This window comes from Centroberyx gerrardi, chromosome 20 (genome assembly GCF_048128805.1).
Source record: "Centroberyx gerrardi isolate f3 chromosome 20, fCenGer3.hap1.cur.20231027, whole genome shotgun sequence".
NCBI classification, from domain to species: Eukaryota; Metazoa; Chordata; class Actinopteri; order Beryciformes; family Berycidae; genus Centroberyx; species Centroberyx gerrardi.
This window is the reverse complement of record NC_136016.1, coordinates 14,010,809-14,130,812: the sequence shown is the minus strand read 5'-3', so window position 1 is coordinate 14,130,812 and position 120,004 is coordinate 14,010,809. Positions and strand designations below refer to the sequence as shown.

Here is a 120,004-nt window from a genome sequence, read left to right as displayed (position 1 = left end):
GTTGTCCAGAACGCTGGAGTGCGTTTACTGAAATTTTCTTTTCCTTCTTGTCACTGAACAGTTGGTCTTCTGCCATCTCGACTGTTATTGTGCTTTACCCCTTTAAACGATTGTTTGGACTGACAGGTTGTATCCTACTGCTAGTCTGGACTTGATTTTTAGAAAGTTCTTAAAGCAATATTCCACTTATTTAACATGGGGGGGTTATTTGGCACTTGACAGATCCTGCTACTGTGATTTTCAATTGAATGTGGGTCCAACGTTTTAGAACAAAATTTCGCCAAATAGCATTTTTATTGATAGAAGAGAACATAGCGGAGGGATACCAGTTAGGAGAGATAGTTCCAGTTTGGGAGACCGGATCTAGTTTTATTTTTGAATACAAATTTTAGTGTAAACCAAGAATAGAAATGCAAAATGATTAAGGACCCAGGAAAAGCGGGATCTGTTGTTGAATCTGTTCACAAACGTGTTTAATGTCAGTTTTCAGGCTATTTTGGGAGTGGAATATTGCTTTAAAGAAGCCTTCCCTTAATACGCAGTTAACATATTTGACCTCATGGAGCGTACAACCAATTTGTGTGTATAGATACAGTACACCAACACCTTTCTCTGTTCAGTATAGTGCTAATTAAACTGCAATAGACATAATTGTGACAAATAGTGAATGTTGACATTTTATCTGTCGAGAGGATTATTTTGTGCTCTGAGCGTAGGCCTTTACATTCCATAGTAATAGCCATAATTTGTACTCTTCTCTTATGCTGCTTTTTATTATTCAACAGTAGTCCATCCTTAATCAGTGCTCCTACATAATATGCATTAATATGAATGTATAGCTCAAGCTTGTGAGGAAGCAATCGCTTGTTGTGTCTGTGCTGATGTTAATGTACTTTTGTACAGAGATTGCGGCTGAGCTAGATAGACAATTGCACATGCACACACAGAATGTTTTATCCCACTGTATCATATGTAATCCATATACAAACAATATGCATACAAGTATGCTGAACATGGGTGCTGTTGTACATAGTGTATCATAGAAAAGGTTGACTCGTTTAGACAGCAGTGACTCACTGCCGCTCTGAATGGAAGCACAAGTCTGGAAGAGCAGACTCACCAGCCTCTTCCTGCATCTCATCCTGCAGGCCCAAGGCGGCTTGTTTCGGACGATTTTGCATTAGCAAGAGGGAATTCAGATGTTTAAAGATGTAGTTTTTAGGCAAGTTAAAGCTCCAGTGGATGTTTGTTTCCAGCATTGTTGTTGGTTACTTGCCTGATTGTCTTTGGGCTTAACATCCTATAGCGAAAGACAAAATGTGTGACTGTGACATGATTCATACGTCTGGAAGAGATTTCCAAGCTTCAAGCTGCACTGTTTTAGACCTAGATACCAGGTTTTGGAGGAGCTGTGGCTGGGAAACAGTTAAACAGTTTAATACATTTTAAACTTGGTTTGTATTTACTCAGTTTAGTTGAGGTTATGAATATATAGAAAATTCTAATTAAGCGCATTTCAAATGTACTTGATCTTAAAGGGGAATCATGATGCCCCTTGGAAGATTTAACTCTATTTGAACTGATCGATTTTAACACGTAATCTGCACTAAATATGTAAATAATTAAAAAATGTCTTTCAGGATGAGGAAGCAAAGACAAAATTTCACTCCCATATAAAAAAAGTCATGTAGCCTGTGTGTGCACCGCTTTCTCCGCCTCTCTGAACTGTTGAGCGCCTCATGCAGGTTCAGAAGATATACTTTGTGCTTGATTGCGTAGAGTAGCTTCATTTCACGGATGAGAATAATGTTACTGCACATTAGCACAGGTGTCAGAAGAGATGGGCCAAGTTACACTGCCAGTCAACCTACAGTAGCATTAAAGGAACCTGTTGACATTTTGAGTTGTAGTCTGTCACTTTCAGACACAGAAACTCGTCTGATAAAGGTCTCTGCCTCGGTGCTTCAGTTAATCAAACATTTCTTGGTAACATTCCTCAGTAAAAAATGGTTACCACACCTACAAGTTAGCTCATTTGATGGCAGTTAAAACAAGTCATTTTGCAGCAGGTCAAGTGCAAATGCATTTCTCATAATGTGGCAAGTACCTGGTGGAAAATATGGACTAGAATTTAAAATGTCACAGTATCCCTTTAATTATACTTGAACTCTTTACTCTGTATCTAATTATATATAAACTAATGCTCAAGGATAGACTCAGCCAAATGCTCAGGTCACACTGTGTTTACGCCACTGTTTGTGATCATACATTGTAGCTGGACACATTAAAGGATTTTGCCACCATTTACATATGGAGGTTGAGCCTTTAGGGAGATGGCAAACCAGTATTAGCTTTCAATGTAAATACTTAAACTGTATCAAAACGCATATTAAAATGCCTGAATACCAATGCCTGTCTGTGTTCCATTGGATGTGTCTGTTGTGGCTGTCAGATACCACAGACAGGTGCTGGGGAGTTTTAAACATTACTGTAAACCAACCTATGAAAAAGACACAAGTTCTCAAGAACATTTTCTCTCGTCTTTCTGCTATTTGTTCAGTGTGCGCCGTGTTGTAGACCCTGGTTCTGTCTTGCTCTCTGAATAGCAGTCTGGCATTTGTCTAAATCCTCTGCAGTACATTCCAAAAGAACAAGAGCCATTGGATTTTCTTTCAAGTACAAGTGACCCAGTGCCTCCTTGGTTTTGTTGTCTTTTTTTTTTTAATGGTAGAAGCTGGAATTAGTTGCCATGTGACACTGCCCTAGATCAGGATTTCGCAGCTTACAACAGGAATTTGGCTGCAGTTTTTTTCAGTAATTTTGAGCCAGCACTACACTACTCTTCAGTATTGCTTTTGGCAATATTGTATAAAAACTGTTCTTACAATTGCTTACATAATAACTTCCCATCAATGTAATAAACCATTAATGCAATAACAACTTGCAGCTAATGATCCTGAGTATAATAATCCTGTTGGCGTAATACATTTCCTATTAATGTAAATTTCCTACCATTCATGTAATAACTTTTTTCCTGTTAATATAATAATGACATTATTGGGTTTTATTACAATAATGCGAATGCTAAAATTTTCAGATTTCAAAAATGAAATGACTGATCTGAAAACGTAACAATAGTCCAAATTCATCCTTTAACAAATTTGGACATTAAGTATGGTCTATCTGAAAAATGGATGAATATGTATGGAGCAGGTCTTTGGTAAATGGATTACATTTCAAATATTTCAACCCTCTTTATTACATAATTTATTACATTAATGGGAAACATTTATTACATTAATGGGAAAGTTGTTATGTTGACAAGATTATGACACTATTAACTGCAAATTGTTAATGGTTTATTATTAATGGGAAGTTATTGCGTGTACAGTTGTAAGGACTGTCCTTTATAAGCCATTTATAAATATTACTTAATATATTAAGTAATATATTAAGTAATATTACATAATTAATACTTTTAAGTGGTTTATACAGTATATTTAGTAATGAAAACAGATATTGAAATTCTTAAGCATGCTAAACATGTGGCAGCAATGGGCCAAGCACTTTGGAACTGGATTTATCAGTACTCACTAGCCACTAAGTAATTATTTGTAAATATTTTAAAGTATTTGCTGATAGTCACTGATATTTATAAATGGCTTCTTAAAGAAAGGTTTTCTGATCTCACTGTATTGTTCTGCTGAGAAACCTGGGAACTCTGTCTGTGCCTCTCAGATTCAGCCTCCACACAGATCTAAATACTGAAGCCATTTCTGTCAAACAGCATTTGTTGCACTTAAAAGGCTGTAGGCAGGCAAGTTTATAGGTTCTGTTTTTTGTAATTTGTAATTTTTGCTGGTATTTATGGCACCAATCCAGCAGTAAAACATGCCTTTACAGTATATGAAAAAACTTGAATTAGCTTGTCAATACTGTACTGAACAAATGGGACAAATATGTTCGGCCCTGTTATTGATCAAAAGCCTCGTTCACTCTTGAATTCTTGAACAGTCTGACATCACCAAAAGCATGAAGCACAATGAGGATATGATGACTGCAAAGCTGAGTTCATGTGCATCTTTTTTTTTTTTTTTTTGCAGTTTCAGTATGTCTTATGTAGCTTCTATTCTTGATTATTGCTACTGTGTATCTAACATGATGTTAATATTGTGTCTTCAGACAAATTTGAATTAAATAATTTTCAGCTTTTGGAGATGTTGGAGTTCAGCAGAAATTAATGAAAAAGCTGGATGGGACTGTTGAATATCAGGAAGACCAATGTATAGTCCAGGCAAACACAGATCCATACTGTATAGCATTTAACCAATAGCTTTATGTGTCCAGCTATCCATCCTGAATGATTATCCTCTTAGTGAGTGTCTTTATTTTTAATTTAACCCAACACTGTATTAGCAGGCTTATCAACACAGCATAAAGGAGCACTTGAACAGGCTTTGTATTATAACTGTATGGCATCCACTGTAAAACCTACTCATACTCATGTGTATCTGTACATACTGTAGACATGCAGGCTTTAAAAAGATAATACATGGAAACTCATCAAATGTTACTGTACTTTGATCACATGTTGCACCAATCTTCACCTTATTGATGTTCAAGTGTGCACATCTGTGTATAACCATCTTAACTGCGCATATCTTCCTGGACTAGCGTTTCCAGGTTCTGCAGCATATTCTACAGATAATTAAATAAGTTTGCTTATGACAAAAGAAAAATGCTATTGAGGAATTTATACATTTTCATTTCAGAGCTTATAGTAGCTTAAAGATTATGAACAATAACAAGTTATGTGACATAACAAGACGTGAAAACAGCAGTCCAAACAGCAGTGTGAAGTGAGTTTCCCTTCTCATTCATATTTTTTCTGACATTTAACAATGGGTTAGTGCTGCTGCATCATTGTGCATTAAGGGTCAATAAGCTCTGAGCAAGCTATGCCTACTTTTATTTATCAGAATGTATTTTCAATTTGTACGCTAACTAAAAGTAAATTAATTGTTTTCACTCATAGCTCCAGTTACATGCAGGTGATGGTTGTCTGTTAGGGACTAAATCTTAATGAAAAATGCTGTTTTAGTGTGAGAGCTTGCAAATTCTGGAGCTTATTATTTTTTAAAGCCTTATGCACCTGTATATTTGGATAAAGCCCTGGAACAAGCCGAATATAATGATTACCAACTTCCTTTTATTTCTTAAGACCACGAAATAAATGGGCAGAAATGACTAAGTAATTCAATCAAACTGTAAGAACAATGAGGAAATAAAACTGAAATGTGAAAGACTTGCTTTCATTGTTTCATTCAAGAAGTCACCAGTGCATGTAATTATAGTAACACAGAAAGCCTTTAATTCTCTTGTGTAAAATGCTGATTACAAATTTTCTTTATGTTCATTTTGAAGTGAAGTTGCACAGCTCAGCCTGGTCCTTCAGTTGGTTCATGACAGCCTGTGATAGATTTGAAAACCCTCACTCTCGGCATCGTTCATATATCTGACTCCCCAGCGTCTCCTTTGCCCTTAGGCTGCTGCCACTTGGCGTAGATGGATTCCTCGTAGTCTCCCATTCCTTCAAACTCGATATCAGGAGAGTCCGAGGCCCCCAGCGCAGCTTCCTCTGGACCCAAAAACTCCTGCAAAATATGATCCAAACTATTTGGTCTTTGGAAATGTGTATTAGAGGCATTTTTGGAAATGTTTTGGCCATAAATGCTTCACACTGACTTCACGCAAAAAGTAATGTGGGCTACTACTGATAAGATGATTGGCATGGTTCAAGGTTTTGGCAGCGCAAGGAAATAAAAATCAGTATTTAAAAGTATATTTTGATTCATTATTTCTCTTCTCAAGGCACTCTTTGTTTCTGTATTGATACTTCAATTAAACAACAAATAAGACTGCTTTCTTCATTCAAATCACTGGTCACTGATAGCTGTAAGCTAACTTGTTAGTGGTACTGTTGGTATCAATGAGGCATGACAAAGTAGGAACTTTTTCGCAATATGTGACAAGTCACAAGTGCCTTGTGAAGAAAAATGATTTCAATTTAAAATGTCATAGTGTCTCTTTACTCTCACCTCATCATCCAATTTTAAGAGGTTTTCTGCAAACGTCAGCATCTGCTTTTGTGTGGCGATCTGCTGGTGGTGTTTCACAGCCTCCTGTTCAAACAGAGACAGATATCAATATATGACAACAGCTCATATTCAGAATAACAAACCGTTGATCTTTGCCTGTCACATTTTCGCCATAGTTGACAACAAATAGCTGGATATTAGCTACAGTATATTATATGGTTGCAACTTTCTGCAGTGGCACACAAACAATTAGGATGAATTGCATATTGCCTTTAGCTATATAGACAGCATTCACAAGCTTGTGCCGATGCGGTAAGGAAGCACAGCAGAAAAATGCAGTCTCATTTGGCCATTATTTTGCTTAGAACAATGTGATGATTGTGCAACTGGCAGATGAGGTTATGCTAAAAAAAATGCCAAACTGTTTGGGGTTCCTCCGGTATATATTTGGGGGTCCTTAGCATGAAACATTTTAAGAGCCCCCATTGCAAAAAGTCATTTTGTTCACATTCAACTGATTCTCTTGGCAGAATCCATACACAAATGGTTCTCAGTGGCAAAGTAAGAAATGAATGTATCCATATCAGACTGACTACAGTAGGGGATTTAAACTTGAGGAATAAAGAACTGTTTATATTTTGATGATGTAAAACTTTCGCTATAAGATAAAACCTAAAACACAGGTATGTAATTTATCACCAAGATGGGCATTGTATGGGATTGTACAACATAAACTTGAGAACTGCTTGGCCCCTACTCTCTGTGCAATAATTGAAATCTAAAATTGAATGCAAAAGAAAAAGGTCTTTCTACTACCTGCAGTATATTTTCAGATCTATTCAAGTGCATGATACCAAGGGTTTGGCATCAGAGTGGATAGTGACATTTGGACAGAGCCTTCCTCTCACCATCCTAGGTGTGAAGTGGTCTGGCTGAAGGCCCCACTGCTGATCGTAGGCTTGGTAATACAGCAGGTTCTGTTTCATGACCTGGTCCTCGGGTTCATACAGGTAGTAGCTGGATGCACAGGGAACAGCACTGCAGCCGTCGTTCACTGATCACACACAAAACAGCAGGCATCATCATTGTGACTGCTAGTCTTAGACTGTCACACTGTATGGGATGTACGGTTAAGTGTTGATAAGGAATATGTAACAATGAATAGGTCAGTTGTGCATTGCTCACTAGCTGACAGTGTACTTACACTTGTAATAAGCATATTGCAGGTAATGGTAAATGGTGGCCATGAATTTCTCCACAAAATAGCCACCAACGTTAGGCATCAGGCTGTCCTCACACTTCAATTTGCACCTTAATACTTCAACATAGGCATCTGAGGAAAAGCAGAGCATGGATACAGTTACTAGTGAGAAATTTACATAATTAAACTGGGGATGTATACAGCACAAATTGGATCACAAAAACCCAACAGCATCGTCCAAAATGTTGGCACCAGGGCCAACCAGATAAACACCATTTCTGAAAATAAAGTAACTGTTGGTACATAATTATTAGATCAAGAGACATTGACTGTTGGAAAACGATGCAAACTAAGTATTCTGGAGTACTTTTATAGCCTTTATGTTCGCTGATGGTTTAAACATGTGTGTGTATCAAGTGGGACAGGGATTGAGCATTGATCGTGAGCCAGTGAGGCACACCCACATCCAGTTGACCCCTGTTTATATGTGGTATCTTTTAGTAGGGGACAAGCTGAGCTACTGGACTGGACTGTCCAGCTGAAGTCACTGTGACCATGGCGGTGGCCTGAAAAGGCTTTTCATATATAGACTGTTGGACTGTGTCCCTAAAGGAAGGGAAATGAATTGTGCCTGGGACCGGTGGTGCAGAATTTCTGTTGTTATGTTTGGCTGCTGAATAAAAGGGACTGAAGCTCAAGCTCCTCTCCGGTGTCATTCCTACCGTTGAGGGACTGAACAGTGTCATTTGATTTGATTAAACCATGTGTTTGCAGTGGTTCAAATGAGAAATCAAAATATTTTCTTCTCAAATCCAGAGTGCTCTTCTTTCACTCTGGGACTCTAAGAAGAGCCAAGCACATTTTTTTGGAGTTCATTGTGTCATTTGGGATGCTCAATAGTTTTCTGTATGCATTGGATACTCCAGCCATTTCAAACAACCTGTATACTAACCTGCCAAGTCTGGGTAGAGGTCGGTGAGTGAGGACAGTTGACTGGTCCCTTCACACTCTGCTTGGCACAGCTCATGCTCATGGAGGTAGAGTCTCACAGCTTTCTCCATGTGGTCAATACTGCTGCTGTAGTCGCCTGAACCGATGAGTTTCACTCCTTTCAGGAAGGAAACCTACAAAGAGAATTGTTGATATTGTCAGAGGAACTTGGATAAGCACCAACAACTTCTAAGAGAAGTTTGGTGGTAATTGTTGTAGTTCTGATGTTGAAACTACAGTCACAGTCTTCCATACGTCACTCTAACTAGAATATTACACTTGCATACAGTTTGCAACATAGACAACAGTGCAACATGGACAAACTTGAACAGGTAGGAGGCAGTCCACTAAGCATTATGGCAATGACAGATAAGTTGCAACATTTGAGCTTTATTTGAAGGATGGGCTGTTAACAGTGTTTGTGGTCTTGTGTCAAAATTGCAATGAAGTAGAATACATTTCAGAGATATTTCACACGGGAATCTTATGACCATACAGCCGATGCTCATGTATATTCTGTGTTGGGTAATCTTTTTTCTAAACTTTGTCATCGTGCCTATTTGCTGCCTTGACTGGTGAAAAGCCCTGGCAAGGTTATTATTGTAGCCTAAAACTAAGACGAAAAGTAGGTGTTGGAAAAAACTATGATCATTACCTTTTACTTTGTGTGAACTCTGTAAGTTGTCAAAATGTCATCAGCATCAGCAAGTCAAATTCCTGTACAGTCAAACTTTTATGTTATGGATCCCCAAATAGTCAAACATTAGGCCACAGAATCCCATTTGATACGATTTTCTCCTTATGGGAAGATTTCTGTTGCTGTTGAGATTTAGTATTAAGCTGTGTAACTGTACATGAGGAGATGCTAGTGGTGAGTGAAACCTATTGTATGATCTAGTCTAGTCATTCTTATACATTCTCTAACTGGGATAATTTCTAGTAAATTATAGTGAAATTTAACTACTAGAGAGGAGGAACTTATCGGTATCTGTCCAGTGTGACAGTACTTGTAGCACTAAGCTACACGCTGTCACAGTATCAGTACAGTGTTACAGTCTCACCTCATAGGGTCGTTCCTCGAGGTCGGTGAGGTAGCCGCTCAGGTCGTATTGCCTCTTGTATTGATCCATGAGTTGGTTCATCTCCTGATCGTCGGGGTTCCTCTGGAGGTAGGTGTAGGCACATGGCACGGCCCTCTGGAGGTCATTCAGCTGGCAGAAACACAAACGACACCCTGAGACCGAATTACCTCAGCTGTATGGATAGTAATATGGGCCAAGAGCCGTCCTCTCCTTTTTCTCCTTGTCTACTTTCATACACTAAACTAGGGAGCGAAGAGGGAGGATTTTACTGTAATATCAGAAACACTTGAGTTAATAAGGGATTAAAATATGTTGAAAGCATGTGCTTCCACTCATGTGTGGTAACTCAGATAATTAAGCAATTAACATCCCATCATGCTTAGGGTCAAGTATAAAGATGCTGGGCAGACCTGATTTGATGAGGTTTTCTCCCCAGGACGCCCATATGGGAAGATTTCTGTTTCTGTTGATTTACTATTGAACTGTATAACATGGGGCGACAATAACGGTGAGTGGAACCTATGCTGTATATTAAGAATAGTCGCTCTTACACCTTCTCTAATTGGGATAATTTCTGGTAGATTCAATTACAGTGAAATTGAACCATTCATCATTTTGCTGGTGATTTCTGTGAATCCCCTCAAGGACCCCTGGGTGTCCCCGAACCCCATTTTGAGACCCACTGCACTGATGGCCTAAGGAGCGCTGAGGTCCCAAGGAAGACACTTTATGTTGGTATTTCCTTTATTTTGTCAGTTGCTTCATGCTATGAAGGTCTAGCTAATTCCAACAAGACGTGTAATTATTATTGGATTATTATATCTTGTTGCCATCATTAAAATATCTTTCAGGGTCGAACGGTTCTAATCTAATTATTTGAAGGATATGAGCCTAAACATTGCCTGACTCACCTTAGAATGAGCAAAGTGCAGGTATCGGTAGGGAGACCTCCTGCTGAAATCCTCCATGATCTCTCTCCTGGGATACGGGAGGTGAAGCGCAGGGAAATGATCTCTGCACTTCTTCAGACAAGCCGCTCTCATCATAACGTGCCAGTAGACACGGAGGTCCCAGTTTCCATTAAAAGAGGGCTCTTCTTCATGTGTGGTTTTATTACAGTGTTGTATGCAGTATCTCACGCTGTCTCTCAGAAGCCGGTGCAAACGCAAGCTCAGCTCCAAATAATCGATAGACTCCGTCCAGTTTTCTGCTGCGTAGTGGTCCAAAGCCAGTCCATAGGCAGTGGCAAGGGGCATGAGCTCTTCTTTTGGGAAGTTTCTAAACTTGTAGTTCTCATACTGCGCGGCCGCCACAAAAACAAGAGTAAAACGAAGCAAGGTTAAAAACAGGTCTCCTTTTGCGCAAAAGGTAACCATGATAAAATATTATCCCACATGTTATTCAGGCAAAGCTGTGTGTCTTCTCTCGCAGATATCTAAACCTTTTCCGGTTCTGTGTGGTGGTCTGCTGAAGCGCTCAGGGGTCTCTGGGAATTCGGGGATTGGGCCCTTCAGAGGTTACTGTCTCGGATTTCTCAGTGCGCTGAGGCGCACAGCTGTCACGAGCCAGTGTTTCTTTATTTGGCACATGGGAGAATAGGCGTGCGTAAAAGCAAGCGCTTGTGCGTATTATCATGTTTACTCTCTGCATTAGTTGTTATTGGGCCGCACTGATTGTTGATCGATATTTGTGACATTCCTGGGGCAAATTGGGCCACAGTATGAGCAGAGCGCACACAGGCAGCATCGATCCACTACGTGCATTACTTCTTTTTAGTCATGTTTGAAATAAGGTGCTTTTATGTTTTTTTCGTTGGCCTACTGTCGTTACACTGATTGCAGTCACGTGTGTGCCTCTCACAATGGAGACCTCCAGCGGGTCCCCAGAAAAATGTGGAATGGTTAAATTTCACTATTATTTCACTCGCTGGAAGTTGGCGCAAGGAGAGAATGTATAAGGATGACTTTGATTGGGTTATAGGGTACACTCTCCCACTGTTGATATCACCGCACGTGGGCCTTCAATAGGCTACAGACAATTACGCAATTCATATTAGCCTAAATCATAAATAACTAAGCAAGGCTTTTCAGGTAGGGATCTTATCAGGTGGGGTTCAATAGTTTATTTGTGGGATCTTGACATGACAAAGTTTGGAAACCCTTTTTCTGGTTCCTTTATTTTCTGTTCAGGAGTTGTCATGGTGATGTTTGTGGGCCTTGGTATAGTAGCCTAGTTCTGCTCAAAGTAGCCTATATTGGGATTAGGCCTATAACCTGTTTTATCTCCCCTAGTCAGAATCCAGTCTGTGAAATCTGCAAGCAAAATCTTGATTAAAAGAGCTAGTGTTGATCATGTGACCAAATTGTTGGAAATTTGTGACTAAGTTAGCTCAAGTATATGATCGGGCTTTAACGAAAGGTCACAATATTGTACAAATATTCCTATTAGGACGTATAGTGTGGCTGTGGCGTATTGTGTGGCAGTTTATAGTGTCTTCGTCATACTAGGTATTATTATTTTTATATATTTCTATGGTATTAGCCCACAAAAACACTTTCTGTAGTTCTTTCTGTAGACATTGCATCTAATTTGATATTTGAAAGTTTTGTTGTGATATTTGTATAGTAGATAGTTCTAAACTGTAGGCTATCATAGGAATATAAAGACTACTACAGTTCTATAATAAGGGATAAACGCCCCATCCTTAGTTCCCTCCCATGTAATTTGAGATTTCTTGAGGAGGATTTCTTGTGCTGGAGGGGAAGCGAGCGCCAGTCAGAATAGGCTACTTGTGTTCTGGATGCTTTTGTCGCTGCGCGAGAGTTAAACAGCCATAATTAAAGAAAACTTGAAATTGGTGAAACATTTGTCTTGACGGCTGTGGGAAGCGGATCCAGACAGGCGGATCCCTGCGGTCTCTGGACGGCCGGCCCGCAGCTGCAGCCCGGTTCTCATCAGATGCGTCAAGCCGCACTGATAGGCAGAAAAACACCCATTTTGGGGGCGATTGTGCTTTCAAAATAAAAGCTTAATAGCCATTTTTTGGGGGAAAAAAGAAAAGAAAGAATAATCGAGTATTAGGGTGTTCAGAACAACAAAATGTGTATAAAAATGCATTGGAATCATAACTTCAAATATGGAGTGAAACCGTAGCTGCAAAATAAAAAAGATTAGGGTTTACAAAGGCTTAAAAAAATAACAATTGATGACTTAAACGTAAAAACATACCAGATTGTTTACAACAGCGGTCTGCAACCATGTGCCATGGTGAGCCATGTGTTTACCACTCAGCTAGAGGAGGAACTAACGAAATCAGCTGTAGTAGTGTGGTTGACATAAAGCTCTTGAATGCACATGGTTGCAAACCACTGTTTAAACCCATAGCAGAGGAAAAATGCTCATAAAGGCTGTGAAATAGGAGCTACAGCATCATTATGAGTATAGAAATAAAGAAAAATCTATTTTCAATGTATTACCTTGTCATACACCCCTCCCGACCCCCTAAAAAACTGCAACAGATGTTCATCAAGTGCTACTTTTATTGTGATTTTTTTTTTTTTTTTTTTTTTTACCGGAAAAACTATTTTGTGATTGCGGCTGGCTTGACACTGGCACTTCCCAGTCCCAGTCCTTTTTAAGCCGCTTGCAGCAGCCTGGAGACTGTCCACGTTTACAACATTCACCGACACCGCTGCTCCGCTCAGAGACGTGCAGCCTTGGCCTTCTGCAGCAGTAAGTGCGCATACGGGTGTAGGCCTCAAACTTATTTAATTATTCTGCGTTTTGGGTTCCTTTTAGCCGAGTTTCGTAATTCTGTCAAAATGTTTGCGTGCTGTACTATTTTCATTTCCCTGCTCACTACGTGGTCTTCCGTGGAGTGCAATCCAAGTCCTGTAGGAGATGTAGTCGTGGACAGATATTTCATTCCCAAGGACTGTGCCAGAGAAGTGAAAAACGGAGATTATGTCCGCTATCACTATAATGTCACGTTTCTCGACGGAAAAACATTCGACTCCAGGTGGGTTCATGTGCAGTATTTGTTGATTTGCATTGATTTTAATGTATTTTTAGTTTTGTCTTCTTACACTCAAAGAAGAAAATGATGCATAGGCCACTATTAGACCTGTTACTATAAAGCTGGATGCAAAGCACACTTGTGGCAACAATATATTTTACTTATATGATAAAGCTTAGATATATGATTTGGGTTCTGCATGTCAAATTCCTTATGCCATCGGCTATTAAGAATACACGTAGGCATGCCTTGCAGATGTGGAGTAGTCCTATAGTAGCTACTCATCCAGGAGCCTACATCCCCTCTCGATGCCGACACCAGTTACCCAGCTCCATAACTCATGGCATTTCCTCTGCCTTTGTGAATCTTTTGGTTCCCATGTTCCCAGCCATCAGAAAGGAATCCCCAAGGTCGGCCTGATAGGCGAGGGCCGGATCATCGCTGGCGTGGACAAAGGTCTGCAGGGCATGTGTGTCAATGAGCGCAGGACCGTCACCGTCCCCCCACATCTGGCCTATGGAAGCGCCGGTGCAGGTAATTTAACCCCACCAGTCCAAATTCTCCACTGGACCCACCTTGTTATGTCATCTGTCCAGGTGCAGTTTCACTAGTTTCACTGATTTCAAAGACCCATGCATTGCCTGTCTTCAGTCAGTGCAATTGTAGGCTACTACAGGAATTTTCCAGTGTGAGCAGGAGTTGATTTTTCAGTGCCTGTCATTTGGAGTTGACGCTGGGCGATATATCGTATAATATCGGTATTGTGAAATGGGCCTAGATGTCGTCTGGGATTTTGGTTATGGTAATATTGTGAAATAACTTAAATGTTATGTCTTCCTGGTCTTAAAGGCTGTGTTACAGTAAAGTGATACATTTTCTGAACTTATTAGCCTATTCTGGCTGAGTAAAATGAACAATGATTGGCTTTACCTGCTCATCATATCCACATCACTTATTAGTGATTACACATTACTGATTACTAATGATCATTACTAATTTTCAAAATTTTCTTGTGTGTAAACATCTTATGAAAGCATGAATACTCATCCACAAAATATCGTCACATTATCGATATCGAGGTATTCGGTCTAAAATATTGTGATATTTGATTTTGTCAATATCACCCAGCCCTAGTTGACCAGTGTTGATTGTAGTTGTTTGTTCAGTCATAGGACCAGCTGTGTTGTTGTTTTCACCTCTTTTCTAAAGCTTGTTGCCACATTCGGCCGAGTTGTAGCTTTTCCTTTTTTTTTAGTTTTTTTTATTTTATTATTTTATTTTAGCCATTAGCCTTCATGCACGGTTTGTCCTAAGGGGCTTCTGTAGCCCAGCAGGTTTGTTGTGTGTGTTTACAAATGTGTTGCCGTTTCTGTCGCCCTCTAGTGGTCAGAAAAAATCGCTTAGTGTAGCTTTAAATTAAACAGAGTATTTTGCTGTGAGTCCAGCTAACCCCCTCTGTCTCCTGCCAGGTGACATCGTCCCTCCAGACACCACCCTGGTGTTTGACCTCCATCTGCTGGACCTGTGGAACAAGGCCGACCTGGTCGTCACCAAAACCGTCACCACTCCCAAAGACTGCAGACGCTCTGTGATGCGCACCGACTTTGTGCGCTACCATTACAATGGCACCCTCCTGGACGGCAGCACCTTCGACTCCAGGTGAACTCGGAAACCCAGAACTCGGAAAATGGTTGGAGTTTGAAAGAGATTATGCTTTCAAAATGTTTAGACAAAATGATTGCTGGCATTGAATAAAACATTATCATTATGAAAACTACTAAAGTAGCTATAATAAGACATTTGCTTGAGGATGGTATGATATATACTTTTGAAATATTCAACCTCAGGGAATGCATTTTTCTCACAATATACATACAGTATATAACATTTTGGAATGGGTACCAATTTCAGAAGCTTAGAACTACAATTATTAATCAAATTCTAAAATGACTGAAGTCAAAATTAATCATTTTAGTCATGAACCAACCAAGTATTCTATAGCTATTTGAAGTAGATGTTGAGTATTTATTGAGCATATGGTTGGAATAAGTTATCATGCATGTTGTTGCCTTTCTGCCATTTCATATAACCGTAAATGTACTGATAACAAATATGACCATTAGTTGCACATTGAGCTCATCAGAACTAGAACTGTTTGAAGCAGAATAGTTTTGACAATCAGTGAACTGTAGTGCTTGTTTAAAATCTGATTCTTTATTCTTCACCAGTGAAACGACCCCCATCCGAATGACAGCTCTTCTGTCTGTGTGTCTGTCTGTCTGTAGTCTCATCCAGGTTTGTTGTGTGTTTGACTTTGCGCTTATATGAGCCCTACGCAGCTACGTCAGGGAGCAGACCCACGACACTTTAGTGGGTGAGGGCTGGCTGATCAAGGGCATGGATGAGGGCCTGCTGGGCATGTGTGTGGGAGAGATCAGAAATATTGTCGTCCCACCCTTCAAAGGCTATGGAGAAAAAGGACTGGGTAAGTTGAAATGACGGAAGAAGAAAAGGGAAATGGCCGGTTTTAACCAAAAGGAAGTAGAGGTTTTGTGGATTTGGCATTATTGCTTTACAGGAGAACTCTGTTTCTTCAAACTCTGGAAAACAGAGGTCATTGAACAGAATAAAATATCTGGTACAATGACAACATTATCAACAGGGAAATCCTGAATCACACCTAATCAATAAAATGCACTTACACATCACATAACATATTTTTTTTCATTATGTTTGAGGCTCAAATAAACCAGGGATGCCCAGCTGTTTTTGGATGGCAGGCCAAGGCTGAAAAATTAACATAAGAAAAGCAGAAAATAATCCCATTAGACACTTAGAAATGTAGCTAGCAAAAATATAATTGAGATGCCGATGCTTTGAAATGACTCATTTTACTCAAAGTAACATCTGAGATGCTATATAATAAATGCATCAGATACAGAATATTTTGCACTCTTACACCTTGGGTAGCCTTTAAATAATCCAAGTTCTATTGTATTAGCTTGATTACACTGCTATGGTATTACCAGAAATGGCAACCAGAAGTCATTTAAACTATTTTTCACTAACAGAACAATCAAATGAACAAGTAATTGATAGTGTAACATAAATTCGGTCAATTATCACCCTGTCATATGGGTAGATGTGAGGTTTAACAGTCCCCACCTTCCTCCCACCAGGCACAGAGATTCCCTCCCAGGCGACGCTGGTGTTTGACGTCCTGATGGTGGACATTCATAACTCGAAGGACAACATCACGGTTGAGGACCAGGTGGTGCCCGAGTCCTGCACGCGCAAGTCTGTGGTTGGGGACTATATCCGCTACCACTACAACGGCACCTTCCTGAACGGAGTCACCTTTGACACCAGGTCAGCTCTGCTCGCACGTTGACAGCTGAGGTTGACTGTAACCGGGATGTGAAGCCATTATGTTGCTCATATTTGGGTGTTTTGAATAAACAAATCCCTGAATAACTACAAACCAAACATCCTAATTTTAAACCATTCTTTAAGCGCCAGTCCATCACTGCAGTGTGGCGCTCTCTGTTAAAATACTGCCGCCCCACTACCGACTTTATGCTTTGATTTGTTTTCAGTTCATTGAAGACATTTTGTCACTCTGAATTTGACTTAGCTTTTGATACAAAAAATGACAGTATGTGACAGCTAAACATGAGTATTATGTGTATTTTGTGGCTGCAAATTGGTTTGTTTATTTTGGTAATATATGTAAACACTGAATTAACATAGATCTGTATTTTGAGTTACAATAGGTTATGAGCTTATTTCTCACAGTAAAATCACTCTCTTCTATGTGAATATATTTAAAAATTCACTGTCTATGGCCAATAAATTCTTGGTAGCTTTAAAGTCACACATTTTAATGGTACAACTTAAATCCGACAGCGTCTTCCTTTAAGTGTGCTTCTAATGAAACCTCTAAATTCTGACATTAAAGCCTTCCTCGTCTTTTACTGCCACCAGCTACCAGAGGAACAGCACATACAACACCTACATCGGGATGGGTTATGTGATAGCTGGCATGGACCAGGCTCTGCTGGGGGTCTGTGTCGGGGAGAGGAGGAGGGTCATCATCCCTCCACACCTGGCCTATGGAGAGCAAGGAGCAGGCAAGTTTACTCGCACAGTAAAGCCTTTTCCTCTGGGTGGCAGGAGGTAAAAGGTCTAAGGTTTACTGGATTTCATTTGATGTAAACAGACTTCAGTTGATTCAGGCGCCAAATCTGCATTGACTGCCACCCATAGCTAGGTTTCAGTAATATATAAAAACACGAAACAAAAAGGTCATTTTTCAATTCATTGTGACTTTAAATACACACAAATTCTCAAATAATTTCTCATAATGGAGTTTGTGTAACAAGATACACAAACACTGTAGTGCCTGAAGATAAATTAAGTTAAGAGTAGATGGCACTTGGAGCAAATGGAGCTGAATATTAATTGATGTGAATGTCCCAACACTATGAATTACCATAAAGATTCCCCATCGATCTTGAATTGTTCCCTAATCTTGTTCCCTGGCTTTTACAGGTAAAGTTATCCCCGGTTCAGCCGTTCTGGTCTTTGACATCCACGTCATCGACTTCCACAACCCCAACGACGTGGTGGAGATCAAGGTCACCTACAGACCCGAGGTGTGTAATGAAACCACCGCAGTCAACGACCTGATCCACTACCACTACAACTGCTCCCTGCTGGACGGCACCTTGCTCTTCTCCTCGTGAGTCCCCGCCCAGCGCTACACTAACATACATGAACATTATATTACATATAGGGATGGGACGATATGCTTATGTCAAGATACGCTTCGATACATGATATTGGGGTTCACGATTCAATAAAACCACGATACGATGTAATAAATAAAAGTTCAGTGACAACAAAGTATGACTGCAGAATAATGTTTATTTCTGAGCTACAAATCTTTCTAGCAATGGCATTGGCTTGCTAGAATGTAAACAATTTTAAAATGTCATTACAAAGTGAAAATAATGTAATTTGGATGGAGAACTTGAGAAATTGTGAAGGGCAAGCCGTGTCATTTGTGATTACTACAGCAGAATAAAACAGAGCTAATATCGCGATTCATTTTTTTGCCCCACGATACGTATTGTCACACTTTTGTATTGCGATATACTGAATTTCGATATATCGTCCCATCCCTAATTACATTGTCCTTGTCCTCAGAGGCGACTATGAGAACCTTCAGGATGCAGTGCTGGGGGCGGACAAAGTGATCGACGGGCTGGACGAGGGCCTGAGGGGCATGTGTGTGGGAGAGAGGAGGGTGGTCACCGTGCCTCCTCACCTGGGCCACGGAGAGAAAGGAGGTGAGAGACTCCTGCTGAGCCTCATGACACACAAGAACACTGTAGTCCATTATCAGGAGTACGATGGTCTAGCTTCACCTCAAAGATATAGCTCATGTTTTCTCTTTCGGTACATCCGAAACACCAAAGCACCAGGACTTGAATTTTTGATTTAATGCACACAGAAATTAAGAAAAAAAATCAACTGCCAATTCCGGCCGAAAACCTATTCTCTGAGTAATCATATTTCGGTCCCTTTATACAGTAACCTGAGTTATGAAACCAAAAATGGTTTACATTACACTGTATGTGATTTTTTTTTTTTTTCTTTTCTAGCATCTAAATAACCCCCACATTTTTGAGGCTAGTGTTTTTTGTATGGACTAAAACGGCTCAGTTCATGATGAGCCCTGATAGCTTCTTAAAATCCTGAACTACACAGATACTGATAGTAAAACTAAAGGTTTTCTTGCTTAAAGTCTTAAGTGTCTCTCTCTCTTTCTGTCTGTCAGCCACCGGCGTGCCAGGCAGTGCTGTGTTGGTGTTTGAGCTTGAGCTGGTGAGCCATGAGAGGGGAGTGCCGCCTGGCTACCTGTTTGTGTGGCTGGAGGAAAGCCCTGCTGACCTGTTTGAAGCCCTGGACATGAACAAGAACCAAGAGGTGCCCCAGGAGGAGGTAAGTTACTGCTGGCAGTATTACGACTTTCATGATCACTTCAGACGGTAGATGACGGACCCTCGAAGTAATTCTTTTGCAGTAAGTGACAAGCAGACAGGAGTGGGGACTGACTCCTCTGACAGTCGGCTGAGTCTCGTGAAACCTCGACACACACGGTCATTTCATGTCTCTGTGCCCTCCTGCCCACTCAAACAGAATTGCTTCACTTTTGTGTTCTTGCTGGCACAGAGTTGACTAGTTATTAAATATTTTATGGTGCTGCTGCCACTGCCACAATTGTGCCAATTACCTGTTGAGCTTTGCCAAGTCATTTTATTGTCTGTCTGGAAACTGTATATCCATTCCCATGGATGGTTGGGTTACTCAGGGGGGCTTTATTTTAAAATGATAATAAAAGTACAACTTAAATTGGTGAATAAATGTCAGTTGGCCTATGTATTAGATTCAGACTTTCAATAAAGTGCCAGAAACCCCAAATGGAAGATCTGAAGTCAGACTGCTGGCATTGGGAGTGGTGCAGTCTGTCAGTTAATCATGAATTATTAACTTACTTCATACATCTGGGCCTATGGGTCAACCATGAGGGAAAATTAATGAATTTATAAATAAGTAATATTTTTCTGAAGACATATCTTGAGAGTGTGTGCCAGACGTTGACACCTGAAGTTCTATTGTTACTTTTTACAGCAGACAAATGTTGGAACTTGTCCTTCATGGCCACACATGGGAAACATGTGGTTGGGTAGTGCTCAAACCCATCTGATAATGGAATGTACTGGATTTGAATGTTTTCATTTCATTTGTATGGCCTTCCTTTGTTTCTTGACCCTTTTTAGTTTGGCGACTTCATCAAGCTGCAGGTGTCAGAGGGCAAAGGTCGCATGAAGCCTGGGATGGCACCCGAGGACGTTATTTCCGACATGTTCAGGAACCAGGACCGAAATAAAGACGGACTCATCACAGCCGACGAACTCAAACTGAAGGTAGATGAGGACAAGGAAAGGGAAGCGGCAAAGCACGAGGAGTTGTGATCAGAAGAACAAACAAACATCCACATTCTCTCTCAGGGAAAAACCCAAACGCCTTAAAATATTTAGAGAGACTTTTCCCACACAGTATCATGTTTTAATATTTTCCATATTACATTTGATAGGCTTTTCAAATGACAAGAAAATAGTGCAAATGATCTTTTTATATACCGTAGTTGTGTGTTGTGTGACTGGTTGTGTTTGATATAGTGGTGTTTCAATGTGAATGCATTTGCTAAAATTGACCTACCAAACGAGCACCTTCATGTGTCCCTGATGTTCACACTGATTAAAATGTTTTTAAGAAAAACTTTTATTGTTTCAGTTTTTCTAGTATTTGTGATCTCAAGTCAAGGTATTTTGTGACAACTGGAAAAAAACTCTTTAACTGTAGTAGCTTATGTGAACTGGGATTCCCTCACTGTCCATCCAAAAAGCACCGCTGTTATTGTTTTTCAGATATTGGAGTAGAAGTTTTCAAAATCATATTTAACTCCTATTTAACTATGTTATGAAACAGAGATGTTATTTTTTTTTTTTCAGTCATGGTGATTTTTGGATGGACCGGAAAAGGAGTATAGGAGTTTTAAAAATGTGAACTATACCTTTGACTTAAGAGAGAACATATACAAATTAGTTTAATATTTGTCTTAAGTAAACTGATGAGCCAAGTATATTCATTCTCAATATAAAGCAGAAGACATGGCAGATGTAAAGAGACATTAAAAATGTGTTTTATGCCTTATAATATCATATATATAAACTGTATATATAATATATTTTATATCTTTCTTACAACCAGCCCATCCTTATCTTGTACAACAACTGAACAGATTAAAAACAAGAAAGGTCTCTGTGCATAATAATGAAATGTTTAAAAATTGGAAGTAGACTACATAACTGTACTTAGTGAGCACTTCATGTACTTCACGCCCTGCAGTGCAGGGCAGCACCATAGGGAGGAAAACAGAAAGAGACAGAGAATATAAATGCTTCCTTGACTCAATAAAGTTAAAATGGAACCCTAATGTTTTGGGTGCCATTTTCTATCCAGCTGTTTTGGGGATTCCCTCAAACAAAAGGGAACATAAGGAAGAAAGTGTTCATATTAGAACCCAGCCCTCTTCCATTTGTGAGGTTGTAAAGGTATAAAATAGACTTCAGAGTTTTGAGTGAGTGTGATTTGCACCAATAGCCACTCCTGTGAAGAGAGTGGTGTAAAAATCCAGTCCCTTGGTCTGGTTTGAGGTAAGATGGTTGCCATGGTGATTGTGCTCCAGCATGCAACACGGTGAATGGAGTGAAAAAAGTCAGTCTGTGTGTGACATCAAATTGGCAAGCGTTTCCTTATACTATGCGGCTTCGTACCAGTGCCCCGTCCCGTCCCGTCCTGTGCGTCTTACTTGGCGTGTCTTGATGAGGTAATGTAGCTGAGGACGCCGTTGGGAACGTCCATTGTCTCGTCCTTCACCAGCACGATGTCAAAGGAGTTGACGTACGACTCTTTCCTCTCCTCCACCTGAGAAACACAGTCAATGCGCATCATCTGAGTGTGCTAGTTGAACACTTGTTATATGTGAGTGAGTATGACAGACAGAGCACTATATAAAAGGGGAATATTTTGACAAATGTAATATTATTCATAAGGATGTACGACATGCAGCCTGCTCATGCTTGCGTATACATAGAGAACTCGCAACAAAACCACTAGAGGGCCACGTCATCACGGTATAAAGCAATCTCCTTCCAATGGGAGAATGAACTGAGTATAGAATTGCAACAAAATCTGCAATGTAAATAAACGTGTCACAATCTGAATCTCTTATGTGAAAAACACCAAAAATCAATGCCTTAGTTTGGAGTTACTTAGTTTTCCAGTATTCAGCGCAAGCATGAGCAGGCTGCAGTGTCTCATCAGTCATGTACTGAATAATGTTAGGTTTGTTAAAATAGCAGGTGTTCCCCTTTAAGGCCAGTAAAGCCATTGTTTCCCCTATTTTCAGTCAACAAGAGTGCCCCCCTAATGCTGGAAATAAGCCCCTCTACTGGAAAAAATGATAATAACAAAAAGGATTCATCTTGTCTTATTCATTCCCAATAAACAAATCATTTTAGGGCCATGGAATTAACATTAGATATCATAATAAGCATTTAAATAAGAGTCATGGTGGAGTTTCGACTGGCTTTGGAAAGGGAACTGAGCCCAAACCTGAGACCGGACCACCAACCAAATTTCTGACACAAGAAATCCTCAGGGAAACACTACACATCTATCCCATTCCCTGTGGTCTGACCTGGTCGTTGAGAAAGCCGATGGTCAGGACGTTCTGGGGCTGGGACACCCCATCAGCCATGGTCAGGTCTCCCAGAGAGTCCCCCAGCAGCAGCACGTTGGGCCGGTCCTGCAGCTCCCTGAGGTGGGCTGCGTGCTGCAGAGCACCCTCCCGCTTGTTGAAGGTGTGGATCAGCTGGCCTTTGAAGGCTCGCAGTATCCCCTTAACAACAAGACAACTTTCAGTTAGGGTTGGTGTATTCTCTCGTACAGAGACTGGGGTTGGTGGATTAAGATCAGGTCGATACTTCTCATAACATTTATAAAAATCTACAGCAATATTATATTAAAGGTGTATTAAGTAGTTTATAACCTTTATTGATCTCTATTGGTGACCACTAGGAATTACAACAAGATCAGGAGAACAATATGTTCTCCTATACAAGTCTATGGTACAGACAAAATACTGCAAAATACTACAATAATAATACTGGTTATACTGGTTAAACACAAAGTACGGCCTGGAAAGTGAGTTTTGAAAGCCTCAGATATTGATCAACAATCCGATTAACCCCCGCAGATATATTATGGTCATTTTGCGGGCTCAGGCTCAGTCACTGGTCTATGTTTATTTATAAGGGCATACCGGAAGACCTTCTCTAGTATTTATGTATTTATATTACACAAAACATTTCATATCATGAAGTGCACAAACACTCACGCTGTGGTCAAAGTCCATGTAGTTGGAGATGATGCGGACGTTGGGGTGGAAGACGTGGTTCTGGCGGATCACCTCCTCCAGGATGTCGCCTACGCCGGCCGAGAAGATCAGCAGAGGAACCTGGTGCTCGGCCAGACAGTCAAAGAACACCTTGTGGCCTTCCCTGAAGACACACACACACACACCACTCATTAGACACCTGAACCAATGACTGAATTTTGAAATTTGCAGGTATAAAAACAACATTCTTTTCAACTAGTTCACACTTTCAAATATATTTGATATGTTTTTTTTAAGTAAAGGGCAGTGAAAGAACCATCTGATACATGAGACCAAATCTCCACAAAACCATTGGTTAAAATACCTGCAGATCTTTGCCAGGAATTTAGAGCAGTTAGATTCTTCCTAAGATGTGTTGTCAAATAGTTAAAAATTTGTTAGGTTTGTGTAATCTGAATTCAACATTAGATATCATATCCGAAGCAACAACATTTTTCTGTAGTCTGAAAATATGCCGTCTGTTTTACTGAAGTGCAGCTCTAACTTTATCCACCGCAGGTGATTAGAAAGTGTCTTGCAACCAGTCACAGCCCTGACAAAGGCTCCATTGAGCTGTGTTTTAATATCTTGCCAATAAAGGTATTTTAATGTTTTCATCACAGCCTCAGATTTTCTGGAGTTTGCTTTGTGCAGAGTACTACAGCATTGGCAACAATGGGCAAACAAACGTCCTATTGTTTTAATGTAGCTTTTGTGTCTGGAGACAATCACGTGGCTTGAGGAAAATGTCAAATGACCAAAACTCTACTCTGGACTATTACATTTGTAGGCCTTTTTGCCAAGCTCATATTTCTCTCTGGGACGAGGGTCTTTGTTAATGTGGCACATGAGCTGTGTGGACCTGAGCATAGCGCTGGACTCCTTGACGGCCTGGGCTAGCATGTCCTTCCTGATCTTCTGCTGGATCAACAGCTCATGCACTTTAGTCCACCTGTAGAGAGCAGTACAAGACCAGGCTTGGCTTTAATTCCCTTTCAGTTCAGTCCCCTCAGGAAGTGGGAGTTTCTCCAAAATTCAAATACTGAAAAAAGACTTTTGGCATGAGAATGTTATCACATCTGACTAATTACAGCAATTGAGAATGCATGCTCTATCATTAGCAAATTAATTACAGTTTCTATTAATGTTTCTAATTATGTTTTTCATGGGTTAAATTGAAAGTGAATGGGCCCCAACCCTGAAATCAACTAATTTCCTGAGACAGACAACCTAAAAAGAGAGAGGGGATTATTATTTCTATTGGTCTGTCTCTTCCTTACCATTCCACCATGAGTGGCAGCTTCTCCTCGGCAGTCCGGCTAGCATCAATCTCTATAGGATAGTAGGTGTTCAGCAGCTGCCTCATCTACAACCCAGAAGGAGCAGCACAAATACTAAACAGCCATGCATGTTATTAAATAGCCTGCTCCTATTATAGGTGTTGGACCAATAGCTACAGAAAGAACTAACACATGTTTAAGATCAGTGCTAACTCCTTTTACAGAGTAGCTGCAAGTGATGCATCAGTGTATACTTGTTGGTATAGTACAGAAAAGTACACAAAAACACATATTAGAAATAATGAGGTGTAGGATGAGAGTCAAACACAGGGCATCTAGCACAATGACCAATCAAACAACCAGAGGTACTACAGAGGGAACAACTCAACAAGTGTAAGATAGACCCATTATTGTACTAACTGTATACTAATTAATGCTTCCTTACCTTTCTAGTGCAGTCTTCATTAATCAACAACCGGTTATCCAGGATGTCTGGAGAAATACAAGGAAACAGGTTTGGAGCAGTTTGGCCAAGATGCTCCTGATGACAATCAGCAATCTGCGGCCTGTGTGCTTACTGTGGGTGGTGGGCACTCTCTTCCCATTGTGGGCAAATCTGGTGAGGGTCATGTCGAAGTCAGAGATTACCTGAGGAAACAGGACTATTTACAACAGAATAGTCCTACTGTACTCCACCACTCAGCACACACACACCATAGTGGAAAAGTTAACTTTTTGCATTTTTGTATTGGTTTGTTTAGGTTCACACCGCCCAATTACAAGCAAACCAGGGCTTGTAAACAAAAGTCATATGGAGTCACAAGTAGCTTGTTTATTAAACAGAGTTTTGGTAACCTGTCATCCTGCAGGTTAGAGATTTTGGCGGCAGGGAGAGACAAAACAAATCCGATTCCAGTCCCTGTAACTTTAGCTAAGCATGATGGACTTGTCTGCACTTGTCTGCTTTGCTGTAATTGGCCTTCTCTGGTGTTCATATCAGTTCCGAATACATGAACAAAAAGCTGAATATGAGTGTCAGTCCAGACTATGGATGGCCCTCAGTTCACTTTGTTATACTAGGCTTTCCAGGCATGAGTAACTGTTAGCCATCAGCTGTCAACGCCTAACGAACCACACGGCAGATCAGTTCAGGTCAGGAGTTTGATGGCATCTTCTCACCTGCCCAAACAAACTGACACTGAGTAAACAAACTGAGTAAACTCTCCAGAGTAGGAACAGACAGCTCTGCCCTGAGGACAGTTTCTTTCCTCTCAGCACACACAGTCCACTCAGTCACCTGCAGGCTCCCTGCACCGGCTCGCTGCATGGCCTGGATCGTCTCCTCCACTCTGCTGCGCTCCCTCATCAGCACTGAGCACTTGGCCAACTCTGGGACCTGCAGAGGGAAGAGTTCAGTCTTACAACACTAGGCATCCTGCACTGCCAGACACAGCCCCGTAGTGAGGAAGAGAGCACAGGCTAGTAGTAGAGGATGAGGGAAGAGGAAGAGAGGGATAGTGGGCAAAAGGAGGCTCCAAGGAGGCTAGGTTATGTGCATATCACATATTACTTCTATTCTATTACTATTACAGTCTGTGAAGTAGACCAAAATAATGTGTGTTTCAGACATGTGGACAACACATTATAGGCTCTGTTCAGACATCATCTTTCTTTCACCACCACACTTACACCTCTGTTTACAGTAGGCAAAGAAAACATTGTAGGTTTACTTATTGAAATGACTTACTGAACATGCTTAATGACATGAACTGTTTCCCCCAGAACATTGATACACACAAAATAAACAAAACATTACTGGATGATTCATTTTCCAAAATGAGGCCACTGGATGAAAACCTGGCCTATGGCTTATTAACAGATTAAATAAGACTAGTAGCCTATGTGTTTCTACTGTATAAATCACCATCCACCAATCACCACCTCCCTCAGGAGGCCCACTTGTTTTAATACTAAGTGCATTTACAATCAACACCAATATTCAATAAACTCAAGTATTCCATTTTTGAATAGTTCTGTGCAAATGCCATATTCTGTTTAAAATAACCCTGATAAATTCTCCTAATTAAGAGAGACCAGGTTAAGATACATCATGGGATGCAACAACGTAGACTGGGATACTGAGGCAACATCTGTAATGATGTTTTTGTTATGTGTGATATTTTTTATGTAGAGAGACACTGGTGTTAAAAACAGGAGGAGAGCAGGAGTGGAGACAGCAGAGAAAACTTTCTGACCTCAGTCTTGGTCAGCTGGTGCCAGACTGCCAGGACAGTCCGCACCGGTATATAGATCCAGGGAATATGGTATATCTGGGTATAAAACCGAGGAGACAAATACATTTGTAAGCACAATGCATTTAAAATGCTTCCCCATATTTCCCATACTGTAGACCTGCGAGGCGTATTTAGCTGAAAACAAAATAGTGGTTATTATTACTAACTATTAACTAGTTAGCTAACATTACAGCCAATGATCCAACAGCACAGTAGTGTGGGTTCAGTGAGACTTGACAACACCTTTGATTCCTTATTCAAACGTACATGTGATATGAAAACACATTATACCTAGGGTTAGTTAATATTACGGCAGAAAACAAATGAGTGCTGGCTAACGTTAAATAACGTTACATCCAGACAAACAAACCTAACGGTCTAATTCGTTAATGCCTTAACTCTAGTCCGCTAATATAGGCGTTAATAGAAAAATGTCCTACTGTTTAAAGTAACGCAACTATTTGAACTACAAACAAAATAATTCACGCGACAGGGATTTTCGTAGACAAAATTTGAGTGTCACTGCAATGATTAGCGTTATACAAACTTACCATTTTCAAACGGAGAAAATGTACTTGCCAGCGAGGAATACGGCTATTTGGTAAAGTAACGTTAAACGAAAGTTACATTCAATGATAAGCTGCAGAGGTATATTTATTTGAAGAGGTATAATTGTGAAATGAATAGTTTAAAACCAATGAGCAGCAGATTTGAATGATTGTGTGATGGTACAATGATGATTTGTTTACATCCTCTGTTGTTACACCTGCAGCATTCCCCCACTTAGATGAACCAAACAGAATTGGTTCCGGGGTGTTTTTGTTCCCACTTCATTTAGGGCATTTTTTTGCAGCCTTCTAAAGTAAAAATATTTATGTAAATGAGACTCACAACATCTGAGAAGACCACAAAATGTGTAGTCACAGAAAAGATCTGCAAATATGCGTTTTAAATTTCAGAATGCACTAGGAGGGTGGGTGGGTGGGTGGGTGGAGGGACTTGCTATTAGTTTTCTTTACACAATAGAACAGATCGACAGATAGATAGATAGATAGATAGATAGATAGATAGATAGATAGATAGAGTAGAAGAATGCTTGATAATGTCATGGAAATCAGTGTTGATTTGGTGCATGAGACTGCTGTGAAAACATGAAAGCTGATGTGTTACCATGGCAACGGCTTCAATTGGATGAACATTCCAGTGGCAGTTGTGATGAACATTTCTCATGTCTCATTCATTCAGTCTTCACAGATGACAATAAACTGATTCCAATGAAATATTTGTTTTAATGCAAATGATTGTATACTTACTTACAGCTATTGCACATATAAGTGCAACCACACCATGTTCTTTACAAGTACACATAGCTGCATGAAATCAGAATATGGAGCTGGGAAATAATACCATATCAGACAGCAACTCCCCACTGATATCAAACTGGGCTTGTTTCAGTTCTAAAACAAATAATAAAATCAGTCAATTTGAAACCCAACCTAAAAGGCTTCTGAGTAGACTGTGCCTGTGTCTGTTCTCTTACATTATAACCCTCCTATTGTGTGCACACTTCACTTTCCAGTAGGGAATTTGCTTAGAATTAATGAAATCAAAACCTCCACTGAGAACTGATCAAATTATTTTCACTCATCCATTGATATTGTTCACATTGAGTGTGCTGATGGAGAAAAGTTAAGCTCACAACACCAGAAGCCTAACACAACAATATTTATACAGAGTTTGGCTGGAGATATCACAGGCACTGGCAATTTCAACAAGAAACCCTATAACCGTACAGAGAAATACACTGAACTTAGCAACTGGTCCCAATAGAACAACACTGTATTGTGAGTAGGAAGATAAAAGTCAAAGAGCAAACAGTGCACAACATCAAAGTTAACATATATATATATTTCAGGTCCTTCTGTGTGGGAAATCCAATCAAATCAATTGTGTGGAGTGGGTATGTTCACTGAACTATGTGCATAAACATGTCTGCTTCCTGGTTTAATATGTTTTACACATTTCAGAGCCTTTCATACGTCCATAAGTCAACATATGCTCTTGCTAGTTCAGACATATAAACTGTGGGGAAAACCATATAAAATGTCAGTCCGGGACGCCACCATCTTTATGCACTTGATCCATCAGTCAAAATATTCTAGCAGCATGAAATAGGATAATAACAGAGATTGTGGTGGAGCTTCTTTTACCAAGACAATAGAAAACATGTCTTTGTTCACTACTCACCATTCTGAAAAATAAAATCCTAATTTTAGCAATGTTTCAAATATCTGTCAAAGAAAACAACAAGGGCTGCTTGGTCTATCTTACTTTGCTTCCACCTTTCAAGTTATTCATCATACTACAGATGAAAAATAGCCTCTTGGCTAACTCTGGCGCATTTACAGCAATGTTTATTAATGTGCACTGTCCAAAATTCAGCAGCCTAGGAAATTAAAGAATGCAATTCAGCTGAAGTATTTAAAAGAAATAAAATCATGCATATTTACAACATAGATTTGAATGGAAAAAAATAGTACTGTACAAACTGTAAAAAATGTCAAAACAGCTGCATGTATTTTAGTGCAACAATGTATTAAGCAGGTTTATGTCATAAGGAAGGAAAAAAATGATTGTCTGGTCCCCAAAATAAGTGCTTTCCTCTTCACTTCTCTACAGTGCAGATTTAGACAACAACAACAAATTAGGATTGATGGTTGTCCCTTTCAGCATACGCATGCTACATAAGATCAACATTAAGAGATTTAAATCCCTTGTGCAAAAAGGAAAACCCAGATAGGAAAATGGAGGTAGAAGAGAAATGTGTTGAGAATAGGGAGAGCAGTAAAAAAATTAAAGCTTAAAGTTTTTCTTATCTCTGTTTGGTTGTGTTTCATTAATACCCCGACAGGGATTATTAAAGTTTCATTTTATCCTAACCTGCCCCACAATAAATGTAGACATACATCATTTACCCTGCTAAGTTTTTATCACAGAAGTCAAATGGAAAGCTAAGCCGCTCAGTGATGAAATCAAACAGAACCGATCTTTCCAGATAATATAACAAGAGGTAATTATAGCATTTACTGACAGAGAATAAAGGTAAGGCATGAGCTAATTATGTAAGGCAAAGATGATTAAGGTAAGACTGAATATAATCTAGCCCACTGTCTTGCCAATCCTTAATCTGTTCTATAGAAACTTTTCAAACGTTGTAATCTTTGCCAACTCTCTTTCTGCAAACCTGTTCCAGTTCAACCCACAAACACATTTCATTCAAAAAAATAAGACAAAGTGTTGGAATAGCAGCAAGCCGCCCATCAGTGGATGAAGTGCTAACTGGACAGAGGAGAGAAACTGAGCGATGTGCAAGCTGCTTTTCCCCCCCAAGAAGTGGAAAAGACCTCAGCATTCAATCTGAGACTGCAGCTGTCTGCGCAGAGTGAGGGTGCGCCGGTGGAGCTGCTGCATCTGCTGCATGCGGTCCCGCTGGCGGGCCAGGTTCTGGGGCATGGGGTAGCGCTGGCAGCCGTAAAGAAAGTGGTACGGGATGCGGACGTGGCAGGCGGTGGCTCGGCAGCGCGGCTGGGGCATGGGCGGCAGCAGCATCCAGCGCTTCCTTTCGGCGCAGTAGCGGTAGGCCTCCTTGCGGTACTGCTTGTCCACGTCGTCGCTGTTCTTCCACCCGCCGATGATGAAGACGTCTTCGCCCAGGTAGCAAATGGCAGCGCCTTCGATGCTGGTGACCTCCGGGGGCAGGCTCTCGAGGATGTCGTCGGAGATGCGGCTGCTTATTTTCTGCTGAGCCGTCTCGTCTGTTACCTTGTAGCTCTTGGGGCAGCAGGAAGCCGTGTGGTAGAAGTTGGTGGACGCCACAGCCATCTGAAAGATACAGTAGTTATCGATCAGCGGTAAGGAGTCCACCTCCTGCCACTGGCGGCTCTCTGTGTCATAGCGCGTGGTCACGGTCTTCAGCCCGTCCTCGTTGTCCGTGTCCACCGGTGTCCGGGCCATCACGTACACGTAGCGGTCATCCACGCTCACCGTTTTCACATCTCGTAAGATCTTCGGCGCCGACTCCAGGTTGTGCCATTTGTCCTGCTCAGGCTCGTAGACGCTGACGTCCTTGAAGCCTGGACTGAAGTTGCCGTGGCCGCCGATGCTGTAGAGAATGTTCTTCACGCAAGTGAGGCCGAAGGAGTGCTTGCGGGTGGTCAGGTTGCTGACCTGCTCCCAGGTGTTGTGGTTGGGGTTGTAGCGCTCCACAGTCTTAGCAAAGCCCGGTTCCATGGACCCCGCCACATACGCATGGGTGTCGGTGACCGCGATGGCATGTCCGTCTAAGTGGTTGTGAATGTGCGGCAGGTTGACCCAGCGGTCCTCGTAAACAAAGTAGCCCACGCACTCACTCAAATAGTCGCCACCTTCTGACACACCGCCCACCACCATGATAACGTCCATGTTCTGGCCAAAGCGCGGCTGGAACGTCGCCATGTAGGAGGCGCAGAGCTCTACGTCGGCTGACTTGAGGCTCTCACAGCGAATAGCGTGGCCCTCGAGGGCATCGCACACCAGCTGCCGGCAAGCTGCGCTGTCGGCCACCAAGGGCTCCTTTTTCACCACCCGCGTCAGGTAGGTAGGCCTGATCTGGGGCAGCCGTAAAAGCCGGAACAGCTCCTCAAAGTGCTTCTCTCGCTCCTCTGCGCTTCGCTGCACCCACTTCACGATGGTATCGAACAGCACCTCCTCGGAGTCCACAGTGATCTCGGTGTCAGACAGCCAGTCCCGCACCAGGTGGAAGGGCAGCGTGAAGAATTCGTCGTCCTGGATGACTTTGTGGAAGTTGCGTCGAATCATCTCGGCGGCTCGCAGGGCCAGCTGGTCCAGGGTGTACATGTGGGCCAGGCTGTGCACCGCCACACAGTTGGTCAGGCTCAGCTTCTTCTTCAGGAACTCTCCGCAGAAGTTCTTCAGCTGCACCAACAGGAACCTGACAGTGTGCACATGAATTATCAGACCACTTCAATGTTAAGGGCTGAGCATATAGGACTAGCATCTAGTGGCTCTGTTTCATAGGCTAAATACTATTGTGTGTATGAGCAAATGACAGGGAAATCTATTTTTCTTATTCTGATTCACATTAAATACATGGTAATACATTACCTGTCAGCAAGTTCCAACACTAAGTGCACATTGGCAGTGGTTACCCTCATTTCCCCTGTGTACATGAACTGTATGACGCTTTCCACCGTTTCTGGGTCGGGTCCCGTTTCTGAGCTCCATTCTCTGATCTCCACTCGCCCCGACAGTGATTCGGAAAACTGCCCGCCAAACAGCGGGGTGAAGTAGTCCGTGGCCGCGGATAAAACTGACCGGTGGGCGGATAACTCAAAGGTTTGGGCCCTTTCACTGGACGGCCCGCCTGTGATGAAGGCCAGCGTCACGTCGCAAAACAGCCCATTCTTCCTCTGCTCGTTCTGCCGACGAGACAGCTCCGAGCAGTGGGTCGAGCAGGAATACTCCTCGGCCTCCTCCGGTTCTCCGTCACCTGTTAGCGCCCCGGACCGGCTGGAGTCCTCCGGGGTGGGTGCTGCGGCTGCCGCTGCCATGTCGACAGGTACCGGTCTCAACTGCAAAGGGAGGCTTTGCGCTATCTTCGGGAACAAGTCATAGGTACATACAACGCAAGTAAATAAACATTCAAATACTGACATGCGTAACGCTCAATTGACAGAATACGGAAGCAGCTACAGGTCGTGACGTCGCACTGAGCCTGCGCAGATGGCTATGGTGTCACTATACTTATCTAATAGTTATATAGTGATTTATAGTGCGTCTGTGGTATTTAAGAGTCTATTGATCTTAGCATACTTTATAGTGGGTTTTTTTTATATATCCTATGACATCACGATAATATTCTAATAATATAAGACTTATTTGGACTAGTTTTGCTGTGTGCTGAAATATCATACTAATGTATAATTCCATTGAGAATGAATTTGAAATGACAGGAAAGATACTTGATATTTAATTAATTTCATGAGCCCAAAATGGGATGACTCTTTTTGAAGCAGCCATACTGTTTTAAATTAAAAAATGTACATCTGCTGTACAAGAGGAGCAACTGTTACTATTACTATAAAATAAAAGTGGGGGAAAATTTGATATGGGTGAAAAACTTCAAACATGCAGTAAGCCTGCTTCATTGTCACTGAGGAGCAGCTCGGGACACATTGTGAATGATTTCTATCCATGGAGAGGCTGGTCATATTTCCTCACTCAGATATTCCTGGGTAACAGAAGTAACATCAATGTTTATTTTGAGCATTATTCATTTAAACTCAATTCCAAAGCAGTTTTCCCCTGCATACAACCAGTTTCAGAGGCTGGATTAACCCTTAACCTAGACCAGGAAGATCGTCCCAATGAAGTTCTTGATTTAAGGCAATGTTTTTGTCAAATTTGAACTGACCCTTCATCACCATTGTAAAAAGGGTGGCAGGTTTGAGATGCTGCAAGCTCTGTAGAAACTCAGCTTTGATGTTAGCTGAAAGGGGATGACTGCTGGTAACTCACTGGAGCATCAAGCCAGCACCTCCTATCACAGATATTTCACTGAATTAAGTCAGATCACACTTAACCCACAATAGAGATTTACACAAAATACTACTACAGCCAAAATGAAAAGTAAAACAAGAAGATCTTTATTATACTACTATATAACAGCATATATTAAAAAACGAAAACAAAGCATTTATTTCACAGTTAAATAAAACAGCAAAACAAAGATAGCAGGCCGTACAGTGGGCAGTTACAAAGCATCTTGAGGTGATATCAAGTCTTAACAGAAAAACAATTCTTTTACAGGGCCAGACGTCCATAGTACCTGCAATACCTTATTCCCCAAATAAAGCAAACTGCCTTCATGGTCCCTCGCCAAAAGATGCCTCACTGGACCATCTGTGACTCTGTTTAACAAGGACAATAACTAATTCCTAAAAATTACTTTGGTTTATCTTGTGCTGATCACAGATCAGAGATCTCTTTCTCAGTGGGAGTGTAATTTATTTGGAGAAGGAAGCTTACAGACTAAAATTAGCTCTAGTGTTTATACTAAGGTGCAATAGACAGTCACCCAGAAAGCATACCCAAGCACACTTCCTAAGGCCTAAAACAGGGCAAATGCTGATAAAATACTAAACCACTGGTTAATTTGCAAGTATAGTAATAATAAAAATAAGACAAGTTACAGTATTGCGGAGCTTGAACGAGCTAAAATCACTGCCATCAGCAACTATTAGCGTACTGCAGGTCAACTAATCAGCCTCCATAATGCAGGGGTCATGATAAAAATGTGCTGTGAATTCTGCCCTCGTACCAACTGCGTGAAACAGGTTTGTGTGCATTTTCCCAAGTACCAATCAACTTTGTGCTGCTGCAGTAGCTGCAGTTTGCATTGGTTTGGCTCTTCAAAACTGAATAAGTTACATCTCAACCCATTTAAATAGTTTGTCAAAAATCTAAATCTAAAAACATGGTTCCCCTTTTTTCCATAAAAACTAGTGCTCCCCTTCTACCCAGATACCTCGGTCAAACAATATTTCCACTTTCCAGTATCCTGCCCAGTTTTCTCAAGGCAGCAGTTGTCATGAGTAGGGATTAAGTGAGTCGATGAAATGCTGCCTGCCTGATTTGGGCAATCACATCCGGAGGTGCGTCCCACTGCGTGATGTCATGATTACATGGACATATGTTCAGGAAGCACATAGGAGATGTCATCCCAGGGGTGGCGGTACAAACCCTGCTTCAGCCTCTTCTGGTCCAGGTAGTGGCCTGAAACAGGACAGACACAAGTTAGATGTCTTGCTCTATTACTCCTCCAGATATGACTCATTGATGCTCCATCTTCCCTAGTACTGTGTCCTCTTTTAAATCACTCTTAAAAACTCACTTTTTTAAGATTGCTTTTAATGAATTTGATTGTTTTTAATTACTTATGATGACTGTCTTATGCTTCTGTTGTGTTAAAATTTTTATTATTACTATTTTTTTTTCTCTCTAGCTGTACAGATTTTATATATATTTTGAAAAGTGCTCTATAAATAAAGTTATCATCATCATCATCATCATCATCATCATCATCATCATCATGGGACTCACCAATAAAGCCCATACTCCGGCCAAGGACAAAGATCCCATTCAGCGCACCGATCTCCACAAACTCATCTGCTTCATCTCTGGAACATCAACAACAACAACAACAACAATCAGCATTCAGCCAAACACATGTGAGAAACAATACTAGATAGCAAACTATCAACTCAGGATGCACCGATACAGATATCAAAGTCAGTGAACATTAACTTTGCAAATTCTTAATGAAGAACACAGAAGAAGCTCTTGTAATTAATGTCCTCAGATAAACTAGCAATACACTGACATATATTGTGCTAATCCAAAGTCAGTTCTCTAGCAATGTGTAGTATAGACAGTTGTCTGGTTTACTGCCATAAAAACCTAAACAAATAAAACAATAAAAACAAATTGAAAATGTAAAGCTATTAAAACATTCTAAACTAATGGTCCCAGCCATATTCACTAAAAGTAATGGATCAGATTAGTGCTCGGTATTGGCCAATACTTTGTAAGCACTCTAAATTTGTATTGGTGAAAAAGTGGCATCGGTGCATCCCACTAACAGCAGTTGCCGGTACAAAATCCTCTATTACTTAACATGGTCCCTTGCGCCTCACCAGTCTCTCCCAGGCTGAGTTTAATGTTCTTACCGTGTGAAGCCACCACACGTTCTGAGCAGGTCCACAAAGGCAACTCCAATAAAGCCGTCTACGTTCAGGATCAGATTGGGTTTCTGAAAATAACGAAGAGGAAACATTTTGTCTGCATTCCAGAGAAAGATCATTAAGCCTCCCAACCTTCCTTAATGTTTTGCACTGGCATTGTTTGAGTTCAAATATATGTGGTCATGCTTCACCGTTTTTTGTTGTTGTTGTTTTTGCATGGGCAGCCTCAGGGCCAAAGTCTTCATTTCATATGCTTCGCTCCACTCTTACCAGTCATGTTTGGCCACATGATGGGCCATCGCTGAGTTGGATAATAGAACGGACCAATTGTGAAAAAGGGTTGAAGTGGGAGTTGACAAAGCAAGTACCTTGGAGGTGGTGATCTTCTCTACGTCCAAGGCATAGTCCAGCAGCTGCGTGGCTGGGAAATGCTGCTTAACAAAGTCCTTCAGAATCTGCACCCGCATGTCTGGGTTGTTGATCTGAAAAAAGACACAGCATATAAACCCATACTATATAGCTGAGGAACAAAACCGCATTTTTGTGTCTTGTTTTGATCAACTAATTTAAGTAATAAGCTCTTCAGTTAGGTGGTGTGAAAGGCTAAGTACTGCTCACCGATTTGACCCTGTGCCCAATGCCCATGATCAGCTTGCCATCCTTCTTCATCTTGTTGACAAACTCCATGGGCAGCATACCGCTGTCAAATGCCTTGCTGAACTGCTTGGCTGCTGCATCCAAAGCTCCTCCAAAACGGTCTCCCTGGAGTACAAGAAAGAGATTCATCATGTTACAGAACAGAAACCATTTGGGGGGTCCCGTTAACAAACATGTGTGGCCTCAGTGGGAATTTAAATAGAGGAGAGCAGGGGGGTTGACATGCAACAGGCCAGATTTGAACCCAGGACGTTGTGGGTACATGGTATGCACCATAGCCAACTGAGCCACCAGGATGCCCTGAAGTTTCGTTAATACTCTTATCTTTGCTGTTGAATGATTGGAGATGATGACAAAATGATACTGTGTGTGTGTGTGTGTGTGTGTGTGTGTGTGTGAGCGTATGTGTCTGAGAGCAGTACTGACGATGGTGAGCAGGCCAGAGGTGAGGCTGGAGATGAGGTCCTTGCCGGCGCGGGCGCAGACGATGGTGTTGTGGGCACCAGAGACGGCCGGCCCGTGGTCAGCGGTCACCATGAGGCACATCTCAATGAACTGGCAGGCATAACGTGGCAACCTGGACAGGAGCACAGCAAAGCTTAAGCACTATCTCTTGGTTGTGGCTAGTCACTCTGCCGCACCTTTCTCAACTGACAAATTTAGTTACAAAATACACACGTTATCAAATAGGCTGGGGGGGGGGGAAGAGCCAACAAGGTGTCCATCTAAATGTGGACACAGCAATAGGGGCTTAGTTCACTCATTTGGTCTTCAGACTTCATTACCATCTTACAAAAAGATGACGAGCCAGACTTCCTTCTCCCAATCATCAATATGTCTCTAGTCCCCACACCAACCTGCTCCATATTACAGATATCTCTAGTCCTCATCCCTACCTGCGTTGGAACCACAGCAGGCCCAGCACCCCTCCTAGACCCATCTCCTCCTTAAAGACCTCAGTGATGGGCATGCCGGCGTAGATGAGCTCCTGGCCTCGCTCGTCACAGATGCTCGTCATGAAGGAGGCCGGCTTACGGATCAGGCCCAACTCCTGGGGAACACAGGAAGAGTAAAGCAAATATTAGCAGGAAAGAACAGCAAAATGTACATCCCACCTGTTTGTACAGTGTGATGAACATTCAGCTAAATCTGGGAAAAACAATGTAGGATTTCAGGAACTGTTACTATAGACTAAATAACTGATTCCTTCTGCTCTGCTCTGACTAAGATAGACACTGTTAAAAAAAAATACAAAAACTATTTCTAGATAACTCAAGGTGTCTTACCCTGGCCCAAGAGTAATCCATAGGCACTGTTGGGGGAGGCACCTCCTGAGCAGGAACGATGGTACCACTGGCCACCAGCTCATCATAAACGGTCCTGTTTCACCACAGATGCACAATGTCAGTACAAAACGCTCCAAATTATTCACCAACCATCCCTGTGGTACGACCGTATGTCGACCTTCTCACCTGATGACATCCCCCAGCTCATCGAAGCTCTTGGGCACATAGGCTCCGGCGTCCCTCAGGGCCTGGTTCTTGGCCACCGCTGTCTCTGAAGCCTGGTTGGCGCAGGCACCAGCATGGCCAAACTGAACCTAAAGATAGCAGCATCACATATGTTAAACTCAAAAAGTAAGAATTCTAAGATTATTACAACTTAAAATTCAAAGCCAGCTCCTTCAGCCAACAGACCTCTGAAGAGAACATGGTGGCGCAGGTTCCTATACACCAGCACACTACAGGTTTGGTAATCCTGCCCTCTCTGATGCCCTGGCAGATCTTGTACTCCTCTGTGCCGCCAATCTGGGGAGTCAGAGGGAAAGAAATAGTCAAAATAGGAAACGTTTATTGCCCACAAGAGTACAGTTTCCCCCTCATAGGATTAAATTCACTAAATACATATGGCACAAGTAATCTGTTCCACGAAATAAAACCTGTTCCACTCTGAAAATGTAAATAATCAAGGAGCTGCTCCCACCTCTCCCAGCATGACGATCATCTTCACCCCTGGAGTGTCCTGGTAACGGAGGACGTGGTCCATAAAGGTGGAGCCTGGATACCTGGGCAGAGAGGACCGCAACAGAAAGGCTTAGAAAGGAATCACATTAGACAGCATGCCTGGTAATACTTTCTTCTGATGAACAAGCTCAGCTCAGACAGCAATACATTTCTGTGTGACAGGGAAAAATAATCAAATCCTACATCCAACAGCTTTACTACAGGCTTCAACAGATCAACAAATACAACAGATTCAACAGATACAACAAATCATTTTCAGAATCTTAACGGCCAAATTGTCTAAGGATATGCTCAAACTAAGATGCATGTTGCAGCATCAATTCAGAGAAAAGCAAAGCTAGAGTGAAATGGTGCCCTATAAAATAGTTACAATGCCTAAATATTTAAGTGCCATTTATGATTGTGGATCAGTTTGGAGAGTTTCTTTGTTTTTTCCTCTTTCATAACTGGAAAAGCATATTTCCATATTTTCCAGAACACTTGGGGACTCTAGTCTTTACGCCATTGTTTCCCTGTGAGCTCATTCTACACATAAACTCTCCTGTGTGATGCAGCCTGTTGAGCCCGCCTACAGCCATTACCTGTCTCCTCCGATGGCCACGCCCTCATAGACGCCGTCAGTGGTGCGGGAGATGATGTTGTTCAGCTCGTTGGACATGCCCCCGGAGCGCGACACGTACGCCACGCTGCCGGGCCGGTACAGCTTGGAGGCCAGGATGTTGTCCAGCATGCCGCCGGTGTTGCCGATCTTAAAACAGCCCGGCTTGATGCCACCAACCTGGGTCCCAGAATTTAACAAACGTCAACTTAACTTCTGTGCTTGGCATCTCCATTGACAAGTACATTCACAGCCTAGTATCGACTCATTTTCCAATAGACATGTCTGGCCTGTGTGTAAGGCTGCGTACCGTGGCGGGACCAATGATAGTGACGCCTTTCTCATCAGCCATCTTAATCATCTTCCTGGTCTGGGCTTCAGGGATTCCTTCAGCGATGATGGCAATGGTGTGGATCTGGAGACACAATTAGATGAGTCAGGACCAATCAGAATTCATTCTCTAACTGAATCTCAGATGTTTATGCAATAAATAAATATTTTATGTGTCGTCTACCTGTGGGTACTGCATGGTCTCCATGGTGCTGTCGAAGGCGGAGCGCAGCGAGGCAAAGCTGATCAGCACGTCCACCTCGGGGTGCTTCTTCATGGCGTCGGCCATGTTCTTGTAGACTGGCAGCAGGATCTCCTTGTGGCCCCAGTAGAACTTCTGCTTGTGATCCCCACTAGGCAACACAGACACACAGTGATTTCTTGGACACTAAAGTAACTAGTTTCAACAGCAGAATAGGGCACTGGTGTTTTGCATTAAGCAATATTTTACTTTAGTAGCAAATTGCTCCTGAAAGTCTATGGAGGTTTGACTGTTGCAGTGACAGTCAACCTCAAATTTGCAGATCTGGAGATCCGTGACCACTATTCAGTATTCAGTTTTCCGCCCTCCAGTGTTCAATACCAGCAATTGCAACAAAGTAAAATTATAACGTGAAAGGTTTGAGTTGGATAAAAGAAACAATATTACCACAATTAACTTTTTCTCTTCAGATATGTTGAGACTTGGTTTTCATACTATAAAGTAACAAAGTGGGACTGACTACGGGTCCCCAGAGCAGCCAAATTTGGTGGTTGAACATTCAAGAACTCCTATATAAGTGAACTCAAAGATGATGTTGTTCTACCAAAGTGAAACATGACTAATTGAAATGTTGTAGCAGAAACCAACAGTGTAGTGATGTAGTTTTGTAATCAGTGTAGTATTATATTTTATTTAGACCCAGTTCTGGCAAACTTGCTGAGATCTTGGGGAACCTACGTGAAGGGGTAGACCATGGCTGCCACCGAAGGCTCGTCCCGTGAGCACACGTAGTCGAAGTCCAGCATGCCTTGCACGGCGCGCGTCTGCATGCCCCAGACGATGGTCTTGGTGTGTCTGCTGAACAGCGTGGTGGCTTTGGCTGTGGGACAGAGGAGACAGAGAGAGAGAGAGAGGAGAGGAAGAGAGGGAAGGAGAAGGAGAAAACACAGATAAGAGAGGGCGTCTTGCTCAGCAACACAGCAGGAACAAGGGCGGTAACAAGCAGAGTGCACACACAGCTCTCAGGGCGGATATAGGGCACACTGTTAATTCAGTAGGATCACAAAGGGGTCTCACAATGTTAGAATTAGAAATTGCACCAGTGGTGGTGGTGGTGGTAGGGTGATGGGAGAACTGGGATGGGGGGCACATTTTGGCATGCTACCTACAACTGCACTTCATTCTGCACAAGTCCTGTGCTACTGACCAATTGGATTACCTCTGTTTAATAGACAACTTCCAGCAACCACTTATGTCTACAAGACTGACGTGTAGTTCCAATTTGGAGGAGCAAGCAATCTATACAGTCTGTTATCATTCACTATGAAATAAGTTAGGTTTGCAGCTGCATCAAAGGATCCTTTTGTTTCCTATGCCGAAACTGTCATCCAATTTGACTTACAACATGACATCAGTGTTGTGAAGCTATAAGCTAGTAGAATTACTGTAAGCAAAAAATCATTCCCCTGGAGGAAAGAAGCTAGCTTGAACCACAAAGGCATGTGGCTGAATTTCAATAATGCCTTTACTTGCACAGGGTTTCAAATCGGAACCCATTTAGCAAAAAGCCTTCTGTGTGTAGTTGCTGTGTGCTCTTACTCTTCAGCCCTCCCATCTCCAAGCAACACCCCCATCACACTGTGGCAACAATACCACCTAAGCTTGTCTAAAAAAAAAAAAGACAGAAAACCCTGAGAAGCTTTCATCGCCCAGCTAATCACCCCTGAAAATGTCATTGTTTAATGAATACATTTCAAAGCAACAAGTTCCAGATACCACAGCGACCCACAACACAGAGCAGAACTGCTCAAGCCTCAAACATTGTAATATGTAAGTGCAACAACACACACCAGCAGAAATTAGCAGTTTTCAAGACAAAAGCTTGCGTCAGTTGATTTGTGCTATTGACCTACTGCTTGTGTGTGCACCTTGTACATACATTCTTTAACTAAAACTTAGCAGAACACTTAAAATGTAGGAGTGTAAAGAGTGACACGAGTTCTGTTTGAATGCAGAATGTCAAGTTAATGTATAATGTGGTTTGAAGTATTTGCTGTATGGTTAACCAGCGTCTAACCACGCATTTGTTCCATTCCTCCAAGTCTCTCCTCCCCTCTTTTCCTGGCACACTCACTGCCTTCTTGTTGTATTTGATCCACAGAAGTTGTGGACTGAGACAGAAACAGTCCAGAACCATTACTCCCTCTACAACAGTTCAGTCAGTTGCTCAGGGGCAAGGCTGAGGGCTGTAGAGTGAGGAGGAGTGTTCTGGTATAAAACTGATCTTTAAGGGAAACCACAGAAACTGAACTGGTAGAAAGGTTCCTTCCAGCTGTGGCGGGTCATGGTCATCTCTTTAGGTAAAACTCTGTTGTCAAAGAAATGAATGCCAAGGCTCATTTTCATGACAACACTATTAAACCTCATGGCATCCATCTTAAGATGTACCAGACAAATGACCATTCAACAGATGTCAATTTGAATGGGAATGCTTGTTCTATCAATTCAAATTCAGTGATGGAAACAAAGCCCTATAAGGTGAGCCAGTCACCATGAGAATGCCGAGAGGAGGGAGAGGCTGAGGAGAAACGGATCACAGACAGAGAAGGGATGGTAAAGTGAGGAGGAGAGAGGGAGGAGAAGGCAGCAGGACAGGTTTTTCACAACCTTCCCTACCTCCACTGCAGCCTGAAGAGGCTTGTGCTTCTGTGACCCCACAGGACGGAAACACAAATATGACAAAATGAGCACAAAAACAAAAGAGAACAAAACAATGAGTACATCTTGATTGTAATCATTTGACAGGCTTCAATGCATTCTGTCAACTGTGTTCTATCTCTTAAACAGTCTTCATTAAATACATCACAGCAGAGGAAAGAGCATGCAAAGCTCAGCTGCTACATAGCATGCCATAGCTGTGTCAACAGCCGTTGTAAAAAGCAAACTGAAATTGTCCTCAAAATCACAATCAAAATGTCACCTCCACATAGCCAACATTTGAACTATTGTCTTCTAATTCTACAACCACATCCTAAACAGCAATACACAACTGTAAGCCTAAAGATGACAAATCTGCTCTAAAAAGCGCTACTTGATTAACAGTTACTTGTCACCAATTTGAGTCTCAGCATTAGAGAACTGATGATTGATCCTTAATTTGTGGATTATCTACAATGCTGGCAGTCTTTAATTAGGCTTATGATGACTGACAATGTGAGCTGAAGATAGAAAATCGTTTTATTGAAGAGAATGTAATGTACCCATTGGAACGAAGAATCAGTAGGAGGCACTGAGGTGATGCAGAAATGCAGGTGTCAAAACCACACACAGACACGCTCCTCTCTACTAAGATTAGGGGGGTCGGGGGCAAGAAGAAAGGGGACAAACCAATGTAGAGTGTGGGCTGCAGAGCTAGGTGCGGGCATGGCACACCCACCACTTACCTTTCCAATCCCCTGTGACCACATTCTTCAGGGGCCACAGTATAGAGTGAAGAGAGTCTTAGAGAGACAAGCGTGAAAAAGATGGAGGGTGAGGGGACCGAGTGCACGGCCAAACAAGTGGAGGAGGGAGAAATAGAAAGAAAATTAAAAACGCAGAATAGCAGTGACGGCAATGGGGGAGGAGGGAGAGAGGGGGAGAAATACAGAAAGCAAGGACAAGAGGAATAAAGAAGCAGACAGCAAAGGAGAAGTGTATGAGTAAGTTAATGCATGGAGTTTGGCTGATAAGAAGCAGTGGAGAGGCGAGGCCCGGTGTGTTAGTTACCTGCTGGAAGACCTGCTTTAGACTTTTTGGCTGGAGTGGCATCATTAGCTGCCTTATGTTCAGAGAACGAGGCCGTCCTTGTGGTAGCTGGAGTCTGGTACAGAGAAGAGAGAAATACAAGCTTTTTGCATTATTCATAGCCCAGCAGAAGGAGAGAGAGAGAGAGTGGTAGAGAGATGTGGTAAACAATCCCGTGGCTGGGAAATAGCCATCAAGTGGTGAAAGGAGTATTCCAAAATGTGTGCAGTTGTGTAAAAACTCGACTCCATTGACAATACATTGGCCATGTGTTGGACTTCAACTGGCTAGATGCAGGCACAATAGTTAGAGTCATTGATTATGAGGTTTTGCAGCTACAACCTTTATCAAGATATAAGGTTTCATATTTCCAATATTAAATATCTCAAGGGGGATTGAGTAAATAAAAAGAGCCAAACAGTTTGAAAACCCTGAAAAGCCTGTATTGCTACAAACATTTCATAACACACTGGATAGGTGTCACTGACAAACAGATGGTGACAAGAGTGCTGCTGGGAGTGACAGCAAGGCAAACTGATACCCCCTTTCCACCAACTGGAACCTAGTGCTGGTGCTGGGCTGGTGCTGGTGCCGGTTCGCAGTTGGTTCAACTTGCGAACCTTCTAAGAACCGGTTTGCTTTTCCACGGGCTAGAGCTGGCTAGAGAGCCACGTCATTACGTCACTGTATACGTCTCGCTTTCCCAGCAACACTAGCGGCAACTTCAAGCACAACAACCAAAATGGCGGACTACGTCTCCTTGCAAGTGTTGCTCCTGGCTTTGCGAGCCTTCATTGGCTTCATTGGTCACGATAATCCCGCCCCCAGCCCCTGACGTAAGCGGTTCTTTATTCTAGACCAGCAAAGTGTCGGTGCCACTCTGGAACCAGTTTTCCTGGCCGAGAGCCGGTTCTTTGGCTGTCGAAACGCAAAGAACTGGTTCAAGATTAGGCACCGGCTCCGAACCGGCCCTCGAACTGCCTTGGTCGAAAAGGGGTATGAGAGGGAACACAGCCTCCAGTTTAAAAACAAAAGACTGCACTTACTATGTTTTGAGCGTTTACATGCTCCAAGTATATTAAAGCTTTAAGGGAGGAATAGGAGTGCTGTGCTGGCACCAGTTTGTCTAGTTGTGATATTTAATTAAAAATTTTAACTTAACATTTTTTCCACTTTTAGCATGCATGCTCCCTGTATCAGTTCATTAACAGTCAACCACCCATCTAACCTGGCAGTTTATGCATTTGTGGGGAAACATTATCCAAAATACCATAATCCCCTAGCATGTATGAGCAATGCATGGATCATTTTGTGTGTCCTTTTTCTTCAGTAATTCTGGTTGCAATTAATGATAATGTAAGGGAAAAACACCACTGGGGAGTGCAGGTGAGCTATTGCTGGAGGCTGGATGTTTATTGACTCTGGTGCAAAAATGTAAATGGTCCACCAAAGTTAAATAATGCTGAAGTTTACACAGCCTTTAGGTCTTTATGAATAAGGCAATAGGTCCACTAAAGTTAAATAATGCTGAAGTTTACACAGCCTTTAGGTCTTTATGAATAAGGCAATAGTGTCCAAAGAAAACACAACCTTAACTGACATCTATTTGAAATGGAGGACCATGGCTAATGAATTAGAGGCCTCAGTCCAAACATGGACAACATAAAAAGGAAAAATGGCATAATATTATACAATAAACTAGCTGCAAAGTCAGAGCCTTCCACAGCTGAAACAGTGTGTGAGTTTGAACATTCGTACATAACTGAATTATATCACAAGAAGATAGGGAATGCACTTCAGTATGCAATGCTTTTGCAAAATGTAAACAGAAATTGGAGACATTTGTGGCATCTTCAGTGTTGGCTTGTTTTGCTGAGAAATAATTCTGTTTTCATGAACTCTCCAATGGAATCACAACAGAAGTAATATCTTCTGTACCCTCCCCATTTCACAAACGAAAATGCCATGCATGTCTCCAGTGATAAGACATCCCAAGTGTGTTTAAAAGTGTACAGGTGACTTGTTGGCTGTCCTATTATTTCAACATGTCATTGTATTGAAAATACCATAGCATTGTTGCTGGCGTTGAGGAGGAAGTTGGCGGTATGAGCGTCCATGGGAGGCTGGTTGGGGATTGGCCGGTGGCCCAGGGCCATGCCCACGATGGCCGTCATATGGGTCTCTGTACCAAATACATGGATGGGGATGCCTGTGGTCTTCCCTGCAGAAAGAAATACACCCAGGAGTTGGACAAATGGCTCAATTTAAAAACATCCCCTGCCAATTTATATTCCCTTCACCCCCCAAAGAATGGAGGTAGCATAGACACATCAAATCTTCAATTATTGTCATTCAAACACTACAAACACTTGTGCATGTATTCCAAAACAAACATTCTGCATTCTGCATTCTAATTAGCTGTCAAAATGTATATTTTGTATATTTCTGTAACTCCACACATTTCAATAACACCCGCTCAGATGACCAGAGAGTACAGATTTCTGGTGTTTTTTAAAAAGAGGGCTCCCCTGTTAGTAAGACTATTCATATGGTGGGGAATGTTTCATCACCTAAACTGTCAGTAGTCAACTACTCTGTCAATCATGCTACTACAAAAACTTTTGGAAACTGAAGGCTCACGTGGAATACCAACAATGTGTAGTCAAACAAATAATCTATACTCTGTCACTTTGGAGATTCTTCTGCTATCCAAAGTGACTTCAAAGGCATATTACATAACATAAACACCATCTCATTCCCCTGTTCTGTGACTGAGCCTGCCCTTTGACCCTCAGCCTAGCATTACTCACCCACTTCCCCCATCACCCTCAGGCCCTCCTGGTAGTTGGGGCCTCCGCGCCGAACAAAGATGGTGACCTCGTGCTCCTTCAGAGGACCCTGGTAGTCTTTGATGGCCCTGACAATGCCCTGAGGAGAGAGACAAGCAGGTCAGCTATGTGCAGTAGAGGGAAGGGCTCCTTTGAATAAACATGTGTGTAGGTATATGAGGCCAGGTGGGCGTGGCTCAGTGACCCAGGGAATACCTGTGTCATTTTAATTAACACTGTCGAATATTTCCATGTCATGAGGCAAGATGCAAAATCTCAATCTCCCATGCTTCAACAAAACAAGAAAAGTGCTGTATATTGTCACACTCTGTGTGCAGTGACCAACTTTTCCACTGGGTGCACCAGCACATAATTCAGTAGCAGCAACATATTGGTCTGCAGACTGCTTTATTCACAGTTATTAATATGTTGTCTATTGTCTGTCAGTTATTTTCTGCTTTGGCCTGTATAAACAATACATTGCTTTACTACAATTTTAACTCTAGTTAGCAAATACTAGCTTTTGTGTGTGATCTGGCCAAATTGCATTCATACAGTTTACAAAAAGCTTGATTACCTACTGAGAGAGACCAATGTGTTTTAGCAGTGAGACAGCAGTTCTTAAATCAGGTATAGAGGGCGTGCCTGCGTCCACAAGGAATGGAGCTCTAGCAGCTCTGCTATTCAAAAACAGACTATCCTCAATCACAAAGACAAGACTATATTCTTTAATAGCTTTTGAAAGCACAAAACACAGCTTTTGAATATGTTTTCCTTAGGTGAAATTATTAATTCATTAATTAGTAATTTCACAGACTTAGTCACACTCTGGGGCCCTGTGACAACATTTATAGTGGTATTAGGAAGAGTTAGTAAGTAATATCATTAGCAGGTGGGTTATTAGTGTAGGATTTCATCTTACTGAAATGACTTTGCATTTTACTTTACAAACAATGTCTCAGATAAAATAAGTGTTGGTACAGTATATCTCACCTTGAATGTGGCCGCTACATTGGTGAAGTTGGCAATACTTCCTCCAATGATCAGCACTTTCCCTGTAGAGAAGTTGGCATGTTGAGAATAAGTCCGTGGCTGTAACTTGACACCCCAGTAACATAGTTTGGTGACAGCCATGAAGTCTACTGCTGGCAACATACACAGAGTGAACAGTGGCCTTGTGAAATACTCAAGGAGAACAAGCAATTAAAGGATTGTAGGCCACATGGCAGAGGTGTGAGCCAACACCTATTGCCACGTTTAAAGCAATATCACCCAAGTCTGTAAGAAATATACATTCTAAATTATTTAACCAGTATAATCAAAACTGTCAAGACTGGCAGTCCATGATTGTGAAAGCCTCTGGAGAAGTGCGTTGTGGCCATACTCACCTTGGTGGTGCTTCTCACGGGTCATGAGGGACAGGATGGTTTTTGCGTAGTCGTAGGTCTGCTGTTCGCTGGGCGCTCCGGAGTACTCGCCATAGTTGGCCAGCTCATCCACCCCACCCAGGTCACAGATGGTGTCGCTGCAGCAGAGGGGAGACGGACATTCAAGTACTGTGTCCTGATATTTTTAAATACTTGAACTGAATCTTAAAAAAATAGCTTAGTAGGCAAGTTTTTCCTCCAACTTGACATAATGTTACACCATTTTCCAGGTTTGGTTGACGTTACAAAAATACTAATAACATGCATATCAGGCACACACCCGTGTTTGGCCTTGAATAAATAGAGTTCAAACTGTCGCAGCATAACGATACTTTCCCCCTACATACTTGCATGCTATGTTAATGTTAAGATTGTAAGCACAAACAAAATTAGGGCAGTTGAGGTCACGCCACAGGGTGTTGAATGCACCGATGGTTTTTACTAGACTAGTGGAGCAGGTTATGCTCACACAGCCACAAGCAATGCAAGGCACAGTACCAAAAACAACTGGAGTTCTACAAAAACATATGCACATATGCAAATCATCCATGTCTATCCTAAACAGAGAGGTCAGGCCAAAATCACCTCTGAACACCTCTGTAGACATTTTGTGAAGTATAAACCATATATGATTTCATTTCAAGTTTTGCGCTAAAAGACTGTAAACTGCATTAAAGAGTGTGTATCTGGATTTGACCGTTGTTAAATATCTTTGGATCAAGGGAACCAGCGTAGAGGAGGATGCCTCACAGATAAATGCATCTCAGTGCTGCAAGTGGTGAAGAAGGTTAAACAGCCCCTCAAAGCACTTTAAATAAATAGCCCCAGGTAGCTAATAAAAAGCCCTGCCCTTCCTCATCATCGATAGGCATCTGGTTCCTACCTGTAGACCACTGAGGCCCCTCCTCCGGCCACCATGGTCCAGATCCTGCCGCGAGGGTTCAGCAGGGTCAGCTTCAGACTGGCACCACTCTTGGCATCCAGGTCAGCTATGTAGGCCTCCTACAGTGGACACACCACAGGAGTGGTTATACATTCGGGTCCATGCACGAGGCAGAGAATGGAAGCACAGACCAAGATTGAAGCTACTTGTGCACCAAAGTTGCTGAATGAGGCGAATGTATTAAGCTTTGGGTGCTAGTAGAAAGCTACTGGCAAAAATGATGGACAAGCCTCACCTTATTATTCTACATTGTGAAGAACATGACTGGGATAAATCTAGTTATGAATTTCTAGCAAATCAACTTTTGACATACATTTCAATATTTTTATGTGTTGTTCCTTCCAATTCCCAATAAATCAAACCACAAGATTACTAGGTATGCAGGGGCATGGTGTCAACACATTAATCTGTTAAGTCAAAGTCCAGGAGAAACAATCAAACAAAAAAAGTTATTCCACCAAAAACATCCTACTCATACATCTTCCATAATTAAAAATGTTTAACCAGTGAAAAAGCCTCATTCATGTCAACAGCCACTACAATCCCAATGGAATTCAATTTGCCCCCCAGAAATACTGTTGCACCGTCCTTCCACCTCACCTCCGGATAGGCTTCTCTGCCAAAGGGCGGGGGGAAGTCCACATCACCCCATTTGGCCTTGCAGATGTAATCTGCTGTGGCATCAATCTTGGCTGCCATGTCAAGGATGTACACTCCATCCTGGGTGACCACTGGTAAGAGGAAAAAAGTCATGTTATTCACTCAGCATTTACAAAACATCTTTATATAACACTCTTAAATGCACATAAATCTCATTTAGCCAAAACAACCAGCCTGTCAAATAAGGTTAAGATAAATAATAAAAAAATGTTGACACTTTCAATCGCTCCAAGCTTTTCCCTAAACTAAATTTCCCCTCAGTTCCAGGTTGGTATAGTTTGGTGATATGGTAATTATTAGTAGCTTGGTAATATATTGGTAACATGTGTAATGTAATAATTGTGAAGGCACAGTTCAGCAGCCTGAGTGACATAACTGGCAGGTGGTAAACAAAGCATGTCATCATCTCTGAATGTGCCCATCCCATACTTGTTTAATTACCCTCTGGCCATCAGTTCAGCCTCGCTACTGGCAAGAAAAACAGGTAGAGGAACTAAACGCTGGCCGAGGGAGGATGATGATTGTTGTCACTCATGATGTCAACACTATTGGTGGGGATGGTAGTGCTGGTTGTGATGATGATGACAATGATTTGTCTTATGCTGCTTGCCTGAAACTGCATGGACAACTTGAACTGCTACAAACTGTTGTATCTCTTCTGTTTTTGTTTTGATACTTGCTATGAAACAAATTAGCTATTGGGACATTTAAATTGAAAACTGAACTAGCCATTACTATCTTCTTAGGGGTTAGGGTTACTTTGTGATGTTCAGTCTCTCTCTGGGCTGAGTAATTTGTGTGGTGATGAATGTTTTCCTTAAATAAAGATGTGGAAGTTGTTCAAAAAATGTCAGTACTGTTCCCTACTTTCAGAATTGCTTAGTAACACTCGATTCTTGCTTTTGGGAGTTCTGAAAGTTAGAACTCCTCTACGATATTAGCTACATACCTAGTGGGTTGATCTCTAGGTAGGTGAAGTAGAGGTCCTCGTACAGGTTGAAGAGGCCCACTATAAAACTGGCCAGGACTCTTTAAAGGAGACAAGATCATCAGATTAAAATGAGTATACAAAACCAAGACAGCATTTACTTTGTGTTAGGGGAGAGGGGTCAGTGACAGCATGCCTTAATGGAATACTACTAAAAAAAATGGAGTGAGAGAACACTATTCCTCACCATCTATAAACCATGAAATGTAAATAATGACATCTCTTGTTGGCAAACAATTCTGCCTCATGCTATCCAACAGCCTTAGTGTCAGCCAGTGTGGCTACCAAGGCAGCAGTGTCAAAGTCCCCACTGCCAGGTGACCAGGACTGACACTGCCACTTGTAATAGGCAGTGCATATTATATTATATTATGTTACAAATCACCACAGATGTCACACTGAATCACACTTTGCTTGTAAAGGAGAACAGAGTAAATACAAAGGAAAGATAGAAGGCCTGAGAGAGGCCAGCATGCTCTCTACACTGGAGATAGACACAGCATGTGGAGGAGGAAAAGAACAGACTAAAACAAACTGCACAAGGTCACTCTGTTGGCAAAGCCAAGAAGGACACAGGCGCAATACTGGAGAGAGAGGGGCAAAAACTCCACAAAACAACAGCGAACCGCAGCCTCATTGCTTCACTTGCAGAGAGGAACAGTATTCACAGCAAGAAAGCGGAGCAGTGCATAAACTTGTCCAGTTGCAATTTGCCTTTTCATGCTGTATCATTTCCAGTCCACATGACGCTGAGAGTGGGAGTGTTAAGCTAACAATACTATGGCTAACCATGCAGCACCCACAGGTAGACACATCACAGTAACAAAGTAGAGATGCACCAATACCAGCTTTTCACTGCCAATGCCAATTCAAAGTATTAGAGTACCATCTGAAACAATCCATTTATTTTATTGACCTAATGCACATAAGACCATTACGTTGGGTTCACTGGACAAAAATGACTGAGATGTAACCAATTTTTTTCATTAGAGACACACAGCATCCTTCTGTGCCTTATGCTAAGTAGTATCAGTGCATCCTTACTTTCAACCATCTAAGTTTGTGTTTAAAACCACTGCTGTAGCATGTTTGAATCATCAAAGCAGAGATGCATAAAATATTCTTTAAAGAAAAAAACATAACAATAAAAACAGGAGGTTAAGATGTGTCCCTACTCTTTCTTGTCCTCAGGGACATGTGTGAGGAGCTGCTCTGTGACTTGGCCCTCGCTCAGCTTGTCGTCCACGGCAACCATCAGCCTCTGGGCCTTGGCGTCCACGTCGCCCACCTCCACGCCGCCCTCATGGTGGAAAAGCACGTGGTCGCCCTCACGCGTGGCATAGATGCACACATAGAACTCCTCCTCCTGGGTGGACAGGCCAGTGGAGAGTTAGGGCAAGGATGCACACAGTTTGGGTTCAACTCATTTTCAAACTTTTAGTTCAAAATGTAATTAACTTAAATACATTTGCCAAAAGGAGAGCACGCATTCTCACTTGTGTTTTGAATATTTGCATTTTGAAGAACACCTTTTTCCTAAACCGACTCTCATACAGCTAGAAGTTTGCATACAGATACATGGGTGCCAAGCAAGTCACACGTAAACACCATTCACACTCAGAACACACTTAATTACTGCGCAATTATGTGAAATAAATATACCAAGTAGACATGTGCACACTGGCATAAACATAAAACACACAGGATCACTTTTAGCACAATGAATTGCTTGCATGCTGGCTTTCAAACGTGAGTCCCAGGTTAGGCAGGATGTGGACTGAGGACACATAACAGGCTGGGACACATTACCTGTGTATGTGGAACGAATGGCTCAATGAGGAAGTTCTTCAGCACACCCTTTGCTTTTGCCACCTGTCAAGACACCTGTCAGTTTCATTTCACAAACCACAAGCAACCACAAGTCTAACCTAATTATGGACTTGATAGGTAACTACTGCCAAGTGCAGAAATGAATGGCTCTGCAGAAAATATTTTTTTAGTGCAAACAGGAAAGAACACATTGCTTTATTGGAAGATTTAGAGGACAGGACTGTGAGAGGTAAAAATAAAAAAGCTGAGTAACAACCAATGGAAAAGCTGGCTGGTGCAAAAATTCACTAGTAGTTTGCTTAAAGACGGGAAGTATGGCGACTGCTTGTAGAAAGACTAGTAGAGCAGGGTTGTTTTGATGGCGGACCAGAATAGACCCCCCCCCACCCACCCACCCACCCCCCTCTACTGGCATCACATAACCTCTGACCTGGCAGATCTAAACATAAGCCCATGTCCTCTGGTGCTGGACACAACATGCCACCACATATAGCAGGTCCATATTGTGGGACTAATGGACAGAGAATGGTGGCTTACATGCTTTTCATGTAATAGCACATGGTACTCATGTGATTACTACATGTGTCAGAGCAGTCAGACCGCTAGGCTGCATTGTAATATTCAGTCATAACTTATTTAGCCAGAGAACCACAGTGAGATCATGGCTCCCATTTATAGGCAGGCCTCCGGCCCTGTGTACAATTGCAAAAATTATCCAAGAAAGAACGACATCAAAGTTCAAGAACCAAATCAATAATATGTCCAAAAAACAGACATTAGAGGTAAGGATAAATGAACACCAAAGGATCAACATGCAGTTTGTGCACTGGTACACTGGTAGAGTAAGTACTGGACATTTTCCTGGGCACAGGCTGAGTTGATTAAATCATGTGATTTCGATGGGGGACTTTGGTACAGGATAGCTAGTCATTCAGAACAGACTGACCATTCTCTGTCTGGGTAACAAGAGAGCTAAATGAGCAGAAAGAAAGACAGACAGATGACCAGTCAACTCACAGTGGTCTCTCTCATGAGGCGGGGTCTGAGCCAGTCCTGGACGCCCTGCAGGTCCAGGTTGATGCCCACCAGCCCCAGCTTCCCACGCCGCTTGATCAGCTGGTCTGGCTTCACCGCCAGCCGCTACAGGAGGAGCGAGGGAAGGACAGATGAGAGACAGATAACGAGCCAAAAGCCACAGGTTTGCAAGTGCTTTGAGACTAGTGATGCATCGATACTGGTGTAGCATATCAAACTGATACCAGGCTAAATAAGGTAATGGTGTCACAGAATTACTAGGGAATACTAAAATCACTACCAAGTCCACCTGCACAGGTATTCATTTCTGAAATTCTAATAGGAGGTGCTTAGCCTATATGTCTTCATGAGAAACTTGTTACACTTGATGTGATGCATATATCTTTGTTTATCTGTATCGGATCCAAAAATCATGAAAACGTGTCAAACATTAATTGCAACATGACAGCCTTCAACCTAATCAAGATTTGTAGCTTGGTTTCAGACTTGTGTGTTTAATCTAAACTCACTATTATGATAAGATTAGAAAAGAGTCTGAACTGAAGGCTGATGCTGGCACAAACCTGAAAAAGTCAGGCTTTTGTTAGACATGAGTGAGACAAGTAACCTACGCTTTCTGCACAATGACATTTTCAGCCAAGTCAACCTTTTGACACAGGTTTCAGTGACATCCGCAATTAGCTTCAGGATTTCAACAGCATCCCCCTCCAAAGCCGGCAGAGGAAACTAAATCCCAGCCAAGGCAGGTCAGTGGAAAGCTGTTATGGTTGTAGTGAGCCTCACCTCAGTGAGCAGCCACGGGTGCTCCTGTGTGAGGCGGTCCCAGTCCGTCTCAGAAGTGACGTTGGCATAGCGGAAGCGGTTCTGCACGGCCGCTGTGGTGCAGATGTACTTGTAGAGGAACTCCTTCCCTGTCTGCTCCGAGATGGCTTTCGCCGACATGGCAGCGCTGGCTGGCACAGGACCTTTGAAGAGAGAGGACACGGACAATTAATTTCACACAAGAACAGCATCATCATAGCTATGATAACAGATAAATCAGACAAAAATATAAGTCCCCAGACAGTGTTCTAGATGCACTTTAGATTAACTGGGAGCTATGAGCCAAGCGAATATAAATCCAGAGTTACTACCATGTAATGTGACTGCTTGGTATTAAGATAAGGAAAACACATAAAAAAAATAAAAAAAAACATATGACAATAAAATGTAATACTGTGTACAAAGATTAGACCTTTTATTAAATGTTTTTTCTATACAAAATACAAGCAGAACCTTGTTTAATGTCTTGTCCAATGAATGCATCTGGTGGTAAATGTTTGCATAGTGTGTCAAGTGAAGCAGATGTGCGGGGAACATTATTTTAGGGATGTGATCAGGAACAGAAAAAAAAAGAGCAATATCCCAATAAAATAAAAGATTAATGGGAGTTGTGTGGCCCCCCAAATATCTGAAAAAAATACAATCCCATCCCTGTCATTTATACATGCTATGTGGGACACAAGGTAAATAAAAGTGATTCTGATTAAATGAGATATGCATACTTAGTCAGAAAAAAAGGGGGCAGTGGAGCTCAGAAGGCTATCCCTAGTTAGATACAGTCCAACAGTAATGCTACACCAAGTTAGGCCAAAACTAATGAATGTTTCACTGCCAAGGACACTGTGGGCTGTACTGTGAGAACTGCAGTAGATAATATAACCAGATAAAAGATTTTTTTTTTTTTTAAAAGAAGCCGTTATCATAGCTTTATTGAATTCAAGCTAAGTAGCCATGGCAGCATTCTGCTACCTCGTCAGCAACCCTTATCAGATTGTAGTTATGGGATTCCTGCAATGATAAATCCTTCGCTATGAACTGTAAACTGTAACTGAAATAATTGTAAAAGTGTTCGCTATCAGCTGGATTGCACATAATGTAAACAACATACTCCTCGCAGTGACAGGCATTAGAACCTGGAGCTGTTGTAAATCACCCAGCTCAACCACAGTAGGAATAGTATCCTCTAAAGGTTTGACGAAATCGTACATTTGCCAACTTTTCACAGTGCCAGTCCATTTACTTTGTTAGTGTACTGTTGAGGAAGAAATGGAAAAGTACCTATGCTAAACAACATTCCTATATGCTCACTTAATATGCAAACTTTGACCCATATTTATACCTTACGTGCCTAAAACTCAAGAATACTGAATCTGCTTCACCATTATAAGATTAAACTCTAAAAGTAACATCTTGTGTGTTTCTCATAGAACTGTGAGCTTGGAATGTGCAAACGCCCAAATCCCGTAGATAACACTGATCAAGTGGCCTTGACAAAATAATAACTTCTAGAAGAAGGTGCTCACCTCTTATTATGCATCTGATTAAAGTTCTAGAACAATAATTATCATTGGTTGTTCAGTCTTGTTCATATGACCTTATACTTTTTGAGCAATAGCTTTATTATATTCTCTCTGTATTAATATAATCATGAATATTCAACACTATAAAAATCATCCAGATTTTGAGTTCCTTGACTCCCAACCTGCAGATTGAATAAACCTCAAAATGCCTCTCTCTCATCCTGAGTTTTCTTCCACAGTACATATATGCCTTCATCCATCTAAAATAACCATCGCTCTGTTTATTAATGAAGCTGGCCACTGGAAAAAACAAATATTAAATAGGAATATCACTCACTTTAAAAAAACATGTTTATGACCAACGGTAGTCCAATCGGTATTTGTCCCAAATCTAGAAACCTGAGAGCCTGACTGAAAATGCATCCTTGCCTACAGAAAAACATCCTGGGTACTGTCACAGTCAGCTTTATCACTACAGTCTTTATGGAGCTGTACACTGTTGTAACATCTCACTGAAGGTATGACAAACTGCCATTTCATGCTTAGATGTAGCAAATAGTGGTAAACACTAAAATAAACTGTCCTTTGGGGCATAGGAATACCATTTCAAAGCTGAAATTGAGGGGGAAATCACTTATAAAAACAGTCTAAACATCCAATCCCCTGGCTCCAACTCAAATCAGACATTTACAGTGTGTACACGACACATAGCTATGGTCCCTTACTTCAACCAACAAACCAGTCTTTGTGCAACATGTGCAAGCCGACGCACACACAGTGAGAAATTAGACACACTATAAAACCATTAAGATAGCTGGGTCAATACAAGGTCTTCATTCAGAACATGTGCTGTCTTGCAGTAAACCTGACAGAAAGGGACCTTCTGAAAGTTGGTATAAATCAAAGTCAGATGGCAAAAGGCTTACCACTACTATTAACTCAACAGCTGAGTGGCCACCCACTGACTTCAATGGTTGATATGCTCATATGCTAAGCTCAGGACAATGGGAAAACACAGATAAAGACCAAAACACAGTTGTTTCTCTCTGACCACTGATTACTTAGCACTATTAAAATGCTAAACTTTTTGTGTGGACACCCTATTTGTTCCAGGATTTCTAGTTTATTGGAACTAGGCTGGATATGAGGAGTAAAGGTGGGGCCACTGAAAAGGGTGTAGGCCTATATAATATAGACTATGACTATGAGTTTTGTAACACTGACCCAGCCCCTCTACATTTCTAATGGCATCGACCCCAGAAGATATCAGTGTATCACTAGAACTGGGCCAAATCCAGAGGCAGCTTATTTTTAAACACCCCAAAACAAGTCAAAACGGCGGCATATGATCGGCATAAAAAAAGAGAGGAGAAACATGTTTACATTATGTCCACCCGAATACACAGTCTCACCAACAAGCTGTCAAGGCCACAATCACGAAGTGGAATCTTACAACAGTAAATGCTGATGTGTCTGAAATGGGATGTGATAAATGTGGCAAGTTGACACAAGGATGGCAGGTTGTTCTGGTGGTGTTGACATTCTGGTTGCAGACATCGCAGCATGTCGCCAGACCAGCTCAGCCAGCTCATCACTGCCATGCCTTCCCTCCCCCACACCCATGCATTGATTGGTCATGTTTTTTTAGGCCAAATATCAGCAGTTTACAGCCTTACTGAGAAGCAGGAACCTCAAATAGCTGGAAGCAATGCAAAGAATAGCCTGAACACTCAGCTGGTCCAGGAGGTGCCATTACCACTAAGCAAACAGTGATAAGTAGTGAGCCTTGATAACAGGCATCTTATCTCCCTTTCCTCTTGAATGTTGATAACATTTTATGAAGGCTTCGTTTCTCAGCTACTGGCACTAACAATTGTTTATTGGCCGCCGTTCTTGAGTTTGGGGCTAAGTGTGACACTTCAATATAGAAAGGTAGCCTGCAAGATGATTGATATCTAATCTCAGAAGGCTAGCTAGCTGCTCAGCTAGGAATTAGCTTAGCAGGCTATCCTGTCATGCTCTCGGAGGCAGATGTCACAGTATTTAGCCTGTCATAATCCACGGATCCAGTCCATTGTTTGAAGTCATCTAGCCGTGAAATGTGTGTGTCTCCTTTGAAAGCTCCTACTGACCATCTGCGGGGAAGGAAAGAGCATTTGCAGGAAACACAAGCATGGGGGATTAGCCAGCAAGGAGGCATTGCTTTAGAAACAGCTGCGGTCTGATGAACTTGACTGTACTCTAGCATCACCTCCCCAGTGCACACTAACAAGCTACATGTACTTTAGGCTAACAAGAGTAAAAACTGGTCAGACAGATACCACACCCACTTCATGCTAGACACAGACTAGAGCTTTAACTAGCTAGCCAGGCAAGTTCGATACATTTAGCTTAGCTCACGGTCGACTTCCTGGAAATGGGGAAACAGAGTTATCAGTTAGGTGTAGCTGACGACTGAGAGACAAGGGAGGATACTGGTCTAACCACAGCCTTGACCAAGAGGTGCTGTTTGGGGATGATGTAACGTTACACGTTTGTGGCTAGTGTGAGCTCTGGCTTCCTGGCCCAGGTCATACTGGGGAGTGGGCACCTAATCAAATCAAATCAATTCAGTTTTGGGGCCCGTGTTTCAGCTGCAGTGCCTGGCAGCCAAGCGACGCGATGTAGGCAACCGTTACAACATTTACATTGATAGCATGATTACAGTGAGTACAGTGCAATTTAGTCACGCAAACTTCACAGCATCTCATAAGTAACGTTACATCCGCTACAGTCCCTTGGCTGGCTAGCTAACCGTTGGTATTGTAGCCTCACACTGGAGACGCTAACTGGGAATCAGAGAGGCCGACTAGTAATCAAAACCTGAAAAACATTACCTTGTCAATGAAAGCTGCACTTCCTTGGAGTTTATGAATTGTGCCCTGGTCACACACGACAGAGCTAAACAGCCACTTCTTATACTGAGCCCACTCTTGCCAGTTGCCACCTCACTCACTTTTGTCGCACCATAATCTGGCGACCGATTACACGTCCTCTCAGCTGTTTCCATTGGTTTATACACAGTCACGTGGTCATGCCATACACGCCCACTGTCTTCATAATAAGAAGCCACCTACAAATAAAAAACTATAACGCAGTTAACAGACTATATATTTGAAATGTTATAACATTTTAAGAAACCTTACAAATGTATGCAACCCCCTTCAACACTTTATGTATTCCACAATATTGGTTATGATTAATTTTATACGAGGCTTCAATTCACTTCACAAAAAATACCCAAACGAAGTAATTAAAAAAATCAATAATCCCTAATGTAGTAAAATTTGACACAATAGTGCCATCTACTGGGAGATAAAATACTTTGATTTATAAATACTTAGATTCTTGATGCTTTGGCAATATTGTTGTTGTGACATTCATGCCAATAAAGCAAAATTTGAATTTGAAAAATACCACACATGTACAAAACGGGGTCAATCTCCAGGAGAAGCAATACTTCCAATTAACACAAGATGTATCAGGTTTCAAATTCAATTTGCTCATAGAGGAAGCTGCAACAGCTGGAGATTAGATCAAAGATATAAGAAAAAAACTCCCAACATTACATTAAAAGACAAATCTTTATTTTTCCAATAACAAAAGCATGTCTCTTGTTAATACTGTGACATGTTTTAAAAATGATACACAGGTCAGTGACAGGACCGTGACGATGGACATTTCCAGCCTACCAACATGGCCCTTAACAGGTGGAACGAGTAGGGAAGGGCTGTACTGACCAAACGTGCATGACAAGTAGGTGCATGACAGCTAGGTGTGACTGACAATGATACACAAAACTGAATAAAGTCTTACATGTTTGGCTGGATAATTCTATGTGCAAAGAAATGATTCGGGGGTGTTTACGTATTCACTTGCAAAATTCAACTGCCTTTAAAGGCCCGACTTGGAAATGTTTCCCCAAAAACAGAGCACAAAAACATGCTTAGCAAGACAATGTTTTGCCTTTGCAAATGGAGGTTGGCTGGCTCTTCAGTTTTGAAATTGTTTCATTGTAAGAAAGTGTGGGGTTAATTGTTCTGCTCATTCTGGTAAGGCACCACTTAAAACTTGGATGGGGACATAAGAGGTGGTCAGTGCTGAGTGGAAGTGGGTATACCTTCAAATGTCTTAAGCAACTGAAGAAAACCCCTAGTAGATGTGTGTTGGTTTTGGCCTGTTTCAATGAAAAATCACTCACAATCACTGAAACTCAAAGGGAAGAGGATGGGGTGAAAAAAACATTTACAACTGATTTGAGTAAAAAACAAAAACGAAAGGGCAGACCATAAACACTGGCATTAGGTTGCATACAGTCAGAATTTAGAATATACAATAAATATAAATAGACCTAAAGGAAATTGAAGAAAAAGAGAAATTATGAACACAAATAACGCTTTACATTCCAGTCAACTGTACAATGCAGCATGGAGACTAGATGAAGAGACAAAACCCTGCAGATTGATCCTACAGTCTGCGAGTGAGCCAATAAAACCTGGACACACACTCACAACAGGACAGTGTTGTCCTCAAGCGCTGTCCTGAGGTCAGTTTTGACATTTACCTTCCAAAATACATTGATTCTTGCTCTACAGGGAGTCAGTCTGTCCCAGGAGCATCTTAAAAACTCATACTATGTATTATTCCTAAAACTAATCAACTATGATGCTTACATTTCCGATGCATTCCTTAGTATTGATCACCTTGATCAAGGTATAGCGGCAGTTTTACAAGTTTAGATTCTATTTAGATTTTGGCAATACCGACATGCTCTGAGATAAGCTCATCCACACCTCTCTGAACCATTTGTTAACTAATTCCTTATCTACAATGTTCCCTTCATATTTAAAAACTTTGAGCTGTTCTTCATAGTTCCTGTTAGTTTAATTGTGACGAGTAAATTTAGGAGTGGATGCAATAACCAAAAACCTCTGGAAAAAGTATAGTGGGGAGATTCTGCGAGACAAATCAGGAGGTGATTGTGAGTCCAACTTAATATTGTCCACTGCAGGGCTGCAATGTTCCCGCACGATACTTCAATTTAACCAAACTGGAAAAAGAAATTTCCAGGCCCAGCATCTAGAAAAAAGAAAGAAACAAAGAATTCATAATTAATAAGATGTAATGTGACCCGTTTTCTTATGTTTCAATAAACTTAGTGATGTCTACATACTTGAACTGGATTCAAAGTTGAATCCTCCGCCTTGGCCACCGAAGAAGGCCCTGAAGATGTTGTTGGCATCGAAATCTAGAGAGAAAACCCAAGGCAATAATTCACAAGGTGTGTAAACAAGAAATAAGATCAAATCATCATTTGCAGAATGTTCAACCATTATTTTTTATCTCCAATATAGAACTTCAGTCACCACACAAGAAGAGTTGAAGTACTAGGGCTGCAACTATTAGTCAACATTATGACGACCCCCCCTGCTCTGTCTGCTAGTGCTTGTGTGCCGTCTGTGTGTGTTTCTATGCAGGTGTCTGGGGGCGGAGCGGGAGGGTCATCAGCGCCACTGGCAGCACCTGGGCCCAGTACTGCCAGGGGATAAGAGCTGCTGCTGGCTCTCTCCTAGAGACCCCACCACTTTGGCTTTAATTTGGCGTTTGTTTGCGTTCCTTGGGTTTATTTCCACACCTTACAACATCATACTTACATCCCTAACACTCCACATACCATCATAGTATTTGAGTTTTCTTATTATGTTCTTTCTTGAATAAATTGACCATATATTCCATTGGCTTTGTGTGCGTCTCTCGTTTTGTCATGGTCTTGGGGCCGGGTTGTGACATCATCATCAATAGCAACATCAATGTAAATTTCTGGATTTTGTTTTGAATGTGGCTGCGAGAAGGCCAAATCCTGTGCGTGCGCATGAGGATTCCAAAAAAATCCTGACTGCCCTAAGTATGAATACTGTAAAGAAACCCCTGTCTAGCTAGCTTATTATTAATATAGTCAGGAAATCTTGGCAATTGCCATTTTCTTCACGGCCAAATTGCTCTTCTCGGATACATAATTAAAAAAGCGGTATTGAAGATGATAGTGTAGGTTTTTCTTTGGGGGCTGCCTGCCTAGAAATAAGCTCTTTGTTATTACAGGCATCCTATAGTAGCTGGCTAGATCTACACAGTGAAATGTAATGTAAATGTAGCTAGCAATAGCCATAAAGCAGTAGCTTATTTTGGTCTGGACTAAGGCAATAATATGCTGAAACGTAATTTAACTGTAATGATGTATTCCACCTAAAATTTTGTATAAAATAAATACATTTTACTGCAAGTTATGATAATCTGATAACTGATAATCAACAGTTTCATAACAAAAGAATCATTAGTTGCAGCCCTAGTAAGTACAAAAACACACAAGGAAAACAAAGCAAAACCTGACAATTTAGGAGGGGAAAAAAACGCTGCACTGGGAACATCACAGAAAGTTACTGCTTATGAATCATTCAATCTGACTCAAACCTACTCCCTCTACTTCATTTCCTCTTCACATTTCACCTTCAAATAAATCAAATCTACTGAAATACAAGTGCAGTGACCCGCCCCTGCCCTTTTCAAAAGCAGAGGCTAGATTTATACTTGGAAATAGGTTATAATAGATTTAATTATAGTTTTTTATGGATTCATACTTTGTCTGAGGTAAACAAATTGTTGGGTAATTCAAGCCTGCTGCAAATTAAATTCTTTATAATTGGTTGCCTTTCTCTGATAAACACAATGTCCAAGTCAGTTCCTTTGCTTCTACCATTCACATCTATTCATGCCCGGGTCATTCTATTCTTGAACTATGCCCATTTGTCTCTGGTCATACATGTTGTTATAGACTACTCTCAAATTCACCGTTTGAAGAAAAATAGCATGAAACATTGACGAGAGCACGAATACGTTCTCTTTCATCCAACAAAAATATAAATCTAGCCATAGAAAAGAAGAAAGCACTTACCTCCTCCACCAAAGCCACCATCGTCCTCGAGGTCGTGTCCATTGTCGTAGCGGACCTTCTTCTTGGGGTCGGAGAGCACAGTGAAGGCCTCGCCCACCTCCTTGAACTTCTTCTCCTCTTCCTTCTGCACCTCCGCAGTCGCTGCGCTGTGGCGGTCTGGAAGACAGCGACAAAACGAGTCACCTACCATCAAGAGCTCGCCACACTTGACACAGACCACATCAAACATAATCAAAGCTGGTGTTCCGCATAAACAGAGTTCAAGCTGTTGGCCACCGTGTGATACCATTAATTATGTGTCCAAAATGTTAAAAATGTGCGCCCCATGAAAAATACATTTTGGTAATGTTTTCACTTCTTTTTCTTTTAATTAATTTGCTAAATTTCCTGATTTCTCCATTGACATAATCAGGGAAGTTTTCAAAGTCCCTAACTTTTCCTGTCAGAAACAGAACTCGCAAAATTCTATAATATTCCAAATACCCCATACTGTCCACAATGGTTGATGTTGGAGATATCTACAGGTAGTCAATACCATGCAGGATATTTGTGTGTGCACGCGCCATGTGAGTGTAAAAAAAGACGATACCTGGGTGGTGCATGAGGGCCCGTTTGCGATAGGCCTTCTTGATCTCGTCGTCGGTGGCGTTCTTGCCGACCCCCAGCACCTTGTAGTAATCTTTCCTCTTGCTCTTTTTCAGCTCCAGCTGGGCTGTCTTCAGCAGATGCTTGTGTTCTAGAGAGCGAGAGGGAGACAGAAGCAAGCCTTATGTGAGCAGCTGAAAACCTGACCAACTAATAAGTCCTTTTAGACAGATAAATGTACGAAAACAAGACGACACCCGACAGCAGCGTACCTTTGGTCTTTTCCGTCTGGTAGACCTTTTCATAGTCCCGTACAGCTTCTTCATACTGCTCCGTGTTCATGTAACTACAGACACACAAAGTCACTCCAAACAACTGCAGAATAATCAAGAAAAAACACACAGAATAGGAAGACTAATGTAGGCAGACTGGAGGGATAGCATACCACTGGGCCCGTCTCAAGTACGCCTTGATGTAAGTGTCGTCCAGCTTGATTGCACTGGTGCAGTCTTCAATGGCCTGATCGAGTTTCTTCAGCTGTTGATGAGGAAGAAGCAAATGACAGTGAGCTGAGTGGAGAGGAAAAGGAAGAGCTTGAGCACTAGAAACTCGAGCTGAAAAATGACTTGAATCACATTGATTTGTTTCTCTTTACCTTGGCTCCTGCCGTTCCCCTGTTGCAGTAGAGCTTCGCGTTGGTCTTGATGTTGTTGGGGTCTATTGTCAGGGCCTCTGTGTACAGCTGGTAGGCTGCATCATAGCTGCAGTCCTTGAATGCCTGGTTGCCTTCCTCTTTCTTGGCTTTTAAGGCTTTGGCGTTCTGATTTGGGAGGAGAATAATCAGTCATTTGTCTTTTACAATCATTATCCAAGCTTGCCAAAAGTGAAATATGAACCCTCTAAAAAATATTCTAAATATGTCAGCATCATACGTGAGCAGAGCACGGTCACATCAAAGTCTTGGACCATGGAGTGTTGTATGATTCTACTTTTATGTATGTGAACCCCAGGAACAGAGAACAAAGTCAATTTCAATCCTTCTGTTTTCTTTGTCTTCTTTGAACCATGGCTGACTGAATTTGAAGCATGTTGCTCAACATCTAGTGCAGCCTTGCTAATTTGTATCATGCCACAACAGACGAGTAATTCTGAGAGGCAAATGTCATATGGAAATTGGCAGATATTGTATTATGACAAGTTTGCACAAATCATAAAGATCTGAATATCCAAAATTACATGTATCCCATGACAGAATTTGCCATGCAATATTAGACTATTTCATATGAGAATATGCATTATGTAAGATTTCAAAATAACTTATTGTTCCAAAAAACTTTGACAAATTGCAATCTAACCCTTCCCCTAAAAAAAAACCCTATTTGGTTTTTGTTAATTCCAAGCCTTGGTCCACCAAGCTTCAGCTGATCCCCTCATCTGAGTAGAAGATGACTGGGTGACAAGCTGACAAACTTACCCTGCAGGCTAGCCGGGCTTTCTCGTGGTCAGGTGCCATGCGCAGAGCCTGGACGAAGAACTGCACAGCTTTATCGATGCAGTCCTCGTAGTAAAGACATAGGCCTCGAACGTACAGCGCGTCTGCGTTGGTGGAATCCATCCGCAGGATGTCGCTGGGAGAGAATGGTTTGTTAGAAGATCTGTTGTAAATATTGTATATATCTGAGCCATTGTTTAAAAATCAAATAGAAAATCTGCCTGAAGTGATTTAGTGTTGGTTTGCTCTTTAAAAGCTCATCTCAATCTGAAGTGAAAATAGTTACAGAAAATGGAAAAAAATATGAATCTCTGTGACACAATAATCACCCACCACAGCCCCAACCCCAAAAAGCCTGTTTGTCTCTACCTTGCCACTGACTGGGCTTCCGGATAGCGTCCCAGCAGAGCCAGACACTCGGCCTTGAGGATTTTGAAGCGGTGGCAGGCAGGGGCCAGACCTAGGGCCCGGTCCATACAGTACACCACCTGGAGCAGGGGGAGACAGGAGATAAACAGTCAAACACTAGGTCTAAAACTACTCACACTGCAATTACATTCAAACATGATAGAGGGGCAAATGTTGGGAGTTTCTAACAGCAAAATATTGTTCATATATACCTTAGCCACTTGCGGCCTTTCCAGTGAAACAAAAAGTTTGACAAGAGGTGACAGACAAGAGGTTTCTATGAGTTTGGTCAAAATGAAAATGGATGTTAGGTACCTTTCTGAAATCCCGCTTTTCAAAGCCAAAGTCCGCCATTCGTTCATACTCCAGGACTGATGTAGCATTCTTATGCTGAAATACAATTAAAAAAACAGCACTACTCAGCACTAGCTTAACAGTGGGAATAGACAGTTTCATCATTTAGTCATGCAAATTAGAGATCGTGCTCCGAGTGTAAAATTAGCAATACAATACCCCAACGACTCAGAAGATTAATTTTTTTACAGTGACTGAATAAAAAGGTAAAAAGTTGAGTTGGTCATCAACAGCAACGACAGCAGGTGAAACCTCACCTCCTGCTGGGCCTGGCTATTGCTGGGCTCCAGTTCCAGAACCTTCTGAAAGCAGCGGCTAGCTGCCATGGCATTTCCCAAAGATAGGTGGCACTTGCCCTCACGCAGATGACCCTGTGGGACAGGAAGGACACACGTCCTTGTTAGGACATAAAACCTCTACATAACAATCTCTATTCTACAGGTGCAACCAGGGTTCCGAGAGAATTAGGAGTCACAAGCTGAGAATGAGGATGATGCTCTTGCTCTTGTTATAGACCACATCATGCATCACATGATTGTCTGTTTAAACTGACCTTCATGAAGCAGTCATCCAGCCGCACAGCCTGCTGGGAGTCTTCTAAGGCCTCTCGAAAGCGACAGAGCATCATGAGAGTGGCTGCCCTGTTGCCATAGTAACTGGCATTTTTGGGGCATGCATCTTGGGATAAAGAACAAAAAACACAGGTAAACTTAGCCCTTCTCTTAACACAGGACTTTTGATCAGAATCAGAAATACTTTATTGATCCCCGAGGGGAAATTGGGTTTCGTTGCAGTTGCTCACATTCTAGAAGAGAAATATATATAGGCATAGAGAAATTATAAGAAAAATAGAAATAAGAAAATAAATATAAAAATATGTAAAATATGTGCATTATACTACAATAAAATAAAAATATGTAAAGTATGTGCATTATACTACAATATATAACAACAATAATATAGAAATAAGAAAAATAAGAAATTTGTGGGTGGGTGTGGGGGAGGAGGAGTAGGAGGCAATCCCTGACCTGGGCCTTTCACTCCTGCTTTTTTCCTTCCCCCTTGTTTTTGAATTATTGCACAAAATTATTACCGGAATCAGTATTGCACAGTTTATAATATAAGTTATAAATTATGGGGTTATTAAGCTGCTGTCAGGGGTGAAATAAGTCCAAGGTCCAGTCTATTGACTCAGAGTGTCTGACACTCTGAGGGAGGGATGCTTTGTGGTATGAAATATAGCTACAAATTACAGAACAGATAAATCTTCAGTGAACAATATCTGTGTCTGGTTACTGACAATGGAACTATCTTTGCAGTATGTAGGGCTTACTGCAAAGATGGCTCCATGTAGGCCCATGTCAACAGTAAAGATTTTCCTGGTACAGTTCAAAGGTATGTGGTGGGAACTTAATTCCAGTGTTAAGGAGTACGGAGTGGCGCACTCACCGATGGCCTTTGTGTAGTAGTTGAAAGCCTCAGAGTAATCCTTCTTGACGTAGAATGCATTTCCTTGCTCTTTGAAGCCTTCGGCCTCACTGGGGAGAGGAGAGGAAACAACAACTGGGGTCAAGATGGGACAGTTACTTTACAGACAAAGGAGGCGTCAATAAAGTGATACGATATAAACCAATGATCACCCATTCAGCAATATACCATGTCAACACCCTCAACACGTCAGGTAAGCAGAAGGTATATAGAGAAAGAATCATGCTTTTAACAGAGGCCTACGACCTTGATCAGGTTAGTTTGCAAGAGACTTCCAGCAAGAACACACTTTGTCATTACTGTTTTGTTGTTTTTTTTTAAGATTTATTTTTAGGCATTTTATGCTTTATTGATAGAGACAGTGTTAGAGAGAGACAGGAAGTTATGGGAGAGAGAGAGGGGAGGACATGCAGCAAATGACAGCGGGCTGGATTCGAACCCGGGTCGCTTCGGGAAGGACTGAGCCTTATGGTACGCGCTCTACTCGGTGAGCCAGCGGGGCGCCCGTCATTACTGTTTTTTAATGTTCTGTTGTGATGCTTGCCCTGATGATTTAAGTCAACATATTGTAACATACAAAAACATGATTTCCTGATACTAACAGCCACACAGCCTGACATGTAGCTTTGCTAGTAGTTAGCTGTGCCCCACGTATCTGTAAGCGATTTTCTTGCAGATGGGGCAGAGTGTTGATGGGGTCTGAGAGGACTGAACTGTGGCATCTTTCACCTGGAACTGGGACAGCAGAGCAGGGGGCTGATTGTAGTGAAGGCTAGGACTAAACATAGCAGTGACAATCACCTGCTGCAGTCCTTTCAGTAAGTAGTAATGTGTAAACTATGTGGGACTGTAACAATAGGTCAAGGTCATCAACTATGAAAATTCCTCAATTTCCGTTTTCATAAGAAGGCATAATTGTGTTTTGTACATGGCTGTGGCAAGCCCAAACTAGAGTTAGGTCTGCACAATTGATTGTGTATATCTTGATTTTAGTTTCCACCATTAATAATAATTGAATTTGATATGTCAACATTTAATTTAACTGTGAACACCATCTGTTCTATAAAATCAGGCGCTCCCATTAAAGTTCCGCTATTCACAATAAACACAACCAAACCAGAGCCCTCGAGAGCACAGCATACTGTGTCTCTATCATCTAGGCCTTCATCTCTATTAATCTCTATTTGCATCTGCCAATCCATGTGATTTGAGCATGCAAGTGTATAGCACAAACAGCTGAGCAGCGCCTGTTTGCTGGAAGGAAAAATGAGTAGCCTAGTACTTAAAGTAGTAAACAGCCCAAACCAAATAGCCTACTTTGTTGGCATCTAAGCTGTTGAAAGAATAGATAAACCCACTGATGACAGAGGTGAATCTGTCCTCTGAGTACGAAAGCGGAATCATTTTAGTAGCCAAAAACAGGTAATTGTCTGTCATTTGGAAAAAATATTGTATTTTCAGGAAAATGAAGGGCACCCGGTGGCTCAACCAGTAGAGCATGTACCAAGTCCTTCTCACAGCAGCACATGTTCGAATCCGGCCTGTGCCCTTTGCTGCATGTCTCTCTCTGCCCTGTCTTTCCTGTCTCTCTCCTCTGTGACTGTCTAATAAAACAGAAAATGCCAAAAAATAATCATAATAAGCTTCAGGCAAATCAAAAGAACAGTTAAGGAGCAATAGCTCCATTTCGGGATACCCACAGTATTTTTACAGATTCATGCAGTTTAACACCTGTCATGGACTCTGATACTCAAAGCATGGCCCATTACCTTCATCAGGGTCTCAGTATATCTTATTACTAGGTTATTTTTCCAGCCTTTGGGAATTTACATGTCCACACCCCACTGTAAAATACTGAGGCAGTATGGAGTACAATGTTGGGGTAAATAAAAACAAAAATAAAAATCCAACCAAACTTGAATCATCATACTCTGCTATAAATGCTGCCTCCAAACACTGTGTTGTTTGTCTGCCTGGCCAACTGATAGCATGGTTTATTAGAGAAGTAGACCAAATAAAATTGAAACCATGGTGGCTGGCAAAGTCTCAACCCTCAGGTCAAAGAATCAGGAGGCGTAAACAACATAAACCATGAGACACTTATTGTTCATTTACTTTAATAGTTAAGGAGTTTCGGTGCCAGATCGCAACGTCTTTGGTTTGAATGACAGCAGCCATTTAAGATATTTCAGTTAAGTCAAAACGTTAATCACTATAATTAACGTTAGATGTTTCAGGTACTAGGTTAGCTAAAAACTATCAAGCTGCCTTGCGTGGAAAGTTCTCGAAAGCGGAAAGCAGCTAGCTTGTGCCCATCTATAGCCAGGAAGACTTCAGCTGATGTTTCAGTACTTGTATTCAACTTCACAATGTCACAGTGTCACGGCCCATACAAATAGCTATATTAACTACAGCAACCACATGGCCAACAAAATATATTTATTCTTGGGTAACTGCAGTTTACTGACTCAAACACGTCGATTTACTTGTTCAAGTTACCTTAACCAAGAACTTCACGTTAGCTAACACTGCTGTTTCGTTTAGTTTACCTACAATACATTTATAACATTAAATGCAACAAAGGGTTTTCTACTCTTATCGAAGCTAAACTAGTGTCAACGCCTGCCATTTATCAACCCGATTAAATCTAATCTATAACGTTACAGAAGACGGTACACACTTAAAGCGTTTCCCAGCAAGCTAGCCAAGTTAGCTTGTCCAACTGACCGCATTGTTGTTTGCTAGCCTTGTCAGGTTAGCTAACGTTAGCCGAGGTTGATTACCGCGCCGCTTAAGCATCAGTTAGGCCCCGCTGGAGAATTAACTAGGTTAGTGTGTCACATGGAAATCCGACTCTGGATTTTGTCGCATGAAACAAACATCATGTTTAAATATTGCAGACAAAGCATGTTTACCGTTCCATGTCCTCTTGATTGAGGATGTGGGCTTCTGCTTCCATCGGCATGTCGATGTCAACAGCTGCCATTTTTTTCCCGAAAGGAACGAACACACGCAATTTCCGGGAATTATGGCTCCAACTAAAGTTTCGCTCATTGGGCTATGCCAACTTTCAGTTCACTGATTGCAAACAGTGGCCTGCACAGACAGATAGCGTAATATAATATTGCCATTGAAATGACAAGTAACAAAGGTCCCAGGCTGGATTCAAATTCAAGTCATTAAAGTGACATGGCAGGCGCCGCCAGCATAATCCACAAGTTACTCTTTTACAGAATGTCCCCTGTCCCTTTCAGATGTGCCATGGAAGTAGGCCTATATTATTATTATTCCCTCTTTGTCCCATGTGTTCTGTCTCTTTTCATTGTGAAATGTCTAAAAAAGCAGAAATATTATTAAAATAATATTGAAAAAGGGCATTTTCCCCATTAAAGCTAGGAGGTTCAGGGGCATGCACCCCAGGGAGAGAGATTTCAAAGTCTGCTTTCAAGAGCTTTTTCTGGTGAGTTTGGCAATATCCTTTCAATGAATAAAATTACACTAGGCTACTTTGAAATCAAATAGGACCCTAATCAAGTAGTTTTCATCTAGCATTAATCAAGAATTGAAATTTTCACCTTCATCCACAAGTTGCATTCTATCAATACGAGTCAATGCACAACTGTTTGGCATCTCTCGGAAATTCAGCAGTTCATCATTCATGTGGTCTTAATATCGATATTATTATTATTATTTGATTATTATTTGGCACGATTGTGAATAGATTTTGGATCAATCTGTCGTCAGCCCACAAGACTGTTTATAATGTTTTTTTCCAGACCAGACGGCTCCATTTTTGGATGGGAGCCAGTGAGAGTTTCCAACCACTAGCTTACCTAACCTAGCCTACTTAAGCACAGGTAACATTACTGACTTTAAAAATTACTCAAAAAAGTACAAGTACACTAAAAAGCTGCCTACAGTAATGTGAGTAAATGTAATTAGTTACTTCCACCCTTGCACTTAGGTTGATCTTATCCTGGGTTTGTAAGAGTCCAGTGGATGGCGCTAGAGTGCTGTCTGAAACATCTCAAATACCTCTGTGACAGCGACTGATCAGCTTTGCCTTTAGATTTTGAGACTGTGCTGGGTCTGGTTATGGGATTGGCAAGTGTCTACTTATGACTTACCTTGGGTTAATGTATCAGAGTCAATACTTGGTGGAAGATGGCTTCAAAACAACCAGCCACTGATTTGCAACATGTAAGTATAATTTATACAGAATATTATTCAAACTTTGACTATATTTAAAGCATTCGTTACTTAAATTATTATTATTATTTTTTTGAAGCAATTTATTCAACTTATTCATGGGTTATTCAACATTCTGGGCAATGATCATTACGGAACATTTAATATTTTTACAAAATTGATATAATACATTTTTTAGAATTAAAAGGTTATTTGCAAATTACATTTTCATTTTTTTGACCTTTCAGTTCTCTGCAATAACTATCACACTGATGATAGAAGTCAGTGAATGTGTGCCTTGAATCAAATCCTGTCAGACACTTTAGCCTTCTTCACCACAGCAAAACTATAATGAATACAAACAGAGATGATTTGTGGGATTAAAACTCACTCGAACGACGGTCTGAAGAAAGAAACAACCACGATTGTGTAAAAAAAACATTAGTATTTATCGGGTCATATACAATACAGTATGGACATTTTTTATTAATGAATAATAATTTACATTATTGCAATGGATGCACAGTTATACTAGTCATGATTTTCACCAGGTGACACTAAAATACAACTTCAAAATACATATTGCTTAGGATGATTCAGCACAATTGAGTATGTGTGTGTGTGTGTGTGTGTGGGGGGGGGGGGGGTGTTGCTAAAATGAGAGAAGGTAGTTATTTAATACAACTCTATAAAACTTAACAGGTTTAACTGAAAATGTCAAAACCACTTGTAATATTTAAGGACTTAAGGATAAATGACTATATTTTGGGGAACAGCACATTAGTCTGCCACTCCATATTGCACCTATCAGGCTGTGCAAAACCTTAACTCATCCATCTCACCAACACCTCAACAGTTTTTTATGGCTCATGTCAAATATGAGCTCTCTCTTTCAGAGTGGATGCAGACAACAAAAGTTCATGAACTCATTTTAAGCACTAGATCTAGTAGTGAACTTCCACTCTGTCTGTCTCCCTGCGGTGAATATACTTGGCATCATATCGGGGTGGTGGTTGATTGTCACCTTGTTATACAGAGAGAGCAAGAGAGAGAAAGACAGACAGAGAGACAGACAAAGAAAAGTTGAACTTCTATATTTATCTAAAGTTTAAAAAAAAAAAAAAAAGGTGTCCAGAGCAGACAATGGCTATAAAAATATAAAGCTGCCAATTTGCAATATCCTCAGCAATCCAAAGGTCTGGTCTCAGTTTTCATAGGTTTGGGGGTTTCATATTGAAGTTTCATGGGGGAATAATACAAACTGGATTTCCTTGATTTGTGTGACGAAATCTAAAACAGGATAGGACTCTTGTACTTGTTCTCCCAGAGTACAACTAGAAAGCTCTCAAAGTGATAGGATTTTGGCAACAGACACTTAGTAAGTAACATTTACACAGGCCTAGTGTGTTTGTCTATCATAGTCTTATTCATAAAACTAAACGATGCTTGTCGTTATGGCTTCCAGCGGGGTCCAGACCCCAGGGAGCATGCACTCAACAGTTTCTGAAGAGGGAACAGCTGAGCGATGGACCTTCCATTATGCGGGTGAGACACTGTGGTCCATCAGTACTGAGATCTCACTCCACACCGGGGGATTTTGGACACTGCACTTGTGACCTGAACCTGCCAAACTGGACATGCTGATATGCTGTCCTGGTGTCACTCACATCACTCGGGGGCTCTCGTGTTTTAGCTTGACCTCGTCCAGACTAGGCTAGGTTTAGCTCAGCTTGGCTCGTAGACAGTAGGCTCGCAGCTAGTAAGGAGAGAAGATGATGGGTGTGTGTGTGGCTCTCAGAGGTCCTGGGGCAGGCCTGAAGAGCGTGGGGCTGATCAGGGGGCCCTGGATGAAGGCTGTGGGGCTGGGTGGCGGCCGCAGGGCCAGGGGTCCAGAGGCCATGGTGCACAGGGCGGCTGGGCTGAAGGGACTGGCCAGGAACCCTGCCGGCAGGGCCTTGGACAGATGCTTCTGCAGGGCCAGCTTAGTCTGGATGGGGAGACACACAAGACAAGATGCCTGTTCACAGTCTGGAAAGAAAATGTACTCAAGAACTAAGAGAAGTGTCATTTACTGAGAGAGATCTGCAATATTTCTTTTCTCAACAACTCTTCTTTAGAACAGAACTGCAGTTCATTTTCTATTTCTATTGTAAGGTTGGCGTATCAAACTATAAGCTTTATTTTTAAGCCTTTTCGAAGCTTGAGTTGAATCAAGGCACCAACTTTAAAATAGCATGGGTTCTTCCCATTTAACAAATCTATAGTTAAAGGGACATTAAGTGGAATCCATGACTTTCATCAACCTCTTCAGCAAACAGTAGGAACTGCAAGCTAATTAGAGCAGAGATCCAACAGAAACGTCTGGAGAAGAAGTAATATATCACAAAGGAAAATACTGTGGTAATAATAATAATGATAACACTGCTTTGTCATTTGCGTTTTTGACTTGAGAACGAAATGCCAGTTGCTCGCTGAACCGGGAGGATAACCCTTCCATCTCCACTTTATTCCACTATGTTAAAAGACGTCCTCAAATGACTTCCATCTGGAGCTGGTATTTTTCAACACGTGTGAAACATATCTGTTCATTAAAGTTAATCCTCTGGAGCGATGCTTATTCAGACAAGGCCAACAATAGTGTGGTCTGTGGTCATGTGGTCTGTGTGTGGAAGGCCGGGGTGGATTGTTGGCAGCTCCTGGGACGGGCCTTAATATATCCCAGATAAGAATGGGATGGGGCTCGGGTTCGGGGTCTTCACCCGCAGATTGAGGTGATGCTTGTGCCCGCAGTTGTCAGTTCGAACCCCCTGACATGCTGGGACATCCGGGTAGGGAAGGTGAATGAGACTCTCCCCTCCATTGACAACTTACCCTGAGTTGTCAATGAGCAAGGCACTTCCTAACTGTGTGTGTGTGTGTGTGTGGTTAGTCCTTACCGCTAAGACAGCACTGGGCTGGATTTTAATGTAGGGGCTGAACTTTGGCTTGACAGGTTTCCCGGCCAAACGCTCTTTGTGTCTCCTGCTGCTCATGTGCTGGAAGGAAAGGAAAGGTTGTTTTACCTGGCAGAATACTAAGGTCAGGCCTTTCCCCTATTTATACTCTGTTTGGTGTAGTAGGAGGATTATTTGGAGGAGGAGTACTTGGAGGAGTAGCAGTGGGAGCAGAGGGAAGAAGAGGAATAGTTGGAGGAGTAGTTGTAGGAGTGGTAAGAGTAGGAAGTGTAGTAGGAGGAGGAGTAGTTGGAGGAGTAGTAGGAATATTAGTTAGAGCAGGAGGAGAAGTAGGAGGGACTAGTAGGAGGAGGAGAAGGAGGATTAGTAGTAGTGGAAATGTCTGAAGTGTCTTTGCATTGACTGCCATGAATTTAATACTGCAGGTATCACTCCAGCTGGAGTGCATTTCTAGCAAGTGATACAACAATTCACTCTGGCATTTCTGAACATTACACCATTCATATCTATGGTAAAAATAAATAAAAAGAAACGTTAAATATTTTAAAAAGTATACAGAGAATCAAAAAGTCAAATACATCAGCACATAAAGTACATGAACATTTGAACATCTGTATAACTGAATGTGGAAGTAGTTAGTCCAACACAAACAAAGAAATAAAATAAATAGTGGGTAGTCAGTGGGAGACGAGGGGAAGTCCCGCCCACCTGTTTCAGCTGTGTCTCTGAGTTGACGGACAGCTGGCACAGCTCACAGTTAAAGGGCTGGCTGGACACGCCCACCCCCACTCTGCTCTTGCTGCCCATTCGCTGCTTAGTCCGGCAGGTCGGCCGGGGCGATGACGTCATCTTGACCCTGCGTTGTGACTGGCTGCTGTTCGGCCCATCCAGCATCTGCTTGTGTTTGGAGCCTGATTCCACCAATCAGAGGGGAGGACCAAATGTCAGAATCATTCACTTTTGACTATAATTATCAATAATGAATGAAGCTCACTATTGCATTTTAAGTGCGCAGAAATTCTTTCTCTGGGGAACATGAAGACGAATTTGTGAGTACAATCTTTTGTCTCAATGCAATGACACAATATTGTATCAATGAAAAGCCCATGTGCCTTAATGCCGGGGCAGTGATAAGCCTATTTACTTGCGCATTCACACTATCTGTAATTTTCCTCCAGCAGTCCTCCCTAGCCTTGGCAGCAGCAACAGTGTTACTTTTCACTGTTACAATGTTTTTTTTTATTGCTCATATTTATTCATTTTAATAGTTTTTCTTCTTAGGAGAAGAGCAAAAATGTTAATAATCAATTTCTTTCCCATAATTCCCACTTTTACAGTCTACTTGACATGTTGAAATAGTAGGCATCATATGTTTACATAACCCCATAATTATTTATAGTCTACTTTATTGCTTTTATTGTTTTTATTTTATTTTATTATTTTCTACCATTTGTATTGCTTATTTTTATATTCTACTTCCTTTTCCCCACTGAATCATATTACGTTTGCCACTGCAATGACTTAATTACCCCACAGGGGTCAATAGTTTCATCTTATTTTAAATATGCTGCTCTGGATCTGTCCATTTTGCATGCCATTGGCTATTTGTTACAAACCCCACAACTTTTATATGAATTGAGTTGGATTGAAAAATCCTGGGTTGCCAGAGCAAGTGAGACCAGTTAGCAGGATTGTTTGGGTTTTTGAAGCCAGCTACTGCAAAGATAAATTCTGAGATTGTGTGCAGTTTGTGTCCAATACACTGAGTGACTAATGAATGACTGGCTAATGAATACTGCAGCTATTGTAGTACATACCACTATAGTGAGCTTCCAGCTGGGAGCTGGAATTGACTGTCACTTTGCACACAGGACAGTGGAGAGGCTGCTTTGTGTTGCTCCCCTTGGCCTCCTTAGCCTCTTCTGTCTCCTCCCCCTCCTCCTCGCCCCCGGTGGAGTTTCCCTGAGGGTCGGAGTGCGGGGCCGGACTGGGGCCGGGACTGCAGCCTTCCATGGGCGCGCTGTCTGTAGTTAGCTCAGAGAGCTGCGAGCCAGGGGAGACCTGCGGGGACAGCTGAGGGGAGAGGAGCGTGGAGGTGTCCATGGACGAGGGCTGTGAGGCAGGAGCGGGTGCCAGCGTGTTCCCCTGGCTCTGCTCTGCTCGCTGCTGCGCTGGCTGGGAAGAGGTGCTTGGACCTGCAGACAGACAGCTATATAGTATAGTTGCACTGTGACCCCACTTATACCTGATATTAAAATCTGATCTATATCTGGATATCTTCACGGAAAAATGCATGTTACTGCAAGGTGTAAATGCACACAGCTCTCATTTCCATTGGAATGGCATCCCATCTGCCAGATGGCGCACATTATGATCGGATCTCAGCCAGCGTCAGCCAGGTGTAAATGCAATCCTTACAGTGGGTTCACATTAGTGAGGGAGTATCCTCCCACGGGGTTGAAACGTCATCACTGATTCACTGAAGGTCTCCAACATGATTCGCTCCCGCCAGTCATCACATAGATGAGTCACTGTAGTTGCATTCACAGCAGCTCAAACACGATTAGAACAAAAATGACATCAATGTTTCTGTTGCATCCTACTGGAGCCGTAGAACACAGCCTCACCTCTGGTGACCCTACACCTGCCATCTTTGTTTTTGTTGACGATAGATGGACATGCCACCTCCTCACCTACCTGCCTGCTTTGCATAGTGCATGCAAAAAATTAGATCTGATCTTTAGTTTAGTTTAGTTGCTGCTTACAAGCTGATGCTAGCAACTGTATTCTCTTATGGATGAATCACTCATGAACATGAATCCACTGTAAACATGGTTTTATAATGGCATGACAATATATGCATTCTAGATAGATAGATAGATAGATAGATAGTGTGAGATGTCCCTCACACTACCTTTCCTCTTCCTCATCCTATCTATGTACTTTTCTTCTTCCTCTACCATCTCCCTGTCTTTCCTTTTCTCTGACCATATCTCTGTTCCTCCTTGTCCCTCAATCCTTCTGCCTCTCTGTCCTTTCTCTCTCTGTCATTTGTTCGCTTCCTCTGCTCAAGCTCCCTCTGTCACCATCAATCAACAACCATGGCAACCCCTGGATGTAACAAACCTATCATTATGTGGTTAGAGGGAAATTGATAGGTGCTGGAAGAAAATGGGCAGGGGAAAATCAATAATAAAAAAGGAAAGCCGGACAAAGTATAAAAAAACAGAAAAGAAGATGGAGAATTCTTTTAGTCAGGTACAATGTGAAGCCGTCTGACAAACGACTGAAAGGGAGTAAGGAGAGCCAAGTCCTTACTCTTTGTTGAAGAAAGCATCAACCTTACAATAGCTTTCACATTATGAATGTGAAAATTATCCATTGCTTAGATTCAAGTCAAGCCCCAAAACTGAATTGCCTGAATATGTTAGGAACCTGTTATAACAGCTTACCTTTTTTCTTTTTTTTTCTTTTTTTTTTTTCTTGACTTGGGATGTCACCACTGGTTTGAAATCGATATATTAATTCTACACACATTAGTACCCTCTATAAATCAATACTTCAAATATGGACCAAAGGCCAAAACTTAGTTTGGCTTTTGAAGCCAATGCAGAAGTCCTGGGGGAGAGGGCCCCTCTACTGCCCTCTACTGGCTGGCTGCAGAACAACTTGAAACTCCACCTACCTCAATACAAATCAATGGGACCAAAGCACATCTTCTAGGTAGGAATATAAAGTCAGTAATTCAGTAATTCAAGTCAAAATTATAGTCAAAATAGCTAATTTTATTTCTTCTAACTAATTTCTTCCCCCATATGGTGAATTCTTTAAAATAACTATGCTATTAGGAAGATATTAGCGTGAATTTCAGTGCATAAGCGGCATAATGCTATTCTCAGCCAGCAGCATCAGCCACGGCTTCGGGCTACAAGCAGGTGTCCTTTATGCTTATATAAGGCAATAAGGGCTGGCTTTTCCTACCTCCACCTGCTCCACCCTTTTGAACAATGTATTTATTGCTTTTCAACAATAGTAAGACAATTAGACAAACACCAAGACAATATTGAAAAGCATAATTAACAAAACATTACTGTGGCCAAATAACTAAATAACTAAATAAAATGTACAAATAAAAAAAGAAAAAATTATACACAGGTGAAAAGTGAATTAATAAATAAAGAAAAGTGTTATTCTCCTCTCTGTTCTGCTCCACCCTTTTACTATAGTGCTCAAACTGGGGCAGTGTAGTCTATGACATGGACGTTAGTCACGGACATTACGACATAACACATCTCAGTGAATGTTGTGTTGGCACTGTTGATTTAGAACCACAACAAAAAGCAAAGGAAGCAAAGCCACTTGGCATCCCTCTTCAACTGGCATCCCTATTCAAGTTCTTCAAGTCATCTCATCTTGCAGGCCTTCTTTGCTTGATGGGAATAATTACCCATCTGACAGACCCAATGATAGCGGGACAGGTAATAGCTAGTAATTAGCCAGCTGAGTGGCAGCTACCAAGCTGCTAAGTGCTTACGACTCCCCGATTGCCAGTAATTACTCAGAGGATGGAGAGAGAGCCTTTAAAAAAGGAAAGATTGATACCTGTGATGTCTGTCAGATGTGCGTCCATCAGTGCCACTCCCCCTCCTGTCTTCCCCCTCTCTCTCTCTCTGTCTCTCTCTCTGTCTCTCCCCGGGGTCGAGGGACTCTGTCCAATCCTCTGCCGGTTCCTCTGTGTGTTCCTCTGGGTGTCCAAGGCCTTCAGCTTGCGAGCGTGCTTGTGACCCTTGTAGTGGGCCTCCGCCTGGGTCTGGCCACAACACACACACACATGCACACACACAAGCAAAACAAGCAGAGGAGCAAGTCAATGTATATGAACAGAATCACTGACATCAGTAAGTCAGTGGAGGATTCGTATGAAATCAATATGTACTTATGGACTATGATTTCTCCATCTGCTATAGAATTCCACTTCACATGGAATTGATATATTGAAAAATGCAGCATCCAGGAGGACCATAAAGCATTTTTCCATTACGTATTCCATGAGGCGAAAAACTAAATTTTAATGGATTGATCCCATGTGTATTTGTGTTATTTCTACTACGTATTTCCAGCACTACAGATGAAGGTGAATATTGCGTTGGTTTCTCATGCTTCCATGGCATTGGAGAAAATGATGCGATTGAGCATTTGACTTGGAGGAAGAGTCACATCATCATCATCTTGATCATCATCGTCATAGTTGTGGACAAATGAGCATCAGTTTGACTCATGGCGTCTCATGGCCAGCCTCTCAGCTCACTGGCTCATCTTTTCCACTGATGCATTCTGACACAAAATGGCCCGTGTCCGTTTTGCTCCAGCACAAAATGACCTCTGTGTCTTTCTCAGAGGGAGAAAACACATTTGTAGCAGTGTGACAACAGATGCATGCAGATTTGGAATCCCAAAATGGCTCCGGATGCCTGCAGAAAAGCAAGACGTGCGCTACGGAAGATCTACTGATAACAACTACCAGTGCACCAATGGTTATATTGGAATAAAAAAACAACAACAAAACAATTGAAGCAAAACACATTTATCTGGTAGTTCACACACACTTGGTTATGAGTGAATGTTTCCATACATACACACATATCAAATCTGTACATACACTAGTTAGCTTCAGGCGTTTTTTTGTGTCAGCTCCAATTCTATAACATTTCCACTTCATATTCAGTTCTTTCATAGATAGTTTTCTTATAATACATAATATGGCACTCTTTATACTTTCAGGTATGCTGTGCTGAAACAAAGTTATTGCTGTTGTGATTTTCCACATTTTTGAGAAAAATGCAGTCTGTAAAAATGACCCCTTGGTGGTTTAATGGGGTATAAAAATCTTGACGCTTCTAATGAAGAGATAATTGAGGATAAATCACCTGCTCTTGGCATGTGAAAAGCTCAAATAACTTTTGAGCAATTTATCCATGATGTCATGTGTACACAGCAAACAAAACCTTTTATACAGGGAATAAATTTATGCAACACCAATGCCTTTCTGTACATGAAAGACACCAATGCACTACTTAAACCAAAAGAGAGCTGGGTGGTTGAGTTTGGAACGGTGTTACAAGATTTGGCATATATCAAGCATCTGGCTGATTCACACGAGCCTGTCAGATAATTTGGCATTGCCTAAATTATCCATGCCAGTTTCCAGGCATACATTGTAGACAGTATAGCCCCTGCTTATGCACATTCAAACCCACAGCGTGTAGAGGTAATATTTTAGTAATCGTGTGCATAGAGTGGAGGGGCACAAGTCTCCCCATCAACACTTTGCCGAAAGCTTAGCCTGGCACACACACAGAAAGGTCACCACCATGGGTCAAAGTGTGTGGTGGGGAAGAGCGGGCCGGGCAAAGGGTGTACGACCCCTTTGGCTACGTTGAATGTCAGTGCACACTAGCCATTCAGCGTGACTTGCAACCGAGTCAGAGGGATGAATCTGTTCCCATCCGCATACTACCACACTATCTAACATGCCAGTGTAGTATGCCAACATGTTTACTATGTACCAGCATAGTAACTTCGAGAATAACATGTGGATTAAGTGTCCCGGGACGGCAAGAAAACCACAAACAAAGATCCTCAAAATCAAGACACCTGAAGGAGACTGTCAGGACTGCTTAGCCCCTGCTGACCTGGATTCAAGCAGCTTTATGCATTCTTACATCATTGATGCCCAAACTCCACATACACAATGAGCAACCATTGTCCTCCACAAAAGGGCAGCAAATTTAGAATGTCGCACTTGATCCTTCAGGCTTGAATCTTTCATGCTGTTTTTTTCAGTGAGTTTAGCAGCCGTGGGCCTCTATGTGCAGTCCAGTTCCAGCTAGTCAGTTTTGCCCCCTGCTGGGACCTGGTACCTGCCTGCAACCTGGCATCCACCGCCTGGGTCAACCAGCACTCTCAGCTCAGCTGCGGGTAACACAGAGGGGAGGAGGAGAGAGCCTGTTAGCTAGCAAACAGACTCCTGACAACATCCTCGAAGTCCGAGATTTAGGAGTTGGAGAGAGAGAAAGAGAGAGAAAGAGGAGGAATTTAGGGCAATATAATGGGCTTGTGCCAGTGTCCAGCTTCCTTTAAGTTCCACAGTTCACACAAAGAAGAGTCATTGTCATTCCGCCAGGTTCCTCCTAACAATATAAATGCAAATATGTATAAACTAACTCCATAGGAACAGGAGCCAAATGAATATGAATTGGGAGGCGTGATAAGGAGAAAAAAAGCAATAGGACTAGCCAACTGGTTTCTTCTCAGAATCCAGTGGTCAAGTAGAAAAATAGGAGTGGTGGGAAGTTACTGATTGGACTGATAGGACAGGAGAGGGCATTATGCAAAGAGTAGCCTGCCTCAATGCTGTTCCATACCAACAGCATGTAAATATATTGTACGGGGTGTGAAATGTTTGAATGCAGAGATCATCAAAAGATGCCCTATAGACAGCAGTTCAGCTCTGTAGAATTTCACAAAAAACAGAACTGGTTTATCTATCTATCTATCTATCTATCTATCATAAACATTATTGTATATTCCATAGAAGAGATTAAGGCAGCCTATCAACTAGGGAACCAGAGAGCTGAGACCAATTAAATTGATAATTAATGAATATCATCAGTCATGTTTGTGTCTTAAACAATGTATTTTCATCTATGTATAGAAATCCCTGCTTTCAGTTTGCATCAAGAGGGTTAGAGGGCCTTGCAGCTTGTCAGTAAAGTGAGGTAAGGCTGATTTAATGCTCCTTCCATCATTTTATCATATAAAAAGATGCATAGTGCGTTGATATGATTTAACTAATGAATATACTGCAGCGAACCAGACAGACAGGCAGATATAAGTTGAGGAGTCAAACGTTGTTCCAGCTCCTTGTGGTGCTTTAACCGTTAATCCAGGCCTATCTTTCAGCTTTACCAGATGGGAACTGAAAGAACTCCAATCTATTTTCATGGGAGAACTTTTGCTTGCAGCCCCGAAAACAACATTTTTTTAATTACTTAATGCTCAATTTTGCAGCGTCCTCAATTTAGCAGCAGCGCTCGCAGTCTCTGTCAAGTGGAACCCAGAAATGCCTGGATTGTGGTTGTTAGAAAACATTATTTTGTCATATATGTTGCACAAATGTATTCAGTATGCACACACACACACACACACACACACACACACACACACACACACACACAGGGTGAAGGGGGGGCAGCTGGTGTGAGAGCAGGGTTGAGATTGGAAGAGCAGGTTGGCTGACTGACTTACAGTGGAGTTGAAGCGCAGGTGACAGATGTTACAGGAGATGATGGGCTTCTTCTTGGGCAGAGCCACACCAAACGTGTGGTTGATCACCGCCTTCTGCACTGGGTCCATCTGGTAGGTGCACACACACACAGAAACACACATACACACACACAACAACAACACAGCCAACAACCATGCAGAGCAATTAGTCAAGCCCCCTCTTTGTCAGGCTTTAGTTCCATAACTAGTTATTGCAGAGTTACAAACACATCCATGAGCCTTAAAGGGATACCTTGCCATTTTAGCAGTATACAGCTAGTGGTACCAATTGTTTCAATGAGGAATGCCAACAGGCCATTTTAACTAAAACGTTTTCCCCACAATGTGATAAGCGCCCTGTGAAGAAAAACATTAGAAATCAGATTAAAAAACAGATTAAAAATCAACATGTATATTTTCCCTGTCGAATTGTTTTCCAACAAATGGCATGTGACTTATCCTTTTCTGTCACAATATTTAGCCCCACTGAACCATTTCTGCATCCTAATAAAAATAATGGGACAGTGGGACGATGGGGAGCAACATATAGAGGTAATATACTGTATGTTACATATACAGTGGTGAGAAAATGTATGTATTGTATGTAATGTACTTCCCTAATGTATTTCACTAATAATCTCTTCCTAAGCCTACTATATTTGATTAGTGTTTCATAGTTAGTATTAGCTTTACAATAGAATAGAATGATGTGATTGTGATTTTAACAAATATTTGCTATACCTTGAGGAAAAGGAAACTAAACCCTTCGTTCAGAAACAGGTAAAATCTCATTTAACTTTAAATATGTTCCCTGTAAGAGTTGGCCACTCTCTCTCAGCACCTGTTAGGAATTCCGGAGCACATATGTTTCAACTTTGGTTTTAATTCATGCTCAGATTAATTACTTACAAAGCATTTTAATATGTTCTTATGCTGTGGCCCTGGTATGGTGTGTAGACATTTGGCTTAATTGTTGAACTGGTGAGTTAGCTGACACAGAAAGTGCAAAACTATCATCTCATTAACATACTTCAGGTTAATAATGAGCAATTTGTCAGCGCTAATTTGCAAGGCTAATTCTCTGATTGAACGAGACAAGAAGTTGCTTGGAGACATGCTCTGATTGAAAGGCCTACTGCATAGTATTTGCTGTAGAACATAAAGCGCGGTGGTGAAGGGAGATTAGTTTGAGCTTCTAGTTTGCTCAGGGCTTTTGGACAAAACATTTTCAGGTTTCTGGCTGGGCTGGGATCAAATTTTCAGGCTCAGGTTAAGCTTGAGTGCGATGTGTACAGAGTGTTTGTGCCTGTGTGCCATCTCACCGTGCTGAAATTGGGGAAGAGGCTGAGCGGTGAGGAGCCATTGACCCTGAGGGGCAGGAAGTGTTTGAGCTCCAGCTGGGCATGAGTCTGGGGCTGGAGGGGTCGTCCCGGCAGAGGCAGGGAGGCCAGGAGGGGGTGGACCTGGCCCTGGGACAGCGCACCTATACCAACACAGGAAGGATCACATGTTAGCAAGCACATCAGAGTGAGAACTGACTTTTTTCTTCTCCACGCCGGAACGAAGTCACCTAGAACAGTGGTTCTCAACATGGGGTCCAGGGACCACAAGGGTTCCTTGAGGGGGTTCCAGGGGGTCCCCAGCAAATTGATGATTTGTTAAACTTCACCACTATTTCATTTACAAGAAGTTAACAATTAGAGAATGTAGCAGAATGACTATTTTGATGATAGTTTCACTGTTATCTCTCTACCTACAATACAGATAGTCTTGGAATTCTGGACAAAATCATATCTAACAATAAAAATATACTCAGATTTGGGTCCTAATGTGGACTAAATTAGGGGTCGACAATCACTGACCTAGAAAAATGGGGGCAGAATCTAGATAGGAAGAATCGGGAGTCTGCAGTATTATATGCACTGTTAACTCCTGATCCTTCTTGTCAAGATTCTGTATATATAAGCCATGTGTGGATAGAAATTGCACCCTACTTCATATGGAAACAACTTCACACCTTAACACTCACACTGGGACATAGACAGAATATGGCACACAGCGTTTAAGGTCAGGACCCAATCCCACAGTGAACGATTCACTCAGTAATGCTTTGATGACTTTGGCAGTGGCGGGGGATAAACGATGAGAGCCCATGTGGCTTTTTCTGACTTTACTAGTCCGTAGTCCATCTGGCCTTTCAAATGCAGCACTGAAATGTTCTGTGATTGTGCATTTTTGTTCTTCCCAGGTCCTGTAAATGTGATCAGTCAGCAGGAAGAAAGGGAAAAAGGAACGGTTGGGTCAGATTGCGTTGATAGGAACCCGTTGAATCTATTTTTTCTACTCTTCAACATTATCTTTCTCCCTGACCAATTTTCTGTCTCCCTGTGTGCATCGTTTTATCTTTCCGCAGCCCCCCTCTGAAATCTGTTTTGAGGTAAACATTCTGCATGAGTCCCACAGCAATTTGGGGGAGACACTTTGTTTCGAAATCTCCTTCCAGATGAGCTCTCATCTCATCACATTTAATTTTGGTTGGCGGAAATGCTTTCAGACTGCCCATGTTTTAAAGAACACCGCAGCGTTGACCTTCGTCTAGACCTAGAGAACATTAAAACTCACATTAAGATGCACAATAAAACACAGCACATAAGCATAGTGATTGCAGAATGTTTAATCTCTGTATGCTGAAGCTCCTACTAAGAGGAAACAACTGAATGTCCTGGGATTGCAAAATCTAAATGGTCATGTGTTAATGGAAGTATAGAGTATATAAATTAGAATGAAAATGAATGAAGCAGATGTATGAAATGAATTCATACATCTGGATTCAGCCTTTGTGTTTGTTGCTCAGTTTCTCCCTTCAGTTATGCCTTCCTACATCACCAAATATACAGTAGGTGAACAGTGATATTTTCAATACATTAAGTATTTTCCTCCATTTTCATCTGCCCAGCTAGGGGTGGACGGCATGAGGAAACTTGGCTTAAGTTGAGAGATTTAGTACGCAATGTGTGTGTATCATGACTTAAAGGAAAGTTCCACTCTTGGATACTCCTACACTTATAGTTATATATCATCAATTCCAGGAGTTATTTTGTGATGACATGTTTTTTGGTGTATCCACTTTCCCTCAACCTGCCCCATCTACTTCTACTTCAGTTAGTGATTTCCTCCATTTCCCAGAATGCCTTCCAAAAACCCTCGGAGAACGGGTGTGAACATGTTGCATGCAGTTGTTGGTTATGCGTGTAGGTGGCGAGATAAACAGTGATACTGATAGTGTAGCAGGAGCAAGAGAGCGACAGTCACACCCTTTACGCAAGACGCAACATGTCTTGTGGCTGCATTGCATTCTGGTCTATTGAGGCTACTGTCAGTGGAGAAATTGGTCTCTCTGTGATGATCTCTTCTATGATGGATTTCTCCCTGTATAATTGTTGAATGTTGGTGGAAATGGTGAGTCTAGAAAGAAGCCATTGATCTTTGATTATTAGGGGCTGACACTAAAACCTGACTTTTACTGTTGATGTTTTAGAGATTTAAAAAAAATTGTAGCTGCTGGAAATATCTCACCATGAAAACGACACCAAAATGGGCCTAAAAATGCAAGATTTGTTTGTTTTTTAAGTGTATTTTAGGATGTATTTTTCCTTTTGACAGATTGAGCCTGACTTGGTGTGGAGGGAGAATTTGTCTGTGGCAGTGGTGAGGGAGGGAAGGTGGAAGGGAAGCTTGGCCTTGGTGGGATGGAAAGTGTCAAGGGACGTTTGATGAGAGGGTTGAGGGAAAGCTTGGCTGGCAGGAGGAACTGGCTCCATGAAAGTCTTGAAGGAAAATGTCTTTTGGTGACAATAGTAATAATACGCCAGCGGGTGACTGGAGGGAGAATGAAGGGAGATGACTCGCTAACTGTGGGTTTTAGGAGAGATATGTGGGGGAACCCGCAGTTAACATGTTCATCATTCATCCCTTATTAAATCTGAACAAGAAAATCTCCCACAGCATATGGTAACCTTTAATTAAAACAAGTATTTATTCTGTGTATAACAAATAGCAAAAGAATGGCAACAAACATGTCATGAAAGGAGGGCATGGCATATAATACGATAACATAGAATACCATAAAGGTTTAGCTTGTTTTCTAATGAAGACCTGGACATTTCAATTAATTCTGCAGAGAGTAAATGCAGTCAGTCTCAAAAATGAGTCTCATGATGTTATTTCATAATACTGAGTAGCATAGCAACAGGAAAGCATGGTGATTTTGAGTGTTACTCATTTTCATGATGTTGCTCTGTGGGATTTGGAAGAGCAATTTAATGTGATGACATCACCTAGGCATTATTCTTTTCTCCATAGATATACTGTTATTCAAGTTAGACTCAATGTATAAGTTATTAGTCAAGTTTACATTAAGTATTTTCCTCCATTTTCCTCTTCTTTCACTTCTGGATTTCTCTTTTATCAAGCAGGATGAGGCAGGCTAGAAACTCCTAGAGCATTAGCATGTTTTTACTAATCTGAGGCCAAATTCACAATGCCTAAAATCTGGGAGGGATGGAGAGGAGTTCAAGCAGAGGAAAGGAAAAGGAAAATAATTTATTTTCAAAAGTTGCTCTGAGCAGTTTTATGAATAGCTTTTTAGAGGGAACTCTTAGCTGAAACCTTTAGAGGTAAAATCAAATCAAATGAGAGCGAGAATGGATAAACCAACAAGGATGCTGAATTATTGCTCTATGCGGATGACCTGCCGTTTCTGTCACCCGCATAACAAGAACTAGAGCAGCAGCAGCGGAAACAACGCACCACACACAGCACACACTGTTCTGTGATTACCTGGAGCTAAATGTCTCAGGTCACTTTAGTCTGGCAGTGAAAACAGTGAAAGAAAAAGACTTTGGTGTCAAATCTTCAAAGTAATTCAACCAGTTGCCTTATATGGAAGTGAAATATGATCATAACCTTTAAAAAAACAGAATATTAACAGCTTTGGCTCCATCTCAAGTCGAGACGCACTGAAATTTCAGCTACTGCAAATGAAAGAGGTGAATCCCAACCAATCAAATAACACCTTTGATGGATTGACCTCAGACCAGATTTGCTTCACAATCACAAACCAGTCAAATAAATTAAACAAACAAAAACTGCCCACCTGGAACACTGAAAAGTCAAACCCAAACACAAAGCAAAGTGAATTTTTATCAGACCCGAAACCTTGAATAAAAATTGACAGAGAATCTCTTCACTCTCAGAGATACAAAGCAGAGACTGAGTGACCACAGTCTGTCTGGCCACAGAGAAAGGACAACACAAGAAGTCCTGGCTGCCAAAAGAAGAAAGACTATGTGGTCACGCTACTATAAGAAATTTTGATTTATTAATCCCTAACTTCCCAGTAAAGAAATCCTATTAGAAGGACAAGCAGCGAAAACAATAACATTGATATTACATCTTATCTTCATGTTTATCGAATACTGTACAGTTTAGTGTACTGTATAGTATGTATGCCATGTATTTTTGTTTATCCTGCATGCATCTTGCAACCCCTGTAGCTCATTACTAAGGTCCTGCAAAACACACACACACACACACACACACACATACATACACGTAAAGCAGGTGTTTACTGATTTGATTTTGTTTTTGATAAATTCCAATTGTATTTAGAAACTCAACCAAGACTGTTTATGTAACATTCATGCCAATAAAGCACAGTGAATTGCATTAAATTGAATTGAGCTGAGAGAGAGATTGATAGATAGATACATAGAGAGAGAGAGAGAGAGAGAGAGAGAGAGGGAAAGAGAAAGAGAGAGAGAAAGAGAGAGAGAGGGAAAGAGAAAGAGAGACAGAAAGAGAGAGAGAGAGAGAGAGAGGGAGGGAGGGGAAGAGAAATAGAGAGCACCAGAGGCAGATGAGCGGCAGTGGGTTTTTTTCCTCCTGCATCAGGCCGATGTGCTTAATCTGCCTGTCAGTATGACTTTTGGGGACATTGATTCCCTCTTCCACACAAATCTGAAATTGATCTCATTAATCTCCTACGCACTTATTCACAAAACACAGCAGGGCGAGACGTTTAATTTACTGCACTTTGCACTGAACAAACTGGAACTGCGTCATCTGTGAGAATTTATAAACCATCAAGAATAAGCTTTAGACGGGACTGTCCCTTTCAAGTTGACCACGTTGTTTACTTCCATAAGGTTTGTGAATCACAGAAGCTTCATCCCAGGGATTTTACAGGATGGACTAAAGCTGTGGTGACAGTTTTTGTTTCAACCAATCATGCCAGGTTGCATTAAACGTAAATTCCAATACACATATGATTAATGTCAAGGAACTGAGAGGATGAGTGAAAAATGTAAGATTTAAAACTAAGTACTGCCACAGGAGTCTCATGACAGATGTTATTGGGTATGGATTTGTAGAAATATGATCTCATCACATGAAATCTTTATGGTCAAATGTCAAAAATCATAGCAGATTGAGTAGATTGCCAAGGATACAAAATAACTTTACATACAGGGAAATAAAGACACACAGTGAAACAGTTTACTACATAACAGGGCAGGAATGGCAGTCGTATCACCTTAGATTTTCCTCTGCTTTATTGCTCTGCTATAAATGCAATACCACAAATTAAACTGAACCCTCTCTACTCTGTATTCACTCTCTTTCTCAGTGGAGGAAGATAGCTTCTTCATGGATGATGGGAGTGTAGGTCACAGTCGCCAACCTTCTCATATTGAGCAGGGATAAAAGATTATGAGCCAGAGAAATTACAGCACCTTGGAAAAAAAAACAAAAAAAAAAACTGGGGGAGAAGCTTAATCTCTATTATTTCCAGGATTAGTTTTTGGGTGACTCAACATCACAGCAATCACAGAGGGAGAGAAATGGCTTCTTTTGATGAAGAGGAAAAAAGGGGATGAGAAGGCTTTCATAGTGGGGAATCAGAGCGACGGCTTCAGAGCGAAGGGCTGTTTTGGCTCTTTTCATGGCTGATGCTTTCCCCAGGATCATCCGTCTGAGCCAGCCTCTCTGTCTTCACTCAAAACCAACATGGTGGTGTAAAGGCACGCTCTCACTTCTGATGCCAACAACCAGCATCTCTTGATGATCTTTCTCTGCATGCTGCTGATGCTTTGTGACATTAACAACTGAATCATTTCTTAATTTCAGATGTTTGGTCTCTGCGTTTTATCTGAAAAGCACCCAAAGTGTTTTCTTATATTGCCAGAAAAACAAAGAATTATGCACCACCGGAGACCAAATGGCACCAGATTCAGTCAGACAGTGACACACATCGCCAGAGCCAATATATGCAGAATCTATAGCATGACAAATAGCAAATGGGAAACTGGAGGAAAATGCAGATTAATATGCTCCTATGAGAATAGTTTTCACATGAATTCACAATACTGCAGCTCATATATGTCCTGCCTGTGTGAAACGTGTCATGCCCACTGTGTGTTTTATATGATGTCTGACATCAAGGCCTACATGATTATAGCATATCATTATTACATTATTGTATTATATTTCCACAATCTGTTACTCTCGTTGAGGTTAGCAATGATTAACGACCTTGTAACAAAACATTGGCATGTTACAACTCACCCTTGCTCTCATTTTATTTTCCTGAGATGGACTAAAATATTTACAGTAAATCTCATTTCAATCACACAGTTTGCTATTAAGAAGCACACATTGTACAATTAAAGGAACTGCCTCACTTTTGAACTTGAGAATTAGTCTTTAAATGCAACTAAAAGATTTTCTTTATAGTGATAACAATCATCTCTGTTATGAATTGTAGCCACAATGAGCTGCTTTCAATTGGCATAATTAATTATTCCCCCTCCCAGCTGCTTTTGATGCGTAACCTACCAGTCTTCCCTTACAGTCTATTCCTGTATGACCGACAATGCAATATTTTATCATCATAAGTCATTGCAGCACAGTTTTCCTATATGGCGCGGTTTCGAAAATCCCACACACTCTATCTTTAACTAACAGTAATCTTTCTATTTGCAGCAGTGCTCAATCATAACCAACGGTTTAATCAAATAGGCAGGATTATGCACTGCAGAAGTGCAAAACTGTGAGTTGCTAAAAAGCAGCACCTCTTCTGACAGGGTTTTGCTGCTAATCCTGCAAAACACATTGTCAAATAATGAAAACTGAATGGTATGTTTTCCACTCCATCGTAGCATGGAGGATAAGGCTTTTCTGAGTCATAAAACAGAAGTGGTTAGCGCACTGTGCTTTTGCAGTAATGATGATGCCATTCACTGCTTACACAACAGGGAGAGAACTGGGCATTTGTGATGAGCTCTGGAGGAGGTGTTAGCATCCATTAAAACTGCCGCTGACAGCTCCACTAAGGTTTCTGCACTGGAAACAAAAGGGTGGAGAGTGAAGGCCTAATTTCCATGATGGCTTAAAATGCTGCCCCTGCCTTGCACTGTGTGGTCTTTAAATAAATCATCTTTATTGTGACTAAGTCCATTTAGGCCACGACTGGCAGCCGACAGGCAAATTCTCCCTCTGGCTGTCACTGTCTATTTAAACTCATATAACTGCAGCTGGCAGAGCCACAGGCTTGGTGAGAATTTCTACCTGTGCAGCATCCAGCCCAGATCAGGCTCCCCGCGGTAATCTGTCCTAGTTTCAACTAGAGCACGGTGGGCCCATTTTCACCCCAGGGCCCTTAAACTTCTATTGAATTTGTTGAAGGTGAAATCCAGCACTGGTGTCCTCTGGTCAAAGAAAAAGCATGGCAGACCTTCATTACTTGGCTCCTATATCCTTAGAAGGGACACAAGCTACAGTAGCTTTTATTATCCACACAGGGGAATGAAATCGAAAACAATGAAGAGTCTCAAAATTCATCAGGTTTCCCCGCACATCAACAACCAAACTGCTGGCACTAAACACACACACTCACACACTCACACACTCACACACACACACACACACGCTAAGAGCTACTTAAAAATGAATTAAAACTTCTTAGATTACATAGAGCTGCTTACAGTGGTAGCAGTAATTATTATAACCATATAGTTATTCTTAGAAATTCATCTGCCTACTAGCTATCTACGACCACATACATTCCAGAAATGTAATGTGCTGCTGTGTAAATGTGTTTGAACTGTCACATGTTTCTGTACGCTAAAGCGGAGCAGAGCTGCCTCAGGCCTAATGGGAGCGATAAGCAGAATTTGATTTTGGTCCCCCGCACCCATTATCATTTCGAGGCTGTGAACCCACCATTTGCAAACCAGATTTACCACTGTAATGTCACTACATATGTCATTTCAATGTTCTTTAAAATATATAAGTAACAACAAGGTTGTGTTTTTTTTTAAAAGTCACTACTGAAGTAAAACAATGTACTGCAGATTTATTGCATTTTCAAATGACTGAAAGCAAAGTTTGAAGTGATAATCTGCAAACTGCTCTTTTTTTTTTGGTGACATCTTTGGTGCTAAGGGGGAAGAAGGCGGGACTAGCAATACACTTATAATATACTAACGTTCTCTGACATAATAATGACTAACGACAACACTAACAACACTGATAGCGGGCTAATGAAAACTTTTTTATAGCCTTAAATGCTCCTGTTTATATTGTATCACTACATTCATGATGTTGCTTTGTCCTTGAGCAGGTAAACAAGGTGTAGCAGGTGTAGTGAATCTCTCTATTTTACCCATGTTTGCTGCATCTATCAACAACACAACACCAAAAAATATTAGGCAGGAACTTTACAGGAGGCTGCTGGCTTGTCAGATACATTCCACCCAGAGATTTTAATATATCTGGAAGTGTAATGTTAATAGTGGTACCGAATTACTGTCACTAACTGCCCTATCTGGTACCCAACTAACTTAATGTGTGGTTCGTTCTGGTAAAGCGTCAGTCAAGAGTTACTGTACACACACTGGACTCTCACCGCAATCTTCCAACTATGTATCTCGTCTATGCAGACAAGGCTGTGTGTCTCATGAAAAGCATGTTAACACCCAATCAAAATCCGTGCACATGATGTACTTGGCTATAAAAATTAATTTTGATTCTGATGAGTGTTAGTACAGTGGGAAAAAAAAACACACTAGATGAAATAAACAGATCTGCAGGGAAATGAGCTGTAGAATTCAGGATCAGTGTTGCTCGGCCGGTGCGGCGGGGTTTCTTTTCACTGAGCCCCTGCCCTTGCATAGGTCTCTGCACGTCTGTATCAAGCTCATTTAAAATAAACTGCCACCATCTGCCTGCATTGAGATAAGCCCGAGCCCAATCAGACCCGCTGAATGGCGGTTGGCAGATGTGCTGTACACACATTTTGATATTTGAAGTCTGTGTGCAGCTTTATCCGCCCCGTGTACTTAGTAATTAGCAGCTTTCTGTCTCGGTGCTCCTCTCTGAGCTGCAGCGAGGCTGGCTGACTGGCGGATGGAGTGAGCTTGAAGGGTCGTCCATCAGCGGCTTAAGAGATGAGGAACTGGTATGTCTCAAAAGCTGTTTATTAGGGAGATATTAGTGAAGACAAGCTAACATCAGCGTCTTCATTATTGCGAATAAAAATGGCAAGAATAGTTTAAAAACTATTGAAAACTACAAATATGAAAAAGGATTTGAACTAGGCTGTGCCATTGCACCGGTGACCTTGTAAAATCTGAAATGTCCTGCTGTTTGATCAGTGCGTACCTGGCTTATGGAAACTTCAGTACAGTTTGCATTGAGAATTGCTGGAGCCATTGTAATATTTTCTCTCTGGTCTAAGGGTGGCGCACTGAAGCCTCTGCTTACTGCTCCCTAGAGTCCAATTTGTGACTGTTCTTCCAGAGACTGCTACTTTTTTTCTGTGATTGAACTAGTGCAAATGACAAAGACCAGATACAGAGCCGGCCCTAGAGTTTTAGTGGCCCTAATCAAGATTGTGTTTGTGGCCCCAAAACACTGCAATCAAATTACTCCCACCATTAATAAACATAATACTTCCATTATGTGGCCCTTCTTAGCGGTTGTGGCCCTAAACGACGACAGAGAAAGTTTATGCCACACGCCGGCTCTGACCAACTAAGTCTCTGAAACTTCAATTTATCAATTTTCTGAAGAAACAATGCTTTGTCCTCTCTAAAGTCAGAATGGCAGAGATTTCTTCTCCGATCATTCTTGACATACTTGCCAGAATTCACTGGTCTCTGGAAGTTCTTCAGAATCTGATTGATCAATGTAATTCAAACCGCTCAAACAGACAAGCTAAAAGTAAGAGCAAAAAAAAAAAAAAGGCAAACTAACCAGTGTATTCAAATTAACCAATCTATTCAATACATTATAATGTATTCAGTGAATGTATTCAGTTCATGATTTAAGATAGCACTTAACTCTTCAGTTGTGATTAATGGCAAACTAAAATCTGGTAAAGAGGATTTGACTTGACCTTCATTATTCATTACTTCGATTACTGTAGAAAATCCTTCTTTTTCAACTGATGCAGCAATGACACATTGTAGGCACAAAAATAAATTCATTTCAATGGGCAACATATTTCAACAGCTGACAAATTCTTTACTGTGTGAAGTGATTCCTGGATCGTCATTTCCTATTGAGACCTCAGGCGATGTGACCCCTCTGTTGACTCCTCAAAAAGTAACCAATTTGATCCACCTATCAAAATCACATTGGCTCAAACATTGATCTATAGGAAGAAGCCAAAGGCTTTGTGGTTGAGGGAAACGTCATCCCTCAAAGCTTAACTTCAAAATGCAAGATATTATGAGCAGCTTTACTATGCAGTTCACTGCTGCTAACATTATCATACGCACATCTTGACAGTGTATTACATGAATCCTAATGGAGAGAGCTGAAATTTGCCGTCAACACTTTTTGGGCAATGTCATGTCTCCTGATAGCTGCATATTTCAGCAGGTTTTGCATTTTCTGCTTGATTGTCAAGGCACGTCGCTGGATATGGTGGCACAATATTTTCATACAAGTCAGCACTTCAGCAAATACCAAAATGTGAATGCATATTGCTGACAGACAGTGTAATTTGTGAGTGTCTGTGTGTGTGTGGCTGTGTGTGTCTATGTGTAAAGCAAATTGAAGCTTGTGCTATTTGAGCCATTTAGGAGAGTTTCGGTGACAATTGACCTCAATAGTTCCACTTTAAAAAGAGATGAATTCTCAAAAAAAAAACTGAAAGCATTCTCATGCCCTCAGTCAGAATAGCTGGTCGTGTAGCCAGCAGGAGGTAGAAATACCTCAAAGCCAACTTCATACATCCCTAAACTTAGAAATAGACCTAACTGTTCCACATTCAAGGAGCAGTTCCTGATTAACTATTGCACCTTTCCTCCCAGCTTAACGTGCAGAGTAGTTTTGAGAGCGAGGCAGAGCCACTGGCTAACACCTAGCGTTTGGAGGGCAGAGAAATTGTATCAGTGCCAGTGCCCTCAAGAGTCCTTCCCCCAATGGTAGTGACACAGAAAAAAAGCTGCTTCAACAGAACAAATCATCTCTACCACAGAGTGCTACATCCCATTTAGACAGATTGTTTGATTTTGTTGTCAAAACTAGACATTTTCACTTCTCAAAATATGAAACAGTCTCTGAATGGTAGAGGTACAGACAGAGGTGGAGAGTAACTAAGTACATTAACAATTCAAGTACTGTACTTACTGCAACTACAATTTTGAGGTACTTGCACTTTACTTGAGTATTTCCATTTTGTGAGACTTTATACTTTTACTCCACTACATTTCAGAGGGAAATATTGTACTTTTTGTACGGCTGTAGTTACTAGTTACTTTGCAGAAAAAGGTGTTACATCCATATCATACGAAGCTCATAAAATATGTTGCATTGTTAGAGTTTACACCCCCAACAGTATATGGAGTAGTTCAACATATAACATACAAAATACTTCTTACAGGTTAATGCATCAGCAGATTAGAAACCTTTAATGATTTTGTGACCCTCCTCAAATTCCCACTGCCTAATGCCTTTAAGGGTGCTTTAAGTTCATATGCAACACTTAGTGTGGCAATTATTTTGTAACATTTTGTTATGTATTTGTTTTGTATACATCAGTGGTTGTTAATCTTTGGCTCCACCCCCTGTGGAGAGGCAGACTCCAAGCTCCCAGCTCCACGAAAAGAAATGGACCAGCCAGGAACATCAGATGATGATAGAGGCAGAGGGATATTTCAAGCTGGTCAAGGGCCTGGACTCTTCTGTCCAGAACCAGGAAAAGACCCAGGCCCAGAAGAAATGGAGCAGCAAGGAATGTCAGACGATGAGGACATTGGACTCTTCTGGCAAGGCCAAGAACCAGACCCAGTTCCTGAACCTGGGTCTGTGCGAAGAACAGGCCCAGGAAAAGTCCCAGGGACAGGTCCAGCAACAGGCCCAGGAAAAGGCCCAGGAAAAAGCCAAGGAACAGGCACCGGAACAGGCCCAGAAACAGGCCCAGGAACAGACCAAGGAACAGGCCAAGGAACAGGCCCAGAAACAGGCCCAGGAAAATGCCCAGAAAAAGGCCCAGGAAAAGGCCCAGAAACAGGCCCAGGAACAGGCCAAGGAACAGGCCCAGAAAGGGCTTCCAGAGTTCCTATTGCAGCTGCAGAAACTCCAGCATGATGTGGACCAGCAGGCCATCCAGCCTGGTGGCCAGCGGATCCAGGCTGCCAAGGCTTTGGAAGATAACATTGTAAAGCTCAGTCTGCAGGTGCAGGAGGAGCAGATGAAACTCCTAAAGAAGGCCATCAAACTGAATTCTGCTGAGAAGGAGAAGAATGCCCTCTGCCAGCAGACTCAGTCTGCCACGGCTGCAGAGGAAATCCTTCAACTTCATGTTCGGATGCAGAAGGTCCAGATGACGGTTCTGCAGCAAGCCATCCAGCACAATGCCTCTGTTCCTGAGAAGAAGACCTTCCCCAACAGGACTTGGTATGCGCAGACTGCTAAGAACAATAACTCTCCAACTCCTGAGCTCCAGATTGAGCTGCAAAAAGCTCAAAATTATGCCAAGCAGCAGGCCCTCATAATCCAGGCTTTTGAAGTGGAGAATAAAGTCATCTCCCAGCAGACTCAGGCTAAAGAGAGAGATATTTCAGAACTCCGGCTCCAGCTACAGAAAGACCAGCAAGATGCAGAGCAGCGGGCCATGAAGATAGAGGCCTTTCAGGAGGAGAAGGTGGCTCTTCAGGCTAAAATAGAGGAGCTAAAAGCGGAGCTCCACAGAGAAAAGAAGCTCAGCACTGAGCAGAAGGAGCAAAGAGATGAAGAAACCAACATCACGACCGCCCTGAAGCAGGATGAGCAGCAATACCTCCTCCAGTGGCAGGAGGAGAGCCCCAGTCTCCTCGGGGCCAAAAACGACATCCAGCAGGCCCTGGAGGAGAAGGAGCAAGAGGGGGTCATGGATAAAAGCTTCATGGACAAGATTGTTCATCTGGAGAGGGACATCACTGAGATTTTGGAGGAGAAAAAGAAGAAGAAAAAGAAGAAGCGTAGCTGGCTTCGAAGAATCATTAATGCCCTGACTCCGACCCACAAGGAGAGGAAGAAGAATTAGCAACTTGCATTTTTCTTCAATAAAAGATATCTAAAATGATATCTAAAATAATGTGCTGCCTGTATAGATTAATTTTTGTAGAGAATTGTCAGTTCCACTACAATCAACAGTGTATGCGTAACTAGACTGTCAATTGTTTGTGTGGTTTTGCTATTTAAATGATGTTAAAAACAGGGCCTTCCCGTTTCTCTCTCCTAAACGATCAAACTCAGAAATGGAAATGGAGCTTCCATGTTACTCTACAATTATCTCATCCTGGAGAATTTTAAGGTTCCAGTTGACATTTTAGTCCAAAATAATTTACTCATATAATGCAGTTCTAAAAGAAGTCTTAACGTTCTTCAGAATGAGTACTTTTTTTTTTAATATTTCAGTACATTTTACTGCTAATGCTTTTATACTGTTTTATACTTTTACTTTTAACTTTTGAATGCAGAACTTTTACTTTTGATTAAGTATTTTTCCACTATGGTACTGCTACTTTTACTTAAGTAAAGGATTTGAGTACTTTTTCCACCACTGGGTACGGACGAGTATAAATTAAAACCAAACAGAAATGCAATAGCATTCCTCAGATGTCCAGAAACTGTGCACACTCTTCACTGTTCATGTCATATTTAAATAGTAAGTACCTGCTGTACATTTTTGCGTGCTTTGTAAAGACACTGACACACACTTCTGACGTCTGAATGTGGGGAAACTGTCCAAACGAATCCTTTATCATGAGACAAGATGCCTCAGGCCTGTTGTGACATTTCTGACAACATTGGCTGAACACGGCTACTGACTTCAAGACATGTTATTACACAAAGCAACACCAAAACAAGGCGGGGGGAGGCTGAGGTCAGGATGGCTGGCAATAACTGGTTCAAAGAATCAAGAGCCCCTCATATTTTATCATGATGTATCTGTAGAACTTATAAGGCAAAAAAGAATGAATACAGAATATGTATGTAATACAAATATAACAAAAATACATATATATAAAAGGCATACAGTATATGCAGTAGGAAATAAATGAAAAATATTAAAATGCCATTGTATAATATATAAATACTGATGCAATGTAAATCCTATGAGAAGGACATGAGAATATAAGGAAAACAAATGTGAATTCACAGCATATATACAGGATGTGCAAATATGTGCATCGTATTCACATTAGCAGGCCTACAGAAGTGCCTACATATGTACATAGAATCTAGATGTATAAATGTGCATTATAAAAAACTGTATGCCTTGTATTTGGATATGTGCATTGCTACTTGTTACGTTATGAAAAACTCCAGGCACTAGAGGTATTACATGTACAGAAAAACGATGTGCATGTGCATTGTTGTCTGTTCTCAGTATCACTGTCATTATCAGAACATGTTCATGGATGGAGATAGGATACGTACAGAAAATGTGCCCCGAGATACAGCATGTGCCAACGCATATGCAGAGAATGTAAAAAATATGTACAGAACAGAAGCTGTGCAAAGAAATGTCACAAAGATTAATGCAGAGCATAGGGATGCAAAAATCAATGCAGGGTGGTTTGCATACACATACGCATACAATCAGCCAGCCTAAGAACAGCCAAACTGGGGAATGGGGGAGCCGGCCTGGGGTCCCCGAGTCAAACCAGTTGAAAAACAGGTTTAATTCATTTGTCCTGGTTCCCTTCCATCATTTGGCCCGGCTGCTTATAGCCAGCGATCTTTCTCATCCCACTCCACAGCTCCATCACACTGCTCTCATGCAGTTTGTTGTTAAATCTCTCCTAGTAGGTGTTCTTTCCATCCATTATCTTCTTATTCAGCTCCTTCATTTCCTCCCTGTCCCCGGCCCTGAAAGCCCTCTTTTTCTGCTGAGGAGGGATTTACTGTCCTTTGTAATCCAGAGTTTGTTATTTGGGGGAAAAAAAAAGCTGTTTACGGGGGAATTATAGTGCCCACACAGAAGTTGATGTAATCAGTAATGCAATGGGAGAGCCTTTTAGTGTCCTCACTGTGCACCCCACAGAGCAGCTTCCAGTCTTGGAGCTGAAAACAGTCCAGCAGAGCCTCTTTAGACTCGTGAGATCACACTCTCACAGTCTCGGTGGCAACGGGCTGCTGCTGAGCAATGGGGGCACACTGGGTTACCAGATGTATCAGGTCGGGGCTGTATGCGCTCTTGGCAAATCCAGAATAGAATAGAAATCCATGGCATGTGTCTAAACCATTAAAATTACTAAGTTGGTCTTGGCATGCAGCTCCATTCCCAGGATTCGTTTGGAAACATTTGCCCCCATTTTGATGCAGAATGTGAGTCATTCTGGGCTTCTACATGTACATCTAGAATCCTGAACTGATATGGTATTCAAGTGGAAATTAATGTCTGTAAATGTCTGTCTTTAAACAGCTCTTGACATTTTTACCCTCAAATATGACACCATCAAGATGTTTAGCGCAGATACACAGACACATCCGGCTCACCAATTTTCCAGCCCAAATATAGAATAATTCAAATATGTCTACTGTAGCTAAACAGATGTTAGATGTACGCCACACATTCGTATCAATTGTGCAGATCCAAATCTTAAAATTAAGCAAATGTTCTAAGCTCCATCACAGGATTAAGGTCAATTCAATCTTACTGTAGTCAATTCTAAATTTTAAGAGAAACTGCAATTTTAACATTAATGGTAATGACTGAGCGTTCATTCTCAATTATTTCTTAACAGCAGAGATTTCACAACATTCTCATGCAAAAAGCGTTTTACTATTTTAACTGTGAAGAAAGCCCATGCCCTTAATTAACTGAATGCAAAGTCAATTTAAACCATCTTCACTCCATGATAACAGTAACTCATGATACGTTGTACGGCATCAAGGCAACATAAATAGTTTTCTTCACACTACTGCCTACTATAAGCCTATTGGTGATCACACTGTGCATTTGTGCACATGTGCTACAGACATGTCAATAGCAAAAGCAGAGCCATGGCAGAAACTAGAACACGATGAAGTGATGAAAACCTTAACAAGAGTCTCTACAGCCTGGTTGTTCTCTGGATGGGGTCAGTGCCAACTGTCTGGTGGCTCTAACATACCACCCAACCAGGGGGTAATCACACTTGGCTGTGTGCGTGTATGTGTGAGAGAGTGTGTATTCAAGATGTTTATGTTTGAGTTGTGTGTGAACTCCCACAGTCATTACCAGTCAGGCTAATCAAGCCCGCACTGTCAACACTGCAATGACTGATTGGGGCTGTCAGTCTGTGTTAGCAGGGGGTGAGGCTGGCTGTACAGTGGGCAGGGGGGCAGGTTTTGATTTAAGACACTCCGTTGCACCAATGCCCCCCCTAAAATTTTGAATTACCCACTACAGTTCACGTAGCATGCACACATTAATCCCCTCAGATTGTGCATATACTGTATATACAAGAGCCTGGTAACCCGAAATTTTGTGAAGTGAGCACTGTGTTAAAATACAAATACGTACTCTGTGTACGAAAAGTGAGAGAAATAGATTTTCCCACCACAAAAGGATTACGTGAAGGAGAAACGACTAGAGACAGGCAGTAGACTGACACTGAGATGGCGCAATGGAAAGGGTGTTGTGGTTGGGTTGGATGGGTGTATGTATGCATTTGTCTTCAACTCTGACAACCTGGATTCAAGTCCCAAATCATACCAAGAAGTTTTCTACTGTGAGTGAAGTCTTAATTTTTTGTGATTTGTTTTCTTATTTAAACATGACCAAAATCTTACGCTAACCTTAACCAAAGTTAAGGTTAGGGTAAGGCTAATTTTAACTGTAACCTTAAATAAAGTTGTGTTCTTGCCTAAACTTAACTGTTAGCCAACCTTTTCAGGTGACAAACAGGTAAAAATGGCATGTCCAATTTGTGCTATTGCCATATAATCCAATTCATGGTATTGTCACGTAATTCTTCTGTGGTGGAGGAATGTATAATAGTGCCTGTGAAAACATACCACATACTGCAACATACCACAAATTAAAGTGTCTGTTCCAGGCAGCTTGTTTCCAAACTCATTTCACAAACCAAGAATTAAATCTCTGAAATCAATTTCAGCATGTCATGTCTGCTTTGAACTTGCAAGCTTGTCTCCTCACTAATGGTTGGTTAAAATATTGCTGTGGTACAAATAAATTAGAATCCTCTCTCCAAGAGAACAGGCACTGAGTCAAAGTACAGTAGCCTAATTGAATTTGTTCACTAAGATAATCTTTAGTGTCAGTATTGCAATTAAAGCCATACTATGCCATACTCATTACCCTACGGGTAGAATAATGACTCATTAGCGCTGCTGGATAGAATGTGAACCCCAACAGGAAAATTAATAGTCCCATCTAAACTTGCTCATGAACCTCTGTGTTATCATACATTTTGAACAACAGGACAACAAGTTTTCCATAACAAGGCAATAACAATTTCATAAGACATTATTTTGTGTGTTTATTCAGTCATTTATGCTGTGTTAACTGCATTATACATAGTGGATTCTTCCACTATGTATAATGCAGTTAACACATAGTTATTATACATAGTGGATTCTTCCACTATGTATAATGCAGTTAACACAGCATAAAATTATGCCTTGATCTAAACTGGTTTGCTACCCACAATGGATCCTTTTCAAGTAACAAATTCTTTAAATTTATTCAGCTTTTGTGGTTACATGGTTCTGGTGAGAGGATTTGCAGTTTGAGCTAGGCTGAGGGCAAGTACTGATCACAAAGGTTCGGTGGCTCAGATAATATATCTAAATACGTCTGTCCCAAATCTCTATCTGTTCCCTTTGTATTAATACCTTTATTTAACCACTTGGGATGAGAGGATCAGATGAAATGGTTTTACGGTCAGTTGCTACTGACAAGGAAGATTCCTGGTTTGAGCAAATCTGAGGTCAAGTTCAAAATATGAGGTGCCTTTCAGTTACCAGTGACCATCAGCTAACTGTGTTTTATTGAATGTTGGTGTCGCAGGTCTAGAAGCAGAAAATACCAATTTGGAACTGGAGGAATGTGAACTAATGCCCAAAAGAGAATTGAGATTGAACTTTTGGCAGATTTTAGGCTGATCAAACAGCCATCATTTTATTTAAATATTAAATTCCCTGTTTTTTTGAACCTCTGACGTATGAAAAATATTTTGAGTGTATGTGAGTGGCATGGTATGTGTCTCAGTGTGTGACTCATTGCCAAGCAATTCCTCCATCAAGTTTTTGCCCCCGTTTATTAAGGCAAAGCACTGGCAAGGGAGTGCTAGTACCGCAATAGTAACTCCTACTACCTCCATAGTTTCTGCTGTGCTACGTATTTTCCTAAATCTACTTCCTTAAAAACAAAGGAGGGAGAGAAAGATATAAATCTCACTGCTGAGAAACGTGTTCTTTACTCTGGGCTTTTCACACATTGTCACATCTCTTGCATGTCACACTGAAGAGGGAACGAGATTTATACATAGGCTGTCACTGCAGCCTCAAAGCAGAGCGGAGACGGGGGGTGGGTGGGGTGTGTGTGTGTGTGTGTGTGTGTGTGTGTGTGTGTGTGTGTGTGGGGGGGGGGTGGTGGTGATGGAGAGGAGGGGACAGCTGCAGCATGGCCACCAGGCAAAACTCCACAGTTATCTCCTCTCCAACTGTTTCCCTTTGATCTTCCTAATCTGCCATTTAAAGAAGAAAGCATCCACCAGAGCTCCCACACCACCACTTTATAGTATTTTCATCTAGGCACACACTACTCTACTGTATGTGTGTGTGTGTGCACAGGCCGCTGGATTATATCACTAAGTGCATACACATACACGCATATGTTAAACCTGCTCTTTCCTTACCTCTCTGAGAAGGCTGGTAGAGAGGATTTAAGTCAGAAAAAACAGCTTTATCACACAATCTAGGATTCTACAGCGATAAACAACAGGAATCGCAGTGGAAATCTAGTCTAAGTGTTACATTAATTTATCATCCCATCTAGACTACAGCACTTTTCTACCCCTATATTTATCAAAATGAAAAACAAACATTTTATTGCGTATGCATTTTAAACTCTCATCCAGTTCTTACTGAGCCTTCTTGCATCTAGAGGTCACACTAAGAATTTAAGCATGGTCAATTTTTTCTATATAGCTTTGTGTGTGTGTTCAACTACACAACACTAAAGTGAATCTAAATTTAAATACCCCAAATACAATCAGCATTTTGCTCCCAGAGCTGAAAAAAAACACCCAAAAAACAAATGAGTAAAAATCCCCACACTGCCTTTATCTTTAACAGGCTCCAATTATGGGAGCTAATCAGGGCATATTTCCCTGGGGAGGCAAAGACATAATTGCCAGCAATCTGCACGGTGATATCAGCACTGTTCTTCTGTGGCTTTAAAATGACTTGACACGTCTGGGAACGACAGCGCTGTATGGTCTGAACTCCACTCTTGGCATCCTCAAAGGGGGTCAATTAGAAAAACAAACAGGCCCGGGCCTCATTTTGGATGCGACGGAATTGAGAAAGGGCAGATGGCAGACAGGAGATTGAGCCTGCCCTTGAGCCATGGGGTGAAGACATTGTTGTGAAACGCACACTGTCAGGCAAGTGCTCACATGCGTTCAGAGAGATGGAGCCATGAAAAATGCAAAACATCTATAGACAAATCAAAGCTGCTTTTTTACTCATCTTCTGAGGAATCTAGACCCAGACCCATAAATAAGAAGCCGCGAATGAGCGGCACTGACACGTCATGTCAGTAATCAGAGTAAACAAACAGTCTTACCTAGCAGCATCTCCACGTGTCTCGCGATTCCTTCGCCTGCCGCTCTCTTGTGTCTGTTTGAGTTAGGGTTCTCCTGCCAGCTTAGCCCCCATCAGAGAAGTTGGAGAAAAACCAGCAAAGTGTTCCTCTAAAGAGAACCGCCGAGAGAGCGAGAGGATGTTTTCTCTGTCGCTCTTTCCCTCTCTCTCTTCCACTTTGCTTCTCTCAGTGAGGTGGAGTGGCAGTCCTTTCTCAGTCAATGACACATCTCGGCTATAATCCAATCTGCCGCAGCTGAAGAATGATATATATGTGCTTCAATTAAAAGCTTCATGCTCTACTGATCACCCTGCCATTTAAAAGAGAGAGGGAGAGAAAGACAGGAGGGAGAAAGAAAGAGCGAGCCACAGAATGAAAGCAGCAGAGAATGAAAGAGAGGCTGAGTGTGATGGTGAGAGAGTGTCTGAGAGAGGCAGAAAGAGCAAGTGTGTATGTTTCTGTGTGTGTGAGTATGTAAGAGAGAGGGAGCGAGAGTGAAAGAGCGCAAGAGAGTGAGTGAGTGAGAGAGAGGAAAGAGAGAGAGAGAGAGAGAGCTGGCAGACCTGCTATTACAGCATGAACATCCCACTCTTCCCTCTCCTTATATCTCCCCCTTCTTCCCAGCACCATTTTCTATTCAGTGTTCACACCTGCATGTTCCCTTAAGGACACTCAAATGTAATTTCCTTCCTGGCATTCCTTGACAACAATAGGCCCCATTTATCAGTCTGTTCCTATAGCGCTTGTACATTTCTTCTTAAAATACAGCCGTGCTACATTGTACTTATAAGTTATCAACTTTGTGGTACCCAAGAGGAAAACATTTGAAGCCTTTCACTCCAAAATGAGATATTCAGTATTTAAAAAAATGTGACGCCACAATTACACAATTCAATCAAAACGGCTCATTCAGTCATGCAGCACAAAGTCATCTAGTACCATAATCGGTACCATAATTAAATACGCAAAACTACAGAGGCACAGTTTTCAGGTCAAGTAGGTCTGTGTAAATAGTTCATAGAATATTTTAAATGAATTGTTTGTTCTCCTATGTTCCTACAGAGAAACTGAAACAATTTTTTACCTCTTTGAACTCTGATATATTTACTTTTTATTTAAGATAATATTCATATATTTTGGTTTTTACTTCATATCCATCTCTGTTTTGGTGCTAGAGTTGGTACTAGTGCAGGTTAGAGCTAGGTAGCTAGGTTAGCCCCAGCAGTCCATATTTGTATACTTTATTATGATGCCCCATTGCTGAATGAATCTAAAGAAGTTAGTGTGTTGCTCAAGGACGCTTTGGCAGGTTAGATGCTTGCTTTCACAGGGGCTTGAACCTGGGTCTTCCACTTGAAGGACGGTCTCCCTACTAATTTCTCCACCTTACTCCCTGCCAAATGTTCACTCTCAGAAGCTAGAGGTCCTAAAGATCCTCTCAACGTCTCCAACTAAGCATGCATTGCATTTAGGGATGATCCAAAAATGTGATTCTCAATTTTAAAACAATGTAATGGAAAACTACACAACGGGATTGTTTTAGTGCTGCAGTTCTTGGTGTAACATCGTATCCCTAGTATAGACAGAACAGGGAACTTGGGTGTTTTTGTGTCAGTAACTTGTGTTAATAACTCATCTGGCACATACTTAGAAGGTCTGCATGTGGGTTTCTGTGACACCTGTGCACACAAACAGAAAGACCCCTGACACACACACACACACACACACACACACACACACACACACACACAACACCTGCAAAAAAGCCAGCCTGCTCCCTCCATCATTCTAGCAGCTCTTTTATTCTAGCAAGTGGTGGAAGCGGTTGAATGGTGTTTTCCATTCATGTAACAGGACAGAAGATGCCTGCCTTTGTGGAAGTGGACCATTGACTCTAAGCTCTGTATGTCAGGACTAGCTTGGGCTACGGCTCATTTCGTTCACTCTAGGTGTGCTTGCTGCTTACAGGAAAAAATGGTTCAAATGGTTAAGAAGCATATCTGATTCATCACCAACGGGGAGTCGTTTCACTCCATCCAGTAGCCATTGTTGCCACTGCTGAGATAATGGAGGCAGAATTTTTTTTTGCATTGTTAGAAATGCTGGTGCAAGTCGACAGGGCTGAAAACCAAAACCAAGCTATAAATTATTTTTCAGAGAAATATTTTTCAGCCCCACTAGCAAAATGTCACAAAATGTTATCAATCCCTTCACCCAAAATCTCAACTAGAAAATTGGTGTAAGTGCTTTTTGGATAGAAGTGAAACAACTCCCTTAATGTTTCGGTAAATGCATGCTGCTTGTGCATTTTCCAAACAGATACATCTTTTGTAAAGATCCTGTCACCTTGCCCGTGCATTTATTTTAACTATAAATAGGAACTCATTTATAAGAGAAAGACGCAAGATAAACATTTTTTGGAAATACCCTGAAAAGCAATTAACACAACCATTGTGGCATTTTTATTGCAGTTTTCAGGTATGAAATGTATGTGGACATTTTGTGATATCAAGTTGTAGACATAAAAAGTTTGACTAGTCTTTAAATATGAATCCCTCTTGGCAGAGTCTGCATTAAAATATAGGTTCTGTCACCGCTACAGTCCCTATGCGCTTTAGGTTGCTGAAGAGGAGGAGAAAACCAATGTTCCTGAAAAGTTGTTGGAGATTTGACTGAGTCCAGAAGCTCATAGCTAGCTGCAGAAGCAACGCACAGGCTTGTTTGCACTGCCAGTGTAGGGCAGCCTTTTCCCATTATTATTCATTCCACAGTCACTATAATCACTTCAAATAAACACAATTATTCCCACACTCTCCCCCCAAACCCTGGCCTCAAATGTCACACAAGCGTATTCATCATACACACACACACGCACACACAAATTCTGTGTGTGTCTGCCCTGTGTGCTTCTTCCTGGCTCCTTGTCGGCTTGAATAAGTGTGGTGGGGAAGCACAACACTGACAAACTCTGACAGTTTTACACTTGATTTCAGGCTGCTGCATTCAAATGAAAGTGCAGAGAGACGGCCTCGAGCAGAATGGTCGCATGTCGGCTCCACACAGCATGCTTTCATCTCGCCGTGGACCTACTGCACATTGGCTGCACATATCTCTATTCAACTACATGGATGCTGTGTGTGTGTGTGTGTGTGTGTGTGTGTGTGGCATGCCAATGTTAATTCCTGTTGTATAGAAATCAGGGATCGTCACAGAAATGTTAGAGGTCAACTGGGTAGAAACCAGATGGGGGAGAGAGAATTACAAAACCCCTCTGCTCTCAACCTTCTCAACCAAATATTTCACTATTTTCAGTATTTTATATTCTTACAGAGCCATAACCCATAACTACGCTTACAATTGACTAAAAACACGCATGTCGTGGAAAGTGTAAGCAAATATTGAGATGTGCTTGACCAATCTTGCCAGACATCAAAACAGTCTCAAAAGCTGACACTTCACTAGCAAAAGAAGATAAAACCAGCACTCAAATCAAAGTATTCAAATATGTTCATTGACTCTTCAGCCCAAATGATTCTGGTGCAAACATGCAAAATTACGTCTATGTCGAATATGCAAACTCTCACACTCAGCACAATGCGCTGCCAGCTATAACACCAAGCAGAAACAAGTTAACGATTGTATCTAAATTTCAGGTGCAGATCCCTGCGGATTTGCTGAGACACCCCTGACCTGTTTAGCTGACACAGCCATAGATTTACTATTATTAATACTGTAAACAGGTGTTCGCTATAATGTTAACTAGTCCCTGAGGGTACCAATGTCATATCCTGCCAGCCACGGAGACGAAAACATTGGGAAATGCTGAACTATCCAACATCACCCTTTTCTCTGTCTCTCCATCTCCCTCTCCTCCTCTCCAGCTCACACTCCCTCCTGCAGGCCTTCAGAGTGTGGAGAATGGTCGTTGATGACAGATCAATTGAGATCTTAAAAATGGCTGCTTCTGCTCAGCAGCCTCTGCTGTATGAAATGAGGCCAAGCAGCACAAAACTCCAGCTGATAAATGTCCTATTTCACAGCTCACACAGTGTGTTTGAATCTGTGTGTGTGTGTGTGTGTGTGTGTGTGTGTGTTTGTTTGTGTGTGCACGTGCGCGTGCAGACACACTGCTTCCATGGATGTTTGTGCAGTACCATGTATCTATGTTGCAGTGGCAAACTGCAGAAGAAATAATTCAGACTTCGGAAAAACATTAAGAAGTCAATTTCCAATGCAGCTCTATTTGAGAAATTTATAGATTTTCCATTAGTGGAAGCTTTGTTGCAGGAACAAAAAAGGCTTCATTTTCCCTTTCAATGGGAAAATTGCTGTGAATAATAGGAAATGTTGTAGAATACAAAACCTCGCTGACTGGCATGATTGTTCAGGTTTGATTTAGCATCTGTTTGTAGTCCTATTTTGACAAACCAAATCAAAGATAATTGGAAGCGCAAGTCAAATAATTGTATGCTAGTCTGAAACTTGGATCTCTAGCCATGACTGGTGGAGTAAACTATCTGACCCTTTGCTTTGTTGTTGAGTTTCAACTTCATCTGAGAGTCTGAATTTCTATGACTGATAGTTTTCGAAGCATATGTACCATTATTCACATATTGGTGTCATCTTGCTCTAGATTAAGAGTCCTGTAAAAACACTGGTTGAATTATGGGTTATATCTCTGAGTTATATGCGGCAGGTGTGGGGAGAGAAAGGGTAAGAGTGGGATGAAGAAATCTCTTCCAAAGGGACTTTCCTACCGATACAGAGTCATCCACAGGATATTTCTGCATGCTGCTTAGTACTGTCCCTTTTCAAAGTCACTGCCTTTTCCCCCCAGACTGTAAATTCTAAAACTCTGCCTTGATTCTCCTCTCCTCCTCCTTGGATCCTGTTAGAGAGAGAGAGAGAGAGAGAGAGAGAGAGAGAGAGAGAGAGAGAGAGAGAGAGAGAGACAGAACTAGGAGTTGAGTGTTTTGGCTCCTTCTAAGTTCACACCATGGTGCCGCAGTTGTTCAACTGCCCCAATGCAATGCCAGAGAGACCCACGTCAACAGCCAGAACCGACCCTTCACACAGCTCTGGAGTTGTGTGTGTGGTGTGTGTTGTGTATAGACAAAAAAATGGCATCCAGGAAATTAGAAATCCATAACCCCCGAACTGAGGCGACTCCACAGCGGTCCAACACTGCACCAGAGCTTAGTGTGGAGAGTAGGAGGAGAACTAGAGTGGAAACTGCTTTGCTCCTTTCCCTTTTCAAAAGGCCCCCAGTGAGAACCACCCTATTAAAATCTCTTTTCATTTGAGCAATCATTTCATGAAGCTAAATAAAGGGGAATGCTGGTTCAGCCGTGGGAAGGGAATGGGTATTATTAGGCCGGTTTCATCGCAGCCCAGATTGAATTATACTAACAGTCACCTTAATTGACTTGGCTCGTCCTCCTTTTCTCCTCTCTACTGAGAGACGGGCGACAGGGAAAATGGCTTTCCTGAATGAGAAACTGTGTTTGAGACATGGGTGTCTTTGTGTGCGTTTTGCGCGTGTGAGTCTACATGCAGAGATATTTCCCTCCTCTTTGTTTACAACGTTTTAGGGAGGGTGTGCTTGGCTGCGTCCTGACATTTTCTGCCTGTAAACTGAAATTGAAAGTTTTACGCAATGTCCCCGGACTTAAGGGATGTCTTTGGTACATTATCACACAAACAGCGATGCTTAGTGCTCTAGAGGAAATCCACATTCAACCATTTGTGGTCAATGTATCTGATGTATACAAAGGCTCACTTCTCCATGGTGATGAAGTGAACTCTTTGAGTTGGTCCGAATTACCTATAAAATTATTTTGTTGCAGGTTTTCATTGGTTCCGTTGTGTTGCCCATTGCCAACTGACAAATATAACATCCTTTATAAACAAAGCAATGTGGATGTGCAGGTCAGGCATTTATTGGACAAAATTCAGAATCTTAACAAGTAAATGTGTGAGTACACCCAATTTCCAATGTATAGACTTGCAGAAATGTTGGGAAACTACTGTTTAGTTTGTCCAATTCACTGTCAGCGATTCATAATAAATGTTATTTGTTATACGACTTCTTTAGAATCATTATTAGTTATTTGTAGGGAAAAAAAGCAAAGGATAATAGTTTTGATGCACATAAAAAGACATTCAAAGTAGTATGGGAGACCGACAAAAATTGGTCAATCTATTTCTTTAAACGGGCAATTCTCTGGCTATTTTCCTGTCTTTGGTCCAATTGTATTTTAATTCCAAACAAACCATTTCAGGGTTCATTTTAAAGGCCAAGACCCCCCTTTAAGGCATAACAGGGAGCGGTTCGAGTGCAGTGTTCTCACTTCTCACAAACAACCCAAACAAAGGGGTCAAACGCTCCAGGGTTCAATTCAACCACTTCAAACATGGCAGGTGTGAAATCACTGCATGTCCTCTGTGGGACACGAGCGTCCATACCGCTCCGGGACAGAAACTGGCTGCCCATGACTGAGCCTCATCTTAGCCATCAATTAGTGGATGAAATGGCTCTGTCAGTTTGGCCTGCAGCGAGTAAGGTATTTAAATGCTGTCCAGAGGTATGATGATGATGTCCTGGTCTCATCCAGAGAACTGCATGTTATCAAAGGCATGCAATTATGGACAAATTATTTATTTTTTCAGAGTCAGAACTGAAATATACCAAATGGATATTGGTGAGACCTAAATAACTTGACTGAAACTAAAATGAAAAACCTTAACTGACAGTCTGATCCCACCCACCAGATCCCACTCTCAACCATAAAGAATTGCAACACACACCATCAGGGAGACTCATCATCTCCTCAGTGTGAGGCAGACAGAAGAAACTGAGACTTGCTTCCCTGGAGTTTGCTGATCATTTTCTGTCTCATTCCAACACTGCTATAAGGAAGTGCTTCTCCGCTTTACTGTCAAAACCAGATTACAGGTGTTGTCAACTGAAAACAACTTAGCTCGGTATCCTGACAAACATCACCCACACTAGTTCAACATCTAGAATACACTCCGCAGTTTACTGGTGTGAATGACTGCAATGCAAAGGCCTGTATACTGCTCCATATGATCATATTGTTGATTTGGTTGCTAAAGCTACCAATACATATACATCTGTACAATGTGATGTGATGTCATTGAAGATAATTTTTCCAATATTCCCAACACCCCTTATGTTGTTTTTGTCAATGAACAACAGAGAGAAGTGCTTATCCTTTAACATGTATTTATTTTGATGTATTTATTCGTTCATTTATTTTGAATTATAGCCGATTCAGTGCTCCGTATAGTGTGGGTATTTGTGGCTTGACTTCTGATTCTTGATTTCCGGCCAATCCTCCTTGACACCCGCTCTCAAATACAGCTAAAGTCAACCTCCACTACACTGTACCTATGCTTAGGCCTATCCCTAGTCCCCAACATTCATCAATAATTTCTAAACTTGCTATTGATTCCAACAGCAATTACAGGCTAAAGGGACGGCTGATCCTGCTGGCTTGACACCGCCCGCTGAGCAGATCAGAAACCAAACTGTTTTTCTACACTGGTTTTATGTAGCTGTGGTCAGGGAGGAATCAGCAGTGGACCGCATGACTGGCACACAGCTGGTTTTAGCTTTAGTCCCTATACAATTTCCTTCTTATTTTTGGTGAACTGTGTCTTTACGGGCGACATCAAATATCAAATATCAATATCAAATATCAAAAGGATGACAAATTGCTCTCTGCAGCCTTGGCAGCAAGCTGGAGCAGCATGGAGGTCACATTCAAAAGGCCGCACACACTTTCTCGGGTTGCATGTGGTGGTGTAAGAGACAAGAGATAGCATTCTCTAGAAGGTAAATCTTCTCTGACAAATACACACACAGTGGCAATGACAAACCCCTATTGCTATCTATAATCAGACCTACACACACATACTTTACACACTCATGCACACACACGTCCTTGTACTTCTGTCCATGTAAAGGACCTTCCATTGACTACATTCATTCCCTAACTGTAACCTAAACCTAATCCTAATTCTAATCATAACCCAAAACTCAAGTCTTCACCTTAAACTAGCCCCAGGGAAAAGTGAGGACTGGCCAAAATTACCTTCCTTTTCCAAAAATATCCTCACTCCAAAGGTCTAAAACTTAAACAGGTGCTCACAAGGACAGCACACACACACACACACACACACACACCAACGCGTAAATAGGCAGTGAACCCAAGTGGCAGTGAGGTTAAGCTACGGTCAGTGAGTTAATGTTCCAGATGTCCAGTGAAGTGATCGGCTTGCGGTGCCAGCTCAGGTGTGTTGGGTCAGAGAAGAGGACTTGGGCATGCAACAAGGAAGCTCAAAGGAGGCCGTCTGTGTGAATGTGTATGTGTGCGTGGGAGTTGGGGGGTGGGGGGTTATGTCCAAGCGCCATGTAACACTTTAGAGCCATCTGGTCCTAAGGTTTACATCACGGGATCCATCATTACCTTCTGTTTCTACACCGGGACACTGAACAGTTGGTGACTGACCCAGATTTCCATTCAATTTAGTTGCTAGATGTTCTGACAGGGTCATGGACAAAAAACAACTCAAGCTGGGGATACACTAGACAACTACTGCCCCGATTTTAGCCAGGATTCACAATCGGGCCGAGTCTGTCCTGGTCTGCACTAGTCTGCACATTTTGGGGCAGTCGGCGTGGCCAGTTGGCACAGAAAATCTATAAGTGTATGAGGGGTACAGACTCTAATCGACAAGTGTGTGAGGGGAACAGATTCTAATCTCTTGCCTCCCGACGTGAGTTGGAGCCACTACGATTATATCAAACATGTTTGATTTTTACAAGCGGAATCTGGACGCAGTTGGGTAGTATATACTCGTCTCAACTCACATGCGAATGGATCCCGTCAATAGCCAATGAAAAACTATGAAGCTATGCCATAACAGCCAATACGGTGTTTAGCCCACACCAAGGAGCAATCAACTAATTCTTCATACAATAAATTTATAGATAGGCCTACCGATTTCTGGTAGCCTACCAAGGCACACAGGAAAAAAATACAGGGAAGACTCAATTACTGATTACACAAAACCTTGGCTGCCAGATGCCGGTTTTAGACCGGAAAGTCAGGTTTTATAATTATTAGCTATTTATTTATTTATTTGTCCGACCGGACAATGTAAATGCACAGTCCGGTTTTGCAACATAATCATAGCCAACATCTCCTACAAACATTCTCAGCTCCCACTTCATAGCTTTGGCTCCATTATGTATCAACAGGTATTTGATTCACATTGCTGCTCACCTCCAGCTCCCTCTGCAGTCTGTGCAGTCCATACTGCCACGTCAGCCCTTCCACAGCTTTATGTAAATGCGTTTTGGGTATGTGTATTTTTTGGTCATTCTATTTTCCTCCCTCTCTGCTTCTCTCTCTCCTTTCCGCTTTCCAGGCCTTGATGATGCTGAAAGACGCACAGCTCTATATTCAGGTTGCAATCCCAAAATGGACTTTTTTAATTTTTGTTATTTTATTTTCTGTTTTACAAAGGAGAAAGGGAAAATCAAGTCCTTTATAAATGTTGTATCTGCCGTTTCTTACCAGGAAAACGGACAATGCCCTGTATATTTCCGTTTTCCATTTTTGGATTTTGAAATGAAAATGAAATCATCATTTGTTTTTCATTTTTTATTTTCTGTTTCTGAAAAGAAAACGGAATGGCCAAAAAATACACAGACTGTTTTGCCCTCTGTTTCTTCCTTTATTCCATGGCGCAACAACAGCAAGCTCTAGTATGCTACCCATAAAAATGTATAATGTGAATTTATATCTATGCTGTATCCCCGTGTTTGCTTTGCTACCAGCATCTCGTAGCGTACCGCGAGAGTTCGTGTTTTCATGTGAGTTTGGTGCGTTCAGTTTGGTTCAGTTGCAGTGACAAGTCGAGTAGTGTGTGATCCCTCATCTGGCGTAGTCGTTAAGTGTGTGATCCCCAGTTTTTCAGTCGTCATAAAAAAATCTGCAGAAACCAGTCGGTTAGTGTATATGCCCAGTCTTTTCATAATCTGTTAGGATTTTAAAAGTTGTGTGGTGTATCCCCAGCTTTAGGTAGGAAAGTATTGTGTTATATCTAATACATCAAGGACTTTGTGGAAAAGGAGTCCTGACCGTATGCCGTGTTCATGTCATATGGGAAGCAGCGTAAGAATGGGATGACATCTCGCTGCCACAACTTGCTGCAAAGTGCAGCAGACATTACTCACTTTTTCTAAGTACACTTGATTGTATTACTGTGAAAATAACCTGTAATTTTGAGTTTTATTATCTTGGACTGCTGACATCGCTGCTGCTGTGTTTATTGCTTGTGTTGACACTCTTCGGGGGTTGGTGTAAATGGTTTTTCCCAGTCAGCAGGTTGTATTTACGGTAAATCCCACATGACATGAACGAGGTACTTGACCAGGTTTCCAGTCATAATGACCATTATATAGTCATGTGCCCAGACCAATGATCCTGTTGCGACAAACGATTAACTGCAAACAATACAGACTAATTCAAGATGTGAATGCCCATGTGAATGAACAAGACAATGAGAGGGAGAAAGAGAGAGAGTAAAAGAATAGGAATGTGATTAAGGGTTTCAGGTTTATTGGATGCACAATCCCCAGTTTTTGCATTCTTGATTACACCCCGGAAAGATAGAGACAGAGTTCAAGAACAGAATGAGAACAGGATGATTTCTAGTCAGATCCAAATACCACAGGTGGATGGACCAAGTACATGTGGCCTCTTCAATTCATCTATCTCTCCCTCTCTCTTTAATGCATGCATGTATCCAATGACTCCCTTTGCACTGGATCAGCCTCACACTTTTAAGCATAAATGATGATCCAAAAAGACTATTATCTGAAATGGAAAATGTCAATAACATTCTAATGATAACAAAGTGAGGCTGAAAATAAGGAATTTAAACAAGGGAGATAGTATTAATTTCATCTCATGTGCTGTGTTAAAGTGGAACAGGTAAATGTGTGTGGTAAGCCTACAGACCGAGACAAGCCCATAAATCAACATTAAAATGTGCCATCTTATTGGCCAGCTCCTCGTTAGTGGCTTTTCCTGAGTGTTGATTGGTCAGCGTGGCAGAGTGACACAGGTGGTGATGAGTGAAGGTGATTAATGGCCCATCATCGAAACAGGTGCGCAGGAGACACTTGGAAATGGTGAAGGGGCTCTTCTGCGATATTAAATATACCGAATGCATAACACTTTTTTATGGTTTGCTACGAAAGTGAACATAAAACTTTTCTGAGATTCTGAGAGAGAGAGAGAGAGAGAGAGAGAGAAAATACTGTCAAAATAAAGGAAGCACCTGACTATATGAGGCGTGTTAAGTAAGTGGAAACATTTTCCAAGCCTGGTTCAGGTTTACTCAACCCTTTACAGATCTTGAACGATGCCGGACACCATATTGTTTTTCCAACACCATTGACAAAACATCAAACAGTAGAATTTCTCCTGGAATAATGATGTTGCCTTACTCCAATGTGTTTCCAGACACTTGCAGAATCTACGCCAAAGAAAAGAGAAGCAGTTCTGACAGCTTGTGGTGGCCCCACACCCTATTAAGACACTGTATGTTGGTCTTTCCTTTGTTTTGGCAGTTAGTTGTAAAATCTCCTGTCTACGCAGAAAGCCACAGCAGTGTGAAAGCCAGAGCCAGTACCTGCAATGCACCAATACTCATACTGGTATCAGATATTTTGCAAATTCCCCCAGTCCTAAAAGAGCCACATGTAACATGTCAAGAGTTCAAAGCAAAGCAACATGTCAAGCTTCATTTTACCATGTGCTTTATTCTGTCTGATTTTATTTTTGCTATTTTCCTTTTCAGTTTTATGTGAAGCATTTTGTAACTCTGTTTTTGATAAGTGGAATACAAATAAACTTTATTATTATCATTATCATTTTTATTATCATTATTATAACATGTTTTTCTGCCATTTTCACACATAGATCTCTCTAATGGAGAAAAATGGATTAGCCTATATTAAACAGTTTTGTCCAATGAAGCCGTACTAATAATCCAAGTCGTTATTGTTCAGTAACACAAAGAAACAAAGAAACTTCAGTGCTGTGAAGTGAGAAAGTGGTACCGGTGTGTCCCTACCTGTGCTGGCAGCCTTGGTCAGGTGACGCAGCCTCCTCTGATGCGTCTTGCCCCTGTAGTGGATTTGGGCCTGGGCACAGGAGTTGAGCTGAATGTTGCACACCTGGCACAGCGTGGCACTGCCGCTGCCCTGACGCCGCTCCCGCTTGGCCCTCTGCCCCGCCGCCACCTCCCTCTCCTCTTCCTCCTCCTCCTCTTCTTCTTCCTCCTCTTCCTCCTGACTCCTGGGAGGAAGGCTGTTGTTGTCCAACCGGTCTGGGCTCTTGGGACGCTTCATATCTAGAGGGAAGGAAGAGGTCAAAGGTCTGTAAAGGTTGACCTCAGCAGAAATGTTGAGGTGAGATTTCATTTTAAATACAGGCAGTGTAGTCCTCATGAATGTGCAAGCATTTTCACCCAGAATGTGTAGTGTATGTTGTTGAAGCCTCCACAGGGGGGCAATAGAGCAGCATAACTCCATTCACAGCAGAGCAGCATTGGTCTTTTTCCATCAGTGTGGTTCAAACTACAATATTCTTTGCACTGCCTTTACTGAGCTTGATGTTTCATTGAAATTAAATCTGTATCAAACGCAGGGATTTAATAGGCATATAAAAAAGGATGCTTATCACTCGGCTGGATCCGAAACATCCTTTAACCACACTGTTCAGTGTCGACGTGTACGAATTTCAACCTGTCCAAATGAAGGCATACATGTGTTCAAAATCTTTCACATCCCATTAAAGGGCTTAAATCAGACATCCATTAGCTGATAAGAAGGGCCTATCTCTGGCAAACATCATAGCATTACAACAGAGACGTGAACAAACTCCAGATAAGGATCTTGTTCCAGCTCCTCTCTATTTATCAGATAATAAAAGCTGATTCCCGGGGCACACAAAACGAGATGCGTCTTTGTGAGAGCACACAGCTCTAATACCTATAATGGCTGAGCGATTATGGCTGACTGACAGCATAAATCAGGCCGCAGCACAACGTGGGCTCTGCTACAAATGTGGTAATGTCACCCAAAGTCTAATTGAATTCTTTGCTTTGTGCTGTTCATATGATAATGGCGTCAATTAAGTGCTCATGGCTTTGGACATTTCACCCACCATCCTGCCGAATCCAACCCTCCCTAAGCAAACCATCATTTGAAAGTTCTTTGCTGTTCTAGAAATTCAATTTGGCTGGTAGAAAGATGAAAGTAGCTCTTAAATCAGCCTTGCATTTAAGTTAAGTTTCCTGCCCTGTGCTTCAACCAGCAACTTGGGCTTCAAAGCTGTTCCAACACCATGAGCATTTGAATGGTGTTTTACTACGGTCTAGTGGTTAATCCCCTTTCCCAGTTCATACTGTACACTGCCCCCACTGGTCTAGCTGCACAAACCAGCCGTCCACACTGGAACCCCCTGTTGAGCGGCTCCACTCACTCATCTTTATGTGGCACCTGACAGCCCCATTACCAAACAGCTTTTAACAGGTTGCCTGCTGGCCAGCAGCTGGTGGAGGGTTTCTGCTGGCGCTTAGCACTACAACCCCGGCTTCTCTGCCTGCCTAGCACCAGAGCGGGCAGCTGGGTAGAGCCCAGTCCACCGCTACTGAATAACATGCTAAAGACCGGATCAGAAATTGGATCAGAGAGCTGTGGTAGCTGTAGCCTGTTGCACCAGCTGAGCATGTGTTCAATCATAAGTTAGGGTGTAAAGTCTCCACTTAATGTTATACTGAAAGTAGTTTTGATGCTAAAGCTGAGACTTGAGGTACATCTTAATTAGTAGGGCGTAAAGGGACAACTAATGCTGCAGACAGTGACGTTTTCCTGTCAGTGACAAGTAGCCTAACTTAAAATTAGCTATATGTGATAGTGAGAGAAAAAGATGATCACCAAGTTGATTTTACATGAAAAACATCAACAAATAACTATGTTATCTAGTACAAAGTATGAGGATTTGAGTGTGTTAATGTTTGTCTCCCATACATACTACAACCACAGGCATTAAACTATGTATACAACTAGATGTAACTAACAGAGACAACAGTATAGTGACATCAAGTGATGAAGAACTGTTCATTTCAACAGGGTAAAGGTTACGTAGTTAGGCGTGGTGCAATTACCTCTATAATTAATAGGGTGGAAAAATAATATTTATTTTATTGTAAGCTGGCAAAAATTGTAGTTTGGTTCTTCATCAGTTCAGTGATTGTCTAATTTCATGTTGCCGATGTAAACCACTGTATTTGTTCCTCTGGGTCCTCCAGCAAGTTTTCCCATCTATCAAATTGATGCCGACGGCTGTTCCATAGAGGACTTTACACCTAGTAGGGGGTCGGTGTAAGTTTTAAGTTGTAACTTATTTATATGTTGAAACTTTCAGTTGGTGCAACCGTACACTCTGACTTGTGAGTGAGAATTTATGTTCAAACTCGCCTACGTTTGAACTTTAGTTGAGCTGGTGCAACAGGCAGCAGGAATCCTGCTGGTTAGTGGCCAGGCACTAGCTGCCACACATGGACTGTAGGCCAAAAGACTCAGTTTATTAATTTTCACATAAAAAAAAAAGATAAAACAGAGAAAAAGAAAAATGTACATGTTGTGCATGTAAGACCCTCTCTTTAAAACTGAACTGCATAAAAGAAACTATATGAAAACGAAACTCAACAAGGAATAAAACAGAATAACAAGCACAAACTGCACAAACGATGTAAGAACAATAAATGAGTGAACAATGAATCAACAATAAATCAGCACTACAACCTCAACTTGAAACATAACTTAGATCCAAGCAGTGACAAATATGGGACAAAACTAGAATTATCCCCCAAAGCACCGCAGCTGCATAAAATTACAGGAACACAGCGTTGGAAGCTACAGTGATATTGCTTTCATACATACGTGCAGACAGACAGACAGACAGACAGAGAGAGAAACACACACACATATTAGAAGTGCTAGCACCACTGTGTGCTACACCGGTCCAGCCAACCTACAGTATCTGTAGTGCTGTCCTCTCAGCAGTGGAGCTATCTGGCCCCAGCAGCCTGTAAATACCAGCACTCATCAGCCTGTCTGTCGGTCCAGGATGGAGATAGACTGTATCAAAGCCAAACATATAAAGTACAGGTTGTAAAGGCTGCTTTATGGGTACCAATTACAATGAGAGATGTCCAAAATAGCTCACCTGGCTCACGTCTCCACTCTTTGTGAAACAGGGTCTACTAACCAGCCCGGCTGACAGTGTAATCAAACTCAATGCTTGCTTTACAGCCAAAGACAGCTGCATGGAAATGACCTGTCAACTTCATGAACTACTCTATCAAGGGACTCACTTGCAGGCAGCTACAGTTTAATATGCTCCACATGGGTGCCTACATGACTGAGGAATCATTCATTTTGCCCTTTGACACGTACATGGTTCTTTACCAATCCCTGGCTGAACCTGTTTTATGGTCGAGGGTCAAAGGGCAGCATTAGGCCCTGCACTTTGCCAAGAGTACATTTTAATGCATGGTTTTACCTGTCCTGATTGAATGAGCTTATAGACATTCAAGATTGTCCCTTTTTTTTGTTTGTTTCTAGAGGGGTCAAAGCAAGAATGACTAAGGGTGTCGGCATGAAATTAAGCCTGAAAGGAAAACAGGGAATTAAAGCCACCACTTTTGCCTTGCCCTTGCAACTATAGTGCTGGGCTGATGCATATCAAAATACAGTAATCTTTTACTGCTTGCATTAGCTGTACCACCACCTCCCTGTCAATGCCTCTACAAAGCTCTTTCTGACGCTAAGAGGGCATTGTGGGATGGCGATTAGAAGCTAACAGCTAGCAGCAGCAGCACCAGCCATGCCAGGTCCTAGCTAGGTGGGCAGATATAAAACTGGCAACTTGTTCGGCCTGATTCCCCCCAGCTGCTCTCCCCATCTGTTTGATGTGCTGGCTTGGTGTGCTGTGGTTCCACACCAGGGGCTAGCTCGTTTATCAATGGGCTTTGACAAATGAGGGCTGCTGCAGGAACAGCTTTGGCACTGAGAGGTGTAGAAGAGTTGTTTGGAATAATAGTCTATGAGAGTTTTTGAATAGATTATTACAGAAGAAACTTTGTACATGCTGCACATTTGCATATTTTGTTTTCAGGAATTCTCCTAGAATACACAAATATACGATCACAGGAATTCTTGCAAAATTAACAGCTGCTCCGCAAATATTGCAAGGCCTTT

At 41.7% G+C, this 120,004-nt stretch overlaps 7 protein-coding genes across 8 annotated transcripts; 1 reads left to right on the top strand and 6 right to left on the bottom strand.

Annotated features, from left to right (window-relative positions):
• Positions 1-5,412: 5,412 nt before the first annotated feature.
• LOC139927986 (endoplasmic reticulum protein SC65-like) lies at positions 5,413-10,747 on the bottom strand. The gene is made up of 7 exons (XM_071920317.2): positions 10,283-10,747; positions 9,351-9,500; positions 8,252-8,423; positions 7,303-7,431; positions 7,007-7,152; positions 6,099-6,182; positions 5,413-5,654 (listed from the first exon to the last, which is right to left on the bottom strand). The coding sequence occupies exons 1-7, from the start codon at positions 10,745-10,747 to the stop codon at positions 5,508-5,510; spliced, it is 1,293 nt and encodes a 430-aa protein (XP_071776418.2). The 3' UTR covers positions 5,413-5,507.
• Positions 10,748-13,033: 2,286 nt separating this feature from the next.
• On the top strand, positions 13,034-20,737 carry fkbp10b (FKBP prolyl isomerase 10b). The gene is made up of 10 exons (XM_071920351.2): positions 13,034-13,389; positions 13,775-13,920; positions 14,856-15,045; positions 15,726-15,871; positions 16,566-16,755; positions 17,371-17,516; positions 17,938-18,127; positions 18,595-18,737; positions 19,229-19,392; positions 20,232-20,737. The coding sequence occupies exons 1-10, from the start codon at positions 13,193-13,195 to the stop codon at positions 20,424-20,426; spliced, it is 1,707 nt and encodes a 568-aa protein (XP_071776452.1). The 5' UTR covers positions 13,034-13,192; the 3' UTR covers positions 20,427-20,737.
• A 480-nt stretch (positions 20,738-21,217) lies between these two features.
• LOC139928007 (7-methylguanosine phosphate-specific 5'-nucleotidase-like) lies at positions 21,218-27,706 on the bottom strand. Its single transcript, XM_071920346.2, has 10 exons — positions 27,581-27,706; positions 26,991-27,065; positions 26,033-26,131; positions 25,314-25,383; positions 25,181-25,227; positions 24,736-24,821; positions 24,318-24,407; positions 23,417-23,579; positions 22,718-22,918; positions 21,218-21,942 (listed from the first exon to the last, which is right to left on the bottom strand). The coding sequence occupies exons 1-10, from the start codon at positions 27,581-27,583 to the stop codon at positions 21,823-21,825; spliced, it is 954 nt and encodes a 317-aa protein (XP_071776447.2). The 5' UTR covers positions 27,584-27,706; the 3' UTR covers positions 21,218-21,822.
• A 1,799-nt stretch (positions 27,707-29,505) lies between these two features.
• Positions 29,506-32,743, bottom strand: klhl11 (kelch-like family member 11). The gene is made up of 2 exons (XM_071920347.2): positions 32,193-32,743; positions 29,506-32,019 (listed from the first exon to the last, which is right to left on the bottom strand). The coding sequence occupies exons 1-2, from the start codon at positions 32,741-32,743 to the stop codon at positions 30,435-30,437; spliced, it is 2,136 nt and encodes a 711-aa protein (XP_071776448.1). The 3' UTR covers positions 29,506-30,434.
• Positions 32,744-33,710: 967 nt separating this feature from the next.
• aclyb (ATP citrate lyase b) lies at positions 33,711-58,486 on the bottom strand. 2 transcript variants are annotated; one of them, XM_071920319.2, is made up of 29 exons: positions 58,357-58,486; positions 53,922-54,103; positions 53,121-53,243; positions 52,083-52,145; positions 51,449-51,639; positions 50,235-50,314; positions 49,226-49,356; positions 48,566-48,684; positions 47,644-47,780; positions 47,249-47,310; positions 46,238-46,355; positions 45,494-45,648; positions 43,410-43,503; positions 42,318-42,347; positions 40,380-40,521; positions 39,624-39,792; positions 39,420-39,524; positions 39,093-39,289; positions 38,471-38,552; positions 38,185-38,295; positions 37,960-38,087; positions 37,774-37,867; positions 37,384-37,538; positions 36,914-37,064; positions 36,449-36,592; positions 36,199-36,312; positions 35,816-35,898; positions 35,190-35,266; positions 33,711-34,862 (listed from the first exon to the last, which is right to left on the bottom strand). In XM_071920319.2, exons 2-29 carry the CDS (start codon positions 54,078-54,080, stop codon positions 34,768-34,770), a joined length of 3,309 nt encoding a protein of 1,102 aa, XP_071776420.1. In that variant the 5' UTR covers positions 54,081-54,103; positions 58,357-58,486; the 3' UTR covers positions 33,711-34,767. The 2 variants fall into 2 exon arrangements, with proteins under 2 accessions (XP_071776420.1, XP_071776421.1); XM_071920320.2 differs by lacking the exon at positions 42,318-42,347.
• Positions 58,487-59,084: 598 nt separating this feature from the next.
• On the bottom strand, positions 59,085-69,892 carry LOC139927988 (dnaJ homolog subfamily C member 7-like). Its single transcript, XM_071920322.2, has 14 exons — positions 69,711-69,892; positions 66,757-66,845; positions 65,861-65,985; positions 65,565-65,678; positions 65,269-65,343; positions 64,915-65,033; positions 64,528-64,681; positions 63,709-63,873; positions 63,499-63,590; positions 63,326-63,399; positions 63,058-63,204; positions 62,469-62,624; positions 60,693-60,767; positions 59,085-60,598 (listed from the first exon to the last, which is right to left on the bottom strand). Exons 1-14 carry the CDS (start codon positions 69,779-69,781, stop codon positions 60,561-60,563), a joined length of 1,494 nt encoding a protein of 497 aa, XP_071776423.1. The 5' UTR covers positions 69,782-69,892; the 3' UTR covers positions 59,085-60,560.
• A 2,847-nt stretch (positions 69,893-72,739) lies between these two features.
• LOC139928013 (zinc finger protein 385C-like) lies at positions 72,740-116,086 on the bottom strand. Its single transcript, XM_071920352.2, has 8 exons — positions 115,810-116,086; positions 83,585-83,745; positions 82,245-82,352; positions 78,540-78,747; positions 75,755-76,132; positions 74,646-74,848; positions 73,920-74,018; positions 72,740-72,970 (listed from the first exon to the last, which is right to left on the bottom strand). Exons 1-8 carry the CDS (start codon positions 116,084-116,086, stop codon positions 72,740-72,742), a joined length of 1,665 nt encoding a protein of 554 aa, XP_071776453.1.
• Positions 116,087-120,004: the final 3,918 nt, after the last annotated feature.

Coding starts and splice junctions, on each gene's coding strand:
- aclyb (XM_071920319.2), bottom strand. CDS start 54,080: ATGTCGGCGAAAGCCATCTCGGAGCAGACAGGGAAGGAGTTCCTCTAC. Junction 49,357..50,234: donor CCTAGAGATCAACCCACTAG/GTATGTAGCTAA, acceptor TCCTCTTACCAG/TGGTCACCCAGGATGGAGTG. Junction 38,553..39,092: donor GTGGCCATCGGAGGAGACAG/GTAATGGCTGTA, acceptor CTCTCTGCCCAG/GTATCCAGGCTCCACCTTTA.
- LOC139927986 (XM_071920317.2), bottom strand. CDS start 10,747: ATGGTTACCTTTTGCGCAAAAGGAGACCTGTTTTTAACCTTGCTTCGT. Junction 7,153..7,302: donor GCAATATGCTTATTACAAGT/GTAAGTACACTG, acceptor GTGTGTGATCAG/TGAACGACGGCTGCAGTGCT. Junction 5,655..6,098: donor TCTTAAAATTGGATGATGAG/GTGAGAGTAAAG, acceptor CATATTTTGCAG/GAGTTTTTGGGTCCAGAGGA.
- LOC139928007 (XM_071920346.2), bottom strand. Junction 25,228..25,313: donor GAGAGTGCCCACCACCCACA/GTAAGCACACAG, acceptor GTATTTCTCCAG/ACATCCTGGATAACCGGTTG. Junction 21,943..22,717: donor TCGGCTTTCTCAACGACCAG/GTCAGACCACAG, acceptor TGTGTTTCTCAG/GTGGAGGAGAGGAAAGAGTC.
- fkbp10b (XM_071920351.2), top strand. CDS start 13,193: ATGTTTGCGTGCTGTACTATTTTCATTTCCCTGCTCACTACGTGGTCT. Junction 17,517..17,937: donor CTATGGAGAGCAAGGAGCAG/GCAAGTTTACTC, acceptor TGGCTTTTACAG/GTAAAGTTATCCCCGGTTCA. Junction 19,393..20,231: donor AAGAGGTGCCCCAGGAGGAG/GTAAGTTACTGC, acceptor GACCCTTTTTAG/TTTGGCGACTTCATCAAGCT.
- klhl11 (XM_071920347.2), bottom strand. CDS start 32,743: ATGTCAGTATTTGAATGTTTATTTACTTGCGTTGTATGTACCTATGAC. Junction 32,020..32,192: donor GTGTTGGAACTTGCTGACAG/GTAATGTATTAC, acceptor GCACACTGTCAG/GTTCCTGTTGGTGCAGCTGA.
- LOC139927988 (XM_071920322.2), bottom strand. CDS start 69,781: ATGGCAGCTGTTGACATCGACATGCCGATGGAAGCAGAAGCCCACATC. Junction 65,679..65,860: donor TGGATGACTGCTTCATGAAG/GTCAGTTTAAAC, acceptor CCTGTCCCACAG/GGTCATCTGCGTGAGGGCAA. Junction 63,591..63,708: donor GGGGAACGGCAGGAGCCAAG/GTAAAGAGAAAC, acceptor CCTCATCAACAG/CTGAAGAAACTCGATCAGGC.
- LOC139928013 (XM_071920352.2), bottom strand. CDS start 116,086: ATGAAGCGTCCCAAGAGCCCAGACCGGTTGGACAACAACAGCCTTCCT. Junction 78,748..82,244: donor ACCTGCGCTTCAACTCCACT/GTAAGTCAGTCA, acceptor TGTTGTGGCCAG/ACCCAGGCGGAGGCCCACTA. Junction 74,849..75,754: donor GCTGGAAGCTCACTATAGTG/GTATGTACTACA, acceptor TGGTGGAATCAG/GCTCCAAACACAAGCAGATG.